Source organism: Zootermopsis nevadensis, unplaced genomic scaffold, assembly GCF_977971745.1.
Source record: "Zootermopsis nevadensis isolate Lab colony 2312 unplaced genomic scaffold, Znev_1.0 Znev_ptg000049l, whole genome shotgun sequence".
Classification (NCBI taxonomy): domain Eukaryota; kingdom Metazoa; phylum Arthropoda; class Insecta; order Blattodea; family Termopsidae; genus Zootermopsis; species Zootermopsis nevadensis.
The window spans coordinates 402,202-546,380 of NW_028259181.1; the positions used below are offsets into that span (position 1 = coordinate 402,202).

General features: G+C 38.3%; 2 protein-coding genes, 1 long non-coding RNA gene and 1 other non-coding gene across 6 annotated transcripts; all 4 read left to right on the forward strand.

Moving 5' to 3' along the window:
* Positions 1 to 48,622: 48,622 nt before the first annotated feature.
* LOC147871551 (calcineurin-binding protein cabin-1-like) lies at positions 48,623 to 51,684 on the forward strand. The gene is made up of 4 exons (XM_087360814.1): positions 48,623 to 48,744; positions 49,306 to 49,431; positions 50,202 to 50,443; positions 50,876 to 51,684. The coding sequence occupies exons 1-4, from the start codon at positions 48,670 to 48,672 to the stop codon at positions 50,973 to 50,975; spliced, it is 543 nt and encodes a 180-aa protein (XP_087216940.1). The 5' UTR covers positions 48,623 to 48,669; the 3' UTR covers positions 50,976 to 51,684.
* A 1,901-nt stretch (positions 51,685 to 53,585) lies between these two features.
* Positions 53,586 to 65,818, forward strand: LOC110840863 (uncharacterized). The gene is made up of 5 exons (XM_087360815.1): positions 53,586 to 57,040; positions 57,163 to 57,320; positions 57,700 to 57,784; positions 57,914 to 58,086; positions 65,398 to 65,818. Exons 1-5 carry the CDS (start codon positions 56,934 to 56,936, stop codon positions 65,418 to 65,420), a joined length of 546 nt encoding a protein of 181 aa, XP_087216941.1. The 5' UTR covers positions 53,586 to 56,933; the 3' UTR covers positions 65,421 to 65,818.
* Positions 56,666 to 56,785, forward strand: LOC147871552 (U5 spliceosomal RNA). Its single transcript, XR_015538702.1, has one exon. It is a non-coding gene; the product is annotated as a U5 spliceosomal RNA (small nuclear RNA).
* A 7,302-nt stretch (positions 65,819 to 73,120) lies between the features above and the next one.
* LOC110835928 (uncharacterized) lies at positions 73,121 to 97,428 on the forward strand. Of its 3 annotated transcripts, XR_015538694.1 has the most exons (5): positions 73,121 to 73,304; positions 73,436 to 73,554; positions 78,327 to 79,798; positions 80,474 to 81,838; positions 97,225 to 97,428. It is a non-coding gene; the product is annotated as an uncharacterized LOC110835928 (long non-coding RNA). The 3 variants fall into 3 exon arrangements; XR_015538693.1 differs by lacking the exons at positions 80,474 to 81,838; positions 97,225 to 97,428 and adding an exon at positions 76,795 to 76,859 and having other exon boundaries at positions 78,327 to 80,140; XR_015538692.1 differs by lacking the exons at positions 80,474 to 81,838; positions 97,225 to 97,428 and having other exon boundaries at positions 73,122 to 73,304; positions 78,327 to 80,137.
* The last annotated feature ends 46,751 nt before the right edge of the window (positions 97,429 to 144,179 follow it).

Below are 144,179 nucleotides of genomic sequence, written 5' to 3' on the forward strand. Positions count from 1 at the left end.
AATTTTAATGGAATAATTTATTAAACACCTGGTTCAGAGATGAGCTCGCTGTAGCTACAAAATGTGTCCAACTGAAATATTTCTAAATTCTTCTTTTAATTTCTTAGAAATGAAATAAACTTAATATTTCGGTTAATTGTTTATAGTCGGTTGGTAAAGTTAGAATGAAAATGCTGAAGGCATAAAGTTGTAATAAGGGACACGCCCTTTAAAAGTGAGTCTGATAGAAGTTAACGTTACGTCTAGGCCCTGCTTGGTAAAGAAGGAATACATTCAAGAACATTGGTAGAACACGTAAGACTTTTCTCTTGATTTATGTGTCCTTTATTCTTTCTCGGATTTCTCACTTTCATTCGTCCCTTTTTTCATCTCTGAGACATAAAAATGTTGAATTATCACATTCTAGTTCTCAGCGTAGCTTCTTGCAGATGAAAAATTCGCTAGAACACGGAAACAGAATCTAAAGCTCTTAAACTCGCAATATTTTTCCTTCTACTTTCACCTGCTGCTGTAAGGAATATCTGGGCGCAACATCGTATAAGGTAGTGGAATCTGACGACTGCTATGACACTGTCAAGTCATTTAAACGGACCTTATAGAACATACTTCACTTTGTGGACAAATTTCAAGTTCTTCAACCGGTCAGTGAATTTTGTTTTTATGGTAGCCGAAGGTTTAGTTCTGAGTTCAATAAAGTCCGCCATTGAGCAATTTCAGTAGAACTGAATCCCTCATATAATTTCTCTCCCGTAACTCATTTCATCCTATGAGATATAGAGAGACCTTTGTGTAACCGGGATAGTGGCTATGTTCGCCAAGATATCCCCGTCTTTTATGGTGGCGTACCCGGCATTTCACCTTGTTGCCGTGTTCAAGATAGCCTCTACTGGACTCTGTCCATCTTGTGGCTAAAGCGTACAGCTAACAGACCATATAGTAAAAATATTATTTTACTACATATCACGAAGATCTTGGTACTTGAAACATTTATTTGGCACATGGCTGGGTACAGTGTCGAGCGTCTGTTAAAACAGCAACGAACCTATGGGTATCTGAAACCAGGAATCTCCTTTTATGAGATATGAGAATTGCACAGTCATGGAAATATAGACTGTTGTCTTCTGAGTTACGACGTCGTGCAGTCTTGGTGGTAGTTGGCAGCGTTTTGGAGGAACATTACTTTCCATCTTCAGTGTCTCCCCTCCACACTAAAGATGGAGGCGATACGTTCCTACGAAACGTTGATAACCACCTGAAATTCTGAATTACGTCACAGCTCAGGAAACTACAATCCACGGGTAATTTATTAATAAGATGCATACTGATTTTAAACTGCTGAAGAAAGATTTGGGTTCGTAATATGTTGTTGAAAATTTTAGAAACTGTAGTTTGTCTTCAAAACATTAAGTGAATGAACCGAAAAATTTACTAATTTAGAATTACATATTATCATCATGCTATAATTAGAACTACTTCATGTCATGGTACAAAGTCTGGAAAGATGTGTTATCCTTTAATTGTGATAAAATTTAATATGTCATCTTAATAAATTGTAGCTTTAGAGAACATTGGGCTCAGTTACTGAGGATTATTTCGCCTACTGAACTTTCATTAATAATATTAATATCTGAAAATTAAGTCGGAATCTAAATTCCATTGCACGGGTATTTATATATATTTTTTCCTTTGCTTGTCCATAACAAAATAAGTAGCGCAGAAACAATTTATTATTATTGGCTTATTGTCAGTTAAAATTGTTAAATGTAACTAATGATCTCGATAATCTAGTGATTAAATGTGGGCCTAAGGTTACGAACCACAGGCAATGCATGGAAAAAAGAATTCGTGAGACCATCGCGACAGTTTGGCGTTGGTGATCTGTGGAGAGGAATGCTGAAGACATAGGCTATGTAAAATCGATCAGACGGAACGGAAACTTGTCGTGTGGAGTACGTAAGTAGTTGAGTACCTGTAGACCTGTACAACTCACGGGCTATGCTTCAATATAACGCATACCAATGAAGATAATACCCCGTTTTATGAGTTAAAAACGAAGTTTTCCTTTCTTTTCTTTCTTCCTTTGCTGTTTCTATTCCTACTTTCTGTCGTGTCTATTTCTTTATTTCTCTGTATTTCTCCCTAGAATTTCTTGTCCACCACTCATGAGGCCATCAGATGCAAGACCTTCGCTCTCCTGACTGCCCATTTCTCGCCTTAACCACTGTTCTCTAGCTGTAAGATATGAGCAAACTTTTATGGGGTCGCACAGACGTTGTCTGTTTTATGGTTTACATGTCTGGACCAGAAGCATGCCAAATGATGTATGATCTTTTGAACCCGATTGTACGTAGCTTCCAAAAGGCTGGTATGGAAAATTGCCGGACCACCGAAGTTTTCTTAAGACGAAACTTTATATAACCAAGAGAATGCATATAACGTGATGCCGGAAGATGTAGGCCACCCTTTGTGCTCGCGTGCTGTTGGTTACTGGGGATGTATATCTTCCAGGCACAGCTGCATGCAGCTCCACAAGAGACGGAATGGTTTTCTTGTTCCAATTTCAGAGGAAATTTTACTGCTGCATGAGTTCTCGCCGATACTGAAAGTTTAATTTAGATTAAATTAATTTTACAGGAATGGAAAATGTCATCTCATTATTTAGTTTCCAAGTTTCTTTACGACTAACTTAACTGAAAGACTAGATCAGTTATTCTGATGATTATCGTCCTGATGATGGAGGCAGAAAGTACCTCTGAAACGTCGGTAAAGAGCAGAGTAATGAAGTGGAATACTTGCTACAGTTCTGTTAAAAATACTTTTTATCCCACCCTTAAACATGAATATTTAAATATACGAAAGTATAATTTTACCTGGTGTTCTGTATGGGTGTGAAACTGGTTTCTTGCTGTGGTGGAAAAAATATATCGATTTAGCTGAAGATAAAGCTTAGATCTAAATGAGAGTAAATGACATAAGGATGGTGGTAATTAAATAATGAGAAACTTTATAATTTGTGTCTCTCAGAAAATGTTATTGGTATTGTCCTATCAAGGAGAATTTAATGAACCATAGTAAACAACGCAAGGGGAAGATAAGCAATTTATAATGCATTTAAATCAGTCTAAGTGAATGGAGGAGAATTCTTGACGAGCTTGGCCATGGTTGGGAGGATGGTATTTTGATCTTATATAAATAAATGCGGGCTAAATTTAGTTGGTTCAGAATATAATCCAGGAACGGGTTGTTTTGGATACAGCGATGAACCCTCCGGTTACAAATAAGTCTGGGAAATTAATGACTAGATTGGCGACTATATATACTCTGCTATGCTGGGTAACTGTTTCACACAGTTCCATTCCTTTCAAATATATTATTTTCTATTTTGCATTCGATGCTCAGATTCATATCTGTTGCTCCACAGCTAATCGTACTACAGATATCGCATTGCACAGTGTTCTGGCATATTTAAGTTATATTTCGTTAAATATTTATCGAATCTAAAATGTTCAAATGAAAGCTGCAGGCATAGATCTTAATAACATCTGTATCACGTGTCACGGAACACCACGTTGTAGGACGAATCATTTCTGAGAAAACGAATAAAGTTAAAATTGAGCTTTATACAAAATACGGGGGTAAATAGAGTAATGTTCTTTTAAGTTGCAAGCTTCAACCCCAAAACATTCTACAGGCGCTAACAATCAGCAAGGCTCTTCCGTCATCCCTTGATTTATTATACTACTCCCCCAATATTGTCAGGGTGATTAAGTCGAGAAGAATGAGATGGGAGGGACTTGTAGCGCGCATGGATGGGACAAAAGGTGTGCGCCAGGTATTGGTAGGGAAGGCTGAGGGGAAGAGACCGCTGGGGAGACCTAGACGTAGATGGGAGGATAATCTCAGGCGGGATCAATGAGAGATAGGAGTTGAAGGAGACTGGATTTTGTTGGCCCAGGACAGGGTTCGGTGGAGGGCTTTTGTTAATTCGGTGATGAACCTTCGAGTTCGGTAAGCCATCTAGTTAGTTGGTTATCGCATGAGTTACCTGTACTGGACCTATCAAATAAGAGTAAATATACTTGACAACTTTCAGTGTAGTCCCTCCAGTACGAAATTTAAATATAATTGTAAGATTTTAGGTTTTCACAGCGGTGAGTATGAAGATTTCTGTTTTCTGGGTTTTTTGCGCTGTGTAGTCTGGTCGATGTTTGCAAACGTTTCAGAGGTAATACTGCCTCCGTCACCAGGGCGATGAATATGAAGATTTCTGTCTTCTGGGTTGTTGCGCTGTGTGGTCTGGTCCATGTTTACCAACGTTTCAGAGTTCATACCGCCTCCATCATCAGGGCGATGAGTATGAAGATTTCTGTTTTCTGGGTTTTTTGCGCTGTGTAGTCTGGTCGATGTTTGCAAACGTTTCAGAGGTAATACTGCCTCCGTCACCAGGGCGATGAATATGAAGGTTTCTGTCTTCTGGGTTGTTGCGCTGTGTAGTCTGGTCCATGTTAACCAACGTTTCAGAGGTAATACTGCCTCCGTCACCAGGGCGATGAATATGAAGATTTCTGTCTTCTGGGTTGTTGCGCTGTGTGGTCTGGTCCATGTTTACCAAAGTTTCAGAGTTCATACCGCCTCCATTATCAGGGCGATGAGTATGAAGATTTCTGTCTTCTGGGTTGTTGCGCTGTGTAGTCTGGTCGATGTTAACCAACGTTTCAGAGGTCATACTGCCTCCGTCACCAGGGCGATGAATATGAAGATTTCTGTCTTCTGGGTTTTTTGCGCTGTGTAGTCTGGTCGATGTTTGCAAACGTTTCTGAGGTCATACTGCCTCCGTCATCAGGGCGATTCAATCCAGAAGACAGAAATCTTAAACATAATTATTTTCGTAGTTTCGGAGATGAAACGTGTTAACAGACGGATTGACACGAAATCCTCTCTGTGCATTATTTCACTCATTAACATGGTCGATGCTAGACTGCTGTAATCTACTAGCAATTTACAAAATTCTCTCTCCAAGGGACTTGTCGTCTCCCTGACAGTCCCTATTCCTCCGGCGTGTTACTGAATCGCACGTGCCTCTTCGCTTTGGAATCGGTCCATGTTGACACATGTATATCCGTTTTCTGTCAATTCCTTCCTTTGCATACGCAGTATTTTTCCCTTTCAAGTTACACTCCTATAATAATTTTATTTTCGATCCTTTTAGCGAAGGCTATTTCCTGTTCATCACTTGCTTGTATATAACGTGTAATCCGCTCTCTATATATTTTTCTTCCTTCTTTATTTCCCTCGATACCATCTTATTTCCTTCAACATTATTCTGCACTTTTCTTTGATCTTGAAGGCTTGTGAAAACTCTATTTCCCATCCTTCTTCTGTAATATTGACGGTACAGTCGCAACTTACAAACGCAGGCCTTATTCGTCCTTCAAAATAAGCTCCAAATACAAGTGTCTTTTTCACTAAATGTGGTTGGCACATGTAGCAAAAGTTGGCCGTAATACATTCAGAATTGCCTCTTGTAGGTTTTTTGCAGGCTTACGCATAATATTAATATCTATCTTAGAAATTAAAGTTTGAGGATGTAGACTCCAGAGTCTGGTGGTGGAATTTTATGAAAACAATAATTAACTTCTCGAGCGTCATAATAAGGCGGACAGACAGTTATTTAACCAGCAGGAGTAAGTGTGGGTTTTCTAAAGGACTCTGCTTCATAGTCTTAACTGCAGGTATGACTGGTTAATCCCCAACTCGGTCTGCCTATCTCTATTCTGTCTAAATTACTTCCAGGTTTTCTTCATTCATGCATGGAACTCCAGAGTACCGTAGTTAAGTGGCCACAAAAAGATTTCTTCCACATTATTTGCATCTCATCATTTACAGTTATCCTAGAATTTGTCGTACGACCTTTTTCAGTATCCTTGAATCTCGCTGCAGATAATCCTCAGTTGACGTAACAATTAGGTCTAGTATGCCACCATTAAGGGTATATCAACTAAGTTGTTTCGAACATTTATGAAGAACGGAGAATTTCCATATCCAATAGACACTATATGAGTAATATCTCGATGATAGCAGATCCGACAGACAGTCGATTTTTTTTTTTTACTTTGAGATAGCCAATGCTTTGAAAAGTTGCCGAAACGAAATAATATGTGTTGTAATTGAATTAGGTTAAGATTAAACTGTTTATTCTTGAAGATTAATAACTAAGCAATTTAATTTTTTCAGTACAATTTATTTTAAGAATAAAGTCTGGCTAAAAACGGGTGCTTTGCCCATTGTACGAAGAAGTTTATGATAATGAATACGTAACTACAGAGAATAATGAAATAATGGGTGAGTAATGTTAGCATTAGTTTAAGGGATGACAAACGGGGGTTTCCCGAGAACTTTTAAGTGCTATATCACAAAATCTTGTTCGTACAGGCTTATAATATGATGACGTTCTGCATTTTGAATAAGTGATATTTTGTGATGACAGTAATCCATTGATACCTCTGTTTCGTCCTATATACATTCTAGTACATATAACTATGATCAAAGGATCCGACAGGAGTTACACAAAGCGGACTTAATTCTGGCGTTCCCCGCTGAACATGAACTGTCATGTAACACAGATGTATTAATCTAGGCCTAAATGTTCAATACGACAGAATAGCTGGTATCAGTGTCTGTAGTATCAGGTTTAATTTAAATTATTTGCTTTTGTTTCGGTTTATAAAATGAGTTGTTTACTCAAAATAGATTGATATTTTCCAACGTAGAAGTGTTATATGTATTTGCTAATATTGAGTTTAAAAATTGATATTCAGTTTGTTTTCCTATGAATAAGTTACTAGTCAAAGTTCACGAGAGATCTGAGGTTCTTATGGCGATGAAGATGTCGGCTGTGGTCTTCTGGGTTGTGACGTAGCTACACAGTGATCCGAGTGTTGCCACCCATAAAACTACAAGACGTCACAACCCCAGAATATTTCGTACAGTGAAAATAAAGCATCCGGGTTTTTTAAAAAAATAATTAGGTTAGGGAAACCAAAGAAACACGAATCACGATAGTAAATGTGTATAATTAACGATTATCGCCCATGGTAGTTCGCGGGTTCAAATCCGGCCGTGGTCGATGGATTTTTAATAAACATTCGTAGTACACTTTCCTTCGGAGGGGAAGTAGTGCCGGCGGTCCCATGTCGTAGATTTTCGGAATGTAAAAGAACCTTAAGAGCAAAATTCAGCGGTCATTTCTTACCCAAATCTCCTGATTCACTGCTAGATGGCTCTGGTAGTCAAATCAGGATTGAAAAGAAATTGTGCAAAGTCAGTGGGCTGGTCACTCACTACTCAAAAAATGCACACTTCAAAGTCTAGTAACTGGGTTGTATAGCCAAGGAACAACAACGTAATTAACGATTAATAAACTTGAAAACATTAGTGTTGATGTTTAATGGGATGACGTTGGCGTTCCTGTCTGAAAGTTGTCGGAGTGATTGAACACAAGGGTAACAATCACTTCTGATTTCCAAGAGTAATTAGGGGTAGTTGATGGAGTGGCTGCAAATACACGGCCATGCTGTTATCGTATAGATTTGTTTAGCGTGCGTTGTCTTCCTTATATAATAATAAAATAATGAAATTGTGTTTACGCTGAATTCCAAGGAAAATACGTAGGTTGAAAGACTGATAGAAGGATGAATTTGAAATATACCTTCATATTTGATTCTGCAGATTGAATTTATGGACTAACTTGTATGATATGATAATCGTACTCAGCGAAGTGATCTGTAGTAAAATTATCTTTGTGGAATTTGATGTAATACTATATTAATTAATTATTTATTTGATTTGATTAAAATGCTTTAATTTTAAAAATTGTTATAGTTAATAAACCAATTATGCTCTTAAGCACATTTATAATTCATAGATATGCAGCAAATTTGACTAAAGGATTTTCGGGGGTTAGGGAGCGATTTACTGTTCTTGTTTGTGATTTACTTAACGAAACTGTCTGTAGTTCTGCCTATGTATAGTGTCGAATGTGATTATGATTAATGAACAGTAAATTGGAAAGAATCTGGAAGTATCTTCGCACTGAGCCACTGCAGAGAGGTGTACCCTAGGCGTAGTTGTACTTTGCTACCAAATTTACTCCTCAGTGTTACAGAATAAGCTTTGAATGATTTGCTAAGGTTTCTTTGTCTTGCAGCTTATCAGAAAGACGCCTTCAGTTCACAACTAATTTTATTTATTTAATTTTTAATTTAGTCTCAACACTTGTAAGTTTGAATTCAGGGAGTCAATGTCTGCTTAATGTTAAAAATAAATGTCATCTGTTTGTTGATAATTATTAAATACTGAGCATGAAGCATAAAACTTTATGCATGCTTTAGCCTCCTATATTTCTCATTCGTAAGCATAAGGGTAACCTGAATAAATCTCTCTGTGTTTCGTTAGACATGTAATGTGTTAAATTGTTCATGCACTTTGTCCTGGTTAAATTCAGATATGTTATTTTATGGTATTGGTAATTTACAATCTATTCTCAGAGAAAGATACCAGGTTTTACATCATTTCAAAACCTCTGGAAAGTTTGTTTTGTATTTCCAGAACTTCACTTTATCGACATGTACATAGTATGAGAACAGATGCTTAGATCTTACAAATTTGAAGATGAGATGGGTTTTAATATCTTTCATAACTACTCAAACATATTATGGAAACAGAATCTGTGAAATTACATTAAAATTATTTAGATACACTTATAATTAGAGGCGGAGCTAAGCCACGACGTTTTAAATTATAAATTAATTTTCGTGTTTGGAACTTTGTAGTCTGTTCCATAAAAATGGTGATTTTTGTTTGAATTAAACGGTCTGCAGGTTCTGATTCATATCTTAAAATTCTTTCAATTTGGGACAGAGTGATCAGTAACCATCTATACGGCAGATATTAGATGGTGATGGAATATGTTTTTCGAACAGGTTAAAAATCTGTGCTTGAAGATGAAGAACTTCCTGTTTGTGGAAAAGTCAATTTTTCTTCTGTCATAAAACGATGGTGATGATGGATTGTACCGATGGTCATGCCCCTTGGATTCTCTATCTTTCAGGAAGCGTAAGGGATGTAAATGCAACATCGGCTCTAGTCACAACGTTCTACTGCGTACTGTCAGAGTCACTGTGTCTATTTCTGCGTTACACCGTTGTTTGTTTATCAATTACGCTTATGAAGGAACGTTAACAAAACAGTTTAGAGAATGTCACTTGATATCCGGAGGTTCTTCGGACGGTGCGGGCCTGTATATTTGTGGCGGGGGAGTTTACGTGTTGACCACAAACGAGGCTCTTGTAGTGTTACAGTCAGATCGTCAGAACTCGTAAGGCATGCTGTCCTATTCCACAGATTATCAGTCCTGTAAATATTGTTCTAGTAGTATATAGATTAAGCAAACCAACAACTATTAACACTAGAAATATACACTATTGCCATACGCGTTTCGACCTCAAAAGGTCATCTTCAGTGGCATCAGGGAAATTAATACATTTAGTCAAATGGTTCAAAATGGATTCAGAATTAAAAATGAAATGGGTATTTGACAAAATATTCGAAGTCAGACTGCACTAGATGCTGTTATTCACAGGAGTATAACTTGCACTTAGCTATTGTTCTAGTAGTGTTAGATATTATTATTTGATTACAATTACAAAAAGATAGAAACAAGTCATGGACAAACGCCTACATGGCGTATAGTAAGACAGTTTTACTTGACGTTTTTGTAATTTTTAACTTTTGAATAACAATCAATGGATAATGTTCAAACAAAATATAACAATTAAAGCTTGGTGTGGAAAAAGGGAGAGATGCCATTGGAATTCACAGCAAATAAAGCCCATGCCAATTTAATTCTACTACCGTATTAGGGCCCAAATGTCCTTTGTATTTTTAAACCAAATCGTCTGTACATTTATGTGGCTAACTAAAGTGTCGTTTCTTGAAGTGCTGTCTTAACGAAATGTCATGGATCCAATCAGAAAACTTGGAGGCCGAGGCGCAGAAATTTCCAGTTCTGTTTCGGAGGAACAAAATTTCTTGACACCATCGACCTAGTTAGTTGTCTTTAATGTGAAGTCATAACTGTAATTGTACAATTACATTACCGGGGCATTAACATGTGGTTTAAAAGACTTTTGTGTGACAGTATAGGCCAAAGATATTTTGCAGTGACGCTCAGTGGCACTGCTACAGATCAGACAGCAGAGAATTGACTTGAGCTTTAAACAAAACTACCCATTTGCATAGACGCACAGTCGTTCTAATAGTCAGTGTAGAAACATCGGTTTACTCAAGGTTCTACATTAGTTTCCTAACGTTCTAGTATCGTTTTTGTATTCTTAGTATGTCTTGGTTTATGTAGAGTTTAGTATATTAGACATGTCATTAGTAACACGCCCGTGATATTAAATATGTTGATTGGTCCAAATATTGGAAACATTTTTAGAATGGGGGCAGTGTCTTTTAGTACAGCATTAATTATGACGTCACGGCTTCAATGTAGAGTCAATGCTCCTCTCATACAGACACTATTAAACATTTCCGGTTGCAGTAGCCGCTCGGTCTAGGACGTTGGTCTTGATTGTTTGGTTACTGGGATCGTGGCCAAGGCCCTTCAAGGACTACAGAAAAGCGAAATAAATAAATATTCCGCCACTATTCATTAAAATGAGTGAAGCGGCCAGGGATGTCGGGAGAAAGGTCAGTGAATAATAGTAACAGTGGGAAACAGTAGAGTTTAACAAGGAAGGAAGTTGTATGGAACAAAGAGGAAAAGTTTTGGCAAGTTATGAACAGTTTCGACAGCGACAGAGTTTCAAAAGTGAGGAAGAGGACCGGGGGGAAAAAGTGATATTTTAGCAAAGCTGCCAACAAGCTCTACCTACACTTTGACTCTCTATACATTCAACAACTTGCACTGCAGAAATGTGTTCCTTTAATGCAGAAATTTACTGTTTTTCGGTTATAGAATGGGTCAAAATCCCAGTCCGTTATTGCATCTGACACTTGGTACTGATTGAAGCAGATCGTAGGTTTTCATATGAAATATGTAATTAGTATGTGTAGTGTCTAGACCGATATTCTCAAAATTTTTCTTTGTTATCGTTAGTACCATTAGAGAAGTTATAGGGAACAAATTAAAAACAGCCACTACCTGCTTCAAGTAGTTGCTCGTTGCTGCAGACACGTACGTCACATTTAAATTTGCGTAACTTCAGTGGTTGATATATAGTACTCTAATATCTCACGAGTGGCTTGCAGTAGTATGGAATTATACCGAAACATATGTTCCCTATTTCCTATCCGGAAGATATCTTTTTTAATGGGATGTATGCGCCGTTTTTCCACATATAAAACATATATTATTCATTGCTGTAAACATGTGTATATTATTATGCACGATTTCGAACACCAGCAGAAGTTATTGTGGGTCTTTGTATAGAAATTGCAAAGACCCAGAAAGTTTCTAATGCTGTGGTGAGAGAATAATAAAATCCAAGTTTAATCGCCCATAGTCAGTCCCAAGAATTAGATGAGGTCTGCATTAGAATTTCGATACGAAATTGAAAATGGCCCCGATTTAGATATTTTCTTTGAGATGCTAGTGATTACACAAGGCAAATAATTTGCTGTCTTTGATCACAAAGGTAACAAGGTGTAGACCTAAGTTGAAATTTGTAAGGAATATAACATATATATGCGATATAATCCAATATTTGTCATTCATAACCACCATTAGATTGATTTGAGATAAAGTGATTCTCATTACCCCATACTCGCTTCTAACCTCAAACAACATCTTAAAGTGATCACGAAATATGGATTCTAATTTAGAATAGAACATTGAAATTAAATGTATGTTGAACTGTTTAAACAATTGTAACATAGATAAAATAAAATTTAGTCATCCTACTTACACTACCTTTAGTAAAATATCAGTTTAATAACAGAACCGCAGAGAACATATCAGTGGCTTCTGAACTATTTTTTCTTTAACTGAATATTGCATTATGTCAACGAGGTAGTTTACAACTCTGAAAAATAAAGTATAGCACCTTCCAAAACAACTGAAAGGCGTCGAAATTCACAATGAATTGGTAGGTCCCATTGCCTGGTCATCCCCATTTTCAGCTCTCGTGCTGCTTGTGAATGGCTTTGTTGTGGGTGCTGTCCCCTGGCGGATGGGACTGTAATGACATTTCAGATACTGGGTTCTGGGGATCTGTTTACGTATCATTCAGGTAACATTCTGTTTTGTAATTTTGTATCCGTGATATTTTTCCGATGTGTTAATTTGTCGAAAACCTTTCTATTCATTTCTGTTACTTCACATAATTTTATACGTGCTGCTTGTAACTTTTTTCATTGTTTTTTTCTTATCATTTGTATACGTTTAATCTCGGTTTTCTCTTTGCCATTAGTCCAGTAAGATCCTAAATTCTGATTGAAGTTTAGACCAGTGTTATTCAACCTGGGGTACGCGAAGACATCTTAGGGGGTACGTGAAATTTAAAAAAAAATATATATATATTATTTTATGATAAACACTGTTAATCAGTAATGTAATTTATTTAATTTATTTTAGATGTAGATTATATACTATGTATAACTTGAATTATACACCAACAACTTTTGGGGTACAAATTTGAAGAGAAATTATATCTGAGGGTACGCGAACAAAAAAGGTTGAATACCACTGGTTTAGACCAACGTAAACTTTTCACGATTACATGACAACACAACGAAACAGGAAAATAACATTGAAAAAGTCGGGTACTCTAGCAATTTAAAAGAGTGCTAGAGTTCGCTTTGTAGCTATGAGGTTGATATGTACATTTTCATGCTAATATTTACATCGTTCTCTATTTTTACTTTACTGTTATTAAAATAATTTTGTATTGGGCTGTTTTGCTGTGGATAGTAACAACTGCGTTAAGCTGTTCTTTAGCGGATAATAATGGCTGTCATCAGAGACACAATAAAAATAATAAAATTTTAACAAGGGAGTCATCTTCTTTTGAAAAACACACTATACTGAAACAGTACACTGCCCGTGTCAGGCAGGAGATCAACGGAAACGAATCTTTTACTTAACAACTTAATTAAGCTTAATGAGATCCGTGAACTTTACTCACTTCATGTTACATCTGCGAGGTGTAGTATAGCCTGTCTAGTAATCGGATACAGACTGCATTTTTTTTCAAGATATTTCTCCCATCTCATCGTGAGTAAGGGAATGGAGAAGGGTCTCTCAAAACAGTGACACCCCAGAATAATATTTTCTCAGAATGTAACACAAAAATGACTTGAAGTTCTCAGTGCGGCAAACATGAAGGTTGCTGTCTTCTGGGTTGTTGCATCGTGTAGTCAGATAAGAGTTAATAGATGTTTCAGAGGCGCTTGATGAATGCAACAAGCACCTCTGAAACGTCGGCAAACTTCTACCAGACTCTACAGCGAAATAACACATAAAAGAGCCATCTTCTTAGGTCTAAATTGTTTCCTGTGTTTGACCATTGGACCATAAAGATACGTAGTTTCACGTATTATTAACCTCGGCATTGGATGGAGGAGAGTGGTTAATTTTAGTCTCCGGCTCTCAATTCGCACTAAATATGAGCCTGGGAAGGCACCAGAGATGATCTGGGTGCAGTGGCAAAGAGATGAATCCCTGCCCCTACCGGGGACCGAACACAGTTCTTCCTACCAGTTGCCAGTCACTTTAATGATTGAGTCAATGTACTGTCATAGTAATTTAAAAATACACCAATATGTTTTGGTTATTTCTATTTAGTTGTACTGTTCTTGGTTTGTCATATTAGTTAATCAGTTACCTTATGACTCTGTATCAACCATTTGAGTTAGTTACGTCGGTCGTTAAATTAGAGAGGATATATAAGGTACATGTTATGACCCATTCAAGGAACTATTCCGATATTTTATGATTTCATTTTTCAAATTATTTTTCTGTTTCTTTTTCGACTATATTGATTGCACTCTCCAGTTGTTTGTCTCTTTTACTGAAAACTACGTTGAAAGGGACCGTTTACTATCAAGTCCTTCCCAGGTTGTATCATCTCATCTAATCCTTCTAAGCACAAAGTTCGTCAAGATAACATTTTATATTTCAGTTCCTACCTCAAAGAAAAACACAGCAAGCTTCCATTAAAAGATCTCTTGGTAAATTCTGTTTAGAGAATTATCGATGTGTATTCCGAGAATCATACGAAACCCATAAATGCGTTCTGTTTACAGAGATCCTTGAAGTAAGCACAGGTTGTTTCCTTCACAATGACCTACCCTTGTCACTCGATGTTATTTCCTTCGTGTTTGGTGAGAAGAGCTGAAGTCAATAAAGGTTTGGCTTAAGTCCTTCTTATTGAGCAGCAAACGTATAACCTTTGTACTTGAAATGGCGGCACTAAACAAGCCAAGAATCACTTATCAATTTATATTTAAGATTCTGAATACAGCACTTAAACGAAATTGAGTTAGTGACGCTCCGAGAGTGATTTTGAAGTCCTTCCGTCCTTCTAATGAAGTTTGTTGCAAAATTCTGTGTTCTCTGTTGAACAACATTTTCATTATCTTGCTAGTAGTTCGTTGTCTAGACCTCGTTTAATAAACTATAAATTTGTCTTAAGTAAATTATGCCATAACTGAGGGTGTTTATTGGTACATACTACTATCTTCATTACTATGCACACATAACCATATTAATTATGTTGCCTGTCAACGTTCTTAGAGCTCAACATGTTTTTTTTTTTATATTTTTTACAATACAGCGCTCGTGTATATTCATGGTTTTTGCTCTAAAACAATTTCACTCGCGGAACAGGAGTAACCAAAATATTTTTAGTTATGATTCATCCCATGTGCATTGTACAGTTATTTTATTATTGTATTTTGGTAAATATCGAAAGGAGGAAAAATACTTTGAAAATTATAAGAACCACTCGTCCAAAACAAGTGCTCTTCCAGCCTAGATCTCTCTTCCCCTCTTGTCTTTCAAGTGTTCTTCTCCCTTTAGGAATGTTCCTAGTTCCTTTTGTACTCGAACTGTTGCTATGTAATTATTTATCTCTCCTCTTGGCTCTATAGTCTTTGAAGGACGTTGACCTCCACATATATGGGAGGTTTCTTAATGTATTTAGACATATGACTGCTTGGACGATCGATCAGCCCGTCGCAGGACCTCTAACATCACAGAAGACGAGGATAAACATCAGTGCCTTGAGTAGGATTCGAACCCACGGTCCTGGTGTTCAAGGCCCACACCCCAGAACGACAGGCTACTGTGTAATTATTCTGTTGATAAACTCGATACGTAGGATGCTAGTAAAATATGTTATTGTTGACTGTGTAAAGTTTTATTGGGTAACAGGGTCCATAAATATATAGTTATTTAGTGAGTGGGCGAACAGAAAATGTCTTGGCCAAAGATGAAAGATCGCTTGGGCGATTAGATTTCTAATCTTGGCCTAACGTAGTGACGTCGACATAAGAATTCTAATCAAGCGAATAGGGACTCGGGATGCCACACTACATTGACGCCGAGCGTAGCGGCGCCCGTCCTAATAAAGAGAAGATGAGCCTCGGGACGCCTTGCGATACGATGCTGGCAACCCGACGGCCAGTTTTACGACGCCGGAACAAACACATCTTAACTCAACCTAAATTAACCTGTCCTAACCTAATCCAGTCTAACCCAACTTAACCCAACCGAACCTCAACGAAACCTTACACAACATAAACCATCCCAATCCAACAACGGCATAGAACAGCCACTGGAAAACCGACGCCGAGCGTTGCAACGTCTACCGTAGTGACGTCAACACTAGAATCCGAATGAAGCGATGTCGAGTCGCGGGATTCCTGAAGTGGGAAGGAAAAATTACGTTTTCTATTCGCCTAAATAAGTTGTTTTATTATTATTCAGGTCGCCCAAATGCCCTATATAAATTGTCCATGCTTCACTTGCCCTCGCCCAAAAGGTCACCTGTGCTATTTAGCAACGATTTCAGGTTATGTATGATCTGAAGTTTTCACGACGACTAAGTATAATGAATTATTCTCAGGTTACCAGCCGCGAAAGCTGGTCTAATGATGAAAACAGCAAAGTTTCGAGACCAATCTTCGTCCTGGTCTTTAGGGTACTGAAGTTCAGATGTGATGTAGTTCCTTTCTTTTTCCGTATACGATGGTTTTAACGTACGGCCACCCAAGGACGCTAAACCAACGATGGTCTTCTAAAAACAGTTCTACTTCCAATCGTTTTGCAGTACTCAGTTACGAGTTAAAAGAAACTTCTAGTGTCTGAATTTAAAGCGATCCTGCAGTATGTGTCAAACGTTTCCGATAACTTTCCTTACTTTCCCGGTTTGTTTCAGCTGTCATGGAGGTTTTTCTTCCATTGCAGTTATTATACCTGAAGAGGGTCTCTCTCTCTCTCTCACTCGCTCGCTCGATCCAGTGTTTACTGCTACTGCATGGAAACAGCTTGCATCGAACTTGGTGGCTAAGTATCTGGCGAACGATTTCCACCCACGTCAAGTAAACTTTCACAATTTCTCTCTCTAAAAGTGACAAAAATAAAGGAAGGAAAAACAAATTGGAAGGGATAGAAAGTTTATTTTCAGTTGGTTTGAGTACAAACGCGTTTATCGTTAGTGTTCAATTAGTTTTACAGAAACTTAAACTGAGTCCAGGTCAGGCCCTTGTAGTCAATTGTGTGTTTTTCCAGTTTTTGGGAAGACAACGAAATATTTTTTTTTTGCCAGAATATGAAAATGTTGACTGTGTTTTCGAATTCTTAAAGTTTGACCCATTAAAACTGAATGATAACGAAATTTAATGGATGGTTTAACAACAAATAGTAATTGCATTTGTTTGATTTTATGTGAGTATCTGAACATACAATCTTTATTACCTCGAACAACATTAACTACTTAAGATAAAGTGCCGTGTTTTCTTTGCGGTACGGACTGAATTCTTAAATAATACTTACAGGAGCTTCGACTTCAAAGTCTTAATTTGTATCTAAAACTGTTAGTAGCACCGTAAATTTATATTCTCAATTGTGATACATTCAACAACTTCAGCCAGAAGCCATGGGACGATGTTTCGCACAGGATACAAAATGACAAAAGCTGTACTCGTTACCCTTATCCACTGCCCCTTCCTTTGTTACGACGGCATCGAGAAGAAGGTCGCTGGATGTGGATGGTAGTTGCAAACGCATTGAATGAGCAGTCGTAGACAGTGCAATCTCGGACTTTGTACTCTTAGGGAATCAGGGTTTTGGGATGTGGATTTGATTAATGTGGCTGGGGATAGGTACCGATGGCGGGATCTTGTGAACATGGTAATGAATCTAACTGAGAGTACTATCAGCTTCTAAAAAAAATATTCTGTTTCCTGGTATTAGTTAGTTATGTTTATCGTCCTCGTCTTCACTTGATATTTTATAGCTGTCGCAGTTGATAAATAGTTGTTAGATGAAGACCGTAGGTTTGTCCTCTTCTTCTTAGTTCATCTTAATTTATTTTTATTTTTTCATTAATCTGTACCACACATTTTCACGTTATGGGTCTGAAAGGCTTAAGCTTAATCAGGACATTTGAAAAACAAAATAGAAGCTCGGGAAGAAATCTTAATGACCTTACGTTTCCTTAAATTATTTTGTCCTTTAACACAATGTAGTATAAATTAATAATTATACAAATTATATAATAGTACTTTACTTATTCGCCTCTGTACAGTAACTAATATGAATATTGTCTTTATGGTTGTTGCTGACAAATATTGTAACATTAACAAATGAAACAATTTCTCATGCAAAATGTATGTTTATGTTCCTTCTACAAACATAGCATTTAGCTTACACAATTGGTTGTGCCTCCTAAACTACTACAATGGGTTTGTCGTGTGGTAAGTCTGCTTTCAGGCTACAGTTTTGCAGGAGACTCAACTTCTGTCGCTGCCATTAGATTGTGTAATGCGAAATAACATGATGGCCGCGAAATATCAGTCCCAGAAATTTTAGCCGGGCATTAATTTCGCTGACTTCGCACTCACCCACCTCATAAATTTACAAAGGCACAAAGTAACCGCTAATTAATTATAATTATTTTTAGGTTGTTTAAACTTTTCTAGGGATATAAAGACGTAGGTAAGAGTACAATACAAAACGGATCTTAAAGAAATGGTGACCATTGGCAGGATTTTTCTAACACGGCAATAAACTTCCAGGTTTCATAAATCATGGAATTTCTTGACGAAGTGAGCGATTGTAGTTTTGTCAGGGGAGAATCTGCCACATGACGCTGGTTTAGAGTTGTTAACGTGTTACGTTTTATTTATAAAATTATTGTGTTAATTAATCAGTTACTTCTGTTTAATTAGTAGGCTGTTTGGTTATATGAATAACGCATAATTTATGTTGACATTCCTAAGCAACTAAGCCTAATCATCTACACGTACTGTCTCCTCTAAAGGTAGCGATGTTTTATAGACCTAATTTCTCTCCAAAACAGGCATCTCATTATAAAGTATGTATACAAACAAAACTTTTACACTTTGAGGACACTAATGCCGAACGCTTTTCGACCTCAAGAGGTCATTATCCGTGGCAAAAAACAAGCTAAATCTTAAATACAAACCAAAAATATTATAGTATTTAACAGGGCATAAAAGGTATGTATTTTACAAGAACCATATTTATGTAACACCTCACTGGACGTTGATTCCACAGATATTGGTGTATTTTGTTGGGCACTTAGCTTTTAAGTATACTGGTATGATTGTCGTTGTTGGTTTGGTCTTGAGGTCGAAACGCGTTTGGAATTAGTGTCCTAAAGTGTAAACAGTTTTGTTTCTAAACAAACTTTATATTTCAATACACTATGCAAGGTTTCAAGTATCTCATTTCTATCTTCTCACATTCTCTCCACTTTTAAAATCTAGCGGTTATAGACCACAGCGAATAACCAACACGTTTAAATCAACATTATACACAGACTAAAAATTTTTTAATCGAGATTTTTTATTTTAATTTCATTTTTATTCTGCCTCATTTTCTCATAACCCTTCTTTATGCCCTCCATATTTTTCTTTTATTTCCCCACTCTTTATCTTCTCACCCTTCTTGGTTTTATCCTCCATGTTTTCTGAACTTTGTTTACAACCCTTCCTTCATCTTTGATACTCTCATTTCGCGAGTCAGCTTCTTTGATGTGTTTGGCCTCAAAACAATGTGACACGCCTTAGGACTCCTTTAGCAGGCGATCGACCTAGCAGAAAGCCTCTGCCATCGCGAGACAAAACCGAAAACTGCAGACAGGCAGTCATACAAACAGAACTTACGAAGCGGAAATAATTTAGGCTTCAGTGTACCGGTTGGAACGTGGGTGGGAGGGGTGATGGTCACTGAGCTGTTAGCCGTGTCCCTGAATCCATGTGGTGACGTAACAATAGGAACAATAGCACTGCTAGGTGCAGTGGACCGATGTCCGAGACACTGGTGTTCGCATATCATGTGGCGGGCGTTATTACATATGGCACTGCGTTTGCATTAGCTCTTTGTTGGCTGCTTCCAATTGCACCCACACATTCCAAAACCACGGTCTTACCACAAGAATCGTTTGCAGTCGTGGCTACTGCAACTGCGTGTAACTGACGCAACATAGCGAAGACCTCTGACCACAGAGAGGGACAGACGTATCATTCGCGGATCGTAAAGGACAATAGTAATTTAAAAAAGGCGTCTCTACACTAGACTATTGGCTGGCTAATTCATTGACTGACTTGCTGACTGTCCAAGTACGCACGACTTAATAAATAGTTGACTTATTATCAAGTGGCTAACTGAAGAAGTGCCTACCGGCTGATAGATTAATTTAAATACCAAATCTAAAACTTCTTGACGATGGTGAAGAGTCAATTGAATAAAAATTTCTTTGGATATTATCCATCGTCTAGTAAATATAAAACGTAAAAACGACGTTTCGGAGATAGGGATTAGCTCTATCTAGTGGACCCAACTGTGTAGGAACCTGAAGACGGAGATAGAGTCCCATCTCCGAAACGTCGTTTTTACGTTTTATATTTACTAGACGATGGATAATATCCAAAGAAATTTTTATTCAATTTAGATACTGACTAATCCATCAACTGGCTATGCTAAGGCTGTCATCATTGAAGTCTTCTTGTTATTTTTATATGTAAATGGTGGCATGTAAAGTTACTGTTGGCGAAGGTCAGCAAAAAGTGTTGAGACACGGTGAGACAATATTTTCAATAATATTGCCACATAGTGATGAATTACTAACTCCGAAACTTGTATAAGCTATGATATGTGTAATGTAACTAAGTATATGAAATAGTTGCTGGTTGCTTGAGTAACTAATAAGCAAGTAATCAACTCTTTTCCATCGCGTCATGTTATTTTCTAAGAACTTTAACGCATTAGAATTTGAGCGAACAGGAATGACAAATATTTCCTGAACTTGTTTGTTTTCATAATTACATAATATGTCTTTTTAAAACGTCCAGTTACTATTATGAATTTAGGTTTTGAAATATAAAAATGTTGAGTAAGTGTGTTTATGCTCGTACAATTTGAAAATGGAAGGAGCTCAAAACATCAAAAGACCGAACAGCCGATAGCTTAAACTGTTTACTGAAGATAAACGAAAATGCAAAGACATCTTCTGGTCGCAAGCCAAATAATGATAATATAATTTTGAGTACATTTGAAATTAATGTAGGCCTATATTTGGTTCTAGATCATATGTGATAATTACGTTTATGAACGGAACACGCTCAGAAGATATTTTGCTGCCAGGTTTTCAATATATTGGCGATGTTAAATATTTTTTTGTTAAATTTTAAATTTTTCGTTCCTAGAATAAAAGTGTGTGTTACGTGCTTATGAATCACCAGTTCAAATATTGTATTTTACCTTCCCTAAATTCCATGCATCCTCTTTGTAACTTATCGCTTGAGCGACATAGAAGTACAAAAATATGAGGAATAAAGGAAAAATACTAGAAAAGATTACGGATCAGAAGGAGAAACTGACGTGGAAAATGTGTATCAAAGGTGGGACCTTAAATGGCATTTGTATTAGGCAGAATAAAGTTTTCTTGGTCTGCTCTGGAACTCGATTGAAACATTTGTCTACTTTATCGAGAATAATATTTTAAAATGAACATCCGAATAAAGAAAAACTCTTTTATCCGATATTGAAATCTCTCTTTATAACCCTGGATTCAGATCAAGGTAGGTAATTTAAGGATGGATGTATCATCTTATTGTTATATCAGAAATGAAAGTACATATATAAGAACCGTACAAAGCCATTTTCCTGGCAGCAGATAACGTCGCGTTGTCTTGGCTATTACACATAACTCGAGATAGAAATGTAACGCATTTCTTGGTTGCGTCTTTTAGAAAGCGAAACAAAGGCGAATCATAAATCGTAAGTGTGTTTTCAGGCAAGATAAACAGAACAAAACATACAGCTACAATTTATCGGAATGGTAATTTAAGACGCAACAATTTTATTTTATTCCTTAGAGTCTATTTACATAGAAGAACTAGTGTGCAATAGGAATATTGGAATTACGAGTTCTGGGTGCGTAATTTATTTTATATTATTGCATCGGCGTGGAAATATTTGACGCACTTATAATTAGAAATTATATTAATTAGTGACCTGTCTTCAAAAAATATGACACAAAAGAAATTAAATGCTGTGAAACTTAGCGTCCAAAGGTCATGTCGGCGCAACGTTAATTTTTCTGTAGATAAATATTGTTGAGAGCAATTTGTATGCGTGCTAGAATCATATCAAAAAATTTCGGAAATTAACTATGGATTGTATGATTTGAAGTTTTCACAGCGGTGAGTATAAAGATTTATGTCGTCTGGGTTGTTGCGCTGTGCAGTCATCGCCTTGATGACCTCTGGAACGTTGGTAAACATCTACCAGACTACACGGCGTAACAACCCAGAAGACAGAAATCTTCATACTCATCGCCCTGATGATGGAGGCAGTATGACCTCTGAAACGTTGGTAAACATCTACCAGACTACACAGCCCAGCAATCCAGAAGACAGAAATCTTCGAACTATGGATTAATAATATCGCAGTTAAAAATTTCAGAATACGGAAATTAATAATGGGATTACGGAAGGACAGAAAAGATATGAGTGTCTAAAGCATACTCTATTTTTAACTAAACAGACCACTTGACGAAGTTTATTTATTTTCTAACTCTGGTGTGTTTAACGACGGTCAGTAGAACAGAGAATATTACTCTGTATGATAAGATTAATAAAGAATTAAAAATAATGTGGAAGGAAGAGTTTCGTGGCGTAATTTAATTGAAAATCCATAAGTGATATCAACTATGGATTTTTCATCGAAATGTAAGGATGCACTCATATACATGACAAGTTTCAGTAGAAGTTTAAAACAGGCGCTGTTTCTCAACTATGGAATATTCTGTCAGAGAATCAATGTCTTTCACTATGGTCCTGTGCTAAAATTATTGTCATTTTTTGGATCTGTGTAGCTCTGTGACTTTCAGCAAACTGAAGGACATCAAACAGATAGAGGACAAGAGTCAGTCTTAATAAGCATTTGGATAAATTTAATTGAGTTGCTGTTTCATATTAACCGCGTAGATAAATTTCGAAAAGTTGAGGGAAGCTCTGATCATCAATGTACAACTCAGTTTTCTATGCAGTGACTTAAATTCTCTTGTTTAAGTTAAGGAATTCATTATCAATTAATTTATCTTAGCGAGGGGATTTAACTGTGTGATTCCTATTGCTTGATAAAAAACACGAATAAATTGTGTAATCAATAACACACTCCCAGAAGATAAGATCTTTTATGTATTTGAATGGGACTGATCCATGCATTCTTAATGTCGGGTGTTAAATATTCATAAATTCTCTTTATGTCCTCATGTGTAGTTTTATTACAATTCTCAAAAAAGGCATGTTTTAGACTAGCCCCAAAGCAGTATCTGCCTCTTCAGGTGTATTTTCGAACCTCAGGAATCTGCAGTCTTAACATTTTGTTGGTTTTGATGAATAAACAAACAAGTGTACTAATTATACACTTTATGTTTATTCGTTCCTTTCTCTTCATTGCTATTTAAATTTTGTTACTCCTTTGTTATTCCACGCGCAGACGTTAACAGACCAGAAGTATAAATTGGTATCTCATTACAATAACTATGCAGACGTTGCTTCACGTTTTAAGTTCTTTTGTTTTCTTAATCTTTTCCTATCTCAGGGGTGGCCAACCCGCGGGCCGCATGTGGCCCGCCTTGAACATTTTTCCGGCCCGCGAGATTCATCACACTTTTACAAAATATATTTATATTTAATTTTTAGTGCTATATATTTCTTTACAATGTACGCTTAGTATCATTATTATTATATTATCTATGTTTACATGTAAGAATAATAGTAAACGCAATAATAATAACTCATTATGTTTCAATTTTTCACTCCAAAAAAATGTCTATAGTGTATCTAAATCTAATATGGGGATATATAATTTTATATGTGGCCCGCGGAGTTATGATGCATTTCCAAAGTGGCCCGAAAGATCATTTGGGTTGGCCCAACCTGTCCTATCTGATATACGGACGCGTGGAATAGTCTAATCTTAATGGGATGTATCTAGAGTCCTCAAGTAATGTGAGATGAAAACTAAAAATTCTGAAGCTCTCATTTTTCAATATTAGACATAAAGCTGCCGAGGTTTGAACATGTAAAGATCGTATGTTCGTTGTGCACGCTGTTCTGGAAGAAACACTAATAGTGCTTCATATCTTAAACGAGTATTTCTGAGGTCATAATAATCATTCTGGTCCTTCTGTGATTTCCAATTAATTGCCTGAGACTGAAACCAAAAAAACTGTGTATACCAAATATTATTCATTGTATGCAATGGAGCTGATGGAATTTTAAAAACATAAAAATTCCTATTTCTCCCCCCTCCTCCTCTCGAGAATTCTCGTCAAAGGCTGCCGCGAAATTGTCAGTGCTGCTTTAAATTTTAAATTGCTCACGCTACGTGTTCTCTTCCATTTGAAGGTTACTTTGGTAGGTAGGGTCTCTCTTTGTCTAGATACTACCATATAATGTGATGGAATCGCCCTGTATTTGAATAGAGTGGATTTGCTTTTCCGCTCATATTCTCTTTACTTGAATGTAAGAGTGGCGTATAGGATTTTTCCTTATGATATATTAACAAATTTGTCTGACTTCTTGTGAGGTTAAAGTAGATTTATCCCCGTGCTTGGTAAACGTGCGCAGGACGTGAATTAAAGATTCACGAATTCTTAATTTTGACAATGGACACAGTAAAGTGTCCAGCTTTAGTTTCAGGCCGCTCTATGGAAGTAGAAGAATTGGCGGTTTCCCGAATCAGTCTGGACGTGGTGGCGATTAAGTTGTAACGCATTTAAGTCTAAGTTCAAAAATGTTACGTGATAATTTTAACGTGTTGTAAAATTACAATGCGTACCAGTAACCATTTATTCTGGAGGTATCTGGAAGGAATATAATCAGATAGTAGAGATTCTCGTTGAACTGTTAAGAACTCGGAATGAAATTAGTAAAATTATTTTAATCTTCTACATCTTTAATTTTTCTGATCATGCAAGACACCGTGCGGGCTCTAGATATAACGCAGGTAAGTTTATATTCGGAAAAGAATACGGTGTTTTATTTTCATATAAAGGAAGATATCGGATACACATTAAGGAAGTAAATTGCTGTGGGAAGTTGAATTAAAATGCTGATCACACAGAAAGCAACCTGAATATTGAGTAGTGCCTGTCCTTAAGCCCATATAAATGGAAACGAGAGGTGATATTAAAATAGGAGTAGAACTGTGATTATGTGACGTGAATAAAGACTACCTTCATTGTTTTTGACGTCCGTCTTTCACCCTCAAGAAATGACGTAGATTCTGTTTGAGAACAGGTGCTTAGGAGAATAATAGCAGCGGGATAGAGGGAAATGCATAACAAGGAGCTTTGTAATTTGTACTTCACCTCGTGTTCCTTAGGGATGGTGAATTAAAGAAGGGTAAGATGAGTGGGGCATGTAGCACGCATGAGAGAGATAAAAATGCGCATAAATTGTTAGTCGAAAAACCTGAAGGGAGGAGAAAGCTACGAAGGACCTGTGAGCATATTGGAATATGATATTAAAATTAATGTTAGGGAAAGAAGCTTTGACGTTTTGGACTGGATTCCGTGCCGGGCTTTTATGAAGACGGTAATAAATTTTAAGATTACATAAAATAGCAGAGAACATTTTGACGAGCTTAGCGACTTTCACCTTCTCAGTGGTGACTGATCCCTGCAGCTATGAAACAAATGGGGCTAATTTGTGCCGTGATAGTCTAAAACGGCTGTCTAACAAAGAAGTTCAGTTTCGTTTCTTATTTGTGAATTGCATAATTTCATAGCATCGAAAACTAGACTGATGTTATATTTTTAATATGCAGTCATAATAAGATTTTTGCCTCCGAGTCGAAAGCTAGAGCAGAATGCCTTATCTTACGCACCCGTGCTACAAGCCCCTCCCGTCTTATCCTGGCATTATTCAGTAACTTTAAAATATTACGTGAGGTTTATAAATTACGAAGCTTCTAACTAATTTACATGTTTTTTCCCCATTCTTATATTACTTCCTCTATGTCTAGATATTCTCCTCTGTATTCTGCTCGCAAACGCCTTGAGTAAATAAAACTTGTAACAGGATTTATTTATATTTTATCTCTCTGTGTTGAATGAGGTCTCGTTCCTACTTTCGTTCCCTCCAGCAAGGTTTTTCTTGGTAGAGTTGGGATCTGTTCGTCTTAAATCGTGTTACGTACAGGAGGGGAACGTGGAGGAAAACTTAAGTATGATGGACACTGAATACAATTCTTTATGGGAAAAAGAGGTGTTAGCTGTCTAATGGGCATCAGGTCTCTGATAAGAGCCCCTCTCCCCCGGCTTACGTTGAGTGATCTTGTAAAGCCCTCCATAAGGTGATGTGTAACACGGGAAAACGTCAGCTGGCCAACATGGCGGAATTGGTGAAACCAATACGTTATAAAACTCGCGTCTATACTACATCATTACACACCATTACGAATAATTTCCGTCTATTGAAAGCGACTCATAACTTAACTGTCCGGAATATTGTAGAATTTCCTTTCACGAGGTATTTATAACAAAGTCAGATCAAACCATTCATTTATAAGCTATTTATATAGTCAGTATCATAAAAAATGTTTACAATATTTTCTAAACTATTTCCTATGTTAAGTAATAAATTATATAATTTTTGTGTAATGACCATATTAAAACAAATTATGAAATATTTTATGGAATTTCTTGAAACTCGGTATGAATACCAAGCTATTAGTGACTACTTTACGTTTGTACTTTTAAGTTCCTAATTTCAGTTTTGCCACCATGGTGACTTTACGAACTTGTGAGGTGAGTTAGATATACAGTACGGTCCTCAAATGTGTTTAACAAATATTTTTTGAATATTCATCCTGTGTTGAGGACCTTCTTTTGTAGGTCGCAAAGATTAATCTAAAATACATGTACCTGTAGATATAAATATTAAGTAAGTTTATTAAAGTTATATAAACCTCACATGACAATACATTTTTATTACCACAGTATTGCTGATTTATAAAAAAACGGGCAAAGTACGGTACTTAGTGGTTTCAGATATAAATACATTATATTTGCGTGCCTTACCACACTAAATAGCCGGTAACGCTGTGTAGCAGAAGTAAAGTGATCCTGTATTTCCTTTTGTGTTCTATATGATGTACGAACTTATAGCACGACAAGGCTTCCATAGGCGATTTTGAAACTGAGAGTTGCAAAATGTGCCTATAAGCTTTTCATATCTGTCTGTCCGTCTTTGTCTCTGACTGTAACAGCTCAATGAAATGATGAATAGAATTTCATTCATGACGCTTTTAAAAGAATGGGATGTGAGAGTGTGAATTTTATTCAGATGTTTCAGGAGGGCTGTTATGACCACGACATTGTGTTCTATAAAAGGTGTTGAATTTTTGCCATGATTACGGTCCATCAGCATTTCAGTGATAATATTACTTTATCATGTTAGTCTTGAGTTATTCAAATGTTTGCACATTTTTAAATACCTTGCCAATGATTTTGGTTCCTTGACGTGTTAATATGTCTCGTTGCAGCGAATTTATTCAACATCCGAAGACCAAACGTCGATCCTAAGTGCTTAGCACTTATTCTGGAGGTCCTGGGTTCGGTTATCCATGCGGTCGCTGACTTACCTAATTGATGTTTCTATTATTTCTCTGTCCCTCCACGTGAAAACTGAGTCAAGAATCTTTGAATGGGCTAACAAAGCTCCCACCAGGTCGTTCCCAGTTAATCATTAATTGTCACTTTCCGTTTGATATATATTATATACGCTTTTAATATAACTGTCATTAAATAAGCTAAGAAATAATGAACATTGATTAATGTGGTGTTCTTGTTTCAGGTCTGCTTTCTGCTATTGGCTGTGGTATGAACAGATCCCTGCTTACATCCGTGCAATGTAAGTGTTCTCTTTCTTTCATTACTAAGCAAGTATTAGAGAGAGCTAAGGCCCTACTTTATATAATGGAATTGACTTGCCCCTGGAGAACTTGCTGGAAAGTCGATTCTTCTCTGAGCGTTCGAGTTCGATATAATCGAAGCCTGTACTAATACATATTGTATGTGACGAGCCGAGAGAGGCGGGTAGAATCGATACTATAAGCAGAAGGAGATGCCGGTTAGAAACGATGGAACCAGAAGTGATGTTCTGCATTTTGAACGGAAACATTCGCCGCTCATGTAATTCAATTGCATATCGTGTCGTTAGATGCCAGGAACAGCGTGAGTGGCTATACTGATAAGCAGATAACGCATGCAAAATGATAGACTAATTTTTATAAGTTTTTTTTAAATATTCGCACCCCTAAAACTGCAAAGAAAACTCTTCTGTAGCACACCGTATTTTTGTATAAGAGTTCTCAGCTTTCTTCAGACTTGCGACTTCACTCGTTGTTTCTTATCGTCTTACAGGCTAAGTGACGAATTAGTTGAAAATTAATAGCAGTGTGTTAAACACGCTACTAATTTACTGTTAACAAATAGGTTCGTGTATTTCTTAATAACTTTCTTTAAAACGTGATAACATGTAAATTATTTTTATTTATTCCTTTAAAAGTAAACATTTCATGCAGGCGATAACTATGTCTTCGCTTTAGAGATATGTAAGCAAACAATACAGAACATTTCATGGAGCCACGTGTAGAGAACCGCTCTTTTAATATTTAATATTTCCACTAAACCCACAGCAAGGACTTATCTAATCACACTGTGAATGATTAATAATGTTGCATCGCTAAGAATAGGAAGTAAAATTGCGAAAAGAATAAATATAAACATGTGTGATCTCTTAATCTGATAATGACTGTAAATTCTCTTAAATGTTTCCTGTGAAAACACTCCGCCAAAATTGAACGAACCTGAAATGGAAACAAAGCGATATATAACGTAGCGTGTTGCCCTGTCTGTATCACAACTGAATAATACTAGCAACTGTGAAGACGGTCGTCTTCTATGATGTTTCGCCGTGTAGTCTGGTATAAGTTTACCGACGTTTCTGATTTGTTTAGTGCCTCCATCATCAGGGCGATGAGGCCTAATGGAGGCTGTTTATAAACCAAACGAGACGGTTTAAGGGTAAAAGTGTCACTAAACATCAGAACCCCCAGTAATTATAAGTAGATTACTTTGTGTCTCATCTACCCATTTCTGTTCAACTCTACAGGTAGTCTCCTGATTTTAACACACCTTAAGCAGCTGGAATATGATGTACGTATAATGTTGTGAATATAAGTGATACCGTAGTTTTAAAATGTACGTATGCTTGTAAAATCCTTTTATTTGGATCAGTAAATCATAGGCCTAACGAAGCGACGTTTCGATAATTTAGAATAGAAACGCTAGTGTATTATGACATATGACATACCATACGATGCCAATTATGGTAATATTTTACTGTCGACGTAATGTTTCGTATTCATTATTGTAGAATTCAATCTTATTTTCAAAGTGCGCTTATAATTTTAAATGAGGGGAAAAGAGCCCGGCTTTATCCTGCATAAAGTCCAACTCTGCATTATGAAATGAAAAAATTCCGGATATTTATTAATGTATGTCAGCTTTCTTTTCATCCGGACTTGAAACGTTGTCCCGAAAGCATTTTTATTATGAAATAAAACAGTCTGTCTGCTTTCAAGAATAATTACAGAAGGAAAGCGATTTTAATCAAGGGGTGCGATGCACAAGTGAATACAAGTTTCCTTTTATTCTTCCGGAAAATTATAATATAAGGTCTTCAAGGTTTGAAAGGTAAAAGTACTAGAAAAGGGAAAGCTGTCCCGTTATATTCAATATGTAGGCGTTTGGGGTGAGTGGAGGTATAGCTCCTCTCTTCCTTGACCTCGGCATTAGATGGGGGTGAGTGGTCAGCATCACGCCTCGGCCGCGCTTTACTTCCGGGAAAGGACCCCGGTACCCATTGGAGAGGAGGCTGGGTGGGCCCCAGAGCCGGTCTGGACGCAGAGACTACAGGAAGAATCCTCTGTCCCTATCGGGGATCAAACCCCGATCATCTTTCAGTCCATAGGATGTTTTGAAAGAAAATTTTAAGACGTTGTTCATACAGTAGACAAACTAAATCCATAATGGGTATATTCATCTGCATTAGTTTACTTCATATTTTCTTCCAGAACCAATAGAGAAATTTGGATATAATCTAGTACTCAGATATACTGCAATATTTGTGCTAAAAATTTAAATTAGTTTCGGAATACTTCATAAAAACCTGTTATTTAGAGTTCCGAATCTGACGATGGAAGGTAACATTTAAATAAATGACAGCGAGACAATTACGTCACATACTGTCAGCTAAATGCATAGATCAATTTTGGCCTCTCCCACAAGAAGGATAATTTTGAAATGATTGGAATATTAGGTCTATAGTGAACGGTTATTCATTCAGATTGGATGCTTTCCTTTTTCAGGATATGTCGTGGTATTCCTCAGTTCTTCCAGGCTAATTGTACGATAAATTAGCAATGACGTTTGACACATCGTTAAATCATATACAGAAGAAATTTATTATTATTTTTATTATTATATTTTAGTCTTACGTGGTAATAACATGCTACTAGGCGACTTGTGTCATACCATTTGCACACAGTTACACACACTCAGTGCAACAGAAATTAAGTGCTAAAATGTTTGGATGCCTCTAACCGGAAGTTACATGTGTAGCTGGTGTCATAATTTCAGTCTTTCGCATTATCCTTGCATTTGTCCGAACGTGGCTTTTTCTGTCTTCTGTTAATTACAGTTCAATATTCCAGACATTAATTAAGTAAATATCCAATTATATATTCCTGATTTGAAGAAAACTGGGATACTGGCTTACTGGGAACGACCCGTTCTTCAAGTGCCTGAGGACTGCGGGTCCCAACTTTTTCGTTGGCTTGATCTATAGACGTTCGGTAGGACTCCTTGGACGAGGGATCGGCCCGTCGCAAAGCCTCTACCAGTATACAGGACAGTACAACACAGAAAAACGAGGACAAACATCCATGGCTTGAGTGGGATTCGAACCCACGGTCCCAGCGGCACAAGGCCCACGCCTCAGACTGCGCTACCACTGCGGACCCCCGTTTTGACGAAAAACGTGAATTAATGACATGACCCAGACTTGGAACTAGGTCCCATGAGGAAGTAAAAGTGTGAACTATAGACTTCGCTTCGACATGTGTATTCGCTGGTAGCCGCATTGCTAGGGTAGGAGACTAACGTTGATGCTGTGAAGAAAAAATTTTCAGGTTACAGTTATTATGTCGGTGTATGTTTCTAACGCGTATGGTGTATTCCCAGAATTACTCTTTTACAATTTGTAGTTGTATATTTTTTCGAAAGTATATATCAAAATTTACATGTGAAACTCACATCAAGAGCAACTGGAAATGGATAACGAGATATGTAGTTTGTGGTATTCGAAAAAGAACGTGTAAACCAGAATGTCAGTGAACACCAAATCACCTAAAAATAAAATAAATATATTTTTTTCTTTCATTTGTAGCCTCGCCGATGCGCTAGGAATAATATATTGATAAAATATTTTAAATGTTATAATACGACTATGTTTTGCTCGGTATGATTTGAGGATTTTAAAAAAAATTGCTTGTTTGTGTATGCTTTAATTACCATAGTCTTAATATTATCATCACTGTCAACAGTCAACAGTCTTTGCCATAATCATAATTACTATCACCATCGTTTTTGCTGTCATAACCGTGTCTTCGTCCGTCCTATTATCTTAAGAAAGGAATTGGAAAGTTCATATATATTCAAAATGGCGCTCTCATTATGGAAAGTATAGGCCACTGAGTAGCGTCCTCATTTCCGCGTGTTGAACAGAAGATGTAGGCTGCAATACATTACTGCAGACCGAATGTACGTCATTTCTCGTTATAGCGCCATTCAAAATGCCAAATCGATATAATCGAAAGTTCTGCAATATGCATTATACTCACCTCGGTGCGTAAACGGAATAACTCCAAAACGAAGATTAAACCGTCGCTTCGGAGCTAGAGATTTTACAAGGCTTCATAGAACTCGCATTTTGTGGCACGCCTTCAGATTATAGTCAGTGAAGATGTTGGATGACTAGGGTCCGATTCCCCGTATAAGCTCGAGTGTTTCTTTACGCCAGTAAATGTCGACCGATTCTGGACCCTACATCTCCTGTTAAATGGGCATCGGTGTAAATCTGCTGAAGCCTGAAGCTGACAACTAACTTCATATAATTTTGGGATCTATAATAATTAGGGCTTCATTTCCGCGTTCGATGCTGTGATAATTAAATACAAGTTATGTTTTCATGCTTTTTAGTGTTGATTATTTCAACTAAGACGAAGCGAATGTCGTTCAAATAATATTTTTTAAAATTAGTAACATATTTTACTCAGAGTAAGTTAAGCCAGAACAGAGGTAATCAGGCTGTCATTAAAAATGGCATCTTAAGGAAAAGAAACTGTGTGGACGATTTAAAATAAGCAGATTTTCATGATTCATCGGTAACGTTAAGGTGACGAATTACAGTATGAGAAAGATTTTGCATTGAATGAAAGGAGCTTCAACGAGGTTTTCGAGGAAATAAATTTGTGCCTCTGTTAATTCACTGAATCCTCTTAACGCTCGAAATCGTATCAAGGTTCCACCTTTTATTACCCTTTGAGCTCCGTTAATTTGATTAAACTGATGGACCATATCTTTTGACGTTGTTCTTCTGGGTTGCGACGCCGTGTACAAACGTTTCGGATAAATCTTCAGGGCTAAGTCTAGACGGTGTCACAAACTTATCTCACGTATCTTTAGATTTTGTATGATATTTAGGGTTTTAAAATACATAAGAGAGCATACTCTAGGTTACGCTCTACAAATATCTGCTGATATCAGCACATTTTGGCTGCAGGTAACACGGTTACAGTTCTTCAAAGTTGTGCAGCTAGACTTACTCTGTATAACAACGGATATCAGTATTTTATACAGCATTAAGAAATCGATTCTGAGGTCGGACGGTGCATGGAATTGGCACAATATAGTGTCCAGTGGCAAGGTTTGGTGGCAGTAATGACTGCCTACTGCCAGGGAGTTCGTTGGTTGATAATTTGTTGGTTAGCTGAAATCAAACGAGACTGGCTGTCGCGAAAACAGACGTCGATATTATGCCTCCATTGCACCTCCATTCTGGTAGAACTTTACCAACGTTTCAGAAGTCCTTGCTGCATCAATCATTGTCACCCTGATGATAGAGACAGCATGGACCTCTGAAACGTTGGTAAACTTCTAGCAGACTACATGGTGCTAGAACCTAAAAGATAGCCATTCTGACGTCGTATTATTTTTGTAATAATTATTTATTCCAGTTGAACTCAACCCTATACCACTAACAATAAGTTTAATTACATATATATTGTTTAAATCTTGTCTGTCTAATCACAATAAATTCTTATTAAATATTAAAATATTACATTAATTAACATTTAAAATATTTAAAATATTAAATGATATTCTTTATCGAAATATTCGATTTACATTAGACCATCATTTTTCATTTTTCACGACATGTTTCAGTTCCTAAAAGAACTATCTTCAGGTGTATATAATTATATAAAGATTCAAATCACTAATAACTTAAATACAATTTCTTAAATACAATTTCTATATATTATTTTAGCGTATTGTATTTAAGAAATTGTATTTAAGTTATTAGTGATTTGAATCTTTATATAATTATATACACCTGAAGATAGTTCTTTTAGGAACTGAAACATGTCGTGAAAAATGAAAAATGATGGTCTAATGTAAATCGAATATTTCGATAAAGAACATCATTTAATATTTTTAATATTTTAAATGTTAATTAATGTAATATTTTAATATTTAATAAGAATTTATTGTGATTAGACGGATAAGATTTAAACAATATATATTTATTATATCACAATATGACGCAACTTTACCATCTCAAGTTTAATTACCTTAAGTCCAGCAGCATATGACTCGGCAAAGCGACTTGACAACTTATTGCACTCGCGAGAGTACCGACAGCGTAGTCTGACCAACGCTGATTGGTTTATTCTCAAAACGTGACAGTTATTCCTGCTGAGCAACTGTTATTCGGCGTCGTGTCCACTTCGGAGTTAGTTTTTGGTGCCACTTTTAGGCGAGTCTATCATCATACAGTATCGCGTGTCCTCTGGTTAATTACGTAAGAAGGATACGGTCTCCGGGTAGAAACAGCATTATCTTAAAATATGCTCAGTATCTAGGCAGCAGCGGACGGCTGACAGGGGGCAGTCTTCCAGAAATAGGCCTAGCAGAAGGCTACCAACCTATAGAACATTGTGTTGCGATGTTGTAAAATGTTTAACTTCGATGTTAGCAGCGTTTAATCCCGGTTTTATTATTGGGCTTATTTCGTCAAGTGTGATTTATGTGCAGAAACTATCCAATTCTCATCAGTATATGTACCATATGTCGTTCTTAGCCGTAATGAAAGGTAGGTAACCTCTCCTGCACTTACGAAATGAAACCACAACATGAGGGCTCCCAAATCAATACGTACGCCTTTTGTGCACCTCTTACTCTGACCTCTTCAGGTGGAGAGGCCGCAAAAGTAGTTTGGGATTCTATTCAGCAGTTCCTACACAAATACTCTGCAGTTGGTGTGTTCATTGGCCACAAGCTTCGATCGTCGATTGCAGATCTCATAACGACCTTGTGTTTCCCTCCCTCCGTTATCACTTTTTTTGTAATAAAACTCACTTCTATTACATTTTCAATACTCGTTCTATAGCGGAATATGGTGGGTGCTCTGTGAAGCTGACGAAAAAGCAATGACCTCTCAGTATAAATATTAAGGCCGTTCTACACCATTCCTTTGAAAGTTACTGGAGTTAGGTCAGAGAAAAAATAGTCTATTGAATGGATTAAAATGAGTTGTAGGTCAGCTTCAGAAAGTGTGACTGGCTTCAGTTTAGTGAGTAGGCACACAGCACACATGCGGAACCAAAGAAATTTATAAAATTCCTTGATATGAGCTGATGGTTCGTTACCCTTTTTAAAAGAACTCCTTACTAGAATATATCATAAGTCAAATGATTCCGGTTTATAACTCTCGTACCATATTTGTTTCAGACCCGTTTTAATATTTTCCTCCCAGCTCTTACTAAGTGGTCTTTCATTTTAGGCCTTCCGACTAATATTTTGTACGAACTTCGAGCTACATGCCGCACCAATCACGTCCTACTTTTCTCTGATCATTTAATACTATTTTATGTGTATTATTAGCTTTCCAGTATAATATAATTACTAGCAGCTATTGGCAAGTTATAAATTCGGCGACGGTGGTCTAGCTGTTAGAAGGCTGGCCTTGTAATCCTGGGGTCTCGGGTTCGATTCCCGGCGGTGCCCGAATTTATAACTTGTGTTGGGCAAGGCCGTGGTCTAGGCAACACGGAGTTTTCCTCCGGGGGCTTCCCCGGTTTCTCTCGTGGCATCCCAACAATTACTCCATTCACACACAGAAGAAGGCAATGGCAAACCACTTCTGGATCATCTGCCAAGAACGTATATGAACAGGTCCCAGTCCGAGAAAAGGATGGAAGGATCCTGTTCATATGGACCTGTCGTCAGACAAAACACTAAATAATAATAATAACCCACTTATGTATGTATGTATGCGTGTATATATATATATATATATATATATATATATACGCATACATATATATATATGTGTGTGTGTGTGTGTGTGTTCTTAAACAGGGGAAATGTGACGACAGTTATTAATAATTATGAAACGCAATTAAAAATGTTCTGATATTTTACGTAGGGGTATTTGGGACCACCGGCCCCAGTAGCCACGCGGTCTGAGGCATGGACCTCGTGCGCCTGACTGCTGCGACCGTGGGTTTGAGTTCCGTTCAGGGCATGGATGTTTGTCCGCGTCTTTCTGTGTTTGTATAGGTAGAGGCCTTGCGTTGGGCTGATCACTCATCCGAGGAGCCCTACCATTGTCCAAACAGATCAATTAAATGAATAAATAAACCTCGACAACTGTAGGTAAAAGAGGAGATAAAGAAAGAAAGAAAGTGTTTGGGACTGACATACATCAAAATTGAGTTCACGAATAAATAAAAGCAGATTAAATTCGGGGATTGCTTGCTATTGAGCAGTTCAACGTCCTGTCTCCTATCTAAAATACCAAAGACTAAAAAATACAGAATTATGCTGCTGTTTCTCTGTGTATGAAACTTAGTTACTAATCCTAAAAGGAAACATAGATTGAGAAATGACTGAGGAAAATACTTAGACCTAAGTGGAAGGGACAGGAATTTGAAGAAAATTGTATAATAGGAGAGACGATCAGATGAACCGAGCGGACACCGCTTTGACTCACAGTAAATGTCCTTACGGTGACAAAATCTGTTGAGATGGGCAGATCACATAGCGAACAGGAGTGAGGTGAAAGGTGCGTACAAAATTTTAGTCGGAGAGGAAAAGACCACGTGCCAGACCGAGAAACCGACTAGATAATCGTGTTCATTTCGGTCAGGACATGGAGTTTCGCGCTCCTTAAAATGGATATTTCTTGACCGGCTGAGCCATCAAAACTCTACGCTATTTAGTTATTTATATGTATAGTTTTTGTAGACATTCTTATGTTCGCAAAGTATCAAATAGTTCTGTATCTGGAAATAAATTAACGCATCGTCGCCATGTTTTACTTTTCGCAAAGGACGTATATTTGCCTAGGCCAGTGTAGGCGTTTCAATATCTGGGAACTGTAATCTTCATTTAACAGACGAGCGAGGCTTCCCAGTCCAACAAATCGATAATCAGCAGGGAAATGAACAGCTCATGGTTCAAATACTTGCAAACTTCTCTTCTGTCATCAAAATTTCTATTTCAAATCCATTATTTTAGTTCATGAAAACACAGACCTGATGAAGTGTGAACAATTGCTGTACTCTTTTTTGATAGGAAATAGAAGACATTTTTCGAGTTCTTTGTACGAATTATTATAAAGACTTCGTCTTTGTTCGTCTGTCCGCATATTTCATCTCAGGAATATGTGAGTGAAATCGCCAAAATCATTTGTCTCGTCCAGCTATATCAAAGCTTTCCTGAAATATTTGAGTCCAGTCAATAATTTTAACATATTACATCTATTTTAATATCGTGCTTATATTTCACTTGTGTGTCCCGAAGGATCTTGTCCCTTAAGGCTCTTCAGTCAAATTTCTGACACGTGTATATCACTTCCTCGTGCGTGCTGCATAACCGTTAATCACAGCCGTCGTGATTTAATGTCCATGGTATTCGGTAAGGAGTGTAGATCATGAAGTTCTTTATCATGTAATTTTCACTGTCATCTTGTTACATTATCTTCCATACGAGAAAATAATTTCTTCGGTACATTTTTCTTAAACTTCCTGTCGGTTGGTTTTTCCACGGGTTGAGAGAGCAGTTAAAGGTCATTCTTTCAAGTTAAATATGATTTTCTTACTAATTTGCGTGAACCAGTGAGATTTTTAAGTGTGTTTGTGTATCAGTTCTCTTTAGTTTTGTGTATGTCTACGAACGAGCGCGCGTGTATGTGTGTGTGGGGGAGGATACTCCTTAAGCACAAAGCAGGATAACGTTCAGATAAATTTTATTGGGTTGCTGAAACTTTAATAATCAACAAATCGATGAACAGGCAGAGAAATGGACTACTGTCCGCATGACACTCGAAGTCTGCTGGGAAACAAAATCATACTGCGCAGGCGCAATCCGCCTATTCGTGTTCAAACCTCATTATACTTCAGTAGTCTCTAGTAGCGCAGTGCAATGTACGAGGGTCGCTCATTAAGTAATGCCCCACATTTTTTTCCTCAGAACATATTTATTCAAGATGGCTCAAATTTAGTGACAATATAAATCAATGTTTCCTTTACACATACTATTTTTCCACATAGTCCCCATCAACTTGTACGGTTTTACGCCAGCGTGGAACAAGTGCATGCATGCCTTGCCGGTACCAGCTCTTGTCCTGTGCACGTAGCCATGTCCTCACTGCTTGAATAACGCTCTCGTCATCTTCAAATCTTGTTCCGCGGATAGCATCTTTAAGTGGCCCAAAGAGATGGAAGTCGGAGGGTGCCAGATCTGGACTGTAGGGTGGATGGGGTAGCACCGTCCAACCCAATTTGGTGATTTCTTCCCGGGTTCTCAGACTTGTGTGAGGGCGTGCATTGTCGTGCAGGAGCAAAATTTCTGTTGGATGCTTGTGAGGCCGAACTCGTCGAAAACGCTTCTTGAGGGTTTTCAGGGTCCTGATGTACGCGTCTGAATTGATGGTCGCACCTCTTGGCATCACATCCACAAGAATGACCCCATCACTGTCCCAAAAGACAGTCATCATGACTTTTCCGGCGGAGGGAGTTGTCTTGAATTTCTTCTTTCTCGGTGATTGAGGATGATGCCACTCCATTGACTGCCTTTTTGTCTCTGGCTCAAAGTGGTGTATCCAGGTTTCGTCACCTGTAATGATCCGGGACAGAAAGACCTCTCCCTCAGCATCAAAACGCTCCAACAATTCAGAAGAAATCGTTTTCCTTTGAATCCTGTGGTCTGCTGTGAGACTTCGTGGAACCCATCTTGCGCACACCTTCGAATATGCGAGAGCCTGGATAATTGCAATCACACTTCCATTGCTGACTGAAAGCTGTTGGGCCAATTGTCGAGTTGTGACGCGCCGATCCTCACGAATAATGGCATCCGCGCGGTTCAACATGTCTGGAGTGGTGGCTGTGGCAGGACGCCCAGAGCGCGGCAGATCACGGAGCTCGGTTTCTTCACTTCCTGAAGCTTTAACTCTCTTAGCCCAGCGACCAACGGTGCTCCTATCGACTGCACAGCTTCCATACACAGCACACAAACGTTTATGAATGTTCACCACCGTTTCTTTTTCAGCAACAAGGAATTCAATTACAGCTCGTTGCTTGTAACGAGAGTCGTTCACAGACGCCATTTTAACAGTTCACTACAGCTCCGCTATCGGTTGGAATCATTTGAAACTCCGTACACGAACGCGGGAAACATCAAATCTCAAGCATGTAAAAGTACACTTTTCTATCTTCATTATTGGCTGAGAAAAAAAATGTGGGGCATTACTTAATGAGCGACCCTCGTATATATAAATAATGTTGCAGGGGTGGACGTATGTTTCGTGAACGAGTATAGCGTAGCTCCCAGCGGACAGTAGACGATAGGTTTGCCACGCCTATTTCTAAATGCGTTATCGAGAAGGTGTGATAAATCTGTTAACCTGAAAATTCGTTTTCACAGTCCACAGAAACTATTGAAAGGACCCGTAATACCCGAAATTTGTATGAAGTTTTAATATTCAAATCCTACAGAGCAGAAATGTTTTAAATCTGTTGTTGAGTGATATATCGGGGTCGAAATAGTACGATGTATCCGAGGAAACCTTGAAAGTAAGCAAGAAATTTGAAGATAGGTTAAGTAATGTAGATCAGTCAGTAAAGTGACTGTCGGTGGACTGCTTAACCACAGTTCGCTTCCCGGTAAAGACAGTGATTATTTCTCTTCGCCGCCATATTCATAGCGCCCCAGAGGCCCAACAGACACTCCAATAAATACAGTTCAACTATTTCAGGACAGCTCCCAGTGATGGGCTCTTGTAAACCTGGTAATGAACTTTCGAATTCCATGAAAAACAAGGCAATTTATTGTGCTCTGAGTAATATTTGCTTCTCGGGAACGGCTCCGATACATGGCGTTAGTTTACCACGCCCAGATCACTTGTAGGCCACACCCAGCCTCCCATCCAAACAGCGACGAGGGCTCTTTCACATTAAATAAGCAACTGCAATGCAAGCTTTTACCAATTACTTCCTAGTGTTGTGATAATGCATTGTCCTACACTCTATTTGAATCCATACTGATCTGGTCATAAAACACGAAGTTGCTAGTCGCTGAGCTCGTCAAGGACTATCCTGCCTATTATGTAAGCCGAAGGTTCAGTACCCTGTTCACAAGAGCTCATCATTGATCACTATTCTGAGCCACTGCAATGCAGCGCACAGAGTTACACAATATTATCCTACAGAGCACCTAGTTTCTTTTGTGATCTCTCCCCTTCAGATTTCCGTATTAAAGTTTGTGTGCATTTTCCACCTCTCGCCACTCGTGCTACATACTTTGCTCGACTCATCTTCTTGATTTTATCACTCTGGTAATATTCGGTAAAGAACACTTTAACGGCGTACGAAGTTCAAACACTGTAAAAGTGTGTTCAAATCTGATTCGAGGCACACCTGTATGTCCTCAGTCGTCTGTTTTTTTTTTTTTTGCTGTCCTGCTGAGATACGATCATAAAATGTGCTGACCCCATGGTCTTGAGTGAAGAACACTGATCTTTAGCACAAATATTATGCTTATCTTTGGTCCGCTGTCCGAAGTATTGATATTCACTTGTCTGTTTGGTTTTTTCTGAATGTATTATAACTTCCGTTCATAAGGTAGTATATTTGCGTCATATTGTGAATTAGGTTAATATTTTAATATTTTCCGTCAAATCACAATTTTAATAAGATAATAAAATATAAAATATTTAAAATATCATTTCACGTTCCGCATCGAATGATCGATTTACAAATTGAAACGTCTCTTACGACATGTTTCGGTTATTAAAATAATAACTTCCGTTGTTGTAAAGTATTACCAGTAAAGTTTGCATCAAATTAGAAGCAGCACGATGTTATTCGAACTGCTAGTAGTGAAACACGTCACTTGCCAGGCCGCATACACAGACTTACTTAATTCTCGCGTATTGTAGGAACTTAAGAAAGGGGTCATTTTACTACACTATCGTACTCTGACTATTCCTGTTCCAAACACATTGTACTTCAGTAGTCTCGAGTAATGGAACGCATTATGCATGTTAATAGTTTTGCGGGGACTAATGTTTTGTTATAGAATATAGAAGTGCCACGGTGGTCTAGCGGTTAGAACGCTGGCCTTGTAATCCTGGGGTCTCGGGTTCGATTCCCGGCGGTGCCCGAATTTATAACTTGTGTTGGGCAAGGCCGTGGTCTAGGCAACACGGAGTTTTCCTCCGGGGGCTTCCCCGGTTTCTCCGTGGCATCCCAACAATTACTCCATTCACACACACACAGAAGAAGGCAATGGCAAACCACTTCTGGATCATCTGCCAAGAACGTATATGAACAGGTCCCAGTCCGAGAAAAGGATGGAAGGATCCTCTTCATATGGACCTGTCGTCAGACAGAACACTAAATAAATAAAATAAAATAGAATATAGCGTAGGAATTCATGAACACGTGACGCCCAGCGAGTTCTATTGGCTCGCAGACAATACGTGATATTTAACAAGCATTTCTGCAAACTTATTTTTGACTTCTGTGTATTTACTAATACAACGAAGAACGTTTTTCACGAAAAGTGGTTTAAGGATGGCAATAGTGAGGGCCGTGCAGTATCACGACACACATATGTAAAGGTACTTTTGAATCAACACATACAAAGCTCAATTGATTAATTCTGTTTATTCTGAGATCAAAATTAATTATGAGAAAAAGTGGTAGGTGATTACTCGATAAATGTCTATACTTGAGGTCTGCAATATAACGTGACAAGCAGGCGCTCTGATAATGAACTGCTTTGTTAACGTGTCAGCGGTACTGACGAGTACTGTCAAAATATCACTCAACGTCTCTTGCTCTACTACAACAACGAGCAATGTGGAACCACTTTGAAAGGAGAAAAGCTTTGTTGTGCCTTCACGTATATAAAATAAACAAGAGTGCGCTGTTGAATAATCATAGAACCCCTAGAATTAATTCATTGCGTTAAACTCAATTAGTTGTTTATGATTTGAAGCTTTCACGGCGACTAAGTATAATAAATTTTTCTCGGGCTACCAGCTGTACTTTACATGGCTGGTAGCTCCAGAAGAATTTAGTGTATAAATTAGTCGTTCTATACGCAATATTTTTGTATCGTTTTCGAAAACATTATCTGGAAATGGAAAACGGAAGTTGCACATATATCGCTCTTAATATTGTGTGTGTATGATTGCTGTGTGTTGTTGTATATAATATTAATTCATACGACTTCAATTTGGAAAATTTGTATGTGATGTATTTCCAACAAACTGATCGTGTCTGTTTTTTCATTGAATCTGTGATCTCCTCTAGAAAATATCTGAAACTAAATATGTTAAAATAAGTTTCTTCTTACGGAAGGCCACGTGTTTAAACACTATATTGAATCAATTGAATAAAAATTTACTTGGATATTATCCATCGTCTAGTAAATATAAAACGTAAAACGACGTTTCGGAGATGGGACTCTATCTCTGTATTCAGGTTCCTACACAGTTGGGCCCACTAGATAGAGCTAATCCCTATCTCCGTACCAATATTTTATATTATTATATTTTATTATATTTACTAGACGATGGATAATATCCAAGTAAATTTTTATTCAATTGACTCTTCACCATCGTCAAGAAGTTTTAGATTTGATATACTATATTGAATATGTTATGAAAAACTACTAAATTTGTATTATCCATAAAATGTCTCCGACGATATCAGTAGGTTTATTATATTTTCTGAAAAATATCAACGTATCTTTAAAATGCAAATAACATCCTCAAGCATTAAGAGAACAATAATAGTCACATGATGTTAGGATGATCTAATCAAGGTCGATGGGATGGAAGCGACATGACGGTGGCGTGAGAGAAATGAGAGACGAGTAATATCATTAGTCTGACAAACTTAAAGGAAGAAAACACTTGGGATAAATAAAATAGCTTTGTTGTTAAATATCCGAGACTGGTTCGTCTGCCTCAAGATAGTCCAGTGGCAGGTTTTTGTTGACGCAGCAGAAGAACCTCCGCTTTCGTAAAAATATTCTCCTCCATGTATGTGGTTAATAATTCTTTAGATTCCTTCTTCTTCTTCTTATTTCCATAGTTACAGTACAAACCGGTTAGAAATATGTACTTCTCAACGTTTACGAGAAGGATCAAGATGTTTTCTTCCGCGCGCTCAGTAATTCAAATAAATATTTGTAACCAGACCTTCTCGGTCATTATTTATTGTGTCATTTATGTTTAAATAACGGGGTATCTTTAACGTTAATTTTCGGTAAGACGGGGTTAGTAAAGTCTTACGTGCTTACGCTGCTCCCAAAAGTTATTGTCTTATCTCATCTAAATACTGTTTCGCCGTGATTTTGCAGCAACTTCTCTGACATCGGAGTGATTCATATAGTCTACACTAGAAGCAGCAGGCGCAAATACTGAACGGAAGGTAACACAGTTACACAATAAGAAATTATATGCGTCTGAGTGAAAGATGTAGACTTCGAACCACGTACTTTCAAAATAAGAAGTAGATGTGCTAACCTTCCAACCGCAACATCTTTCACTTTCTTTCAAGGCTCAGCTACTGAGTTTCTATTCATTGCGCATTTGTTCATATTTCAGTAAAAAATGCCCACTCCATTCCTTATTATATTACCTTTTATTACTTCTTCTTATTTCTTCCTGTTACGTTTTCTTTCGTCATCTCCTTTTTCTGTCTTCCTTTTTTTTCCTTCCTCTTTCTTTGTTTATTTACTTTTTCCTTTCCAGTCTTTCTGTCTTCCTCCTTTTGTCTCTTTCCTTTATTTCTTCTTATTCCTTCCTTTGTCTCGTTCCATCTCTCTCTTCGCAAGATTTTCTTACTTTCTGCCTTCCTTTATCGCTCTTCTTACGTTTTGCTTGTTCTTTCCTTTCTGTTCGTGTTTTAAGTATGCGGATTCCGAATGAATAGATCCCTTATATTTCCCCCGCATTCAGAACAGGGTTCGCGGCCCGTTTTTCTTCTGTTGATTTGTCTATAAATGTGTCGCCCATGCGTTTTATTATTTTAAAAATACAACATTTTATTTTACCAAAAAAGTTATTATTTGTATTAATATTATTTTCGATACACAATTTTATATTTTCTGTTGGTCACGTACTGGCACATCTACACCACAATGGTGCGAAAGAAACTTGGAGAGGCGAAAACTTAAAAAGGCAATACTGCGAGAAAATTATATAGTTATTAATCCACCGCAGCACGCACTTGTCGCCATAAGCACACCAGCGTGAATCGCTTTAGCCCCGAAAATTGCAACCGTATTGTTACATCAGTCTTGACTGACTGCATTCAAAATATTTTTATCAGTTCAAGATGACACTGTTATCTACGTAGCAGCATGTGTGAAATACATTTATCTCTGTCGGAAGTAATAGGAAATGGATGGTCCTATTGGGACCCAGCCTTTGTTCGTTTCAACAAGACTGATTTTTGGACTCGCCCTTATCAACATGGTATCTTTATTCCTCGTAATTTTATTTACCTTTAATATTTTAGACAGTAATAGCACTATTGTTCTTCTTTTGTTCACGTCCAACTAACTTCATAAACAGACACACAGATGTTTATAAATAGAAGCTAGACTCGGTCCGATAATCGTAGTTTGGAGACGAGAATTCTACATCTGTTTGTTATAGAACATCTTTCTGTATTCACTTGAAGCATGCTGTGACTGTACATCGCTCAAGGGAACTCTGAGCGAGAAACAAGGCAGATATGGGCACAATGTGTGAGGGAAGTTAGTTTCTAAGACTTGCTGGAACAATGTGGTACATCGGGGACACTTCTAGTACTGGAATGTGTCCTCTGTCATAGACTGCAGCATGGCCGTACTTTACGCGTGTCCCCACTTGCGTTAACACTGCACAGTGCACCACAGACTACAATTTAAACCGCCAGCCTCCCTTCACAATCTCGTAGTCTTATTTTATCGGTTACAGAACATTTGGTAAGAAACTGCCTCATTACTTTGTCTTAAACCCATCTTGTGCCTAGTATTTCAAATTGAAACTATCATCATCTCATATTTCTGTAAGACAGGTGGTTAGAAAGTAACTTCATATCTGGAAGTGAATTGTAAATAATAATATGGATGATACCACGCCATTGTACGGTTAATAAAATAGCGGAAGTTGAACCACGTATCATTACGTTGGACGAGTTTTTCGATCCTGTGTCCATACAGAGTTATTACCCTCTACTTTCAACATTTTCCATTGCTGTTAAAATAAGCTACCAGTTTTAAATATGTATTCATCCCCTTACAGTGCTGAAGCAACATCCCGGCGATTAAAATTACATCTCTAAGTAATTTTATTTCCCACGTTTAAAACGATTTGTACATGCTAAATTCGAAACCAGAACGCTCAGTCCATTTCAACTCTTTCAGTTACATCGGTGCGGAGTCAACGTGGAGTTTGCAACTTAGGATTTCGAGGTTGTGCGGCGTAGAATGATGAAAGTTATCCAACGTTTCGGCAAACATTGCAGTTGCAGTCTTCAGGGTGAATGTGGCAACTGCATTGTTTGAAGAAACGTTGACCGCGGTTCATCTCCGAAACTTAAACTTCAGCCACGAGAACAACTTAAAATGTGTTCTCAATGAACTACTTCGGAAATGTAAGGAATATTGGGGAAAACTAAAATGTTTGTTCCTGAACTAAGAAAAAATTTCACACGCTTATACTGGCGGAAACTTACGCAATGTTTTTATTTTAAATAATATTGCCTGCGTAAATATTTTCACCAGCGATAAGAAATGTGGCAGTCTACGGTCATTATAAATTTGTGCTTTGCAGTCTAAAATCGACAGCTCAGTTCCTTGGGACATTTATTAAAATAATGCAAGACTTTATTCGTGACAGAACCGACAGAAAAAGTATTCACTAATCATAAAAGGGTAGCCTACACGTAAGTTGTTTGAATCTTTATAACCTACGGAAATGCTCTAATCGCCTCAGAGTTTAAATTACTGGGAAGGCAGTTAGATCTTCTCGTGATGCGTAAATATAACCCCCGGTGTTTATGTTGGCTAATTTTACTGTCCTGTCATAGAAGAACTTTGCTTTGTAGCCTGCTTTCCTTATCTGTGGAAAAACGCAAGCTTATGAAATAGCAAGCTGTCTGTCCAACTTTTTAAGACGCTGAAAAATTTTAATTGCATTTGCCATTGGATATCATTCCAAACTAATCTACTTTTTAATTTATCGCAATCAATATTAACAACTTAAACTTGTAGTGTGGTAGCATCAATAACGTCTTTTAATCCAAGATCATGAAACTTTATCTTCTTATTCTTCTTCTTCTTCTTTATTACGCCGTCTCCTTTACATGAGGTTGGCGACATATTATGAGCAGGATCCTTCCATCCTTTTCTCGGACTGGGACCTGTTCATATACGTTCTTGGCAGATGATCCAGAAGTGGTTTGCCATTGCCTTCTTCTGTGTGTGAATGGAGTAATTGTTGGGATGCCACGGAGAAACCGGGGAAGCCCCCGGAGGAAAACTCCGTGTTGCCTAGACCACGGCCTTGCCCAACACAAGTTATAAATTGGGGCATCTCCGGGAATCGAACCCGAGACCCCAGGATTACAAGGCCAGCGTTCTAACCGCTAGACCACCGTGGCCATCATTTATTTATTTAGTGTTCTGTCTGACGACAGGTCCATATGAACAGGATCCTTCCATCCTTTTCTCGGACTGAGACCTGTTCATATACGTTCTTGGCAGATGATCCAGAAGTGGTTTGCCATTGCCTTCTTCTGTGTGTGAATGAAGTAATTGTTGGGATGCCACGGAGAAATCGGGGAAGCCCCCGGAGGAAAACTCCGTGTTGCCCAGACCACGGCCTTGCCCAACACAAGTTATAAATTCGGGCACCGCCGGGAATCGAACCCGGGACCCCAGGATTACAAGGCCAGCGTTCTAACCGCTAGACCACCGTGGCGGTCATGAAACTGATTTTTACCAGTTTTTGCATTTTTAGTACGACAACATTTCTGAAAAATGTAAAACAACAAGGTGGCAGTTGTACGATGGAGTTAGAAATGTGAAGTTGAGTGTAAAGGTATGTTGTAAACATACCCAAAAAAGTGTGGAAGACATGCTTATTAAAAGTCAGTATGTAAACAATGCAGGATTTTTAGATTATGTCGGATAGCTTTAATGTAATACGTATCTGTAATCAAGCAATGAATTCGTCTCATAAATATACGGATTATTCAGAAAAACACCAAGAATTTTAAACGCACAGTACTATATAATGACAAGTATTTTTGTTTCGACTGTACCCTGCGTCTGCTAGTGGAGAGACAAATCTTGATAGGATGGAGTGATACAGGAATAACGACGGCGGAAAATGGAAGAAAAGTGAATTAAATATTTTATGAGAAGAAACGCATAGAGGCCTTTACGAGAGGAAGTCGAAAACAATTTTCGTTTATGTCTTAAAAGTGGTGTTGGCAGCTCTGAAAAAGATACCTGTCATAAACAATATGAACCTACCTTAATTACTATTTAGTAGATTTACATTGTCTCTCGAGTAGTGGATATATTGTGACACGTTTAATGTGACTGATCTGTTGACAGGATGTTCCAAAGAATAACAACTATTTTGTTAATTTTTTTCCAGAGGGTGTGTATACTGGTGACGAAATTTTGCGGAAAACTTGGCACATTGTTTTAATTTTGTGAGTCACATAACAGTTTAAATTTCGAGGTTTGTGTGTTGATGTGATTTGGGTTCTGGACGACCATCGACTGTAATGTGTGATAAAGTTTAGTAGATCGGTCAGCGTATCCGGGACTACCAAAGAACGGTTACTGATTAAATTTCTTCTCAAATTACTTGACTATTTCTCACGGAAATATGCCAAAGATACAAAATACAATTCTTACTTTGATTTATTTAGTAAATTTGTGGGCCACTGTATGAAATGCATTGAAAATATGTTCGACGATGTGATTATGTGAAGGAATTTTGTGAGATTTTAGGTTCTCAAGGCGGTGAATATGTCGTTATTCTGACTTGTGACGCTATGTGGACCTGTAGATTTCTACCAACGTTTCAGAGAAATATAGTGTCTCCGAAACATCATCCACACTTGTAGAAACTTATTCTAAAATTGCCTTTAGTTTTAAACTGAGGTATAGCCTATAATTCTGTTAAAAGGACTTGAAGAACCATATTTTATTTGAAGATGTCTATTTTCTGTGTTGTTGCGCCGTGTAGTCTAATAAACTGACCCCCGTAGAAACCTCAAATCCTACATATTTTATTTGGTTTCAAGCTGATAACCCGAAAAACGTGGCTAGAAATTAATTGTGTTAACTTGTAAGCGAGGTTTCTTGGACACTAGAGGCTGATCCTTCTTTTTCTTAGCCTTTAGAATTAAGTCTGAACGACCTGTTTTAAATATGATTTGGTTGCGTTTCTCAAACAAACGTATTAGGCCTAGGATTCGCCTCTCTGTGAATGTGTTTGTTTCTTTGTTGGCAGTTTGATGGAAGTGAAAACTACGTATTGCCTTTCAGGCTGCAACTTTAAAGTTTCTAAAGAAGCGTTAGTACTGTGACAGCCCACTCTGAGTTCGATTCTCGAGCAGGCAGACCGGAGATGGACTTAGACTGGACTTTTGGCAATTACTCCAGTTTATATGCAAGGAATGCTAATGCAGTAAGGTTTACTTGACCAAATGGGCCTTCATATCTCCACCAGGAGTTGGGAACACATTAGAGACTCCAGACTGGAGATTGGCTGTAACAAAACTCTCCACAGAGATGAAACACAGCGTCATCTTTGACAGAACAGAAGACATAGCCATTATCTGCACCTACAATTTCACATCATCAGGGAAACCATTTAATTAACAAAACATTCTCATTATTGCATTGTAATTTTTGTAAACCATTGAACACCGTGTGTCTGCAGGAAACAGACAGCCTCAGCCTGGAGATGTTTGAGATATTGGAGAATCGAAAGGAGAAGATGTTGGACACGGCAGAGAAGTGTTTCACCACTGCCAGCAAGGTCAGCGGTCAAGTGAATCTTTGTTTGTTTCGCTGTTCTGAGTGTTTTTATTTTTAAAATTGCAGATGTAGGCCATTTATCTCATATGACTAACTCCATGGAGCAGAGTTTATCTTAAGAAGCTCGTAGTCTCTCGGGTAACGAAGAAATTCCCCATCTTGCATGCGATCGGAAGGTTCATTATCGTGATGACCAAGTATCTACGACTGGCCCCTGACCAGTCCATTCCTAAGGAATTATTAAAAATCTATTTTAATATTATCCCTTATCCAAGCCTTTGTCTTCCATGTGGTCTCTTCCTTTCAAGTTTTCTGACTAAATTTTTTTATCTATTTCTTATCTCTCCACGTGTTTACCCATTTGATAATTCCCTTTGATTTGTCGTCATAATACAGAAAGGCAGCTCAGACTAGGTATGCTTCGCCCTGTCTTTAATAGGAGAAGTCGCATGTCCATCGTAAATGGCGTGCTGTTTTGTTAGACGGTCATATGTCCTATGATAGATTATACATCAGCTATAATTTTTGTGGCTAAAATATCAGGATTGGTGTATGTTGACAGATATGGTATGCTGCAGGAGAGGATTCTGGAATACAAGATGAGCGCTGGCTGCATCACTATATGCTGGGTAAAGTGGCAGAGAAGAGAGACCACAATCCAAGAGTTTTCCTTAGCCATTTTGCAAAGGTAAGAGCAGTAGGCTTCCTTGGTGTTTTTATAAATGGATTATAATTATTCTTGGTGTTGTGAAATAAGAGCCCAGTTAGAATTAGAGGTAAAATGATCAAGAGAATTGGGTTTGTGAGTGGGATCCTGGGAAGGCTTGCAGAGATGGCTATGAAACTCCTCCTCAGACGACGCGAAGTGGGAAATGCCCTCAGACAATTTGTCTAGGGAGGCAGGATTGGACTGGTCTGAAACTTTCCTGTCGGCAAGGTCACGAGCCCCGTAGGTCAGCTGGCATAGGCGCATCATAATCCTGGTGTACTGATTAGGAAAAATGTTGTCAGCCCAAATGTAAGTTTCTATTTCCTGGATCTGATTAAATTTATTGTACAAGGTTCACAACTCACCAGAGGTTTGATGGAGTCCGAGGCGGACGCGTGAATCTCGCTGCCTGCTAATTACGTAAATATTCTTGGAGGCCGGTGACCTTCCGTATGTTGATCTCATATTCCAGCTCATCCTTCCTGAGGTAGTCCAAATTCGGAAGTGCACGATCCATTGTAAAGATGATAAACAGCTGACAGATTAACAACAATTCACAATAATCAGTACAAAAGAAAAAAATATGAGTGCAATAACATCTTGAGTTAGATAGAATCACAAAACCACGCTCTGTGCTACCACTTGATATGCACAAAGGCCCAGAACCCTTGATAAGAAAATGGTTTATTAACAAACTGTGAACTGAACAAGAGTATGCCTGTTGAATGTAGACGCAACGTTTATTGCAGGCTTGCGAACACCTTCATCAGACGCAGGCTAGTTATGCCCGTAGGATAAGCTACAGTAATCCACAGAACTTGGCAGTTGAAGCCTTAGAAGTCTACTATAGGATCCACGCTTGCATACTTAAATATTTGGAGCAGAATGAAGGCAGAAGGCTCGATGACAATTTGAAGACGCTGTTTGAAAAAATGCTCAAGGATGCTGCCGCAGGACCATTCATGGCTTCTAATTTGAGAGAAATAGAAGGGTAAGCGTGTTTCTGTGTCATAAGCTACCGTATTGCTTATTAAAGTAACTTGCAGCAGGTGTGTTGTATGACAGCCTTGTGAATTAATTTTGTTAGAGTACCCGAAACTGTTGTCGAGTCTTTTAAATTATAGATTCCAACAGAAAGTGAGTGAGCGAAAGAGTGATTCATTTGTGGAAATTTGCTTGTGTTTATTGATTGTAGCTGCTAATTTTAACATTTCTTTATCTGAAATAAACATGATTTTCAGTTTTCTTTATTTTTATTGTAATACTATGTGGGGGCTTTTTAAATGTTTGTGGAACTAGGAAGTTGTTTGTAATAAACTGAGAATTTTCTTTAGTTCCATATTTGTAAGTATTCTCTTAAAATGTCTCTGTTGTTTCAACAGGTTTATAATTTTCTTTCGTATTCCGTATTTACTTGCTTTAGGAAAGCCGAGAGTGACGAAGAAACGACCGCCCGTGTCTTTGGATATTTTCGAAGAGGTCCCATTTACAAAGAAAGCACGTCTGGATTTGCCTCTGGTTAGATTATTATTAAATATAAAGCACTATATATAGTAACAACTGTGAGCACATATTTAAGAATGCCTCATTGCAACTTCTTTAACAATTTGTAACCCAGTGTCAGCTGGCAATTGACGTGACGGCGTTACGCCACTGCAGCGCAAAAGGTTGTAATATTTTACTTCTTAATACAACGTTTGCAAGTTACTGACAACAACAGTTACGTGTGTTCTTATTGGTGGTCAAGTGTAGGAATTGAGGCAGTGGGACACAGGAATAAACAGAATATGGGAATAGCTGAGGAGAAGAAGATTAATTGATCCTTGGGATTTTACTCGGGGGAAAGCTGTCTGCCACCTGACCAGCCTACTGCTTGCCAGGAAATCAGTGGATTATGTTCAGTACACTTGGCAGGCTCACTTCATATCTCAACAGAAAATTGGCTGAGATCATTAAGGGCACTCCTGTCTTCTACAGATGTATCTGTCTCAATTTGACGTGCATTGTGTAAGTACACTAGCAATATGATGTATTAGATGTGCTTGTCATGTGATAGAGTTAAGTCTGTCCAAGAATATGTGGCACTGTTTATCATTACAATGCCCTTTGTAACTTGGTTGTTGTATTTCTTGTGGTATAGCTCTTTTGCAAGATGTTTGTTAAAATATTAGAGTGTTCGAGCTGTCTGTTAGTAAAGATTCCTTTGCATATGAATCTTTATCAGAAAAGCTATCAGACTGGTAAACATTTATTGACATATATTGAGGTTGACACTGCATCAGCACAACATTTTTTTAAGTTGAATGGTTTGTTGAGGACCACTACATGCTTCAGCCTTAATTTTTAATCTTCACTAGTGTCTCTTTAAGTGCTTGAATGTAAGAGACAAGACTGCTAAGTCGTGTACATGTTTGAAGCAGATAACTTTCGCATGGACCCATTGCAAATGCTTTACGATTATTCATATGAGTTATTTACCAGGAAGCATGGGATGTCTGAGCTAGAGTAGAAACACAGTTTTTTTACCAGGTTTAGAAGCACATTCTGAAATGGAAGGGAGAGAAATTTAAGTGGTATAGCTCTTTCGCAGGATGTGTTCGAGCCGTCTGTGAGTGAAGATTCCTTTGCGTATGAATCTTGGAGGTAGAAGGTACCTTTGCACGTTTTATTGATCTTGATATTGGATAGTCAATCAGCATATGATTATCATGTTGAAGGGGTCCTGGGATCTTAATAAACATTGTGACCACAACGAGAAATTGTTGTGTAGACACACTGTCAATTCAGTAATCAGCGTGCACTAAAACGCATCTCGTAAAACTGTTTATTGACGTAATGTCAGATATAAAAGTATTGTTTTGTGGAATGGCCTCTGTGGTAAGTTGCATTCTTTATTCTGTTCTGTTTCTGCTTGTTAAAGTTGTTTCATAGAGATTGCTGCTGGTGTGTCATGGAGAGATGTTTCCTCAAGGTAAGGCATTTTGGTTGGCTCTCCTTTACTTAGTGGGGAATCCCCACGTCCACAGTACAGAGTGTCTAAGTATTTGTGACCAGGTTGGTGGCCCCAGCACTCTGCCAGTTCCTCATAGTAACTAGCTCCTTAGCAACTACAGTCATCATTCCATCACTTCTGCATGATGTTCTGGCAGATGCATTTCTCTCCTAATCTTCTGTGAGCGTGGAAATGAGCTTTTGTAGTGCGTAAGAGAAACAAATTTCTTGACTAGCTGAATATCAAAGTTTTCAGAGAAGGTTTTGCGTCATGGACGTGTTTAATTCGCCATTTTGCAAGCAGGACGTGATCAAGATATTTCCTCATCAGCACAAATCTAAGGTTGCCAAGGAGACAAATATTACCAATTTAATGACTCAAGCCTCACCTTCGTCGCTTGTTTCCACACATTTGCTCGACATTTTTTAGAGCGGGTTACCTTGGCATCTGACTAATTGTTGAATACCTATGTACGCGCATCTAATTATAGGGCTGATACTAACCAAATGTAACACAGACGTAATTAGCTATAAGAAGATGAAAGGGGTTTGGTAAGCATTTTGTAGTTATTGCAAACCTTTTTATACATTTTCAAGATTTCCATCGCCAACTGTTTTGATATGGGCGACAGGAAGTCTTTATCTTGTCCACTGAAGACAAGTTTATTGTTTCGTCTTCAATTACATGCACAGCTGCAAATGGCCCGCTGAGGTCAGCACGCCCGGACTTTGAAGGGTCAGAGAAGGTTGTCAACACTGCATCTTTCAAATTACACGACATATTATTTGCAAATGATATTTTATGAAGCCAACTAATTGACTATATGGCTTACCGAACCCGAAGGTTCATCACCGAATTAACCGAAGCCCTGTCCTGGGCCAACAAAATCCAGGCTCCGTCAACTCCTATCTCCCATAGATCCCGCCTGACATTATCCTCCCATCTACGTCTAGGTCTCCCCAGCGGTATCTTCCCTTCAGGTTTCCCAACCAATACCCGGTGCACACCTCTTGTCCCATCCATGCGCGCTACATGCCCAGTCCATCTCAGTCTTCTCGATTTAATCACCCTGACAATACTGGAGGAGGAGTACAAATTTTTGAGCTTATCATTATGCAGTTTTCTCTCCTAGGCCCAAATATCCTCCCTTTGAGTGAGAGACCACGTTTTGCACCGATGCAAGACAACTGGCAGAATTATTGTTTCGTATATTTTAATCTTCAGGTTCTTAGAAATCAAACGTGAAGACAAAATATTTTGAACTGAGAAGTAGCAGGCATTTTCGCAATTTAGCCTCCCCCTAATTCCGTCGTGAATATAATTTTGATTTGTTATTGTTGTTTCATTGTTCCGTAAACCCGCGTACTATATAGTAACAGTATCAGAACTTTAACCTGATTTTCGACCACTTTCTAGGTCACTGACAATTTACTCTGGCCGATTAAACTCACGACGTCGCTTTCATTGCTGTTGTAAACCACGTGCACTCTTAGCTTCGTGTTGTTGATGTTGTGTCCGTGCTATGAATGCTTTCACGGAATATTGTGACGTATTCGAGTGTGGTGACCAAAGAACGTAGAAGGGAAAATCAAGGTAATGCATCGTGGAGATGTTCTTTGTATGTCGACTGTTGAACGTTTGAATACAGTCTCGCGAATAATGGTATACGTTATAAGTGTGCGCATAGTGTGGACAATGGAGTGCTGACAAGAATAGGGGTTCTCTCTGCGTTTCTGATAATGTCATCTCTGGTCGCGACGACGATGGCGCCATCATTCTACTTCGTGTGTTTGGGATTGTTTGACAAAGATATTTTGTTGTGACTTCTGCTTCTGTTTTGTAGCGTGATTATTAATCTTTTCTGTGTTCGTTAAGAAATAATTGGCTAAGAGCTTAATATTTTTTATTACATTATCATTTATCTTTATTAATGAGGTCAATATTTCTGTAGAATGTTTCCCTGATTTGTTTCTTTCATGTTTTCCAGACTGCTTTTATTTTGTTGGTCTGTTCGAGGCTGTTTAGTCTGGTTGTCACATTTAATCTGATTTAGACCTCGAGCAAGTAAGTATCTTATAATATTTCGTGCAGTGAATTTTCATTACTTGGTTGTTCCACTATTAACAAATTAGGTAATCTTTTTTTATCTTTGTGATCCAATCATTCTTTTCAGATATTTTATCACTGTTTTGGTGGTGAAACTTGCTTATACATTTTTAAGAGATTATTTAGGAATATGTTGAATTTTGAATCTACATCAAGGCTGTTTAATACTGAGTGCCAATTTTCATTCGATGTGTTATACATTCTTTAATAGTGTCTTCATTTCTGAGTCTGATTGATATTCTATACTTATGATAACTGGAGATCGACTTTTTTATTATTAATATTACTAGAAGTTGTACATCGGAATCAGATGGAGTAATTTGGAATTTTTATGGGGAAATTAACTATTGCCATGACATTGAAAGATGCTAGTCGGGCATTTTACACATTTTTATGGTAACTTTCAATAAGATAATTTGTATTAATGATAATGGGACCACAGATGACATGTTCTGCTGTAGGTTTATAAAGATAATTTATAATGCTTTGTAACTTGTTTAGGAAAGTCAGCATTGCACAAGCTTCTCGTTGCCCTTTGAGTTAAGTTGTAATCCACGTATGGTATGATCATTCCTATTTAAGGATGAATTGTCAGTTAATCCAATATGTGATTTGTCTGCATTGCAAAGGGCACACTCAAGTAGAATATTTCCACTCCCCACCCACTTGTCTATATTGGGCCTGTCATGGTTGCAGAAGGAAATTACTAGAAATCTGGTGACTTTGTAGATTATGATTGCATAATGTCATGAAAGAGAAATTTATGGGTATGTACTTGTTCGGTAAGCTCCTGATTAGCAGTGTTTGGAATATTCATGCATTACTTCTTTTTTAAATAAACACAGGTGAAATAGGCCTTTGTGTACTTAAGAAATTTGAGAACAGAGAATGGGCAACAGAATTTATAATAAAACTATGTGATAGTGATTGAGTGATTCCATCCTTGAAAGAACACCATATACCAGGCTGACCTACTGATGACGTATTTGGGCATAGTTTTCTGTGAGTCCAGTAACACTGGTTTGATTATGGGGGATACTTTCTCCAGAGCTAGTAAGAAATGAGGAAATCAAAAGTTCATGTCATGGTGCGTGCTATGAGAAGTTTTGAAAAGATTGACAGTGAACTGAAAAATGGCTTCAGACTGCCTGTTACAGTTTTATTTTTATGGAAGCCCCACAGCCCAAATGTTACGTCGAGTTTGAAATCTGTGTGTGTATCTTGTGTTTTCTTTTGATTGGTTTGCCAGCTCTTGCAACACAGACCTTGCCCATGAATTTAAGGTGCAGTGTGTCTTTTATGTGAATGCTCTTTGCTGGTCTTGCTGTTGTTCATTTTGTTTGAGAACATTTGTTGAAACTATCTTCACTATACCAGTGTTGAAATCTTGCAGGGATTGTGACTGGATGTTGATGTGCTGGTCAGGAGCCTGCTTCTGCTTTGCAAGAATTCACATGCCCATATTATTCGCTTGTTACAGAACTTTCATTCAGAATTTGTATGACGTTTTCATTGTAATGACAGCTTTTTAGCATGTACTTAAATACAAGGATACAATTTGGTCCAATATAATATGGGCTTTTATAGAAATTCCCTCAATGCACAACATTTACATTTTATGATATTCGTGCAGAGATAACCGTATGGAAATGACAGATGTAACTTGGGACACTCTTAATGTCTGTCACATCTATCGTAGGTGATATACCATTGCCATTGGTTTAAATTTTTGTCATGTTCATCTTCATTGAGGAATTGGTATACTAGTTTGCAGGCTGATCAGCATTGATAATTTCGCTAAAGAGCATTCACCAGTTGAGGAGGCTGTTTTTTTGTTAGAAAAAGAAAGTTTATTTTTAAATATTATTTGCACAAGTTTCAGCTGCAAAAGGTTAAAGTTTATGCTTGAGGAAGCACCCCACTGTTTCAAGGTACCAGATTGTAAGTGGTAGGGTGTGTGTCATTACATGTTTTGGGGCGGAATTCTGCAGCATAGCGTCGTTACATACTGTTATTTCATTATACTCGTATTTCTTTCAACGTCAATAATCACACATTTCCCAAATGATTGGGGTTTTATCTAATTTTTTATTCTACATTATTTAGCTTATTTAAAACCTCTGGTTTCCCTTCAATACGCATAAATCTTTTGCCTTTTACTGAAGATTTCTGTTGAGGGGAACATATGGTTCATACAGTTGCATTCCTACATTTGGATTACTGATTGATTTTTTTAACTTTGTTGTATTGAGAATGTCAGAAAAAAGAAGACTTCTGTGCAATTTTGTGATCTGACGTAATATTAATTTCAAACACTACCGTGTCCTTTTCAATTTACTGTGACAAATGCCATTGCCCATGTCAAATCCTAGATGAAAACTGCATGATTTTTCTTTATACATGCTGTATGTTAACAGGAATGGAACCTGGTCCTACAAAGAGGGTGAGGAAGGAGGAGACAGCTGCATGTGCCAGCAGCACGTCTGAAGGGTAAGTGTTCATCATTACTTCTCTCTGATGTACAGCACAGGGAACCTGTAAAAGTATGAAAGTAAATCACCAAGTGTATCTGAAGTCTTGACCTGATAATTTTCTGTCCTTTTGTTTGCTAGGAATTCAGACATCGCCATCGAGTTGCTGCAGTTGATGTGCAGCTATAGAGGTTGGCCGGCTCCATCTTACGAAGGACTTGTTGCCCAAGGCCTATACACCTACGCCTGTGTTGTGACAAAACAACAAGAAGCAGAATATTTGAAGCTTCAGGAAACAGGTTAGTTGAGGCTTAGCACCCGTTGGGTATACGATGAGTGCTGTGTTTGTGAATGTGTTGTCTATGATGTGGTTAGGAATACCAATAGGTGATGATTTTGTGTCGTCATAGTAATCTCTAATTTCCCTAGAAAATTTTAAAATTATTTTTAATACTCATTTGAATCGTATTCTTACATTTGGATTACTGATTGATTTTTTTAACTTTGTTGTATATAGAATGTGAGAACAAAAATGACTACTGTGCAGTTTTGGGATCTGACGTAATATTAATCTCAAACATTACCGTGTCCTTTTCAATTTACTGTGAAAATGCCGCTTATCTTAAATCCTAGATGAAAACTGCATGATTTTTCTTTATACAAGCTGCTTGTTCACAGGTGTGGGGTACGGACGGTCAATGCAAGAAGCCAAAGATGCAGCTGCTAGATTTCTTTTTGATAAGCTGTTTGTTCCTTCCGAATAGTAAGTGTTCATAATTACTTCTCTCTGATGTACAGAGAATATTTCCTTCAGCACAGGGAACCTGTAAAAGTATGAAAGTAAACCACCAGGTGTATCGGAAGTCCTGACTGTCTTTCCTTCTCTTTCTAGCAAGTCCGGCAACATACCTCCAAACCCCATTCCGACCCTGCAGGAAATGTGCAAGTACTTGCATTGGCCGGCACCTGTTTTCAGAGTTGCCCCAACACAGGAAGGGATGCACTCCTGTACCTGTGTTGTGAGGAAGCAAAATGAAGCAGAATATTTGAAGCTTCAGGAAACAGGTTAGTTGAGTCATAGCACTGGGTATACGATGAGTGCTATGTTTGTGAATGTGTTGTCTATGATGTGGTTAGGAATACCAATAGGTGATGCTGTATGTTCACAGGTGTGGGGTATGGATCTACTGAATATGGAGCCAAAAGTAAAGCAGCAAAAGTTATTATTGACAAGTTCTTAATTTGTTAAAGGTTCAGATAATTGTACTACAAGTTGTGTTCATAATTTTTGTTTTTATGCCTTGCAACACACTTATTGCAGGTGCTGTAAATTTAATTTAATTTCTGGTACATTTTGTCTACATACAGTGAAACGTCTATCCATCGTTCCCGGATGCATCGTCCGTTTTGTTCGGTTCCGAATACATCCCATATAAAATAATGTTACATTTTGCCGCTTCTATCGTTCCTCGAACTATCGTTTTATCGCATCGATTGTTCAAAAATCTTAGTCCCGGCCCACAATTTTCCCGCAATGATCGTTTCTGAGAAATTAAAATGCTGGGTTTTGAGATAAATTAATACCGAAAGACGCAGAATGTTTTTGGAATCCACAGCATCGGTAACCTATTATGTCGCCCAACCAGCACAGATTCTTTTGGAATGAGGGGTCAGCGGTGCAGGGGTGATAGTTGGAGTGAATGGCGGTGCTCATTGTCAGAAATTTTATGAGTTTAATTAGAGTGCACTCATATTTCGTTCCAGCGATGCCAGATGGCATGTGCACTGTGAATTTCTTCACAAATGCTTTTATTACAAGTACAAGGGAAAGGCTGGCGGCACTTTTCATTCTTCTGGTTCATCTCGTGTCTTCTACGGCTACGTTTCGTTGAGTTCGGCAGTAACAGTACTTCCATTCTTCCTGTTATGTTCCAGTCTATACTTTTGTTGTTGTTCCCGTAAATATTTTGTTATTCCTCTTACTCCTGTTAATCATTTTGTTATTATTCCTGTACCGTGTCTCGCCCAGTAAAACAAGTCAGAACTCTTCAAGAAAGATTAAAAATCATAGAAGAAGTGGAGAAGAATCCATTTGAAAAAAGAATCGACTTTGCTAAACGCCTTGGATTAGCACCGTCTACTTTAAATTCAATAGTTGCAAAGAAGAAAGAAATCCGAAAACAAACTGACAAGTGCGGTAATTCATGCAAAAAAAGGAAAACCGGAAGAAAATCAACTTTCAGTGAGCTAGAAAGTGTCCTCTTCACTTGGTACCAGCAATCGCGGGCCTCAGGAATTCCTGTTGATGGCAACATCTTGCGGGGAAAAAGCCAAGACGATAGCCGCAAGACTGAATATTGAAAATTTTGCAGCGTCGAATGGCTGGATTACTAGAATTGAAGAACAACATGGTATTGTCTACAAGAAGTTAGCCGGCGAAAGTGCTGCTGTGGATGTGGAAAGAACGGAGCTATGGCTCGAGAGACTGCTGGAGGGATATGAGCCGCGGGACATTTATAATGCGGATGAGACCGGACTTTTTTACAACGCCCTCCCGGATAGGACGCTGGCATTGAAAGGTGAATCTTGCCACGGGGGAAAACGTGCAAAACACCGGATTACAGTTCTTCTGTGTGTTAACAGTGACGGTAGTGACAAACGGGTTCCGATTGTAGTTGGAAAATCACTAAAACCGCGTTGTTTCAAAAACATGAAAAAACGTCCGGTGAAATATCACGCCAACAAAAAGGCTTGGATGACCACAGACATCTTTACGGCGTTCTTAAGTTCTCTGGATGCCTCCATGGGCGCACAAGGCAGAAAGATTTTGCTGTTTGCAGATAATTGTGCCGCTCATCCGAAGGACACGACATTTCTGCGAAATGTGAAAGCCGTGCAATATCCAGCAAATTGCACGAGCGTCTTGCAACCGCCTGATTTGGGCATCTCAAGTCTATCAAGCAGTTGTATAGAAAGAGCCTTGTGCAAACAGCTGTCTGTGCAATGGATAATGGGAAGGATGTCAACATGAAAATTGACGTGCTACAAGCAATTCATTTCACAGTGGCAGCTTGGCGGCAAGTCTCCCAACCAACTGTTGTGAGTTTTTTTCGCAAAGGTGGCTACGGGTGTGAACTTCGCGCAGAAGCAGACTCTAAGGTCAGTGTGGATGAAGAGGAGGATGGTGGCTCTCACGAAGACTGGAATCGATTTGGCGCCGTGAAAGACGTGGTTAAATTTGGTGATTACGCGGCAGTAGACAGCGAGCTTGCCACATGCGGAGTCAACACCATTGATGAGTTGTGTGATGATCGCGAAGGCGGTGGGAGCGGTGAGGAAGAGGAAGACGACGAGTGCGAGCCCGAAGCTGTGCCGAGTTTTGCCGAAGCATTGGCAAAAGTGAAGTCGTTCTTTTATGCGCATAATATTGGTCAACCTGACGAGGAAAACATTTTGAATGTGGAAAGGTCTCTGTTTGGCCTAAAACGTAAAGTTTCGACAAACCATTTGTCCATTAAAGAATTTTTTGGTAAAAAGAAGTGACATTGAAAGAGAAACATTCAGTTTTTTTAAAAATTTCTGATACTTTCCCGCAACTATCGTTTTCCCGTATTCATTGTTTTTATTTCCCACCCCCACCGAAAACGATGCATCGAGGTTTCACTGTATATGCTTGAAAATGTCTGTTACGCACAGGCACAAAAATGAACACACAAATGGTACAATTATCAGTTCTGGGAAAACACCAATAATAACTTTAGTTTGCTTACTTTAGGTGAGTGCCACTAAGAAATCTGTGAATCATCTCTTCCTATAATCCTGTCATCAGCTTGCTGAAATAAGCTTAACATTTCTTCTTTATGTTTTCAAGGTTAGGCCTGCAAGCCTTGTTCACTAAAATGTTTGCGATGTTTACCAGTGTCGCTGAATGGATTTTAGCATTAAAAATGGCTATCTTCAGTGTTGTAGCGTCGTGTATTCTGGTAAAAGTTTACCAGCATGGCACTACAACCTGGAAGACAGCCATCTTCATACTCGCCAATTTGAGAATCTCTAATCTTGCAGTTTATGTTTTGTCTGTTTCTTAATAATAAGATTGTCATTCATTATTGTTGTTGTGAGGTTTAAATAAGCAGTAAATAATATTTAAAATGCAGTTTATACCTCAAAGACAATTTAACGTGTGTCTGTTACGAATATCAGTTAGCTGTGTATTTGAGAGAAATTATCACTGTTTATTCTAAGAAAAATTAATGGAAAACAGGTGCACAGTATCCGCTTTGCAGATGACATTGCAATAATAGCAGATTCATAACGTGAAATGAACAGGATGCTTGGAATGTTTAACGAAAAACTAGAGAAGTTCAAGCTAAAAGTAATGAACTTGACAGTGACTCTCTTGTGGATGTGGATGTGGATATGGCATGATCTTATGTGTTTGACAGCTGTTGAGGTATCTGCAAATTAGCTGATGACAATAGGGAGGGCTTCTTGAGCCCATAACACAGTATGGAGTCAGCATTTGTTTAGTAGCCACGTTTCTGTGGAACAAGTGATTACTGACTGAAATGCTTCAAGCACTCTGATTCACGCTGATTTTGATCAGGCTTTGTTAGTTCTGTTGTATATATTACGTGCAGAAGTTTGGAAATTGCATGATCTGTGAAATAATCTACAAAATAAACGATGTGTTACTGGAATGTTTAGATTGTGTCACGTCGATGACCTGCTGTGGGACATCGGAGCGTAATAATGAGAGATGACTGATGAAGTGTCTGGTACCTGAGTGCCTGAATGTGAAATGTGTGGCTGCTACGTAGTTTATGATGCTGACTGATTATAAAATCTTCTCGGGCAACCAGCCATGTCAATTTGTAGCATAAGTCAGATTTTTCGGGGACGTTTCCTTTCTCCATTATCAGGGAGTGGTGTGATGGAAAACCGGTGTTTGTTGTTCATGTGCAGAATTGATTCCCCTTCCCATGTGGCCATTGAGCAACTGGGGTAGTGTATAATCACGCTGAGCCAAGCACAGAACCTGCTCATTAACATGGGGCAGAAAGCAAATAAGGTTAGGCAGTGCTTGGACCGGACAGGGCTGGAGAAGACGGAGGTCAAGTTAAGTGACACAGAGACCAAAAGAAGCTGGAGGGGTTCCTGCAGTTTCAGATGACAGTACTTTTGACTGATTTGTGGTTTTTAGACTATACTGATGAGGTCATTCTGACCCAAAGATCCAGATGCATTCATTGGTCTGGCTGCATTGATTATGTATTTTAACAAAGATCAGCAGCGACATGTCACATCATTCCCTGTAGGTTTCTGAAATGCTGGACTTTGCTCCAGATTGATGCTGCTGGTTGCCTGAGAAGATTTTATCACATTTAGTCACTGTGAAAGCTTCAAGTCATATCTGACTGATGTTCAGTTTTGAAAAGTTTATCATTATCATTCTTTTGACTATGTTATGTTACAAGTTATGTGATTATGTTTGATTTTCAAGAATGGTGATATAGGAAGTCACATTTTCAAATAGTTTATATATATATATATATATATTATTATTATAAAATTATGTTTGCTAAGAAAGCAAAGCATTACTGAAAGAGGTAACATATTTCATATGTACATTGTTTTCAACAGTAACTAGCCAGTTAATGTCTTTAAAGCAAATATATATAATTACAAAATTATATGAGATATTTAGTAATATTACTATTTTCATGTATTACATGCAGTTGATATGTACGAGGTGCGATCAGAAAGTTTCGAGACTGTGTCAATAGAGGGCGAACCGGATGTAGAACGAGCTTCTGCCGCTAAGGGGTTGGGCCTACATTCATAGTGAATCAGTGTGCCAGCCGGCATCATCGAATTAGCATTTGTTTCTTAGTTACGGGCGTTCTGGTAGTGCATTACACCGACCCTCCTGTGATTGCGGATTTTCATGAACAAAGAGTGTGCATCAAATATTACCAAAGACTCGCCAAAACGGCTACGGAAACCTATGAAATGCTAAAGCAAGCATTTGGGGAGTCCACAATGGGTCGTGCACAAACTTTTGTGTGGCATTCACGTTTTAAAAATGGCCGAACCTCTGTCAATGATGACGAGCATTCTGGACGACCATCTTCGAGCACAACGCCCGAAAATGTTACGAAGATTCAGCAGGCCATTCACGAAGATCGACGTCGTACCATCAACGACTTGTGCGACATTGTTGGGATAGGCTATGGGACCTGTCAGCTGATTCTAAAGGAAGAACTCCACATGCGACGCATCCTGTCTGAGGACCAGAAGCAGAATCGACTTCTCGTTTGTCAGGAGCTCAAAGATCTTGCAAGAACCGACCCCAACTTCCTTTCTAAGCTCCGTGTGACTTCTTCCTCTTCCCAAAGATGAAAATTCAGCTAAAGGGAAGGAGATTTGAGATGATAGAAGAGATTCGAAGAAACTAGTGAAGTGTTACGTATGGAGTGTCGCGCTGTATGGAGCAGAGACTTGGACACTCAGGAAGAAGGAACAGAAATACCTGGAGAGTTTTGAAATGTGGTGTTGGAGAAGAATAGAGAAGATCAGGTGGACGGATCGAGTGACCAACGAAGAAGTATTGAGGAGAGTCAACGAGCAAAGAAGCTTTCTGCAGGCGATTACACGAAGGAAAGCTAACTGGCTGGGACATATTATGAGAAGGAATGGATTACTGAGTGATATCACCGAAGGCCAGGTTGAAGGAAAGAGAGGACTAGGAAGAAGATTGATACAGCTAACCGACGACCTTAAACAAGGAAAGAAGATGACGTTCCAGGAATTAAAGCGAGAAGCCGAGAATAGGGACAACTGGAGAGCTCTGTTTGGGCAGAGCAATGGACCTGTCGTAAGACAGAACACTTAATAATAATAATAAGAAGAGATTCAGGCAGAATCGCAGATGGTGCTTGACAGGCTGACAAAGAAAGATTTCCAGGCTTGGCAGCGGCGCTGGGATCGTTGTGTTCACTCCCAGGGGAACTACTTCGAGGGTGATGGATGAATTTAATACCTGAGATAAGTGTACAGGTTTTTATAGGCGCAGTCTGGAAACTTTCTGATCGCACCTCGTATATGTGTCTTCCATGAATGAAAACTGATGGAGCAGCGTTTTGCATTTATATATACATGCATATATGTCTTTATATGTACACCAAATAAGTGCATACATGCTTATACAGTGTACACGAAATATGGCCATTAAAAGTTTTGGAACCTGTGTTTACAAATTTCATGGAGAATGTGGTATGTATGGGTGAAACCATGTGAATGGACGTCTGTTGAGTAGAAGTGAATGTTGTGGTTTGAATAGCATAGAGTTGAGTTCTTTTAAGTATATATCAGGTTGCTTGCCAGAGACATAGTTTTCTTAGTAATTAAAAGTTTGATCTCGTGTGCTTGACACAGAAGACGAGGACAGTGCAGGCATCTGCAGTCTCTGTCGTGATGTTGAATGCCTGATGATAATACACAAGATTTATATAGGAATTTGCTATCCTTGTATTTATATGCAGTCCTGTATGTCAAAAACAACACTGAATAGTTTTCATAGTTTCCATAGGGCCATGCACTTGGATACCTATATTTATGTTAGTTTTTTTAATGACAGATCAGAGGTATTGCTTTGCTGTTCTGTTTGCCTTATTGACATCTATTGTTCGTTATATGTTCATGAGTAGGTATTGATGAAACGAGTTGTGATTGTGTCTTTTCACTATACACTTATTGTATAATAAAATGGAAAAGCACAGTTAAAGAGTTGTGATAATTCACTATATGATATGAATGACCAAATAAGGATATATTTGCTTTTAGAGACAATTTGGCATTAAAATATCAACATGTGACCTGTGCGTAACTGAAAAGTTGTTCAGATTTGAAAGGATTCGTGAATGTTCAATTGACGGTGCCTGTATCTTTCACCCTTATTGTGCATTTACAACCTATTTGTAATTTTAATTTAGTCCTTATAACCCCTAGTGATTACTGGCTTTAAGATACTTAGAGTAAAGGTGTATTACTGTAAACCTCATTTGCTACACTTTGTGTTCAAAGAGGAATGCATTAAAGAATAATCAGGTTTAGTGTGGATAAAATATCCAGTAACTTCTCTGTTATGGCATCTGACTATGATGAATGGCACAAGCACATTATTGAACCACAGTGCATTATCGAGGTGTCTTACAGGGATTTGGGGAAGTTTTTCCCAGTTTTGGCAAGTGGCCTTGAAAGAATGTGATTGTGGATTTAAAATAACTGGCTGTGATAAAATATTGCATACTGTTTTTACTCTGTATAGCAGCTAAATGTTTTTGAGAAGATCATATTACTCTGCTTGAATTTCAGATGTATGGATGGAGGATGTCTGAGGAATGGTAAAGTACAAGTATCATTGCTTATCTTGTGTCACTTGAAACACTGCTTGCCTCTACACGCCTTTACTGGTAATTGTTTTTCAATTCTCCTGCATGAAATGCATGACATTGCAATATTTTACATTGGCCAAGCTTGCCTCTTTGTGAAATTGCCATTTCTTTTGTAAGTCACAAACCCTCAAGGTAGACATGCTTGAAGAAAGGTGAAAGTACTCACACTGGGACAAATAGTTATTGGGGATTGTCTTTACAAATCAACCAATCTACATCACATACCTTGTGCAGTGATAGTTACACAATTCATCTCTTGGTTTCACACAGCATTAGAAATTACATACACTGTTCTGTCAGAAGTCTTTGTAGAACAAAGCTTGCTGTTTCTTTGTGTTGAGAAACTGTTGATAATCTCTGAATATATATATATATATATATATATATATATATATATATATATATATATAAATTGTAAAAGTGCTTAAAGGCATGTCAGGAACTGTTTCGTTTAAAGTTAAAATGTAATTTTCACTATTAAATGATGATGTTTCTACTGTTTGTTGTAAGGAATACTTTGCTGTCCATGTGGAATCTCACTTTTCCCCTTTTTATATGGCAAGTGTAGAATTTTCTTAGGGATCTATCAATTAATTACTCTATTTAAAGTTATATGTCTTTGCAGCTATGCATGTGCAGTTTTACAATTTTTGTTAGCAATAATGTTCATAATTTAGCAATATCAAGCAGTTGTAGTGTTTAACGGACAGACAGAAATCGTATTAAGAAGTAGTTTGAAGAAGAGGGGATGTTACTGAAATGGATCTTTGTTGAAATGGTGTGAGAGTGTGAGCCAGGTTGAGAAACTATGAATGTAAACACACTCAGAAACAGTTGTTTAATGCCCACTTGTCATGTTGGTGTAAGATCTTTGTCTTGAATGTTATAAAAAGGAGAGAGTATTCAGATTGAGATTGTCGTCGTCCTGCTGGTTGTCTACTTTGAATTAATTTTGTTTCCTGCTTGTTTCCCTTAACCTGACTCAATGTAGACAGTTAAATGTTTAATTCCCTGTTCATAAAGAACATGCATAGGAAAACTTTGAAACCATAAAGTTGTACCTTAAATGAACATAAGAGTTTCAGCAGGATCTAGGAATGAGCATTTAACAATCCTGATTCAATTAAATCATGTAATTGAATATTTTATGTGAGAGTGATTATGAATATGAGGAAGTAACAGTTTGAAACTCAGTGGTTCTAATGCGAATGAAGGCTGGATGATCTTTTAGCTTGGGTGTAAGCGACAAGAAATGCATCAGGAATTGTTGGGGTTTCGGAGGAGGAAGCAGACTTATAAAAAGAGGGAAGATGATGTTAAATTTTGTTATTTTTGACCCAGTTTAGTGTCATCTACGTGGCTACTGTTTGTCCTGGCTAACAAGTCTCATTGGTCGGGTCAGAGCATATAGCACAAGGGAACATGACGTCTGGTCATGGCTTAGCTCAAGTGTGTCAGGGTCAGTGTCTGCGATAGGTCACATTAGAAAGAGGTAAAATAGTTTTACGGGCAATCACAAGAGCATGAAAGATTATAACCATCTATTTTTACTAATTCCGAAGCTTAAACTTGGTGTTTGTTTGTTATTCTTGTATATTCCCACATGTTAATGAAATGTGAATTTCATTTAAACAGCAGTACACAAGTAGCTGTCGGACATGTTATTTGAAACATAATTTTATATTAAAACTGTGAGATTTGAGAGCTGCTGTGTGGAATCTCATAAAACATTGAAGAGGACCCCGTGAGCTCAAATGTTTGGCAATGCCTGGTGTAGCTGTAGTGACATATCACACACAAACCCAAGATGGGGAGACCTCAGTTTGAGGTGCAGTGGGTTGTGGTAATGTGAGCCATACTTGACTTAGTGCGTTTGAAATGTGGAGGTGCAGATGCAGAGGTAGTAGTTTGTTAACCTGTAATGTATGAGAACTAGGGATTTAAATGCGAATACTTGCGGCTGCTAGCTGGACTCCAATTCTGGGCCGAGGCATAAGACCATTGAAGTCAGATTGTCACAGGAATATTGAAGTGTATGAGGTACAGTGTTGTATCCCTTTTGCTTCTGTTTATAGTTATCAAGTGTTACGGATTTCGGAGCAGTTCATGTCTTATCTATATTTCAAGATTGTCAGTTGTTAGACAGCGGTCAGTAATATATCTCTTCAATAACATTGAAGGAACCCCACTTCTTGCAGGTAGCTTTGTGAGAGCTGAATATGTAGAGTTTATAGCCTGTTGTGTGTTAAGGGAAAACGATTTTTGTTTTTCTGGTGCTGATATATTCATAGGTTATTTAGCATATAAACTGTATGTCATTTATATGTTTAGCGTTGGTTGCAGTTCCTTTGCCAGCTTCTGAATTAGGTGGTTTGTAGGCTGTATGGATACCTTGTATGGTGATAATAAGTATTTGTATGGAATTGTGTGTGTGTTTTAGCAACGATCTAGAAAGTGGTTACTTTGGGGACTCAAATGGTAGTGGGAACATGATACTAACATTCACGGTTGTCCTGATATGTCCAGGGTATGAATTTGTGTGAACATTGAATTTGATTGAGCGTGATAGGGGGATGAGAAAAGTAGACTGGTGAACAGAGACTAGGCAGATACAAGAAGGAGAGGTAGGAAAGGCCAAAGAGGAAGTTTAAGTGGTGGAAAATGAAGATGGTCACTATTTTTGGAATTTGAGTGTAGAGTCCTAATTTACTATGTTCCTGTTTATAAGTAGGAAGATAGAATAGGTACAAATCTTTAATGCAGCAGAAGGTTTGGCTCCTGTTGGGATGGTGGATATTCTGCAGTGTTTTTTGAACCCTTGGTATGGCAAAGCAGAGAAAGTGGCCTTGAAAACAGTGTTTAAAATTACGTAAAATATAAAATGTAATTAATTGCTTCATATTGTGAAAAATAAATTAAATTATATTAAATCATTTAGTTTTACCCTAAACAGAAGAATCAGCCAAAATTTGCGACTTCGACAAGTCATTACGACTTTATACCTTGAAATTCGTACAGGCGTTATGTTTGTATTACATTAGCATTTATATACCGGCTGTAATATTGGTAATCGTGGGTATTGTGTGGCCTTTGTAACAATTACTGTCGACATTTGTGGCGAATTCTGTGGTTGGCGATCCTCAACACGCAGTAAGTTTATTGGTTACTGTTGTCAAAATCCAAGCAGTTAGCTCTCACAGCCCTATTATATTTTGGAAATAAACTATATTTTTTTACGTATTCCGTGGTATTTTTAATTGTCCATAAGAAACAAAACTAAGGGCTTCTTAATCTTAATTAATTTCTCGGTCAGCTTAGCCACTATGTGCATTTCAAGCATATACCTGCACAGTGGGGAGAGTAATGCTTTATATACGATTTAGCAATAGATTTTGGAGGAATATGCCCGATTTTAATTAAGAGTCATAATTACTTCGCTTTTAACCCCACGTGGCACGGCACTGCCTTTTCGCTATGCGAGACCACTGCATCGGTTGCCGTGTTTCTTAGTTCGAGCGGCACAGCCGCCAAATATCTTCACTGCATTTACCATTTAGGTAGATAGCACATCGCTTCCAAGTAGTAAATAAACAGACTGTGTTCTTTGTAAAGTAGGTAGGTATTTTTTCTATTCCAAGAGAATGATTGTGTACCGATGGTTGGGTTACGAGAGCCACGTTTGTAAAACACGGATGCATTGCACGAAAGTGAAGTTGTCAGTGAGTCTGGGGAGGTTTTTAAATTTCCTAGCCGTCATAATCCAGCGGCATGTTTATGTAGCTTTCTAGACGAAATGTGGAGAAAAGCTAACATCCCTGAGCAGAGCACGTGTGTGACCGGAGCTCCCGTTTGCACGACAACCACCTCGGTTGTCGTGCAAACGGGAGCCAAGTGTTTGTTGGCTTGTCTCGCGGTTTTCTGCAATGTCTCTGGGTCGGTAAGCCACGTCCATACACAGCATTGTACGATAACAGGGCGAACTTGAACAGGAATTGTGATATCCCACAAGGCTGGCTGTTTTTCGAGCCCACCAATCCATCCGTCATTGTCTGTCAGTCTGCTTCTCTGATTACTACCTTATCTGTCTGCCAATCTGTGTACATATCTATCTGTGTATGTAACTTCCTACTTACCTACGGTACCTACCGACCCCTTCTTTTATCCATATATTGGTTGCATCTAATCTACTCGAAGGCCATCATACAAAATTGTAATTACTGCTGTTGATTCATGTTTAGACGCTCCCGATCTCGAATATTCTCCCGTAGACTGGCTATTCCGATCCATACTTCGTGGTTTCCCAGTGTTCGTCCAGTAAATGATGTTATGTTAATTCAGAGTAGGCCACGATCCATTCCATAGACGATATTTCATATTGATAACGATCGTTCTGTCATTCGACATTATAAACCCTAAAATACGATATTAATGATCACGCACCAATTCCGAGAACCGAAGTAGCTACTCATTTGTCCTGACTTCCAAACAGACAGTTCCACATCTCCCGTCTTTTTAATCAGCTTAAGGGACACAGATACGAATGCATCATATTACGGACATTGTTAAATGCTTTCATTGGGCTGTCAGCTGCATGTAGATTTTTTTTATTTAGTGTTCTGTCTGACGACAGGTCCATATGAACAGGATCCTTCCATCCTTTTCTCGGACTGGGACCTGTTCATATACGTTCTTGGCAGATGATCCAGAAGTGGTTTGCCATTGCCTTCTTCTGTGTGTGAATGGAGTAATTGTTGGGATGCCACGGAGGAAAACTCCGTGTTGCCTAGACCACGGCCTTGCCCAACACAAGTTATAAATTCGGGCACCGCCGGGAATCGAACCCGAGACCCCAGGATTACAAGGCCAGCGTTCTGACCGCTAGACCACCTCATCTTATTATTATTTAGTGTTCTGTCTGACGACAGGTCCATATGAACAGGATCCTTCCATCCTTTTCTCGGACTGGGACCTGTTCATATACGTTCTTGGCAGATGATCCAGAAGTGGTTTGCCATTGCCTTCTTCTGTGTGTGAATGGAGTAATTGTTGGGATGCCACGGAGGAAAACTCCGTGTTGCCTAGACCACGGCCTTGCCCAACACAAGTTATAAATTCGGGCACAGCATAATCATAGAAGCAGCAGTGTGTTTACCCTAGTGGACCGTGTACCTTACTAGGTACGCGAGTCTGTAAAGGGGCTCTCAGACTTTAATGACTAAATAACTCCAGTGGTATTGTTATACAAAGGACCACTTGTCTTTTAGATAGGGACGAATAATTAATAAATTATTTCGTTAAGTACACTTATTATCGATAAATGTTTCAAAATATTTTATTTTTATTGTGTGTAATATATTAACGCTGCCAGTAATGCAGATTATGGATATTAGTTAAAATATTTGTTATGGGTTAAAATCTTTGTTGTATATCTAATGACGTCTTCAAAGTATATTATATATTTTCTGTTGTCTTATTATTTTTATCTTGTTCGTTTCTCTACAATTCCTACTCTTTTCACGTAAAATGTCGGATCGTATGGCGATCGTAAAGAAACAGTAAAAGTGAAATCAAGAAGATTCGCTACTTGTTTCTTCAGTACACTCATGTAGCATCTACTAACATTTAGGTTATAGTCCATAAAAGTAGCATTCCTACCATCAGGACAACAGTGATAGATCGATTCTGTCAATGCTTCCACAACATTACGTCTGCTGTAGAAGAAAATGTAGGAACAGAAGTAGCAATCAGAAAAAGAAAATCAATCCCTGTAAGAAACCAATCACGAGACCCGTGCCTCGCTTCGTTTATTCCCTCCTTACAGGGTGTTTAATAACGCTGTTTTCAAAATATGTTCTTCCTAATTTATTATGAGTTTATAGTAAGAAATCAAAAACACCGTCACAAGGTAACGATTTCAATACAATTCAACTGAATTTCTGAGAAATAGAGTATGCATGGTTTCGTTACCACTTGCTAGATAGGGCCCAGTGGCTGGAAATTTTGAGAGCGATAAGGAACTTTGAGGTTCTATGAAAGCAAAATTATTTTATTATCTAGCGATAACGCCATGTGTAACTAATTAAAATGTGTCTTACTCTAATTTTGACCACTTTATAAGCATTAAGGATATTTGGCTGCTGTGCCGCTTAAACTCTGAAAGGCGGCAACCGACTCAATGATTGCCCACAGCATAAAGATGGAATCCTCCAGCACGATATTCAGTTATTCTAACTGTACTTTATAAATGATTTCCTGATGATATTTACAAAAATCTGATTCTAAAGTCTGCGTACTGTTGATGTCAGTCTAGAATAAACGATACAAAGGATAACGCATGTAGACGTAGTGTTCGGTGGGCCTTTGTATAAACCGCAGATTTTTTTGTAAATACGACGATGAAACTACTGGTTCCATAAAAGCAGATAATTAGCAATAATTTGGTGTGCAAACAGAAGGGAAAATGGGCAGAGGAATGGATATAGAAGTAGAAGTTGGGTAGCAGGAGAACAGGGAGAGATGAAAAGAAGACGGATTAGAAGCGGAGGTTAGATAAACGGGAAACAGTGACAATTTCGGAAGTTGAAAGGGTGAAGTGGTTGTTGGAGGGAAGGAAGAATATGTGATTATGAATAAAAGAGATTAATACGCTGTATATGAGCGGGCGAGAATGTAAATAATTATAAAAGAAATAAATAAATAAATGCTTGCTACTTTATTGTGAAACATGTTCAAAACTGAGAGCGATTGTAACTGTAAATAATTAATCTCTAGTTTAGCGAAACCTTGGTAATTTAATTTGGATAGCTATTTGGGTTTAGTGACGAACACCTTGTACGTCTTTGTCTTTGTGTAACGAAGACAGATAAACTTTCAACGCCTCAATCTCACCCTTACATCTCGAGATTACATCACTTCATTCTGCTGGCTATGTAGGACCCATATCTCTACACTGCAAATCAATACCTCACGTACCGGCTTGTACTGTACACAACACAACCATTGCGGAAACTGCATTCCACCATAGAAAATATAATTTCCCTTCTTTGGGTTGCACAGAAAATATATGTGTAGGGAACGTCTGTCAATTAGAAACAACTGATAGTTGGCAGTCCATGACAACAGAAATAAGTTTAATTTAACCCCATACGACTACATCGGAGCGTAATATTAGCTTACGGAGCAAGGAAATTGTTTCTCGAGGTAGGACGGACTCAGTGCAATTTAAAACGGAGCACAGTGATTCTTTGCAAACATGGTAATGAACAGTCATTCATAAGATAGAGTAATTGCGTCATATTGTGAATATTATAACAATTATTTATTTTAATCCGTCTGATCACAATATTTAAAATTTCTTATAATTAAGATAATAAAATTCCATTCATGTTCCATATCGATTGATCGATTTACATTTCGGAACATTTATGGAACATGAATGATATTTTATTATCTTAATTATAAGAAATTTTAAATAAAAATTATATTGCGATCAGACGGATTAAAATAAATAATTAATGGTAATGAACCTTTGAGTTGTATGGCAGTAGATAACATCTTTGACGTACCGGGTTAATTTATAACCTTTGAATGAACATTATGTGTCACGGAGTTATGCAGGTGGCTTGGTTGTTTATGAGTTTGCTTAGTGAAGCTTGTTGCTTGCCTGTGATTAATTTATCGTCTTTTGTTTCCAATCCCACTTTTTTCCTAATAGCACAATCTAAATCTAAGTTGAAAAATAATGTCGGTAATTAAAGAAAAAGGAGAGTTGTGGTATGAGTTCTGTTTATGGTTCCTGAATGTTCGTATGGTGAATGTAATTTGAAAGTGAGTTATCATTTATTTTTAAGGCAGTGACGTATTGAAGTGAAGTTCTTGTGTACGCACACTTAAAATGTTTGCTGAAAAGCTGGATTGTGTTTTCGTTCTGACGTCACGTGACGTGATTTCTGTTCCAGTCCCACTGTTCCACGTGACTGCCGTAGTTGGTGACGCCGTGTGATATTACGACGGGCGAAGGGGACGCCGTTCTTCTGGTGCTTTGGTATCGCGAAGACCTGGGCACTCCCATCTACAGGTCAGTAACAGAATCAATATGTGAATATGTGGCATGCAAATTGTGTTTGATTTTCATTTAGCATTCCAGGGCTCATGGGAAAATTTAAGACTGATTGCTACGTATGTGTCACTGTTTATAACGTTAAGTAAATTTGAATTGAATTGTTCTATGAACGAGAAAGAATGGAAAGTTTGATGAATGATTATAGTTCAACAATTTTTTTTTTGACGTAAATACGTCTATACGGAAAGGAAGTTTATATTTTGGCTTTATTCTAAATATTTCCTTTATACATGCTTTACAATTGAGTAAAGTTTGATTAAGACTTTGCTTATTTAACCTGGATTAGTTACGCTTAAGATGGGTCTGTGATAGCTAAAATATGTTATAAAATTTGTACATTTTAGAGTATCAACATATCTATACAAGATTCTGATTCAGGATTTGACATCAACATTAAGCCAAACGTTTCCTCCATAAATGTGACAAAGCTTTGATTTTCCTCCTTCTTTAAATCAATGTTAAAATCTCAGCTCTTTCCGCAATAACAAAAGCGGATTGTTGACGGCAGTAATGTAACACAACAATGCCGAGTAAACAGATGACGTTTCCTAGGTAACATAACAATGCAGTCACACTTTTTCGTTTCCCTTTTTCGTAACACTTTTTTGCCTAATGACCCTTCCTTGTAGACGTATTTACGTCAAAGTGTGTAAGATCCGTATCAACAAATCGACAACAATGTGTAAATATGGACCGACGACAATGTTCAGCTTGCCTGCATTGTTAAGTTACCTAGGAAACGTCATGTTACATTACTGCCGTCAACAATCCGCTTTCGTAACAAGATAGATGACATTGAAGATAACATTACTTTACATTATATTACATTACATTACAGAGACGTAAATATAATTTAAATACAGAGACGTATTTAGGTCAAATTCTTCCTTTATTCTTTGTCTCATATATTTCCCTTCTGTTTTACGTATTTTCCCCCATATTTCTTTCTTTGATAAAAGCGATTTTAAATTTTCACAACCCTCTTAACAATAAACTAAGTTTAGTTGGTCTGTCATTCAGCCGATCTCTACCTATGTAATTCCATAGAGTTTCATTCCTTATGCAGTTAGCCTCATCTGCTACCAGACTGAATACTGTTAATTAGCGTAACGAGTTTTGGTTTTATTCTGAAACCGTCATCAGCTGCCATTACACGCTACAACTATGTATCATGTCACTGAATGGTAGGAATATCAATTAATTAATCACTGAACATCGTGCTCATGATTTTGCATGAAATTTTAATAGCGAAAATACATTAGCATGCTATATTCTTAATTAATTTAATATAATTTATAATTACTTTCAATTGAGTTTGGAAAAAAGGAAATAACATAATTAACTATTTAAATGCCACATACACATGTTAGCAGATAATGATGTAATAGTAATTTTCACAAAACCGATGTTATAATTAACCTAACCTAAAACAGGTCCATTTGTGTTTAAAAAAAACAGCCTTCACAAAAATTAAGTAATACATATGCTACGTCATTAAATTAAAACTCAAAGAAAGATTCCTGTAACATTAATATAGTTATCTACAGTGAGATAAGTGGGTTACTTTTACACGTTTCAGAATGACGGACGTAAATTGACGTATAAATTCATGAACACGAATGACGGAGATGTAGACAAGTTCAGAAATATTGCAACGCCCTGAAGACTTAAACATTCAAATGTAAAACGCGTGATATCAAAAATGGACTCTGTAAAAAGAACGGTACTGAAGTAAATAATAAGTCAGGGCATTTTAGGTTAAACAGAATTCGAAAAAAGCATTTAATTAAGACATAAACTTTTATTTGATTTATTCTGTGATTCGCTGAATATCTAAGGATGTGTATCTTCAGTAAATGAAAAAGGTACGCGACATTGTAAAGTGCCCTGTCGAAAAATATATTTGTTCCAAATTGACTTCAACTTCTGTCTTGCATAACTACAAAACTTAATTATCTTTCGAACCTACCTTTAAACCTTTAAAGCCCAGTGGTGTCTATATGCCCCACCTGCTACAATAAACAATAACTCTTAAGTTTGTTCATATTAATTTCGTACAATTGTCCCTGCAAAAATCATTAACCAGCTGATCTCTTTAATAGTGAAGTGCGGTGTTTTCTTTTCGGTACGGACTGAGAATATAACCCGGATCTAATTGTGTAGTGCTGCATTGTGGTGGGAATTTTTATCAGCTGACTGATTCCAACGCTTTGTATCGTGGGACCGGTCATTGTGTGTCGTGCGGACTACATCCCAGGCGCTACTGGTGATCAATAACTCTCACTGTGTAGCCCTGAGGGACATGTTAACAAATCTAATCATAATTCTGTCGCAACAAGCTCACTTGATTGAGGCTTTTCGTTTCGTTCTGACAGGGAGGCACTTGTTTGCTAAGGACGTTTTCTGCTGCTCACGAGGCATTTGGAGATTGTTTACACACACGTATTGAGCTCAGAGTTTTATGGTTTTTCTGTTAAAAAATTACTTATACTTAAGCTAATATTTGTTTCAAAATTGTAATTAAATTAGTGTACCGAGTTCAGCAAATTCAGCAGTACTTAAAATATAGATAGAGCTTCAATCCAGAGACTTTAGAAAGGAAGAAAGGAATACGAACAGCGGAAAGAATAACGTAGGAAGTGGCAGGGGAAAGTAAAGAAATAGCTTGTGCCAACGGAGTGGTTGCGTGGTTTTGGCTGATCGAAGAGGAGGATCGTAGGTTCGAATCCCACTTGAGGCATTGATGTTTGTGTTGATTTTGTATTATGCTATCCTGTTTAGGCGGCGACCTTGAAACTGGTAAATATCTCGCCAAGTTATTCAAACCAAACGTGTACACGGCCTAATCAATAAAGCCTAAAGAATATCAAGCCTGGCGTACGGTGAAATTTAGAAAGTGTGCTGTCTCCATCATCAGGGCATGTTCTTCACCTGTTGACGGTATGCCAGCTTCTTAATAAATTTTCACGGAGTTAGTCTACAAAATGTAAAAAAATAAAATATTAGTAGGTAAAACGGGTAACATACCCTGGATCTTAGGCGTAGGGAAATATATTTTTACTCTGTCGGGCATAATGCGTAATTTTCCTTACTGAATTTGAGTCATTGAAGCGTTCGCCAGAAATTGAGTAATTTAGCAGTGAGTTTTTCATATGATACCTAATCAATTAAATTAACCTTGATATCCTATTGTAGAGTTTAATCCAGTGGACTCAGCCTTGAATCAGGTTATTGTGATGGCTGTAACAAAGGCTGAACAGGTGAGTTCCATTCTGTTTCACGTTGTTAACTCCTGCACATCTCAGTGAATGTTTGCAATATGAACGCATTTGTTAATGAGATGAATGATTACTCCATTAACTAGTCTGATGAAACAAATAATTTGATCAGTTGTTAACTGAATACAGCTAATGAATATTTAAAAGGTTTTGTATATCATGTATCATGATTTTGCTGCGTTATTGGCCGTGCTATAAATGGATGCATTTTGTTTGAATATTAATCACAACAATACCATCAGAATTAATTTTTAAATTCTGTGCAGCTCTGGTACAGGTTGTTTATTTAAAAGTTGGTCTACAGGTCATTAATAAATACTCTTCACAATTCACAGATACACAACACTGCATTGTACCTCGATCCATTTAAAACCGAACCAACTCTCATAATTTACATTTCTGAGCTATATTTGATCCTTCTGTTATTTTCTTCTGGGTATCCTAACCAATCTCTTCCAACCAAATTTATAAATGTATTTCTCATTATCTTCACAGTTAGTTCATAATATAAAAACTGTACAGTAGAGACTTTAAATAATGCAAGAAACGATAGAATTGTAATATTTTTGCCAGTTTTCCGGGCACTTAGCTTCAGTGAAAGATCTTTCATTGACTTTGCTGGTTTCGTCTTTTCTCTTAAGGTTGGTGCATGGTCTTTCTCTGGAACAACGGTGAGCGAAATACTGACGACGAAATTGATCCACCCCACGGTGACGCTTTGGTATAATTTAACACGACCTCGCATCCAGTGTTAATATGTATAATGCGGTCGGAGTATTTTAATCGTAACAAACAAATTCATAAACACGAAAGTAATTTTATAAATCAAATTTGAGATTTTTGCAGAAAATTACAAATGTTTTGGTCCGCGTTGGTGAGAAATGCAAAATTTGAAGGCCAGCGACACTTGGAAAACCTAGGCGTAGACGGAGGAAAATTGTAAAATTAATCTTAAAAAAGTAGTTTTTGAGAGTTTAGGCTGAATTCAATTGGCTCAGGACAAAAAATTGTAGCGGTCTCTCATAAGCACTGCAATGAACTTTCAGATTTTACGAAGTACGAAATGCATCTTGAATAACTAAGCCACTGTAAGATTCTCAAGAAGGATTGTTTTCGGTTGATACGTTAATTACTTTGTTCTCGCGTTTAACACTTTTGAATTTTCAATATAAATATGCAAGTCGTTTAATATTCTCTATCTGTGTCCTCTACTTCATGTCCAGCTTTTAAAAGTATTTAATTACCGAACCAGCTGATTGATAAGTTACGTTGTCGAGTCCAAAAAACACCGTTACTGGATCATATCATATAAGCCTTTAATAGGTTTTGTTTAGTCAGACGCGACGTCACATATTTCGAAAAATGCTAGTTGTACGTGTTCGTCTTCTTGATTTTAACGAAATGTGGACTTGCGGACCTAATCCGAGGAATATAAACCTTTGCTTTCAGGACTGAAGGACTTTATCCGGCCTGCGTCTGTATCTTGATCTACTTTTACTTATCGTCCTGATGATGGAGGCAGCAAGCACTTCTGAAACGTCGGTCAATATCTGAAAGACTTGAAGACTCAGCGTCCCACAAGTCAGTCATCTTCATGAAAGTCGTTTTATTTCATAAAACAGTTTTGTGAGAAATGTTTTAAAAACAAAACCAATGAAATGACACGTAAAAGGGGGTAAAGAGAAAAGTGGAGAAGCAGGCTCGAAAATACGTAGTGCGGGCAGCATCGCCATCTATTTTCCGGCGCGCACCAGAATGTTTCGTATGTGGAGTAGTAAATAAAACAAAACTTTTGCTACTGAGAATTTTTTTCTCGCCTTGAAAGCTACGGACCAATATATCACCGCATCTTCTAATTTATTGAGCACAATAGAGCAACAAGACGCCTGGAATCTGTAAGTAGTGATGGCACGGAATTTACAAAAATGAAACTCTTTCGAAGAAACTTTCTCTCTCTCCTTTCGTGGTCTGTCTTTCCTGCATTGCTGAAGTTAAAACCAAATATCATTAAAATCCGATGTCTGCAGGATTTTAACTGACATATACTGCAAGATTTTTTTAGTTCTTAGTTGCTTGACTGATGAGAAGATCCCCCATATTCTTAAAAGACTCTGAGATGAAGATCTTGTTATCTACTACACATCTTCACAACACATTTAAAGTTACATTTTAATATTATCCTCCTCTCTTCGTACAGATATCTCAACCAGTCATTTTAGTTTTTTTTCGATTGTAAGGCTGACATTTTGTTTCTAAGTTTTAATGTTTATAAAGAGTCCACTGTACGTTTCGATCTTAATTGGTCATCTTCAGGTGGTTTTCTTTGAGTGTTCGAAACTACTAGTTATGACTGATAATTTGTGTGCACATGTTCTGTTGCTGTTTTGTAGTGTTCGTACCCAAATTTGGAACCTGGATCTTCACTTAAACAGGTTAGAGTCTATATTTCTACTGCAAGCAAGCGACTGAGTGACATCTCAAGTAATATGGCGCTAGTCTAACGATGTTACCTTAGCGACTAAGAGGATTACATTTAAAACACATTACTTACACATACGCTGTTAGGCTTCTCATTTTTCCCCTTTGGTCATTAGAACTAACAACGTTAGGTGTTACAGTGGATCTTGTATGTAGAACTTAGAAAATCTAATTTGAAACTCTGAGCTCCATTGGAGTAAAGTTAGTAGTTTTTATATGTGGGTTTCCTGCCAGTATTGGTAATGTATGCTATTCTACGGTTTTACAGTTTAATTATTAACAAGTTTCTGCGTCAATCTTTCAAAATAACTGCAATGGGCTTTGAATGACGACTACTTTCTGACTGAAATATAAATTAAGGCGCAGACAGAAGTGACCTTCCAGGGAAAAATAATGTTTCGTTGTGATGAAAACAATGGAAAACCAGTACCACAAAAAAATAAGTATGCTTTATAACTTTTAGTTTTTATGTTATATACGAGATTTAGTTCCCCCATTTGAAAGAATGTAACCTATTTTTGTAAGGACAGGGAGATGTAACGAATTTGTTAATAAGCCACCTTGTTCTCTTAAAATATTTCTTTGCTTCAACAATTTGTATCACCGGGTGTATGAAAATAAATAATTCTCATTTGTGAAACCAAATAAACTTACGAATTTATTTATCTCTAAACCAGTAATTTTGTGGATAGGTCCTTCTGGCACGATAAGTCTGCCTTTTCTTTTTGAAGTCAGCAATAGTGGGATAATAAATACACACGATTAAATATCAACAAGAAATATAAACACTTTCCAAATTACTGGTAAAATTTTGCAAATTGAATTAAATAAAATACAAAAGTTTGTTGCGTTTTGTTCACATGAGTGTTCATGTAAAATATAATCTGCCTCTCCATTTCCGTCGTACGTGGTGTAACAAAATATTAGACCACTCTGGTTGATTTATGCCCAGAGATGAAGTCGGCAGGAAGATTAAAGAATGGGGTGAATTTCCCGCTTTGAATCGTTGGCCAGGTAATTCCTTTCATGCGCCCAATTTAATCTGATAGTAGCCTGCACTTCAGATAATATTAGCGTCAAATGTGCGGAGATGTAACAAAATGTTTATGGCCCTACAGACATGATCTATCAACTGCACTCCGTTATCAGAATTGACCTGGCATTCAGTACCTTCAGTCGCGGTGTCTAGACGTCGCGATTCGATTCCTGGCAGAAGCCGTCTGCAAGACTACACGGCACGACAACCCAGAAGACAGCCATCTTCGGACTCACAGCCGTGAAAACCTCAAATCTTACATATGCATTGTCTCATTCCTTATTATTATTATTATTATTATTATTATTATTCTTCGAAGAACTTGTCTTTTCTTGGTGTCACATTCCGAAACAATAACAATTTTTGAAGTTCAGATTGCAGGGAATAAAATTAAAAACTCGCTTTCAGATCTGCTAATGTAAACTAAATAATACAATTAGCAAGTTTTTAAATTTTTGGCCTTAGGGAGTGAAACTATTGTTCTAAGCGGGCTACTTGGTCTTCGTTACGTATTCTAAACCCAGCGGAGCGATTAGCTTGCTGTTGGCAGTTTGCAGTCGGCTTTCAAATGTCCAATAACCGAGTTCCAGATGTTGAGGCATACCAGAAGTGGAAATGGCGGTATAGTCTTTGTGTGTCTGCGACGTTTGGTGTGCGACACAGAATACACCTGTCCACATGCCGTGACAATGGAAGATACGAAACATGTGAACAACGCCAGGCGCTTAGACAATTTGTTTTTGAAATAGTTGTAAATTGTACTAGTGAACTGTCACGTGTCTGTCATCCAGGTATTTGGTCACCATTGTATTCACTTTCTGTTGAAAGGTGATTATTTTCATTGCAACGGGGTATCCTGTGTGTTAGTAGATTGTATTTAAATAAATTTTCTGTTTGTATGTCTTTTTGATAACTATAATTTATATTGTTTTAAAGCGATGAATAGAAACTGTTAAGTACTTGAAGATGATGAGATACGTTTCTTTCACAGTTCTTTATACCCAACAGATAAAATGGTGTAAAAGACACAGAGTTTCCAATTGAGATATTTCGTTTGTACTGTAAAAATGATTAATTATATACCATTTACATATTTATGTCAATCAGCCACGTCAGGTCCATTTAATATCGTCTTCCTGCACATAAGTGTTGGTAACGGATAATTGATTTTGACGAAATCGGATACTGGAGAATTTTACGAAAAATTCTTAATTTTAATTTGTTGAATTTTAAATTATATTGCACAGTTTTAACCACCAATTTATACAAGATAATAAGTATATAATCTGATCATAGTATGTAATTAATTCTACAGGAAGACGACCGAAATTTGTTGTAGAGTGGTTGGCTTCCTGATTCGTGTTCGGGGAGGTCCTACGTTCAAGTCTCGGCTTGGAGGCCGACGATTTTGACTGAGATCATTCGTGATTTTCCTCAGTACCTCCAGGTAAATTCCTGGATTATGTCTCAAATTAGCTTTCCAGTAATATAATTAAGTATTGTATTATAACTCTGTATAATGTGTTTTATATTTTGACTACTCGTGGCGTGACAGGCTTCATGAAGTTAGCTGTAATGTCATTATAGAATACAGAGGTATAAAACAGTACGTGAAGCGATGAAGAGAACATTAAAACAAGAAGCAAGGAAAGAGATAAAGTTGAAATTTTATATCGTGATGGCAGTTTCCGTGTTTTATATGGAGCTTAAGCTAGAATTAAGAAGAAAAATGTTGATAACAGTGAAGCAGCGGGAATTAAAGTTTTAGGATATATTAAGAGAATTACGGATTCAGACAAAATTAAAAATGAATATAGACACCCCCCCCCCCAAACCACAAAAATTTAAAAAAATAATTGATTATAGAGGAAAACATATTCGTTACGGACGACGGAAAATTACATAATTTCAAAACTTCGTTATTGTAGAAAGAGGTACATATAAATAAGACTACTATTGAGAACAGACTTGAAGGACTGTGATAAATATAAAAGGGAATAACAAAATGACTAGCAGATAACAAGGTTAGTTTAGCGTTGATAGTAAAGTGAAATTATTACCGAACGTTCAGCTTGATACTGTCAGACCTTGAACTTAAATTTATCGATATTTAAAACTAAAAATTTACTATTACATATTGCCGGACAGTGCAAATATATGCAACAGGTTTTATTACTTAGTTTACAAATGCGTTTTACATGCTTTAATCTCGAACTGGGAAATAAATTCACGTGATAATACACGTCACTACCTATCATCGAGCTTTTGTTTACAGAGTCAAGAGTAGAAATAAAAAATCAACTTTCACAGAAATAAAGTTATTGACATTTCCGTCATGAGCAATTTTTCTTTCAACTCGAACCAGTTCAAAATTCCGACATGCTCTGTGTTTGAAAGTATTTGAATTCGGAAGTCATTTGTAGCGTGTGTATTGATGTTCATTGAAAATTAAACAGAAATATAAACGAATGCAGAGACTAATAGCTGCTGCATTTTGCTGACGTTTTAATTTGATTGAGATGTTACATTCGTTCTTCTATGTCTCAGCCAACCTCGCGTCGATGTTTGTTTGCTTGTCGGGTATCTGTTTCTTCCGAGTGAAGATCGTACGTTACGAAAATAGTTTTAGGGACGCAATTCGATTGAAGAGGCGGGTTTTTGTGAACGCGATAAGATCTTGAGTTGTTTTTGCAGGTAGAATGACAAAACATGTTTCGAGTAAAAACCCGTAATCATGATAGTTAGCTATTAGTCAGCTACTTATTTAATCTTACACTTGTGAACAAGGAAGTCTGAAATTCTCTAATCAATATTATATCAAGGGTTCGATATCAAGTTCGTCTCGTGCTGAAGTATGAATGGGAGTGAAGTTTGCCTGTGTAGGAACCGGAAAGGAGGTTGGAGGTGGGCGGAGGTTTTATCCTGTGCTAAGATAAAAGAGGGTCTCGTCCAGTCACACAAAGATAATTAAAGTGAGTATAACAGGCCGACGGTATTGTCCCGTCGCTCAAACAATAGCTAACTATTTTCTCGTGTCTCTCACGAATAAAAGGCTCCTGGCACTCGAAAATACTGCCCGCAATACAAGACACGGTACTAGCAATGAGAAAAGCATTGATCCGCCACAGGAAATTACATGAGGGGCGAGGGGGAAAATAAAATAGCCCTCGTGGAGAGGGAAGGGGTTACGTTCTTTGTCGTGTTCGTGTTTGATCGGGTTGACTCCTGGATGTTAGTTTCAGATTGCAGTGGAGTATCCCTAATCGCACCTCCTGTTTCAGAAGAAATAACACTGGATCACTCGCACGTGGTTTTTTGCGTACAGATTTATACATGACGGATTTTAGCCACTGCTATCGTAAATTTCTGTTTGTCTTATTGATATCTACTACCGCTTTTAGCACGAATGGGGGAGATGTAAAATGGGAAATCTCATGGTTATAAGAATGCAACAACGGCCTACGTGATGTGCCGTGAAGGGCGTATTTGGACTGTCAGTGTACTCTTAAAGAGTACACCTTTCCAATCTCGGTAATTAAAACTACGGAGCTTAGTTGGAACGAAACGTTCCACCTGCTACAGCAGTCCGTAACTCTAAATTTTGTGTTTATGGGTCTTGTGTGATTGTCATTCCAAACAGAGCTAAGATAGACCAGATATTTCCAGACTTTTATAGAACCGTAAGGTCCTTTTTTGCATCCCTATCCTGAGCCTGATGAAACACACATCCTATCACCCTTTCGCCCTTCTGTCTTTTTAATATTATACTTTTGTAATAAAATTCTCCAATCGAAGCCTGGGTCTTCAGAGTGGTCTCTTTTCCTCAGGAATACATACGAATTTATCATTTCATCATGCGTGCTACGCTCTCTGCCCATCCCATCTTCATTCCTATGGTCATCCTGATAATATTTCGTGAAGAGAACAAATGATGAATCTCTTCATTGTGAAGGTTTCTCAAGCCCACTTTGCTATTAATTATGTAGGTACGAAATCAGTCACAAATTACTTACGAGTCACGTATATAATCCGAAGATGGCTCTCTTGTGGGTTGTAACGCCGTGTGAAATTTTATCGACGTTTCAGACTACACTGCTCTAACGCCCAGAAGAGAGTCATCTTCCTATTTACGGCTGTAAGAACCTAAATTCCTACATCTGGTCACTTCTATAAGAGTTTCGTTTTGTAGTTAACCGAGTCGGTCAGGTAATTGGTGATTTTCTGACTAGAAATTTCTACAAAAATAAGGTTGGTGCTATGGAGTTCGTTTTGTCCTGTGTTTTCTGAAGATTTTAGTGAGGGACACTCACAGACATTACTCCTATGGTTCTAGAAACCACTCTTCTGTCAGGAAACGAGGCTAAAATCAGACCCTCGAAGGAGAAAAAATTCAATATAAGGATAGATGACAGTAAGAATGAGAATAAGAGCATGGGCGACGAAGGAAATTTGATTGAGAAAAAGAAGGAAAAAGAGAAGGGATGGTAAGAAATGATGAAGAATGTGTGAGTTATGGACGTGGACGGAAAGAAGAAACGAGGAACTTGACAAAGAAAAATGGAGTATATTGGAACATCTTGACAGCGTAATCCTTACTCTTCCTTCCTTCTGTCTTCGAACCGAAGAGCATCGGCGTAGAAGCTCCTGGAACTGTTTAATCTTGGGGCTGTATCTGCACCTTGCAATATGTCTCTTGCTGGAACCATTACGAGATTGACCTCTTTGTAACGCTGAACTGAATAATGCCTTCAACCAAAACTGCAATTGCAGGAGTCGGTAGCTTATAACACACCACACCACGGATGTTCTGCAGCTCCAGGCTTGCATTCCTGAACTTACTCACCATGAACGTGCAACTGTCTCTAATGATAAGTTTTGGGTCTTTTGATAGATTTTCATAAAACCTGCTGTGTTTATCATGTCACCAGTTCTTACAACCATTGCATTTTATTTGTTTATCAACGTGGCCGCTGCGCGAAATTCTGAAATGGTAGAAGCACTGTACACAGTCCTGAAATTCAGTATAATATTGGATATTCCACAGCTAACGGCGGAAGAGGCCCGATTAACGGGGATTATTTCACGCGCATCGTTACCTCTCGCCCCCATTCTTCATTTACCTAATCCCCATTCTGCCTTTATATATTTTGGAAGTGCTTCCAAAAGGTGACTAATGGTAGTGAAGCTTTTGAAATAGAACATTCTGTCACCTAGCTTCACTCCCTAGAATTTTACTCAGTCCAGCTTAACAAATACGTAGTAAACAAACGGTATTGTGTTAGGCAATTTGTATTTAGATGACGGAGGCAGTATGACCTCTGAAACGTTGGTTAACATCGACCAGACTACACAGCGCAACAACCCAGAAGACGTAAATCTTCATACTTTTAATCGCCCTGATGACGGAGGCAGTATGACCTCTGAAACGTTGGTAAACATCGACCAGACTACACAGCGCAACAACCCAGAAGACGGAAATCTTCATAATTTTAATCGCCCTTATGATGGAGGCAGTATGACCTCTGAAACGTTGGTTAACATCGACCAGACTACACAGCGCAACAACCCAGAAGACGGAAATCTTCATACTTTTAATCGCCCTGATGACGGAGGCAGTATGACCTCTGAAACGTCGGTAAACATCTACCAGACTACACAGCGCAACAACCCAGAAGACAGAAATCTTCATACATTTAATCGCCCTGATGACGGAGGCAGTATGACCTCTGAAACGTTGGTAAACATCGACCAGACTACACAGCGCAACAACCCAGAAGACGGAAATCTTCATACTCTGATGACGGAGGCAGTATGACCTCTGAAACGTTGGTAAACATCGACCAGACTACACGGCGCAACAGCCCAGAAGACAGAAATCTTCATACTTTTAATCGCCCTGATGACGGAGGCAGTATGACCTCTGAAACGTTGGTAAACATCGACCAGACTACACAGCGCAAAAACCCAGAAGACAGAAATCTTCATATTTTTAATCGCCCTGATGACGGAGGCAGTATGACCTCTGAAACGTTGGTAAACATCGACCAGACTACACAGCGCAACAACCCAGAAGACAGAAATCTTCATACTCATCGCCCTGATGACGGAGGCAGTATGACCTCTGAAACGTTGGTTAACATCGACCAGACTACACAGCGCAACAACCCAGAAGACGGAAATCTTCATACTCTGATGACGGAGGCAGTATGACCTCAGAAACGTTTGTTAACATCTACCACACTACACGGCGCAACAACCCAGAAGACAGAAATCTTTATACTCATCGCCCGGATGATGGAGGCAGTATGACCTCTTAAACGTTGGTTAACATCTACCACACTACACGGCGCAACAACCCAGAAGACAGAAATCTTCATACTCATCGCCCCGATGATGGAGGCAGTATGACCTCTTAAACGTTGGTTAACATCTACCACACTACACGGCGCAACAACCCAGAAGACAGAAATCTTCATACTCATCGCCCTGATGATGGAGGCAGTATGACCTCTTAAACGTTGGTTAACATCTACCACACTACACGGCGCAACAACCCAGAAGACAGAAATCTTCATACTCATCGCCCTGATGATGGAGGCAGTATGACCTCTTAAACGTTGGTTAACATCTACCACACTACACGGCGCAACAACCCAGAAGACAGAAATCTTCATACTCACCGTTGTGAAAACCTCAAATCTTGTATTTGTATTTGTTAATTTGTATTTATGTTAGACGGTAACGTGGCTTCCGCGCAAAATCTTTATTTTCCCCTTAAATTTGATCCTGGTTACTGGCGTATTTTTGGACATTTGCAAGTGAATAGTGTCTTTTTTCAGACACTGTCATCAGTATTATTCTGTAGGTATGAGAGACCAAGTTCCACACCCATATAAAAGAAGAGATAAATTTTTTAGGTAATCTGAAAGTTTTGGGGAAATACAAAGATTATGATTTTTCATCGAGTTACAGTAAGAATTTTTAAAATCTAATCTGTTCTTCATTTTGTCATTCAGAGGTAATTCGATGTGATGCACGTACAGTTAGCTACATTTCATGGATTATTAATTTGAATTATTACGCTCATAACTAATAAATTTAGTACAAAATAAATAATCACCCGTTTTGTTGTCCATAGTTTAAATGCCCCCAAAGGGATACCACATGTTGCATTGGGCGTGACTAGCAAGTTAGCGTTGCTGGCTGAGCCAAACAGGAGACAGGGACAAATGCTTCTAGATCAGTGACCAAGAGTCATAAAACTTGTATAAATTGAAACAGACAACAAAGAAACTCCATAGTATATTCATTGCCACCAACCAATATTCTATATATTAAATTTGTACATTGATTTATAAACGACCGAACGTCGTAGTTTAGTGTTTGGCATTCCTGCTTCATATTCGGGAGATCCCGGGTTAAACTCTTGGCCCGGAGGACGGCTGTCCTGATTAGGAGTCCCTGCAGGCAAATGCCTTAAATTAGACCACGACCTCCTCCTCCTTCGACATCCTTTCCAATTCATTATTATTCACCGTCATCCTGTCATTCGACTCCATATAGTCTGAGCTACTGAAAAAGTGTCGTTAAATAAATAATAAATGAACACATGAAGCATTTGGGATTTTTAATACATTTCAAATTGAAGTTACATAAGATGAAAGAATTAAGATCTACACGGGATGAAAGAATATAAGTACATAAACAGATTCAGAACAGTAAACATAACGAAGTGTTGCAGTAGAGAAATGAAATATTAACACGATTCACCGCCTCTAATTTATAAATACCATGCCTGTATATTTGTATTTAAATTTTTTTTATTACCAGGAGTGAACCCAGAACCCGTTGTATACAAACCAATTTAGTCTCGCTATAAACATTTATTATTGTAAAGGATTCGTGTTAGATCCTCATACATCCCTCCAATATAGACGGTTAAAAGTGATATTGTGTATTGAATACGAAATGTACACTATCTGACATAGAGTGGCTTTCTAGTCGCGTAAGTCACAGGATCTTATACGACTCTAAGCTTTCCAATTTTTATATATATACACACGCTTGTCGTAATTTCCCTGCAGAGCCCAACGCGAAGGCAGTCAAGGTCCCATGATCGCCAGTTCGTTTCTACCGCCTTAACTTCACAAGTATGAATATTCATTACATTTCCGTCTCCTTTGAGGATGATTAGTTTATCCAAACACCAGAGGGTTCCGAACTGATGCCTGGAAGGGCCGCAAGGTGTCAGGCATACGATAGGAAGCTGCGAGTGGGTTAGACACAGCGTACGTATAGGCGTTTACGCAGTTCTTTTACTGAACCCGCACAAAATTACGTGTTTTCGGACAGCTTTTTCAGCCTGTCGTATTTAAATTAGTCCAGTCGCTTTGGAATAGATGGAGGTAGTGGTCTGTTTCACATTCCGTCTTTTTTACCACAGAGAAGTGAAACTACGGTAATAGATGGAGACATCTAAATCATTACAGCCTTACCCGACGATGAGCTATCAGGTTAATTTATTATTATTATTATTATTATTATTATTATTATTATGAATTGTTTAATTGGTCCACAAGCAGCCAAAAACTTCAGGCGTGTTGCCGTCATAACTCCGATGCTTGCAGCCCAGATGAAACTGTAGTCACGGCTCGAACCACGAGATGGGCGGCTACAGTGAGTTGGGGTCGTGCGCCCGTAGTAGTCGGAGCGACCCAAGAAGCACGGCCTTTTGCATCCGGCTGAGTAGTGCTTCAGCGTTACGCTGGCATGCCGGAATGAGCTTGATGTTAGCCAGCAGTGACGACTTGACTCCTCCAAGAACTCCGATTATGAGGACGATTAATTTGACAGTGAATCCTGGGTACAGCTGTCTTAGCTCAAACACAAGGTCTTGATACTTGGTCCGTTTTTCAGCCTCCTTCACAACTATGTTGGTTTCAGCCGGGGCCGAAAACTCGATGACATACATGGTGCATCCAGAGGTATCGATGAGAACGATGTCAGGTTTAGTGGCTGTTAACTGCCTGGTAGTGGGGAACGAATAGTTCCAATAAATTTTACATTTGTCGTTCTCAACGACGGACTCAATGTCCCCAGGAGCGTACGGCAAAACGGGTGTCTTATCTATGCCGTAAAAGTGTCTCAGGTGGTAGTAGAGTATACGTAAAGCAGCGTTATGTCGATGAATGTAGGCGCAGCTGGCATAATGTTTACATGCCGACAAAAGATGCATCAACGTCTCTGGTTGCATTCGGCATGCCCTGCAGACAGTATCCACTACCCCCACACCCATCACCATTCGGCGGTACACAAGTGTGTTTACCACACCATCTTGGCACGCTAAGATGAAACCCTCGGTTTCAGACTTTAGTCCAGCCGACCGTAGAAAGGCGAACGTCAGGTCTTTTGACAAGCCCATTTTTTCTACATTTTTGAAGAAGGCCCCATGCATGGGTTTATCTGCATGTTGTTTGAGCAACAAAGTTTGCTCAGCCTTCTTAACAGTGCCCTTGAATTGATCTGACGTCAGTGTCAAGAGGGGCAACTGTCTTCGCTGTACAACTGAGCTGGTGTCGAAGTCAAGTCCGAGGTCATTTGCTGCTCTCTTTGCCGCCTGAAATATAAACGCCCCTACACCCGCAGACTCATGCGAACATACGAATGTCAAAAGGGGGTCAGAGCTATTAATGATGGAATGAGCTGTGCCCAGAACTATCCTGTTGTGAAGATTCTCCAGACCCAAGAGACCTCTACCTCCAAGATGACGCGGGAGGTATATGCGTTGGACAGAAGATTTAGGGTGAAGACTTCGGTGCATGGTCATCATTTTTCTGGTGGCCCTGTCCAGGTTTTTCAACTCGTTAACTGTCCACTTCATTGCTCCAAAAGTATAGAGCAGGATCGGAACAGCAAGCATGTTGGTGGCAGTGACTTTGTTTCTACCAGAGAGTTCGGAACTCCAAATCTGTCGTAGGGTGTGTCTATACTTGCTGCACAGAGCCTCTTTGACCTTGGAGACATCCTGGACGTGACTCTCACTCACACCAAGATATGTATAGGACTGTTCGGCATCAAGATGGTGTATGATGCTTCCGTCCACGAGTTGCACGTCTTCGCCGAAATCCCTATTTCTTCCCCTTTTCAAATGCAGAACTGCACACTTGTCCAATCCAAATTCCATGCCGATATCCTGAGTGTATACTTGCACGGTGTTCAGTGCACTTTGAATGCCACTATCACTGGCAGCATAAAGTTTTAAGTCATCCATATAAAAAAGGTGTGTGACTTTGTGGCTACGAATGGACGGTGCACCGCACATGTAGCCACGTTCACGTCTTAGCACAACGGAAAGAGGAAGTAGCGTGATGCAGAAAAGAAGAGGGCTCAAGCTGTCACCTTGAAACACTCCGCGGTGGTAGCATACCAACTCGGTTGACACTACACGTTTCCCAGATGTTAGAATGAAGCGCGTTTTCCAGAGCGGTAGTAGATTTTCAATGCATTTCACTATGTCAGGTTGGACTTTCAGCACTTTGAGCAAGATGACAATTAGCTCATGAGAAGTTGTGTCAAAAGCTTTTTTGTAGTCCACCCAGGCCATTGACAGGTTGCGCTTATAATGGACCGCATCTTGACAGATGCATCTGTCAATCAACAGATTGTCCTTGCAACCTGCAATGCCACGTTTCGAACCCCGCTGCTCATATACCTCTTTCCAGATAGGATCAATATGGTGCAGTATGCGTTCGTTCAAGATGGAGGTGAACGCCTTGTATACAGTATTAAGACAGGTAATAGGTCGGTAGTTTTCCGGATTAGACAAATCTCCTTTCTTCGGAATAAGAACGGTGCGCCCTTCTGTTAACCAAGGTGGAATGGGCTCTGTACCACACAAAAAAGATGTAAAGATACGAGATAAATGTTTGTGTGTGCTCGTGAAAGTTTTCCACCAAAAATTATTGATGGCATCTATTCCAGGAGCAGAAAAATTCTTTTTGCCAGTAAAGGCACGTTTCACATCTTGTTCGGTGATCACTAGGGGCACATCATCATCCTCTAAATGGCGATCGCAGAACTGCCTAAAGAGGCCAATGGCCGGAGAATCTATGTTCAACGGAAATCTAGTTTCGTAGAGTTTCTTCCAGAATGACTCGACCTGCGTTGCTGTTGGTGGGGTATGAACGACTGGAGTGTTCTTGCTGAAGAGACGGGAAGGGCATACACGAAAGATGGTGTTCTCCTTTACGGCCCTATAACGTTTCACTAACTTCTTCCTGTCCGCGGTTAGTGCCCGTATTTTGTCCAGAGAGTGCTGCTTGATGGTCAGCAGCGTATTCTTGTTCAGTGTGTGATACTTGGCCTTGAGAGAGCGGGCGATAAGCCTCAGCTTGGTGGTAAATCTCCGACCAGAGTTTACATACTCAATCACGCAGTGAATTCTGGATACCAGTTGCCTTTCCAACTTTAACTTCGCGTCCAGACGTTTTGTTTGCTGCTCAGCTTTTTCTGCCACCCTAAACGGGGCTGGGGTTACTAATAACCTGGCTGCAGCGTAAACGGCGCGATTGATAGTAAGAAGATCAGAATCATCTTTTAGGAATTCATCTAAGATTTCGTTCATTTCGGCCAGATGTTTGGCCCGCAGCGATATCTTGTGGTGAACTGTTCGCTGCCTGTCCTTCAGATATTCACAGGAGTTCAACAATTGGTAGAACCGCGTTTTAATGTCGATATCAACAGTCGCAGCTGGGGGACACGGTGCGATATTTTTAATTTCTTCCGCTTTATGCGGCGTAGCTGCAACTGGATCTTGCGGCTTGAAGTCAAAGCCTTTCCTTCGCAGATGGTACACATAGTCTCGCAGGTTTTGTTGCGAGAGACTGGAGTGCTCAGGATGCATCTCGCACCAAAGGGAATGCATCCGTGCCATGTATCCTCTCCGCGAAGGATCACTGGTGGCGTGACACGCAAGAAGGCCACGCCGTAGATCGTCCGTCCACACCATGCGAACGGCCCCACGGTTTGTGCTACTCCCAGCGCCTCTAGGGCCCACATCCGAAACAGGCCGGCTGGAAGTGGCTTTACTATGATTCTTTTTGGGAACCAGTTTAGACTGCGTGCCGGGTGGTTGGCCCGACACACAGACGGCAGCATCTGTCAGTACAAAGACTGTCCAGGGCACGCCACGAGGAGGCTGCTGATCCGATTTTATTATTATTATTATTATTATTATTTAAATAGTATTAAAAATATATTAAAATTGGCCGTCAATCACAATATAAGATAATTAAAAGATTAAAATATCATTTTACGTTCCGTATCGAGTACTCGATTTACATGTGGAACATTTACGACATGTTTCGACTATATATAGCCATCATCAGGTGTTCTGTTATAAACTCTCCAACTGAATTACTGACTTTTACTGATTTTTAAGATTTTTAGTTTTCATCTCTCTAATCATGTTTACGTTCTTCACATTGTATCCCCACATGTAAATCGAGTACTCGATACGGAACGTAAAATGATATTTTAATCTTTTAATTATCTTATATTGTGATTGACGGCCAATTTTAATATATTTTTAATACTATTTAAATAAATCACAATATGACGCACATACAATATCTTATTATTATTATTATTATCCCATCTCTTCACCACTTCCATGTACCCGAGACAGACCTTGTCCCTAAGGTACATAGGGCAGCAGCTATTTCCGGTATCCATATTGTTTTTAGCAAGTGTCACATGTGTTATATAATTTTATTTTATGACAGCGTCTTGTCGGATGATGTATGAAGTTCCCAAAATGGCGGTTTTCTGCAGTTCCCTGATGTCGTGTTCGCCCGGGATGTTGGCCAAATATTTTCTGAGTGACCTGGAGACAGTTCCTGTTATTATTATAATTATTATTATTTCACCTTTTTGCATTTATTTTATCTTATTTTGCTGACTTTTTAACTGGCTTCTGTAGTTGTTGAGTTGGCATGTCATAATAAAAAACTGAAATTACCACAAAATAATGCAAGGAATTTGTCAATTTCCCATGGTCAGACCTTGTCTCTAATGTTCGTTATATAGAAACTCGTAGAAAATACATTTGAAATAAGGACTTTATTTAATGTAATTATTATTGACTGCGGTTCATATCTTTTGTAAAACCACAGGGTTCCGTCTTATGACACGATCAAGTTCCATCCATTTTCCGACATTTGATATATTTACAGTCTTATGTCAAATTGTAGCTTAAAAAGTGGTTTTGTGACCAACATTCTGCATGTTTCACATACGCGTTCTAAATTGTAAAACTGGTACATGCCGGCCAGTGTAAGGACGGCTGAAGTTGGTAAATTAGACTGGCAAGGAATTGGTTTATCGTGCAGCAAATATTAAGCACCTGAGCTGAGAGGAGGGGCGGCTCGTAATTTACTCGGTAAAATGCTAAGCGCTGAAATAGTTTGTTACTCTCACGCGAATGGTCTGGACTTTTAGTGTCCGTATCTGCTTTCATTTCAGCAGCGAAATCTACACGTGTAGAATTTCAGGTTCTTATGGCTTTGAGTCTGAAGATGGCTTGTCTTCTGGGTTGTTGCGCCGTGTAGTCTGGCCGACGTTTCAAAGGTCCTTGCTGCCTCCATCATCAGACTACACTGCGCGGTATCGAAATCTACACATTCTTTTACGTGTCTTGTGTGTGCCAGATTGAATATTGTTTGGTCGTGCTGCGCCAGATATTAAGGTTAAAACTCTCTCGGTATTGTAATAATACGTCCGATCTATTGGACATTAATGTTTCATCTGTAATTAGTGTCTTCCTGTTATAATAGGCTGTTTGTTGTTGTAACACGGTCTAATAAAGGAATTCAGTCGTGGAGACAGCTGTTCGAGAATTGGCCGATTCGAAATGCATAATTTGCCAGTTTTTTTTTATCATTTTGAATTTTCTTTTGTTTTCAGTTTTTCGGCGTTGTAAGTGAAGGGTTAAAACATTCTTTCTGCTCTTTGAATCAATTTAATGCTATCTTATAGTTCAAGGTGTAGTATTTCTCGAAGGCGATGCTAGTGAGGAAAGGTTTTATGAGCTCGTGTTTATTTTATGATGAACGTAAACATTCTAAAAAAAAAACAACCAAGTTGTTTCAAAGTTTATCTCGTGTACCACGAGCCCAACAACACAGACCGGAGCTCTGGTGAAATCTGTGAGTATCTGAAAGATTTGGGCCGGGAGATTTGTTACCGTATCGTGTTGATTTTGGGCTTGAACTGTAGCAGGCAGAATAAAGCCAAGGTATCGGCAAGTTAATGCTTTCAACTTAGACTTATCTGCGCACTTTTCTCCATATGATGCTGATGTGGGATTGCGTGAAGCTTAGGTTTTTATATATATATATATATATATATATATATATATATAATAAACCTATTTGATAAGTACTTGTATTCCATCCACTATATTTACTGCAGTTATAAGAGGCAAAAAGTAGGTTTTAATCCAATACCTTCCCTTTCTTATTTATATTCTTAGCCAGTTATGTAACTCACTTGACTAAAAATTTATATAGGCTTACATATATGTATATACATATAAAAAGTACGGACTTTTCAATTATGTTTTTTTTTAAACAGATGGAAAAAACAGTAGACACTGACGAACAAGAAATGTGGTAGTCACGATCGGCCACGGATGATTACAATTGTTCACGCCAGGTCACTAAAGGTCATTATATGTCACGACTGAGCACGCTGAAACATGATTCAAGGTTGGTCACGCTTCGTCGCACGAGGACAGGTTTCGTTCGGTTTGGTCACGTTTTGTCGGTATTTGTCAGAATATATCAGGTGAGGCAGGTATTGGCATCACAGGACATTAGCTTGTCGAGAGTGATAGGAAAAAAAGGAATTCCTTAACAACCTGCCAGGCTGGCATAAACTTTCGAAGATTCTGTTGCAGTACAATGATTATGATTAGGCCTGAACCCAATATTTGACATAATTTCACTTTATTGTTTCTATGGGGCGATACTTGCCTCGTATCGGGAAGACTTTGTAACACTTGTCGGTGATTCATGCAGTTCTAGCTGGTATCTGGGAAGTGACAGTTGTATTAAACTTTTATCAGTGAAAGTACCATATCTATCTTTTTTAACTTCACGTAATCTGAAAACGTTTAGTACCGCTGTGGGGCATGTAACTGACATACAAATAAAGTATCTCAAATTTTAGACTTGACAGGAGTATACGAGTGGTTTGACTTTACCTACGGGGAAGAGTTTCCCGGTCACTGTGGTTTAGGGACTGGTTCTATCAAAGACAAAACTCTTCTCCTACCGAGGATTGAACCCTGTCGTATGCGATTTCACGTCTCCTAATCCATCATCCCCTTTTCTCCAGATCATCCTGAGTTGTTTAGCCCAGGAAATATATTTCACTAGATAGAGCTAATCCCTAGGGATTAGCTCTATCTAGTGGGCCCAACTGAGTAGGAACCTGAAGACGGAGATAGAGTCCCATCTCCGAAACGTCGTTTTACGTTTTATATTTACTAGACGATGGATAATATCCAAGAAAAATTTTATTCAATTGACTCTTCACCATCGTCAAGAAGTTTTAGATTTGATATTCCATTAATTGTTGTACCATAAATATATCTGTATATTGGTCCAGTGCTCGAAATCGTGGGTAATTTTGTGAGTCTGCAGTTGGGTTTTAATGGGAACCAATATAACTATTAATGGAATCCTAAATTAATGACGTTAATTTGGAGGATATTGTTTGTTGATCATGGCTTATTGATTGATTGATTGGTTTTCACCCAGTAGTTTTGATCTAGTCTATTTTCGAAACCACGTTATCAGATCGGAGAAGGGACTATGTAATTACCTGTTTTTTATAGTCTACTTCTCCTCGTCACAAACGAACCATTGGTTACGTCTGCTTCTCGTAGTCTAGACCAGTGATCCACAAACCATGCTTTGCTATCCTTTTGTGGGAAATAGAAATATTTTATTAAATTCTGGGAAAATGACATATAATGGGTTTCGTTTTGTGCTGGTACTATTTCAAACCGAGTGCATTGATTTATGAACACTGGACTTATAATTAGGAGGCATACCGAGTCTCAGCTGGCTGTTATGACAGGTTTTATAAATTTTTCTTCTCCTGTCCACGAGAATGATCAGATGTCGTTGAATGTGTTCCATTTAGAAAAAAAGGTGCTTTTCATTTATAGCCACGCAGCTAAGATCATGATTATTTAGATTTCCTACATTCTCAGTGTCTGGATGATGCGTAGAACAGATTCTTAAAGTGTAACTGTCTGAGTATTAAATGAATCATATGTGGGAAATAGGAAATGAGAAAGATGCACTTGTAAAATCTTTCACCCTGAAAAGTCTGTTTGTAACCCAAGTCTCTAATATCCATTGTAATATTTTCCTCTCATCAATACATAGGGTTCGCCGTCTCGATCATTTTGGGTACGTGAAGTTTGAATCTCTGATATTTGATTTAAATAATGCGCACTTGAGATATACTGCATCGTATAGTAAGTATCTATGTTCTCTCTGTTCAGTGAAAATTTATCTGAAAAGAGAATGCCTACATATTTTTTTGATTAAGTTATAATCAGGTTATTTTAGAAGGCATTGATAATATTAATATGGATGCTAGGGGACCATGTGTGAAGAGTGGGGTAGATTTAATTGGCTGAGTGCATCATCTACTAGAGGTCTCTTGTAAACATGATGATAAACCACAGAGTAAGTTTGTTACTTTAATGTTTAGGCACCCCAGATGAGACTCGTTTTGATGTAAAACCCTGTGTTGCAGTGTGGACGCACGCGAACACCAATTCCGGGCAGCCGAGCGTTGGTCCGATGATAATGTGTTCTCAAATCGCGCCGACTTCATGCCAGACAGGCAACCCGCAGAACTTGGCGTTGACAACATTCGGAAGGAAGACGCTGGCATCTATCGCTGTCGGGTAGACTTCAAAATTGCGCAGACAAGGAATTCGAAGGTCAACCTCACCGTAATTGGTAAGTCTGCTCAGGTCTATTACGCTGCTATCCTTTTCCATGGTAATCGACTGGCTTCTTCGTGCTCTGGTGTACTTCAATAGGAGCAGAGTCATTCAACAGGTCAGCGGTGTGCGCTGGATTCGTCTGACCCAAAGATAGAATACAGTGGCTGGAGTTTGTAAAGACGGTAATGAATTTTAGGTTTTCCCATAACCACGGGATTCTTGAGACTTCTGGCCAAATCGCGTTTTCAATTTCCGCCCTGCATCATGAAGTATTTAATTTTTATATATAAAAATGTGTTATAATCATACGATAATAATAGTTTGACGATACGTCTTTCGTATTATTTTTTTCTTTCTACATATTAGCATTGACTGCGATTCGAAAAGTCTTTTCCTAATGTAATAGCCAATAGTTAGTGTCCGTCACACTTGAATGGGCGAGTACGTCGTGAAATATAATTGAAATTAGGTTCTGACGGTGGCGAAATTGTAGCAAGAAACGCAGACCATAGTTATGGTGGAGCTGACGGTGTCTGAATTTAGCGGGAGTCTAGATTCAGGTGGTCGGTTTTTGTATTTAATGTTTTCGCGTTTTATTTACTATGAAAATTTTCTTTTTTCATTGCGATTTACAAAAAAGGCATCAAAATAATATCGGCAGCGAAATGTATTAATGTTCAGCACGAAGTTTAATTCCCGTCTAATTTGAAAGCCGATACGACATTACTAATTAGATGTGCAAAAGTAAGGAATGACAAAACTGCCTAACGCAATTTGTGTCCAGTGTTTGCATCTAATGCCGTACATTACAGAAATCAAACATGTTTCCTCATCGAACACACATTAAATGCAGAGCGCGGGCCACATCAACACTTCTGACATTAATCGATCGCACCGTCCAAAGTTTGATTAGTCCTCGAAGCGTACGCCGATGTAGTGCAAACTTCATCGCTAGTGTTCCGTACACGTAGTTAGTTACCGCAAGCGAATAGTTTCAGTTAGTGGCACTTTGAATTACCAACGAAACTTTAATCGTAACTTTACAAAGTATCGTAAATTTGAGTGGTATAGTACTTCTGTTTATAGATTTAATTGGCATTAGCAGATATGGGGAGTAATTAATTTAGGGACTGGGTAAGAAAATAGGGATTTTAGAGCCATGTGATATTATTACTGTCTTCCTCAGTTTGCTTGGGGTCTCGGGTTCGATTCCCGGCGGTGCCCGAATTTATAACTTGTGTTGGGCAAGGCCGTGGTCTAGGCAACACGGAGTTTTCCTCCGTGGCATCCCAACAATTACTCCATTCACACACAGAAGAAGGCAATGGCAAACCACTTCTGGATCATCTGCCAAGAACGTATATGAACAGGTCCCAGTCCGAGAAAAGGATGGAAGGATCCTGTTCATATGGACCTGTCGTCAGACAGAACACTAAATAATAATAATAATGCAATGTTATGGTACTGCAAGTATTAACGGATAAATTAACATACTGTGCCAGTATGATGTCCTGATGATGGAGGCGGTAAACGCCTCCGAAACATCGGTCAACTTCTATGAATATACACGGCGTAATATCCCAGAACGCCGTCATCTACACATACGTCTCCGTAAGAATCATAATATCACTTCTGGAACATTATTTATTCTAGTATACACACGCCAACCCATTCTCCTGTGCTAAGAAGTAGCAGAGAGTCTGATTAATATTCTGAATCGACGATGGGGAACTTAGCTCGTGCACACAAAGAACCCGAACGCGTTGACGTACCCAGAACTGAAAAGGGAAACACAACGAAATGAACTATTCTGAGTATTCCACATGGAACGTTGAATATCTACGACGCAGCTACTAAGGGAGAAAAAGTTTTTTTAAGTTGGCAGTACTGAGGGAACTTTTCTATCAAGAGGTCACAGTTCAATTTTAAATAGAAAGTGCGATTCGACTGTGAAGTCCGGGTGAAACTCCTATATAAAAGAAGGTAGTACACTATAAGCAGCAGAGTCAAAGAGACGTGTATTGGGTTCAGAAATTTTCAACGAATTCAATTTGTTCAGAGGGCTTGCATTAAGGCTTCGACCGGGATGTTCTTTTGTTAAATCTTATGTGGTACCGCCTGATTCGACTTCTAATGGTTAAGTGAAGTGTTTTCTTCGCGGTACGGTCTGGATTCGTAAATAATATTCAGACGAGCTTCGGCTTCAAAGGGTTAACCAGCTGATTTTCGTAATGGTGAGGTGTAGTGTTTTCTTCGCGGTACGGACTGAATTCATAAATAATATTTAGACGATCTTTGGCTTCAAAGGGTTAAAATAGGAAATAAAACAAGTTTCATGAAACCGAAGTCATTTTAGGTGTTCTCAAGTTAATATTTTTTTTTTCATTATCATTACATTACGTCATTATTAAACCTTTTATTGAACGAAGCTTTTGATTGTTTTCGAAAAATACGGTGTTTGAAACTCTGCCGGATCTCGTGCGCCTGGACATTGTCGTGTGTGTTGTCCGCGTCTCTCTGTGTTGTGATGTCCTGTGTACAGGTAGAGGCCTTGAGACGGCCCCTATGTTCCACGTTAGAGCGAAAAGGGTATACAAAATTGTATTCTCGGAGTACATGTTATGAGCCTTCTTATTAGGCGCATGGAATTTTATCCACCCTGTTACATCACGTCTCTTAGGCTCAAATTATTCTCCGTCGCCTTGTTTTTTCTAACATCCTTATTACATGCCGTTATATATGATGACGGGAAACTTCGAGGTCTTTTTATATACGTCACCTGTTGTTATATTAGTAAAATACATGATGGGCCGGACATGTAGCTTGGATGAAGTAGACAAGACTTACGTATATAAATTTTATCGTGAATATATCTGCTTCAAAGACCGTGAAGTAGATTGGAAGATGATAGCTCGTTTGGAAGTGGGTTTTAAGGGTCAGACAAGGACATGATTGAATGAAGATTCCGTAAGAAAACAAGTTTTATTCTCTAAAACTTTGGTTTCTACCAGAGGTTAAATGGGTGATTACTCACTTGGGGTGTTGTCTTCCACGGCTGATATATAAAAATGCGAAGATTAAAATATTAAAAATTATGTTATGGGTAATAGGGAAATAGGGTTTTGGCTGATGTGAACACAATAAGGAAACTTTTTATATTCAACTCAAGGCGTCTGTTTTGACTGGCTGAACGTATATTAGCTTCTGAAGTAGGACTCCATGGAGTTGGTCACATAAATTGAGACTTCTTGTCAACATAGTGCAAGTTTCTCAGGTAAATTTGTGTGGCCAGGAATTATAACTCAACAGTATTTTCTGTTAAAAAGACAGAGAACTTATAGCAAGGCGATTGTATTTCACTTCAGTCGTGTTACACAAACGTCTCTTTAATTTGGTTATTATGTGCTGTGTAAAGTGTTACGGTGAATCAGTCTAAAAAATGCCTTGAGGCTTGTTACTACACAGAGGTCAAAGGCCATCCAAGAAAGAGGTCAGTTCGCGCCGCTAGACCACTCTTGAAGTGACACGCAACCTTACCGTCATCAGACGCAAAGGACTTAAAGAGATGCTGAGACGAGATTAACCCTTGACTGTCCAGTACACAGTTTATGCAAATTAGTAACTAACTTCTCTGATCGAATACTCTGAACCAACAGAAGCTGGAAATTGCAGTAATTAAGCGGTCTTGTAATCATGTTCCGAAGATCGTGCGAGCGCAGTTTATCTGCTTAATAGAGTTTCCGATTTAGAGGACCGTGGATCGATACCTGGAGAATAATTGTGGGACTTCAGGAGGAAAATATAATGGCTAGCATAATGACCACATTGGTCTGTGTAGTGTAACTCTTTCTGTGATACTGCCGTGATATCTTGCTTAGACTCACAACACGCAGTTTGAAAGGATCGGTCAAACACACATTCCCTGATACCCATTTGATGTTAAAAAAATTACCTGTTTGTGACATTAGCGGTACAATTTACGTTTTGCCAGTAACGAAAATATGAGCCGGGATAGCTCAGTCAGTATAGTGACTAGCTACGGGCTGGACGACCGGGGTTCGATCCCCGATGGGGGCAGAGGATTTTTCCTCTGGCCTCTGGGGCCCACCCAGCCTCCTATACAATGGGTACCGGGGTCCTTTCCCGGGGGTAAAGCCGGCCGGGGCGTGATGCTGACCACTCACCTCCCATCTAGTGCCGAGGTCAAGGAAGAGAGGAGCTATACCTCCACTCACCCCAAACGCCTACATGGCGTACAGTGGGACAAACTTTACTTTACTTTACAGTAACGAAAATTTTCATTTTAATCCGAATCGTCATGGAGAGGTTAAAATTCGATCTGTAATGGGTGAAAAATCATATTGAAAGTATTTACATTAGGTCTAATAGACGCAAGTTGATTTACAATTAAAGAAGGTTTATCTTAGAAACCAAAGTTCTGCAAGCGGAAATCTTAGACCTGGAACGAAGTTCTGAGGCAGCACAGAACAAGTAGAAGCTAATTCTGCCTTGTATTCCGTAGTTGGGTTGCTTTGCTGCAAGTAGCAATTTGCAAAGTGACTTTACTACAGACTCTAAACAAGTAACAAGAATAATAGACAGGTAAAACTACTCTCCTCCTTCCACCCAGGCCAGTCCGCAATTACCTCCGGATACATGACCGCTTTTATTAATTAGGTTACACTCGTATTTTGGATTAATAAGGAGAATAGTTAGACTGTTCTTCATCTACAAACTCGGTATTTTTGTGCGTAGTACAGGATCAAGAAATTTCCTGTTCTTTCGTCTCTTAAAGTTCATTGCTGTGTTCACAGAAGCTCGCCGCTTAATACCTGAGCCAGGTTATTATGTTGATTGCAAAACTATTGTTTTGATTTAAATTTTGTACTCTGGTTTAAGCCTTAAGCTACACTGGTAAGAAATGAAATCGGAACTCGTACTGTACGAGTTTTGTTACACTAGATGGCTGTCACAAACCCCATGAAAATTTCTTGTTCATGTGATGTTACAACGTGTGGACTTTGTGTCCACACTTTTCTCTCTGAAGACGGAAGCAAAATCTAGTTTTTGAAACGTAGTTTTATAATTTAGATTAGTATTTCGTAATGTTTGGGTCGCGTACAACCGATGGTAGGTGAAAGGAGGATGCTGCATAGGTCCAGGTGAAAATTTTCACGTTTTTTTTTTTGTTTACACGGTATATTTTAATTAAACACTGCGAAAACATTTCATTTAGGTCTGCTTTAAGAATTAAACCATCTCTGTAATTAATTCATCGCAACTACAAATTCCGATCCACAAAGACGGGCTATGTGTGAAAAGTATTTTATAAAACTTTTCACTTGTGAATTTAGGTATTTTATTTCAGTCTTCCAGAATATTCGGTAATTCTGTCTCTTACATATATCATCCACCTGTCTCCGTATTGTTCGTTTCTTTTTTACTGTCTGTTCATATCTACCTCTGTACCATAATCATATAAATTAATCCCGGTTTATCCTACTCGTTTTTGCATATCTCCGCGACGCAGTCTCGGCCGGGAAAACTTCGCTTTATTACCGCCACGTTAAACTAGAGCGGCCTCCAACTGTCACGATTTCGTTTTAAACGTAAATGGAAGGTCGTGTTTTAAAAGTTCCTGGTGTCCTTCTTTTACCTGTACAAAAAAATCTTAATGTCTTTGTCTGTTGTAGCTTGTATTGAAATCTTTTCAAGAAATGCAATCTTAAGTAATTGTATTGCACATTGCATACAGCAGTGTTGTTGACAAAGCAAATTAGGAACGAAGAGATAACGTGTTTCAATTAGAAGTTGTACGCCTTTAACGAGACATGTATACTTCACGTCATACACCAGTTTTTAACTATGAAACTTTTTTTTTTACAATACTCACAAAGGTTTGTTCCAAGCTCATTTAAAATAAGGGGTTGATTCTACCGATGAGAGACCCAATTAAACTCGACCAACACAAAATTTCGCCGAAAGCCGTTGGATAGTTTCGGAGATGAAACTTGAGCGTTCAAGAACAAACAATGTAACCTATTATTCGTTAATTTGATGAGCTTAATATGAGAGCACATGACAAGGCTTATAACTAGTATACTTCCATATTAGTTTCCATTATAATCCCCTTTTATATCATTGTCCTAACAATATTATGTGAGCTGTATAAATCATGAAGTTAAAATTAGGAAGTTTTTAGTGAGATTTGAGGTTCTTACGGCGGAGACAATGAAGATGGCTCTGTTGTGGGTTATAACATCATGTAGTTCGGTAGTTCACCGACTTTTCAGAGGTGCAAATTTCCTCCATCATCCGGGCAAAGAGTAACTCCAAAAAAAACTCGTTGAAAAAAAAATGAGGAAGGTTTTAAAATACTTGACGATGGACCTTGGTAATCGAGATGAAACGGGTTTGTGCGATGTGTTTTATGTAATGAATTCCTTCGCTAAGACGAAATTCCTGTTGAAATGCGTCACGTAAAGGATTTTTTTTATATATCAGGGTTTCTGAGTAATCTATTTTTTTATTAACTTTTCATCTTATTTTAATAGTGACCTACATCACAGTTAAAATCTCACAGTAAATTATGCCGCTCTATAGAGCCCGATGTTTGACTACCACCTCATACAGGCAATGTCCGAGACCCACCAGGTTTAACGGGGTTGTATGGGCCATATTATCTACCCTTATCTAGAACATAGGTTAAGAATATGCTGCCCCTCTATACTGTCTTCCATAAGGTACAATTTGGCTGCACGCGACAGAGACAAGCGACCGAGGCAGGCGACAGAGACGGGAGACGGACACATCGCAGCTTGTCGCCACACACTTTTGAGGTGACGACCGAGACATGCGGCAAAGTGTTTGTTTTATTTGTTTTGTTGAGACATACGTGCACATATTCTGTGAAAAATGAGTACAAAAATGCTTCTAAAAAGGTTACTCGAAGAATAAGAAGAATAAGATGATGTGTTGCGAAAGAAACAAAGAAAACCTATGAGTTCAATGTTCATAACCAGACGTGAAGAAGGTTCTTTCTGTCTGTTAATAAAGAATCATTTATCATTAGAAGAAGATAATTTCAGGAGTTATTTCAGATTGAATCATAAGCAGTTTGGTTACGCCTGAGCCCGTCGCGAGACACTACTGGTCCGAGAGCGGTCTCCTGTGCTTTGTCTCTGTCGCCTGTCTTTGTCTCGCGCTCGTAATTGTACTTCATACGATTGTACAGAGAGCAGACAGGAAGCGACCAGTCTCGGTCTCGTAACTGTGTCGCCTGCCTCGGTCGCTTGTCTCTGTCGCGTGCAGCCAAATTGTACCTTTACATTGAGCCTACATGTCGTCTTGAGGAAGGTCATTGTCTTCTCATATGATGCACTCTGGAAGATATTAAATGACGGTTTTAGAGGACTATCTGACGATTAGTTCATTAAGTTCCTCCGAAACGTCCGTCGGTATCTGCCAGACTACGCGGTGCTACATCCCAGAAGACACGAATTGATGTACGACATCGGGGTCCATTTTACCCTGCATTACACTCTAGAGAGTTCATGTGCTGTTCGTCTGTCCGTCCGTGTTCCAACCCGACGCTGTGTTTCCTACACCTCGCCGTTCTTCTATACATTGCAGATTTTCCTTCATCTGAGGATTCATAACAACATTTCGTTTCTGCCCGATTTTCTAAATCCCCAAAGTTCGCTCTCTACTACAGCAATTGTTATTTTGTGTTTTCAGAGCATTACTTCAGACGTTCTCCGTTCACATGAATAGTCACTTTCTTTGTGAGATATTTTGGCTGTCTTCTGGGTTGTAGCGCCGTAGTCTGACAGAAGTTTACCAACGTTTCAGATGTCCTTGCTGCCTCCATCATTAGGGCGATCGCCGAACCTAGAAGACAGTCATATTCCTACTCGCCGCCGTGAGAATTTTAGATCTTCTTGGGGAGAGTTCGTACAGCGAGTCGATATTATCCAAGAAGTACAACGTTCCCAAATTATCGATAAATGACTTGGCAGATATTTATCTCTTTGCACTAAGTTCTATGCTCGCTCGATGATTAGCCTAAATCACTTCTTAAAAGACACCTACAACGAAGAATTATGTAGATACTGTAGGATTCTATTTTTATCTTTTCCAGTGACATTTACGAGATTTCTCGCATAAAAGTACTTGTCTTACTGGAAGAATGAGAAATTCATGCGGAATTATAATTTTAAAAAAATTGGAATGTGTGACAATTTGAGGAACTACACATAGATGAGAACCTACATCGACAGAACTTGATTGTGTTCTAGATTTAATTGGACTTGAGTAGGGCCCAGTATGAGCGCTCTTCTGAAATCAGGAACTAGCTAAGGAAACTTCAGCGTTGAATAGATTTCGTTATCTACTTCCGGGTCTTCCAAACCGTTTTCCCGATACTTTAAAACTGAAAATCTGTATGTATTACGTGTTTTCCCTTGATCTGTGACATGTCAGAGAGTAAAATAATTCGCTGTGAGCTGTGGGCAGAGTTAGAAAAGTTGGGGTTACTAATGTTGAACGCGGGATACAAACAGCAAGGGGGTGGCAGAGTCTGAGTGCGAACGGCAGGTTTGGGTAGTGGATAAATACCACTGCGGGAATGGGTTTCGTCAGGATATGAAGCAGTTCCGAGGAAAATGAATACATCTGATGTTGAAGTTTAGTATCTCATTGTTTTATTCACTAGATATATTCCTTACATTTAACAAGTTTGTTTCGCCAGTAATTTTAAGATGGATATAAACGGAAATAAATCTTTTCCTGTGGCCAACATTTCAGATCCCTGCTTTATAGCGGGCAAACATAAACGCCTTCTGTATAAAATAATACTCATGCTGGGATCCTAACCCAGGTCGTTTAATAACGTATTATTCAGTTCAGTGACTGACCTATATCACATTTGACCAAGAAATTTAAAGAATTTAGCGCAGTTTCGAATGACTTAGTCCCGTTTTCTCCTTTTAGAGCCGAGAGCGGTTTATGCTAATTCACTAAATACTGCTTCGTAGAAAATCTGTTTTAGTAAAAACATTGTTAAATGGACTTAGCGAGTTTTTGGAATTACGCTCTTCCGTTGTGTTATTCTGGGTTTTGATGCTGTGTACTTTTGTGGGCGATTACTGTAATCGAGAGAGATATGTTCTTTCAGAATTTCGTTGACGGCCTGCAAGTCTGCATGAGCGTTAAGGCTTTGACCGGGATGTTCTTTTGTTAAATCTTATGTGGTACCGCCTGATTCGACTTCTAATGGTTAAGTGAAGTGTTTTCTTCGCGGTACGGTCTGGATTCGTAAATATTATGAAGACGAGCTTCGGCTTCAAAGGGTTAACCAGCTGATTTTCGTAATGGTGAGGTGTAGTGTTTTCTTCGCGGTACGGATTGAATTCATAAATAATATTCAGACGATCTTCGGCTTCAAAGGGTTAATGGCTTCGGGTGTGGGATGGGAGGGGGTTGAGGGTCTACTATGAGATAACGTTGCAGCATTTGCCCGAAGAGACACTATCTCATTTCCGTCCACCTCGTCCTCCTTTGTTGCGATTGTAATTTGTCTCTCCACTTTGTCACACATAATCTTGGATGGTTCTAGAGACGAGAGAGGACGTCTGAATAAATTGAGCAAAGCGGCGAACGTGAATATATTATGAGTCTACTTCCATTTGCACGGTTCCAGATGTTTACAGAGGCCAACAGGAATTGTTCTTCTCAGGTCTTTCCAGTCAAAAGAACTTGTATTCCAATTCTAAATGTTTCTGACGAAGGTGTGTGACAGGTACTTAAAATATATTTGGAATTTCCTTTAAAAAACGTAAATATTCAGAGTCTGGGTCAGTTTCCGTGTTGAGACGAGTGATTAAGATTAGTCAATTCAAACGGACCTCCCAAAGTGGGTTTTTTATTCCTGAAAACGGAAAGAATGAGTTTCTGAGTCTAAGGAAACCACACCAAAGAAGCATCAGTTACAACTCATCTTTTCGTATATTTGCTTGCTGATGTGTGTGTGTGTGTGGATTGATGTATGTAAATTTCTATAAATAAAGAGCCACACAAATTATTAAAGAGTCTCTGACATTTTATAACATATTACAGGCAGAAACTTATTTTTCTATTAATGTGGGGAGCGGTTTCTTTTACCCATTTCGCTGATTTTTCTTACTACGAGCCTGTAGTGAGGTTCATTCTAGTGTTCCTGTCAATAATTACATGAACGCGCATCAGAAGGGTTAATATTTTTAATGAACACTATATCTAAAAAATATTTAGTTAAATTTTAAATTATCGTAAATTACCCATTTAAATGATCCGTAAACATTAGACAGGGTTTTTAAGCAGAGACCGGTCTGTCTGAAGGTCCCTTTCTGTACAGGACAAAGCCCAGAAACCCAAGAAATAACTAACTAACTAGCTGGCCTAGGGACCACGAAGGTTGAACACCGCATTAACCAACTGACATAAAGCCATATCTCCAGTCCATAGATTAATCAGACAGTGACACGACCTTTCATTGTCCGTGAGAAAATGGGTAGATTCTGGTGTAATATAGTATACGTGGTTATTTTTTAGGAACTTTTATTTCTGCTGTTGGTGACAGTGGGGACAGTTGGCATGATTGGTGCTGTCCGTTCGCTGATGGCCGGCTGTGCTAGTGTGGTGCGGGGAATTGCTTGGTTCTGTTTAACTTTGTTCTGTGAAATGAGTGTGTTTAATGTGCCTTGATATTATCTATAAAATAATGTGATAAGGAGTTAAGCAGTGTAGTGATGTTAGTTGCTTAGATGAAGTTCAGAAGCGTATCGAAATGTGTTACTTGGAAACAGAGCAAAGTTTGATGTGACACGTTGAAGCTTGGAGGGACCGATGACGTAACCGTGCGACGTACTGCCAACTCTATAACCTACTTCTCCGCGTACAGGTAAGGTTTTTAGTGGATGTAGAAACCTTTATACTTTTAACCGTAGCTTCATGCTGTAGCTGCTTTAACTCTACGACCCTACACGTCTCCAGTGCACATTTAGTAGGAGGCTGGATGATCCCTTCAGTTCGTAAAGACGGCAGAGAGAAAAACCATTGCTCTTACAAAGAATCCTTTAGCCACCCACATTACCGACTTTGTATACTCGTTATATACAGGTTAGAAACTTGGTCTCTTACTGTAGGTAAAAGTCTGCATCTAATAGTGTTGAGAAGATGAGAGAAAGAAATACGCAATGGAAGAAAATCACGAAAGAAACTTCATTCATAGGCTAGTAAGCCTAGAGTATGTTAATTAAATTAAATATGTGATGAGCAGGACATGTAGCACCAAAAGGTGTAAATGATCTTAGCTGCAGATAAGTGCATAATATTAAAATAGATTCTGGAGGGTGTTGTATTCGTATAGCTTACTGAAAAGTGCATGCTTGTTATTTATAACGTACTTGAAAGACATGAAATCCATCATAATTTTAAAATGCGTTGTAGAAGGAATGGAATCTTTGAAAATAGTAGGTATCTTGGGCCTTTGTACGGACTCCAGATTTTTTTTTTTTAATAATTTGAAACTAAGCCAAAATTGCTTATCGCTTTTTCTCTCTTGTATGTCTTCCTTCCCAATGTCTTTGGCGTCTCCTTTTCACGCTGTAGATCTTGATTCTTGCCTTCCACATCTTGACCTTCGATTTCTGCAGCTGTACATTTTATTCCCTGTGCTAAATGCTCTTTACATCTCCCCTTCCTCCAAGCACTTGCTTCTTCAGATCTTCCAAACTTTCTGGCACTGGTTTGGTTACATTATTTTCAGTCTTACCAACTCGTCCTGAACTTTGCTGTCAGAGTTCGTCAGAAAAGGGTTGCATATTTGTTGTGGTGTCATGGCGTCTTGAATATAATTCTGATAGGAATTTATAATAGCAGTAGTTCAGAAGTCGCTGAGAATAACTAATATTGAATAGATAGAGGAGGTTACTTGATCAACTGAAGATACTGTCACATTGTTTTATCCTAAAGGCATTCGTGCAGTTTTAAAAGTAACCTTTATTTACGTCTCTGACGAAAAACAATGTTGTAATCCTAGGTGACTTTTTAATAGTGAGAAGTATGCTAGTGTTTAACATTCCATAGATCGCCATTTCTGGGTACATTTATATTATTTAGAATCTGTCTGTACATAATTTATTCCAGGTTCCAAACATAGTTTTACTCTGCAATGCATAACATGACTAATGGCTTTGTCTCTACTTTTAGGTTTTGTATCCAGTTTTTTAAAAGAGCAAATTGTATCGTAGGCCTTTGTTGAGTAATTTGTGTTTTTTTTTTTCAGTCGTATCTGATGTTAGTTAGGCTCCGCTCTCTGGTATGAAAGGATTATTGTTTTGTGCTTCGCTGGTTGTGTGAGTTTTGTGAAATGTTCTGTAACGTGGATCACTTTTGTTTTGTTGAATATATTTTTGTGACATTCTCATTTATAATTCTTTATTAATTGTGTAGTCAGTCAATGCTCCGTAAAGCAGCATTGTTCGGAGACGTTTCCGTGGTAATAATATGCAATTGCCTGACTAGTCCAATAGAAAACGTGACGTATTGGGTATTCAGGCACCTTAAAAGAATTTATATGCCCTGTAAGTAGCCATATTCTTAAGTAAATAAAACTTTAACGATCTTTGAAATGATAATCCTTCTTCATGTAGTCGTCTAATTCTATTCATTCACGTCGAATTGCGTTCTTGGTCGAGTGATCAAACTTCAGCTACCGTTAGGTAAGCAACAGTGGGGGCGTACTATGAATTTCCAAAAAGGCTATATTTTATATCGGTCTAAGAGTAACATCAGGTTGAAAGATTCATGTAAATTTATTTTCTCTAGTCTCTGTTTACCCTTTTGGGGAATTGGGCGTCCCATCCCTCTGTGTCTTCTTCTCCCCTCCCCCACTTCACATCTTTATACTTTATATACGATAAGGAACGTCGTTCTGTTTCGAGTTTTTTTGGCCTCTCGTCTCGGCAGCAAAGTCCTTTGAAAATCCCTTACGGTTAGCTACTAGTGACGTGGTGTACGGTACTTCTTTGATTCTTCAGCAGCGACGCACTTAAGTGAATAATTAACATGTGGTCAGCTGATCCCTTCTTAGTAATACTAATTTTATTTTAGAAAAAATTGTATTTCGAATGTTTTATATATATATATATATTGTTTTGTTGTGTCTTATTGTAGGACCACTGCCACCGGGTAAAAACCCATTTGCAGTTAGTAATAAAATAAAATAAAAAATAATATATATATAATTTAACGCAAAACACCCAGCCTCTTTAAAATTCAGTCCAGATATGTATTTAAAGAATAATTTTCTCAAAATACAGACTTGTACTACTAGAATCAAGGTGCGGATAAGCTCAGTTTTAGTTAAATGTCCTGTTAAAATTTGCATAATTTTTTTTAAAAAAAAGAAGTTATTTCGGAAGTTTCTGTCTTATGAGTCACTGAGCAGTGTAGTCTCTTATAAATTGGCCGACATTTCGAGTAACAGACCTTCTCCGTTATCAGACCGCCCTGATGATGGAAGCGGGAAGAACGGTTGGCAGCGTCTTTATAATCGCTGCCGTGTAAACAAGAAATCTCGCAGAGTGGCTATAAATAATAATGGACGACATTAAGGCTTTGACCGGGATGTTCTTTTGTTAAATCTTATGAGGTACCGCCTGATTCGACTTCTAATGGTTAAGTGAAGTGTTTTCTTCGCGGTACGGACTGAATTCATAAATAATATTCAGACGATCTTCGGCTTCAAAGGGTTAAAAGCAAGCAGTAGTAACCTTTTCCCTTATCACTGTCTTCATTCCAGTTAGACTCCGTACATTTTATTGTCGTAAGTCCAACTGTATTCTTCAACAGTTGGACTTCTAGACTTAGTGCAGTCACGACAAGAAGCTTAGAATACTGATATCAGTCTGATGCTGATTGGTTTTGGTCCTTCCACGTGATAATAATTCATTGAGTCACAGTTGTCAGCCATTAGCTTGTTTAAATTCCTTTCTTACCAACAACTTTAGGTACTTAAAATCTCTTTGTGGGTACTTTTTTGGTTACAGAATGGTACACTTGTTGACTGAACGCTTATAAAGGGAATAGAATTCCTGAATTTTTATTCTTTTATCATCATGAATGGCAATATGACGCTCACTGTCGTTCATATGTATTTCTTTTCCTCTCTCCTTTTCAGTGCCTCTTTCGTTCCGTTCGTGAAAGTCCAGACAGTGTGTGGGAGCCGTTAATTGCAAAGCCGATAATAGAAAAGGCTCGAGCGAGCTAGCAACCCCCCCAGTGAGTGCCGCCCCTCTCTCAACCCCTTGCAAACCCTTACAATCCCTTGACCGAACAACACAGGCATACAGTTTTTCAGTTCAGAAAATAGAAATAAACATTATTATGTAGGGTAAGAACAAAAAGAAAGTCACTTTCCTTTCCAATAGGCACACAAAAAATATATGTAGATGAGTTGTTAGTAATATAACCTATAGATCGACGCTGGTTTTTGGGTGTTAAACATTTTAGAGCAGTGGTATTCAACCTTTTTTTGTTCGTGTACCCCCAAATATAATTTCTGTTCAACTTTGTACCCCCAAAGTCGTTGGTGTATAATTCAAGTTATACATAACATATAATCTACATCTAAAATAAATTAAATAAATTACATTACTGATTATTCAGTGTTTATCATAATTTTTTTTAAAAAAATTTCACGTACCCCCTAAGATGTCTTCGCTTACCCCAGGTTGAATACCACTGTTTTTGATGATACGGGCATTTCTGAGGGGCATTTCGCATATTTATCACTTCAACGAAAGAAGCATTTTAACTGTTCATTTCACGACAAAGCACAGAACATTTTTGGTAACAACCAATGTCCTGTCCATTAGATTAGTATTGTGCTTAAGATGGTAAAGTTGCGTCATATTGTGATATAATGAATATATGTTTTAAATCTTGTCCGTCTAATCACAATAATTCTTATTAAATATTAAAATATTACAATAATTAACATTTAAAATATTAAATGATGTTCTTTATCGAAATATTCGATTTACATTAGACCATAATTTTTCATGTTTCATTGTAATATTTTAATATTTAATAAGAATTATTGTGATTAGACGGACAAGATTTAATATATAGTATTGTGCTGTTTCGGGTGCTGAGGTTACATAGCATCGAATAATATGGGAAGATGATCATGTACAAAGATCATCTGCGCATGACACCAATATGACTGTTCAATATAATTTAATTAAGTGACTGTCTCCACAAAACAAATACATCATAAATATAAGCGTCCATGTGCTTATTTGCTGCGTGCACAGATGAACTCATATTTGGTTGATGGAGAATCGTATTTCTCAATAACGCTCCGTCTGTATTAACCCAGAGAAGGGAGAGGCTGGACGTCCATAAGAAATGGAGAAATCATTCATGGCAGTTTAATATTTATTTTTTACCAATTTTTAAAACAAAATTATTTTTAAGATCGTTCACAGTTAACATTTGGGAATGTTCTGGTATCGGAGCTGATACATTTAAAACAGCCTAATCTGTTTTGATTATCAAGTCTTAGGTTATTGAACTATGATTTTTTAGTATTGATTCTATAGCATTTCATGATTTGATGTTTCTGAATAATTAGTTGTAAACAGTGTGGGAGAGGTCGTTGCCTATAAATACGAACCCAGAATTTTCTAAAAATGTTAGCAACTATTTAGGTACTATTAGGCTAGCCGGTCTCCGGGTCAAAACTCGAACTTCGGACCTCCATATTACTAAGGAGTAGTGCTCAAAAGAGTGGTGACTTATTATACCATTTGGGCCCACGGGTATCTTCCCACAGGAGACGCCGACGATAAATCCTCGCGTCTCATTCATTTTCCGTGATGTAAATGCCACGTCTAATCTCGACTCAGGAGTCTTGAATTGTTCGGAACTTTGGAGCAGTCACATTTCAAAAGCAAATGGTTCATTACGGTGGAGAGGTCACGGATGATTTGAGAAGGTCTCTAGACGTGGAGGTAAATTGTAACAGTGGTTTTCAAACAGGAAAGTAAAGATATCACGTAACCCATCAGTTTCCAAAATTCGAAACTCGAAATTAGATATATTCACAAACGGTTTAAATGTGTTTTTTCTGTCCATGAAATTGAAGACGGGACGAAAGTTTCTGTATTTTTCTGTATGTTTGAGTGACCTTGGTGTTTAATTCTTGCAAGTACATTAAAATCTATTGGATGTTTGACGTAAAGATTTCACAAATTTGTTTATAAAAATAACTGGGACTTTGCGCCGTGTAGTCTGATGAACGTTAATCGACGTTTAAGAGCGTTGTGCTGCCTCAGTCATCTACCATTGTGATGGAAATAGTAAACACTTCTGAAATGCCGGTGAAAATCTCTCAAATCACACTGCGCAACATCCCGGAACACGGTTGTCGTACGTTGTTTAATAGACTACTTCATGATATGAAACGTTAGAACAGACTGGGCTATGGCAATATACGTTCACTTTGTGCAGGCTCTGATCAAGGCACACCAATAATTATTTTTTAATGAAAATATAATATAAATACCTGTTAAACTGGCCTCTAACGATTGTGAAATTTATTCGAAGTTCCGTATCTAGCACGTGGCTGATAAATACTTTCCTCATTTCATATTAACGTTTTAAATTATGAAGGTGCTTATTAAATATGCCTGTCTGCCCGTTCAGAACACAGTTAGGGAACGCCTGACAGTATCCATGAAAGAATAATAATTTAACTTGGTTAATATACTTAAATCAAGTAACCCACTGTTTTCTCTGAGAATAATATGGAATTGGTAAATATATTCTGTGAAAAAAGGCGCAGAGTTACTGATTGTTAAAGCAGGTGGTACATATAGTTACCACAAGGTTTTGAACGGTTAGTAGTCTCTGTTCACGTCCGTCAACATCGTAATTAACAGTGCCGTTAATTGCTGTGTAACTTGTATAGTTGGCAGATAGTCGTTAAATAAACAAAGGGATAAGCAGAGTTTCTCTAAGACGTGGTTCAGAAGATTTAATGTCTCCAGCCCTGTCGCTGAATCTATTCAAACCGCATTACATTGGAGCTCAGGTGCTCTGGAAGCTGGTTCTTGCAGAATTGCTCGTTTCGTATAGACTGAAATGCAGCGGAACTTCACAAGCTCTTCTCTAAATATTTGCATCGTCGGTCTACAACTAGAATTATGAGTTTCGCACACATTCGCGCTTTCATTTAAATTCTGTCTGATTTATTATATGTTCATTTTTGTAAGAGCATATCTAGATTTTTACATTTTCGTAATTTGAGGCAGTTTCCTTTCTATTATTTGCCTGTGATTATTAAGCAGTTCCTTAATTATTAATTTAATTATTTATTTGTTGGTTCCCAGACTGACTCAGACTCACTGGTCTGTCGTTTAAATTAACTGGCTTACTCAGTATCTGTTTGACAGATTGACTTACTCTTTAGTTCATTGGTGGCCAGGATTCCGGATTAATTGGTTGATTAACCACTTGAGGGCCTGACTGGTTTATTTATTAATTGGTTATCCGGGTTGTTGTTCATTGTTACCTTTCTTGATTGCGCGGTGTTATAGCTGGATTAATTCGTCGAGATTTGCTGTAGTCATTGTTTTGTTGACATTTCTGCAGAATTCACTCTGCGACAATGTAATTGAGCAATTGTTTGTAAAATGAAAATTCAAAAATTTCTGGCACGCTGAAGGCTGTTAATTTTTTTAAAAACCTAATATATAATCCGGTTACTTTAAGTGGGGTGATTAATTAACTGCCGACCTGTATAAGCTTTAATACCGTTCCGACTGTGGAGTGAAGAGGGTTTAAGTTTTTCTCCTTAAGTAAGTTTCTTTAATATTGTAAGATTTGAGGTTTTCACAGCGGTGGGTATGAAAATTTCTGTCCTCTGGCATTGGCTCATTCATCGTCCTGATGACGGAGGCAGTATGACCTCTGAAACGTTGATTAACATCGACCAGACTACACAGCGCAACAACCCAGAAGACAGAAATCTTCATCGCCCTGATGATGGAGGCAGTATGACCTCTGAAACGTTGATTAACATCGACCAGACTACACAGCGCAACAACCCAGAAGACAGAAATCTTCATACTCATCGCCCTGATGATGGAGGCAGTGTGACCTCTGAAACGTTGATTAACATCGTCAGACTACACAGCGCAACAACCCAGAAGACAGAAATCTTCATCGCCCTGATGATGGAGGCAGTGTGACCTCTGAAACGTTGATTAACATCGACCAGTCACACAGCGCAACAACCCAGAAGACAGAAATCTTCATACTCATCGCCCTGATGACGGAGGCAGTATGACCTCTGAAACGTTGATTAACATCGACCAGACTACACAGCGCAACAACCCAGAAGACAGAAATCTTCATACTCATCGCCCTGATGACGGAGGCAGTATGACCTCTGAAACGTTGATTAACATCGACCAGACTACACAGCGTAACAACCCAGAAGACAGAAATCTTCATACTCATCGCCCTGATGACGGAGGCAGTATGACCTCTGAAACGTTGATTAACATCGACCAGACTACACAGCGTAACAACCCAGAAGACAGAAATCTTCATACTCATCGCCCTGATGACGGAGGCAGTATGACCTCTGAAACGTTGATTAACATCGACCAGACTACACAGCGCAACAACCCAGAAGACGGAAATCTTCTTGTTTAATATTGCCCCTTAATAGTGCGTGAATCTCGATTTAGAAGATTAATGAAGAAATGTATTGCTTAGTTTGATTTATTAGTGAGTTACTGATTTGGTAAGTAACTTGACTGAAGTTTGCCGGATTCTAATTATTAATAATTGTCTCTCAGATGGATTGTTTTAATCACATTTTCGGTTGAACCATACCCACGATACCGTTCTTCCAGGGAACATTGCCTTCTCCTTCCAGTAGAGAGTACAGCTTGCTATTTTATGAAGACTCGACTTTAGGTTTTGACCTTTAAAGTACCCGTATATTGACATGGAAAAACTCTCAGTGTAAGTTATGGGCACGTCGGTACCGAATGTTGTCAACTTGATTTAAATATTGCGAATACTTCTGTAAGGTCTGTTCTTGTTTCTAACCTGTTTACTTCGCCTTACATTAAATTGCTTTATTAATACAAACCTACATAAGCTTTAAAGTGACTTAACTGTGTGTGACCTAAATAACCGGGGGTTAGTTCCCGACAGATGCATTCATTTTCCCATGGCCACAAAGTTCATTCCCAAGTGTAAAGTTTCTTTTAAGCTATAAGCCGGGGCAGCTCAGATAGTATGGTGTTTGACTACGAACTGGGCGGCCAGTGACTTTTCTTCTGTCCTCTGAATCCAGACTCTGGGGCCCACCCTAACAACTATAAAGATCTCTGTGCATTTCATGAGAACAAGAATCCAATCCAATCCAATCCGTAAGGTCGTCCTAGGAGGCGCCTTGTACGCTGCTTAACTTCAACGTTCTGTCAGCTGTCACCCTACTGACGTCAGATGTGCAGGTGAGATTCAAATTACGGAATTACATGAACTAAGTAATTCGCAAGTTCTGAGCTACCGTTTTCAACGCGAGATGGGACAAATAAGACAGAAAGATTGATTTTTAAAAGTCTCCTACAAAAATTTCCGAGTCTCAGTTGTCTGACTGCAGCCCACGGCGTGCCAGAAACCAAAAAGTTGTCAGTCATGAATGGGAAACATCTGAAATAGGGCTAACAATTATTTATTTTAATCCGTCTTATCACAATATTTTAAAATTTCTTATAATTAAGATAATAAAATATCATTGATGTTCCATATCGATTGATCGATTTACATTTCGGAACATTTACACAACATGTTTCAGTTTTTATAAAACCATCATCAGGTGTAAAATATCTAAGAACTTAAAACTCAAATATGATTCCATTTGGTGATGTTTTCATTACGTTTGTTTTTCCATTTTTGGGCGAAGGTGTTGTTTTTTCTTAAATTTTATTAGATGTACATATCGGTCTGTAAGTAGAAGATTGAAAGAAACACTAAAGAATTTGAAAGAATTTATAAAAGAATTTAGAGAATAAAATGCAAAATATATAAATTATAGTTAGAAAGTAACAATAAAATAAAAATAAAATAAAATAAAATAAAAGTAAATCTAAAATAAAACATACCAAAGATGTAGGAGTGATTGTTCCAAAATGGAAAAACAAACGTAATCAAAACATCACCAAATGGAATCATATTTGAGTTTTAAGTTCTTAGATATATTTTACACCTGATGATGGTTTTATAAAAACTGAAACATGTTGCGTAAATGTTCCGAAATGTAAATCGATCAATCGATATGGAACATCAATGATATTTTATTATCTTAATTATAAGAAATTTTAAATATTGTGATAAGACGGATTAAAATAAATAATTGTTATAATATTCACAATATGACGCAATTACACTATCTTATAAAATAGGGCTCAAAGAATTTTTATTTGAACTCTGACATATTAAGTTAGTTATGTATGAACTGAGGCTATAAAGGTTAAATAAATGTTCATAATTTGTATTTGTAGTTAAAGGACGATAATTAAATTATAGATCAACGGTCTTCGTAGAGTAATTACAAAATAATTTGCTGTCAGAATAAATGGCCTGTGTTCATCGCCATCAGTACATAATCTCTAATTGAACTGCATCCTCATCGACTTCAGTACATTGTACACTATCTTAGGAAGGTATGTTGTTTAATATTATCCTTTCATGTACATATTTATACCATAATTTCTGTGACATTATCAAAAAAATATATTCTTTCTTACAATGCAGGCTAAATTAAGTAAGGTATGGTACTGAAATCACAGGATTATGTCACAAAAATATTAATATCCTGCCTATTTTAATCTGCGATTTAATTTTAAAAGAATTCCATAACGTTGAGAATAAAATGTTTATTTTATTAAATCTTATATTTGTTTGAGTATTTGTAATATCTTTGCATGTTAGATTTTCTTGACTGGCGAAGGAACCGTTTTTAGCTTAGAAGTTCGCGTAGTAATTAATTTAAAAGCAGGTCGACTGAGAATTTACCACCGGAAACAAAACTGACTTAACAAATTTAGTGTAAATCTGACAGTTGGTTTCCGAATTATTAGGTAGATAGATCCAAAGAAGATAAAGAAAGTTGGATGATATAAAGTCAGCAGTGGCTGAGACGATAGAAAATGCATATAAGGAAAAAGGAGATACAAAAAACTGTTTAGTCCTTTGATTAATATGAGCACGCAGCTTCGCGTGCATTTGTTATTCTTTTTAGGTATTTTGTAACAAAACAGAATATATAATTGAATGCATAAAATATACCTAGTAGAAATATACTTTCAGTGTAAGGTGTAGAAATTTCTTGTGCAACTGACAAATCTGGAACATTAATAAATATTACAGCTTGGTTGTCATACGTCCTGTGTTGAGTGGAGAGAAATGTACAATGGGTCCACATCTCAGGGCGAAGTTCATTTGGGACTGCCAAGATGTAGGAGTGCCGGTATTCGTCATCAGGGGATTTCAAAAAGTGTACACACGCACGTGCGTGTGATGTACGCATTATTCGTTTCAAACCCCAGTCATCAGAGAGGTCAGTTCATGCGAAAAGATTCGTTTAAGAACAATACAGACGAGATAAAATGTTTTTTGTTTTGGATTCTTGCGAAGACGGTGATGAACTTTCAGGATCCATAGAATATGTAATCTTCTCAAGAAGGATTCTGCTTCTCGGAGTTTGTCAGTCAGTCACTCACTTAGTTGCATTTTCCTTCAAATAATTTCGACCAAACTGTTTCTACTCTAGTCTGATCTGATACCTTGTTTCTGTACAGTATAATTTTACATTTGTTGCATACGTTGTAAGTGTTCTGACAATTTTGTTTTGTATTCGTCTACTTTATTGTTATTGATGCACTTTTCTTGATTTGTTTTCTTTTTTTTAAAAAATTTCCTTTCAATGTTCACATGTTTTGTTAACGTGTTTCACATCTTTTCTCCATCGATGTGTCTGGTTTTCTATTTGGATACAAAACTCCAGTTTTGGCTCGATACCAATTTATGACTGTGAAGTTTTTGTGACTAAATTATACTGGCCTCATGCCACGTCATAGTAAACCTCTTTCTTTGGAACGTAATGCTTCAGGTTATAAAATCTGTCGTGGCTTATCAGGACTTGAAAGACAAATTCAGGATAATTAGATAAAAAATGTCATCAACCCTTTTTTCCCCTATCAATATTTTTTGTTCGTATTTGCGTCCAGCGGTCACAATAAAATAAAACGTACTTTTTAAGCTCTGACAAAATTTGCGTACATGGGTGTACAATATAATGGGGGGGGGGGGAGAATTAATGCAAACGTCGTATTGGATAGAAAAAGAACACAGACCCACTATTCCTACAGTATTTATCAGAGTTCTGCGTTCGGAATTAAGAACATTCATTTGTATACGTTGAAAAATGCCGTAGTACGTGTTAACGAATACAAACACACTGAACTTGCTTTTCTTGGCTGTATGAAAGAAATTGTGAAATTTAACACGTCAAACACCTACGTACATCCAACATCTGACAGTGTTTTCGCTGAAGGATCAGTGTTGTTTGTTGCAACTTCTCCACATGTGAAACAACTGTTTTTATTCAGGCCAATTTTTCATTATTTGCTTTCGAGTTTTTCTTCATTCCGTCTTTCTCCTTCACTATTCTGTGCCCCGTTTTTCTCTCGTTCCAAACACCGGTGCGACTGATACAGCAAAGAATATTCCCAAGCTCACTCCTCCATCTTGTTACCCCCCCCCCCCCCCAAAGGGAACTGGAGGAGTTTGTCCTCCCTGTGCTCTGACTGAAAACGATATCATTCTCTGTACTGAGAAGGAATGGTCGTGCCTAAAAGAACATCTGCGTAAAGCATATGATGGAGCATCAGGCTGAAGCAACCATGAAATTCAAATCTCATCTCCCAGCATAAATATTTGAAGCACTCAAGACACATTACGTTGCTCCTAAAAAAAGTCTACGCTCAATAAGAAATAAAATGGGAAGACGAGATGTTGGTATACCTAATAAATTTTGGAATATTTTTTTAATAGGTATTTGTCTATACTAGAAACAAGAACAAGCAAGAATGAATTACAGAAATAAAAAATTAATGCTGATGTGGGTAACTGAATTAAGTAACATGTGCACTAATCACAGTTAACTCTTTAAATTCCGGTGGTACTTATGTGTACCGCCTACGTTAACAATCAATAACTCTGAATTTCGTATTTGTGGTTCGTATGATTATTTCCGTAAACAGCGTTAACAATTTGATCTTTGTAATAATGAAGGCGTGTGTTTTCTTTTCGGTACGGACTGATTTCTTAGATATTATTTAGACGAGTTTCGGATTCAAAGGGTTAAAAATAATTGGGGCTTATATGAAAGAAAACAACTACATGCAACTGGTAAATACAGTCTTTCTGACGTCTGAGCCTACGATGGTTTGCGCATTTCGTTGTGTTTGTGAGATTTCTATCCTGTACATTTAAAGGATAGTCAATACGTGACATCTCGGACGCTGTCCTATGTATTAAGCAGCTACTATGTGCCGAATGTAAAATGGACATTTTGGTATACCAAGAGTAAGGAAATAGACCATCATCTATGAGAAACAAGTTCGTATATTTCTCTCCTTTTTTTGTATGAAACTTTTTAGAATTCGTGTGAATTATTCAGTAGCTATTAAGTACAAATCCTTGTACACACGGGACTCCATCCTTTACTGTAAAAACGTTTCCAGCGGATTCTTTAAAAAAGGGGTGAAAGTTTTGATTAATTTTATTTTTGTTCTGTGCTAGAAAGCGGCGTATAAAATGAATGAATATCCGATTGGATGTATGTAGCATTAAGTCAACTCGTGAGCGTTCTAAGGTTCGAATATAATTGCATAACTCAAACTACAAAGGCAGAGACAAAAATTATTACTTCAATAGTTTGCGCAGAAATGTTAGTTTGACTCTAATTTATTCGGTCAATGAGAAGTCTGCATTTTTTTAATAACTCCGCGGACCAGAAGCTTTTTGAGTTGCCAAGCTGGTTAGTCAACGACACATACCAACCTTATAAATCAAATCAAGGATCGTGGTAATCTGGGTTAAGACACATTACAGTTTTGCGGGTGGTCGCAAGATTGTCGGTGGAACAGTTCCTGGAAAGAAGACTGGGGCAGCAGAATTATCTTAAATAATGGTACCAGATGCAATATTACACGATATCATAGCAGAGAATCACAATCTGTATTTTACAGCCGTGGATAACAAAATAAAATAAATAAAATCTAAACAAGTACATACCTGAATAATGCGCCTTAAAAATTAACCATTCGAAACCGAAGATAACCGAAATAATATTTAAAAATTGATTACTTTAAGATCCTTTATTACAAAGACCAGTTGGATAATTCTGTTCAAGAAAATCGCTCTATACTCTTGATAAACATGCGAAACCCGTAAATGCACTGTGCTAGAAAAATCCTGAGCTACTCATTATCGAAGTGAGTAGTACATATGGTTACCATTAGGCTTTAATCGGTTAAGAGCGTTAGGAATTAAAGCGTAATACAAATAAGTATAAAGTCTGCCGACCTCACTGGTTTATTAAAAGTTTTCCAAATAAAAGAAACGTCTTTCAATTTGCGCATTGCGTCACGGTATGAAGCCGCTGTAGCTTCAGAATTGAAAGTAATCTGCATTTGATCACCAGTTTACAGAAATTAATGGGTTTTTATAGATTACATTATCTACTTGTATTACTTGCAAGCTAGAAAACTAGCTAACTAACTAACTAACCAGATGGCTTACCGAACCCGAAGATTCATCACCGAATTCACCAATACCCTCCACTGGACCCTGCCCTGGGCCAACAAAATCCAACTGCCTTTAACTCCTATCTCCCATAGATCCCGCCTGAGGTTATCCTCCCATCTACGTCTAGGTCTCCCCAGAGGTCTCTTCCCCTCAGGCTTCCCAAATAGTGGACCCAACCAACCAGATGGCTTACCGAACTTGAAGGTTTATCACCGAATTAACCAAAGCCTTCCACCGGACCCTGTCCTGGGCCAACGAAATCCAGTCTCCTTCAACTCCTATCTCCTATAGATCCCGCCTGAGATTATCCTCCCATCTACGTCTAGGTCTCCCCAGCTGTCTCTTCCCCTCAGGCTTCCCAAATAGTGGACCCAATCAACCAGATGGCTTAGGAAACTCGAAGGTCCATCACCGAACTACCCAAAGCCCTCCACCGGACCCTGTCCTGGGCCAACAAAATCCAGTCTCCTTCAACTCCTATCTCCCATAGATCCCGCCTGACATTATTCTCCCATCTACGTCTAGGTCTCCCCAGTGGTCTCTTCCCCTCAGGCTTTCCAAATAGTGGACCCAACCAACCAGATGGCTTACGGAACCCGAAGGTTCATCACCGAACTAACCAAAGCCCTCCACCAGACCCTGTCCTGGGCCAACAAAATCCAGTTTCCTTCAACTCCTATCTCCCATAGATCCCGCCTGAGGTTATCCTCCCATCTACGTCTAGGTCTCCCCAGCGGTCTCTTCCCCTCAGGTTTCCCAAATAGTGGACCCAACCAACCAGATGGCTTACGGAACGCGAAGGTTCATCACCGAACTAACCAAAGCCCTCCACCAGACCCTGTCCTGGGCCAACAAAATCCAGTTTCCTTCAACTCCTATCTCCCATAGATCCCGCCTGAGGTTATCCTCCCATCTACGTCTAGGTCTCCCCAGCTGTCTCTTCCCCTCAGGCTTCCCAAATAGTGGACCCAACCAACCAGATGGCTTAGGAAACTCGAAGGTCCATCACCGAACTACCCAAAGCCCTCCACCAGACCCTGTCCTGGGCCAACAAAATCCAGTTTCCTTCAACTCCTATCTCCCATAGATCCCGCCTGAGATTATCCTCCCATCTACGCCTAGGTCTCCCCAACTGGCTCTTCCCCTCAGGCTTCCCAACCAGTACCCGGTGCACACCTCTTGTCCCATCCATGCGCGCTAAATGCCCTGCCCATCTCATTATTCTCGACTTAATCACCCTGACAATACTGGGGGAGGAGTACAAATTTTTAAGCTCGTCATCATGCAGTTTTCTCCACGCCCCATCGTCTTCTCTCCTAGGCCCTAGGCTAGAAAACATGTGTAGTTATTTTATTTCAGTTTTAAAGATCAGTAACACGCCATATTATTTCTTTCATTTCGTATTCAGGATAAACACTTTCCATGCCCTTTCGAAATCCTGTTAAAGAAAGTGATATATCGCCTTGTCGATAAGATAGATGTTATAATAACGCATTCTTCTGGGAAAGTAGAGATCTCTGGATACTTTAAAATATTTTTGCAGGAGTTGGGCCTTCGACTGACGTGGCCTGCTACAGAAACGGACCGTTCAATTGGGATGCTGTATTCTGTACCACTTCCCTGCCCCCTCTTCGCTGCTATTCTATCGCAGACACCCCCCCCCCCCTTACGTCCGTGTTTGACAGTTCTTTTAAATTACAATTCCTTTGGCCTCGTCCGTCTCTTTAAATACTTTTCATATCTCACGGTTTGGCCTGCCATCTTTTTTTTTGTTAAAATTCGAACCTGTAATTCTTCTGTACTGTAAAACTGCAGTTGTGTGTATGTTTATTGGATATATTTTTTAAATGACGTTAAAATTCCGTGTTAGGGAAAAAATGTATTGGTTTCTGCTATTATTTTAAGTCTACAGGTGTCAAAAATGTAAAATAACAATGAGAAGATGAATGGAAAGTCTTAAATATAGGACACTCAGAACACTGTTTCATTCTTAAAGAAAACAGAAAACACATTTAGATGGACGCCCTGATTTATCGGATCCAGTAAACAGATACGACACCAGCATGTTTACATTAACTTAACACAGGTAATCACATGCTTACACATTCAGCTAATTGTGAAATTACTGTTGTCTGAATGCTGTAACGTCACGTAATAAATAGATAGAGTAGTAATTTAGCTCAAATTCATTAACCCTTTGAAGCCGAAGATCGTCTGAATATTATTTATGAATTCAGTCCGTACCGCGAAGAAAACACTATACCTCACCATTACGAAAATCAGCTGGTTAACCCTTTGAAGCCGAAGCTCGTCTTCATAATATTTACGAATCCAGACCGTACCGCGAAGAAAACACTTCACTTAACCATTAGAAGTCAAATCAGGCGGTACCACATAAGATTTAACATCCCGGTCAAAGCCTTAATATAAGCAGTCACATGTTTGGGTACGGGCTCATATGTAGGTGTCTGTCTGTATGCACTAATGCTTTGGAGAGGTTAAATACTAGCGAAACTAATTGGATGCCACTTAACAATACACTCGTAACAACCATCATTCGCCGGAAACAAGACACTGTGTTTCTTAAACGAAACCTCGAGGTTGTTATTTGTAAATTACTGAAATGAAACGTGTTATAAGACCATAATTTTACCTTTAGTTTCGTATTGGTTTGAAACTTGGTCTCGGACCGAAGGGAGGAGCGGGTTCTGAGAAGAATATTCGGACCCAAGAGATGAAGGAAGTTGCATAATGAGGAACTAGATAAATTGTGCTCCTAGCCAGATTTGGTTAGATTGATTGAAGTCGAGGAGGATAAGATGGACAGAGCGTGCAGCCTGTTAGACGTTTATCGCCATCGACAGGCATCAGACTACACGGTCAACATCCCAGAAGACATTCATCGTTTAGAAATTAAATTGTGGTTAAAATATCAGGACACTGAATTGTTTTGTCACAGAATAGAAAAACCCATATTACTACTCAAATTCTCCGTCTCGCACTGCTGACTCATAGACGCTTCGCCTCTGCGGACATGTACGTAGTAGGACTGTGACGTATTTACTGCACATTTTATTGGACGTTTTAAAGTCACTTCACTTCCTATGATCGCAATAAGCAACTAACAGAGAGCCGTAACGAACATTTTACGTTTCTCAATTTCTCCTACTCGGTTGGTGAACTACACATTCAACCATGTAATGTGGCTTCTAACCCACAAGACTGCTCCCATATGTTCGCGATTGCAAAACTTTATTCCATGCAAACATAATTGCTGGTTTATACTTTAATTACTGGACTAATAAAGTCGTAAACCTATTTATATTGTCGTGGATTGCGTATATCGTGACCGAACCTCTTTTTCTTTTGAGTTTGCGTTCTCAGCCCGTGTACGTTTTGGGTTTAGTACAAGAATGGTTTACGTGTTATTAAAGTGATCTTCATTTTCATGGCTTTCTATGAGTATTCAAGCGTTTTAAGAGATATTTCTATTGTTATGAAGCCAGAAGTTTCATCTCAGCTCAGAATTTTTACCCTGTTTTGAACCAGTTCGTTGAAGTTTATACTCCCATGTTTGATAGCCCTAAAACCCATTTTAATATTCTGTTTCCTTTTTATTTATATATTTCTGCTTCATGTTCTTGACGTTATGACCATTAAGTTTTCATTTAAATGTGTAATTATCTATTTTTAAAATAATATTCTTTCCACTTTAAATAGAAGTACGAAATTTGAACTGGGAATTTTTAACCTACTTTCTTCCCATTACGTATTTCGTGCTACACGTAGCTTAATACTAATCTAGAATATAATTCATAGAAAAATTAACCTCTTATCGTATGCAATATCGGTCATTTACTAAGTTGAATCGTCTCTACAGAGGATTGTCCACCTAACACCGGGATTTTGCGGTCCACAGCTTCGATATTAACTGTCTGTAGCTTTCATTCTCTTACTATATCATATTTGTTCTTATAACTGTAAACATACTCAACCCTTTTCTGTTTCCAACCATATATTACTGATTTAATTATCTCATGTTATTATTATTATTATTTAGTGTTCTGTGTGACGACAGGTCCATATGAACAGGATCCTTCCATCCTTTTCTCGGACTGGGACCTGTTCATATACGTTCTTGGCAGATGATCCAGAAGTGGTTTGCCATTGCCTTCTTCTGTGTGTGAATGGAGTAATTGTTGGGATGCCACGGAGGAAAACTCCGTGTTGCCTAGACCACGGCCTTGCCCAACACAAGTTATAAATTCGGGCACCGCCGGGAATCGAACCCGAGACCCCAGGATTACAAGGCCAGCGTTCTAACCGCTAGACCACCGTACAAAGATATTTCTCGCATTTGTTTGTTGCTTTCCGCTGCTCATCTGTTCGTCACTGGTATTTACTTAAACCTTTTATGGTCAATATACCCTAGTCCACACGGGCGTTACAGCCTAGAAGACCAACTTCGAAAAGTCGATAGCGTAGTAGGTATATTTAACTAATTATTTTTATTAAATCCCGATTTTAAACACGTGAGTGTGCGTTCTAAAACCTAGCTCGTATATTATTGCCGCTGGTTGGAGCATGCAAAGTAACAGCTAGCATTTACAATCAACACGCAACGTTATCTTGTAAGGACCTCGTTAAAACTGTCTCGGAAATACATTAAATTCCTAACGCACACGTTAATGTTTGAACTAATGGAAGTGCGTTGCTTGGTTTTACAGTAGTGAATTTTATGTAGCGAAGAGACCTCTCTTAAACTGGGCATCCGTTTAACCTGCTGTGGACGAAGTATGGCTACCAATAATTAGGGTTTGGTAATATTAAATCCGCATTTTCGTGTTATGACTTCTTTGCAGAACGTGTGGAAAGTGTTTGGCGTAAGGAAGTCGTGTCTGCCTGAATTGTTTCATATCTTAAATTATTTAATTTAATTCACTCATAATATATTTGTGTCCGTATTCATCTGTGTACTCCGTACATTATATGAATCTCATATTAAACGTTGTCAGCTTTACCAAAACGAATCTTTTTTTTTTTTTAGAAAAAAATTGTCATTGGAATCTCGTTTTATTAGAAATATTTTAATGTCTTGTGTACGTACTTATTAATTCATAGACCAGAGGTAGAAACCTTTGACGGACTTCGGCGAGGGTGGAGTCCCAGGAATATATTGGTTTTATTCCTAAATTCATGTGTAAATTCACCATATGGCACTACATGACTTTTTATCTGAATTTCTGTAATGAGGATAACGTTAGCGTTTGAATAAAGTGTCAGAATTATAAAGTGCGCGTTAAAAGAATGGTAGATTTTATGTACGTATCCTGTATGTCGCTATTTGCAACATCAGCTTACAATTGATACGAATTCGTAACAAGGAACTATACGTACTTTTTGCGTAAAACGATTTGGAAACCTTCCTGGTGGAAAAACAAAACACTGGGACACTACCGCTCTTAACGGAAGAGTTTTGAATTACGAGTAATGGCCAATAATTAATTGCAAAAGGAAAAAGAAGATAGGGGTCACTTCCCGCCTTCTGCCATTATAAATGTTCCAAGTGACAAACGATGAGTTCTAAAATTTAATTTGCGGTAAATACGTGTATTATCTGATCCCTTTTCGCACGTTTTAATCTCTCCCCTTTCCGCTCGCGTTTGCAACAGTCCTTCCGTCTCTGTCTAGATGGAAAGTGGTTTCGTGCAGCGTCCAGGCATTAATTAAAATCTCGCCAGTTACCGCTGAATGCCGTGCTGTAAGGATGACCAGGTGAGTTGCAGAATTGGCGGTGTCTTAAAACTTTCATAAAGTCTGAAAGAACTTCTGATTCCCATGTACTGTCTATGTGCTTTTGTCGGTATATACTTGCATACTCCATGGCGCCTAGTTCTTCCTGAGAAGCCAGCAGTCGCTCAGCCACTCAACGAATTTCAAAATTTTTATGAAATCCAAAGGTTAGTTACTATGTTCACAAGAGACAGCCACTGTTTAGTGTCCTGAGGCGGTTGAACCTAGTTCTTAACGCATCTTTCTCTCAGATCCATTTTAATATTATACTCCCACCTAACCGACGGTGGTCTAGCGGTCAGAATGCTGGCCTTGTAATCCTGGGGTCTCGGGTTAGATTCCCGGCGGTGCCCGGATTTATAACTTGTGTTGGGCAAGGCCGTGGTCTAGGCAACACGGAGTTTTCCTCCGTGGCATCCCAACAATTACTCCATTCACACACAGAAGAAGGCAATGGCAAACCACTTCTGGATCATCTGCCAAGAACGTATATGAACAGGTCCCAGTCCGAGAAAAGGATGGAAGGATCCTGTTCATATGGACCTGTCGTCAGACAGAACACTACAAATAAAAAATAAAAAAACTCCCACCTAGTCTAGATCTTCTAGTGGTATTTTTCCTTCTGGTTTTCCCACCAAATCCCTGTATGCATTCGTCTTCTCTCCCTTGCGGGCAGCCACCCATCTCATCTTTCTTGAATTAATCAGTCTAATTATATTTGACAAGGAGTAAAACTTATGAATCTTCTCATTATGCAAATTTCTCAGCCGCATAATATTTCATTCCTTTTGGGTCAAAATATTCTCTTCAGCACCCGGTTCTCAAACACCCTCACTCTTTTGTCTATGTGTTGACGCTAATAATACATATAATGGGCAATATTGTGAGTGTACAAGACCATGTTTGCCGTAGTCTAAGCTACCGCTGTAATGGGAGTCTCTTTTGGGTAGCTTTTTACACATTTAGAATTGGTTACGTTTATTTACGTTATGTTACACTACGTGGAGCTATGAACTATACGCAACGCCTTGTGGAAACTGCCTTACGTTGCCCGTAGCTCGAGGAACTGCTGTTCTATACGTCTTTAACACCGAGGCAACGGAGTTCGATGGATCTAGACAGAGTGTCGTGAGTTTGTGAGTATCTTCTGCTGCGTCTTGTATACAAATTTGGTTCAAAATACTAATTTGAGATAGTAGACACGTGAAAGTAACATGTTTATGTGTTCTGTGTATGAAATACGTAAAGGAAAACAAATTTTGAATACGTGGGGGCTTCCCGTCAGTCCGTCCGTTTCTTTAGCTTGAATAACTCCTTTGTCCCGTTCTCCTCACTTAGTTTAAAGTTACGGTCTTGAAGGCGAAATATGTATTATGTCTTTTCTGGAGGACAGTGTTAGTGGGTTAGGATATTTAATCCTCAAACCAGACGCAGATACAAAATGGTCCGAATACTGCGTACTTGTGATGCTTTGAATTATTTATCAGCGTATACAGTAGCATAATCAGCTCTCAGTTCCAAGAACGTAACATTATAAACTGAAACATAGTATCGATTATCGAATCCCGGTGTTCGATGTTATTAAGCGTTCTTTGTGCAAGGTAAAAAATTGGAATGCCTGTCCGTCTGGAATGACGTTAACAAAAGCGGTTTCGTAAAAGTCATTGTGAGAATTTAAAACGAAACTTTGATGGCATGTCCACGTGTCATTTTATTAGAGCGGTATTCTTAAAGTGTGAATGGTAGTACCTTGTGTAAGGTTTGAAGTTTTCACTGCAACTAGTATGAACATGGTTACGAAGATGGCTGTCTTCTGGGTTGCAGAGACATGTAGTCTGGTAGAAGTTTACCAACGTTTCATAAGTCCTTGCTGCTTCCATCATCAGGGCGAGGCAGGAAGGACCTCTGAAACATACATTTTACATCCTACATGAATATGGCTGTTTTCTGGTATGTACACTCTGTACTCTGGTAGATACTGACCGACGTTTCAGAGAAGCTTACTGTCTCTGTGATAAGGAGTGATAAGAATTGAGTGCAACCTCAAGGAAAGACACCACCTTGGAAAATGAGAATAATATTACAATTAATCTTAAAGAATAAAGTGTGAGAATCTGGAATAGATTCAATTGGCAAAGAATGCAATACTGTGGTGAGGTCTTGTTAACATGATAATGAAGCTACCGGCTTCGTAAAAGACGCTAAAGTTCTTGTCTAGCTAAGCAACTGTCATCATCTCGAAGACTGTGGTGCTTAGAGTCAGTATGTTTGAAGACACGTGTAGTGATCTCGAAATTTGGAGATTGATCGGATTCAAATAAAGCCGCGACTTGAAGGGTGTTAGTATCCCGAATTGACTGCACCCGGTTTGTCTGCGTGACAAAGGTTCATATAACGACACGTATTCAGCAGTACTCATTTTACAGCGTCGAATGGCAGGATATGAATGGGCGATGAGTTAGAGGCTATTATCCGGACAGCTTGTAACCTCAGCTGAAGCTGGTTATCTCTTGAATGCAAGTCAGACACGATATCGCTGAACTAACCTTCTCGAGATTACGTGTTACATTTCAGAGTATATGATAAGGATATGCATAATTTGTACACATTTATATTATATATTGCTGGCGTCTCCAGGAGGAACAATGCATGACGTCAGATTAAGTGTTGCTTGAAAGCAGTTCGGGAAGTGGTTTATGTGTTAGCTGTAAAAACAGATACAAAACTGAATTGAATACACGAAAATGCAGTGTGATCGAGATCAGTTTTGCTGTTATTCTAGTGTGAATTGCATTCTGTTGCTTTTGTAGTTCAGTTCAGTTGTGTAAATAGAAAAAGTGCAATACAAAAATTGGAATATTAATTATTGTTAATAAACTTGAATCTACTCTTAGTAAGTGGATAAGGTGATCTGTAAAGCAGGCTACTTTTTAATAAAGAATATCAACTGTTGAGTTTTTTTGAAGGGGGGAACGAAAGTCCTCATCTACCGTTCATAGGCCGATATTATACTGTAGATTTATTTTGATTGATGGAAAAATATTAATAATTTTTACATTGAACTTATATATGAATCTGTTTCATCAAACATAAAATATATTTAGAATATAACTGGGCCGTGATGCTGAACGGAATATTTCATTTGTAAAATTGAAATCTTATTGAAGTAGGGAGTAGAACCGTGTTCGCGTTTGAAGTCTGTTCGTCTCTTCAAATTTTTTTCCGCTTGAATACTCATCTTAATCTGTTTTAAATCGATTCAACTGCAGTTCTTAAGCGGAAAAGTGAATTCTGTTAATCGCCGAGATGTTGAGCATTACACATAACTGACAAGCATACAATTTTCCTTGTCTAAATACCTTAATTTTTACGTTATACAGCATGTATAAACGTATCCATTCGTAATGTAATTTATACATAAAATTTTCTAAAGACATTTCTCCGTGTGGTGTCCATCCAAATTTTAAAATTCGTTAAATTTACTTACCAGAGTTTATGTCGCAAGATTAGTTATCTTAGAAGCTTTAGCATTCTGCATATAAAGATATTGTTACATGGTATGTGGTCCCTGAGACACTGTATAACGGTTCATGTAGTTTATGGCGGTTGCCTACTTTGTACTTTGGAAGGGGTATCGTGGGAACAACGGATCGAATTTGGAAACCGGATATGGTATCAAGAGGCGTCCTTTGTTGAATATAGTAGACAGACATGAGCTCTTCACCTTGATAACTGTTCACAATACCTTATCACGCTTACCACGCTCGTGCAGACACAGTCCACTCTCAAAACGTGGAAGGTACGAGCAGTTTTCCACAGGTGTCCAGATTTGAATTTTCCAGTTGCCAAGAATGGAATGGAATAACAGTATCAGAATTGATCTATGTTTTACTGGGTTTTGAGCATGTGGATTTCGTTCAAATGCCTCAGTATCGTGTCCCGTGACATGATTTGTTATCGGTGTTAAAAATTGCTCTTCTGATTGGTTGGTTAGATACTCCGTTGGTCACTTGATTAACTTTTATGGTGCACACTTCTACTGTCACGTTACCTGTAACTGATTGAAGAGAATGGCTCGATAGTGTTACTGGATGATCTAAGTTCGATTCCAGACCAGTCCTCTGTTGCTTCATATTCGGGAATTCCAGATTTCATATCTCGGCCCAGGAAATTTTTATCTTGTCTAAGAATTTTTCGTGGTTTTTTCTTAGCCCCTCAAGGCAAGTGTTAGAATGTTACCTTAAACTGTGCCGTGATCGTTTCCCTCCATATTCTGTCCAGTTAAATGCTCATAAATCATTATATCATTCGTTACTGTATAGATTGAGTTTAGTTTCGTTAAATAAACTAACCATTTATGAACTGCGTGTTATATATAGTAAGGAGTAGGTGTACGTCGCTTTTAATTCACTTGTTATGTTCATCGTATGTTATGTTACTCCACGTAAGGTAGACACTTAAGTAGGTCTTTAGATAGTTCAGCAACTATTTAGATTCTAACCAGAGTGTTGTGGATAATTACACTTAAATTGCTCTTAAATGCCTGTTCATGTTAACTACAAATTATTGCTGAAGTACAGTTTGTCTGAAAAGAGGTCTGTTTTCTCTATCTCGGTGATTACTCTGCAAACGTGAGCATTTGTATGGACAACGGTAGGTTGCAGAATTGTCATTTTATTCCCCTACTGAGCGGCGGTCGACATGCAAGGACATTCCAGCTGTTGAGAGAACATGTGACTGTAATGGTCACTATCCACGGTTCTGTGATTTTAAATCAAATGAAATGGTTACTTGGTAACGAGAAAATGTTGATTTTTAAGGCCACTGTTAGCCGTAAAGAGTCGCTTAGTACTGTTACAACGCAGAACTTCGTCATTAGGGAGGGTTTGTGCCTCAGTTGCGGTAGAGAATTCTTCTGTATCAATGAAACAGTAGACCTGATGAAAAAGGTTCGGCTGAGTCAGCTTCCCTCTTTGGTCGCTTTGTCCCTCGATAAAGTTCTGCTGGTTTCCATTGGATGAAAGGTTGTGTGACATAGAGAGGGCCGATCAAGAAGTGATAATTTATTATAAAAGTCTATGCGTCTAATGGCAATTAAAGTAATGTGTCCTAACCGGAGCTGTAGTAATTCTGTTTACCGAGTTATCCTGAATGATTTTAATCTGAAATCTTCTATAATATGTTTGTATCTACCCGACAAACTCTCGGAGAAAATTATTATAACAAGATGACCATTAAATCCTTTGACATTGTGGCAACGTTAAGACACTGGGTACGAAAGCAAAGTTACAATCACGAAAAAAGTGAAATCGGACTTAAATTGAGGGAGTACGTTTTAAAATACAGTCTCTTGTATGTTAAAACATACGAAAATATAATAATACCTGTCGTTTTGTATGTTTGTGAAGCTTAGGCACTTCCGTTAAGAGAAGAAAAGATGTTGAAGGCATTTGAAAACAGAGTGCGGAGGACAATAAGGGACGTAGTACAGGTGAAGTGGTGGGATACTGTGAGGAGCTTTATAATTTGTGTTCTTAACCAGATATTAAGATATAAGATTGATGAAGAATATAACGCCCGTGAGGGATATAGGAATTGCGTACAAACGTATGATTGTGAAATCTGACGCGATGAGACAGCAGGGAATACATACACTTGACTGGGATCATAATATTAAAATGGGTGTTTTGGAATGTAGGTTAGGAAGGTACGTTGGATTCGTCTGGATCAAGATAGATACGGATGACGGGCTGTAGTTAACACGATAAGAACTCTTTGTTCTGTGAGAGGCGGAAAACTTGAGAGAGAATGATAAATATGTACAATTTTTAGGTGGACGGTACCGGATTAGAAAGTAAACAACATTGGCAGGCGAGTGAGTGATTGAGATGATAGCTGAAGTACGTCCTCCGAGTCTGCGTTGAAGTTAGCCCAGTCGCACAAAGGCAAACCAGGCACAGGTTATTGAAAGTATAATTATAGGCTGCGGTCTGTTCAATACCTTGCAAGTGTTCATTACAGGATGGTTTTATTTAACTGATTGTGTAATTAAAATCTGATCCTTCCTATTCCCTGTCATCTTCACAAATTAAGTAGAAATCCCTGTAATGGACGCGAGGTGAACTGCGTACTAATTACATTTACTTCGATTTCGCAGACTCGTTACGCAAAGCAGAGCAGAGCGATACGATGTTCAAGGTAAGGTAATGGTTACAACGCGTGACGGTCTGTTGCACAGGATTGAATTCGAAACAGAATTTGTTTAGCAGGGAAGAAGGCAGTGTAATAAACCGAATGATTATCTAACAGACATCCTGAGATTTAATGTTCTCGAGGTGATGAAAATTATTATATTTTTCTTGCTTGTGACGCCCTGTAGACTTGTAGTCAAATGCCGACGTTTCTGACAAAAAAAATATTGTTTCCATCTTCATCCTTTAAGATGGAGACTTTATGTTTCTCCAAAACGTCGGCGTCTACCGACAATTCTACACGGCGCTGAAACCCAGAATAAATTCGTGGCCATGACGACCCGAAATCTCACAAGGGATCAGTTGATTATAACTTAGGTCTGTGCAACATGCAACGCGAAGCGACGTTTCCTATTCCGGATTCAGTTGCACAAATATCCGTGACAGGAACACTGCATCTCTGCTCAGTGAATCAATAAGCCGGGTTGGTTGTGCATCTCTGCATCCCGCTGTCTCGGTGCAGTGCGTTAGGTCCGCGTTGAAACTTCAACTCGAAGCCCCAAGTGCAGAGAGGGCAGTGCACCACACAGACACGTGGGGGTGGTGCAGCTGTGATTGTGTTTGTTAATTGGATCAAATTTGACTCAACTGTACTGGCTATTGGCCCTGATGATAGAGGCAGTAAGTGCATGCGAAACATCAGTCAATCTAGAACAGTGGTATTCAACCTTTTTTTTTCGCGTACCCCCAGATATAATTTCTCTTCAACTTTGTTGGTGTATAATTCAAGTTATGCATAGTATATAATCTACATCTAAAATAAATTAAATAAATTACATTACTGATTATTCAGTGTTTATCATAAAATAATATATTTTTTTAAATTTCACGTACCCCCTAAGATGTCTTCGCGTACCTCCGGGGGTACGCGGACCCAAGGTTGAAAACCACTGCTCTAGAAGACTACACATCTCAGAAGACCCATCTTCATCCTTAAATTTTACTTAATTAAAATTTTTATAAGTGCGTTTCCACTAACATTTGACATGGTCGTTATATCGCCATGAATCGGTTTTTCAGTATTGTCCGCGTCAGTTTACTCGGCGTCTGCGCGCCATAATTATGATTTTGGTTCGGCTCATTACGGCTGGTCATGCAATTTACCTATAATGTGTTTTATGTTAATATTACAGTAAGGAAGAGGAACAGGGTTTAAGATGCGAAATAAATCATTCCTTATTGAATAGAAGCTGGAATTTTGTGTTAATATATTGGTAAATAATGTTGGGTGTAAGTAAGTGTACAGAAGACATGCATGTTTGTATTTTTTACACCTAATCAATTTAAAATAAAGAACACGAGAATAAATAAATTTACAGTTTAAAGGAGAAAGAAATAAAGCTTTAAAACAAAGAATTGAAGTTCAAATATTTGGTTATTGGCAGTCCTGACAACACACGAATAGCGTGATATGTTTTCTTGTTAGCGAAAACTTGTGTCTTGTATTTAAAAACGGATATCTGTATTTTCTGATATTTTCATACAAGCTTTCGTTAGTTAAAAATTCTCAACAGTAAGGTAGTTTACTTTGTTAAAGTGAATCATTTTTCAATTAAAAAATTTTATGTTAAAACTAATTTAGTTTCGAAATGTGATAAAATATTTTTTGAGGAATCCAGTATCTCTTACTATCGGTTTCACCCCTTACATGCAACGTGTTGTGTTAGAAGAGAAGCTACGCTCTCTTTGTTAAATTTGCTGGAACAGACATAAGATAATGTTGCCGTAATTATATTACATTGCCAGGCTTCGTAGTTGAACTTTGTGGTGCTCCATTACATGCCACGGTTGTACACAATTCACCTGGAAGTTCAGGATCCATTTTCAATGCCTTGATACCCATTTAGATTCTGCAGCCAATATGTATTTGCTTAAGCAATGTTTACTCTAACGAGACCACTCTTGTAATATCAAATCTCATGACTTTATTTTTCGTCGTGAGGCTATCAGAAATATAGTATTTCCACTTATATTTTCCTTCCCAATAGATTTCACTGTGATACCAAGCCATAGAAGCAGAATGATCATGTTTAAAACTTATATATCATGATATAATCGACTTATAAAGTGATTTGTTTTCTTGAATTTTATAATCCCGGTTTAGTTTCTGTGATGTTATCATCTCTTAAGTCGAGTATAAGAGACCTGTAACACCGTAAGACAACACAGTTATCTAGGCTTCTAGATAAATTCTTGCTTACCATCACACAAAGGGTCGACCTTGTTTTAATTTGTACAAATACGTACAGTAGGGAAGCTTTGTTGTGTTATATTTACAACCGTTCTTTTATCCTTATACAATTATTTATCTAAATATTGCAGTCTGATAGAATTCATACTTTGCCACGCAAATGCTCTGATTGAATTACTACCACATTTTGTTATCAACAAGTCATGACATGTCCCACTAGTTTCAGAGCGATTCTAACTAACATTTAGTGAGTGGTTAAAAAGTAAATGGTTTGTGGGAATATGAGTGTACACCGCCACAGACTCGCCATGTCTTCTCGATTAGAAACGTCGCACAGCGTAAAATGCAAAAGATTTATTGTGAACCGGTTTTTGGTGTAACGAAACCATTATATTTCTTGCATTCCGACGTGTTCTCTGTCTGCTGGACGGAGTTGATGGTTCAAGTGTTTTTTGTAATACTAAGTTTATAAATGCTGCAGTCTGAACGGATAGATGAAATAGAAAGACAAACAAAGAGGAAAGAAAGAAGAAGAATCAAACAAAAAATTAGAAAGAATGAAAGAAAAAGGTAAGCTCGTCTTACAACTCTGTAAGTCATTTTTCCAATATCAGAAACTTAGGGTTCTCAGATCTCATATTCGTAATACGCTCTTCATGTATCGGTAATGTTAATTCACAATTTAGCTCGTGGTTTGAAGTGTTGGACTTTTAATCGAATCAGGATTTTTATTGCGTTTAGTTTTAAACAGCTTTTTGTTGTTGGTGGTGTGATGATAGTGTTTTTAGTAGTATTATTCAAATTTCTACAAGAACGTATTACATAAATACACTAGGATTTGATGCACGTAAAATATTCCAGACATAACGTCAGGCTATGTGGTGTCGTAATATTCTTGACATTTTAACACAATCATTTACGCCTATAACTTTTACATAGGTCTGTGTATGTGACGTATGCCACACCGAATTTCACACCCCTAGTTACAGTGGTTCGTTTGTTTTCGCCGTCAAAAACTTAAACTTACAAACCAAAGACGAAGGAGGGAAGTTTTGGAATAAGATAATAAGGAGTGGAACAAATTACTCGTAAATAAAATCCAACCTTTAAGGAATAGTTGGATAATGTGTAGTTTAAACAAATTTATTTTATAAGACTTGAGGTTCTCACAGCGGTGAGTATGAAGATTTCTGTCTTCTGGGTTGTTGCGCTGTGTAGTCTGGTCGATGTTTACCAACGTTTCGGAGGTCAGACTGCCTCCGTCATCAGGGCGATTAAAAATATGAACATTTCCGTCTTCTGGGTTGTTGCGCTGTGTAGTCTGGTGGATGTTTACCAACGTTTCGGAGGTCATACTGCCTCCGTCATCAGGGCGATTAAAAATATGAAGATTTCTGTCTTCTGGGTTGTTGCGCTGTGTAGTCTGGTCGATGTTTACCAACGTTTCTGAGGTCATACTGCCTCCGTCATCAGGGCGATGTGTATGAAGATTTCTGTCTTCTTGGTTGTTGCGCTGTGTAGTCTGGTCGATGTTTACCAACGTTTCTGAGGTCATACTGCCTCCATCATCAGGGCGATGAGTATGAAGATTTCTGTCTTCTGGGTTGTTGCGCTGTGTAGTCTGGTCGATGTTTACCAACGTTTCAGAGGTCATACTGCCTCCGTCATCAGGGTGATGAATATTCATCGACCAGACTACACAGCGCAACAACCCAGAAAACGGAAATCTTCAAATTTATTTTAACGTAACATGATCTGTACAGTCATTAAATAATATTTATTATTATTCTAGTCCTGAAGGTACGCGAAAAGTTTACATGTTTACGCACCAGGTTTATAACCGTTTGAATTAATTACAAATTAATTCAACCGCGTGAACATATCCATTGTTCCTTCAGTTTCTGGAATGTTCCCCGTGCGCCTTCATTGCATTTTTAACGTTATTCTCTTTGGTTTCTTGAGCATTACTTTTTATTTTGTTTATTATCTTTCTCTCAACCGTAATGCCTTTCATCCTGTCCGGAAATTGAGCGGCAAGCAAGCAACAGAAATGATCCTGCTGACGTCACAAACCTTCCGTACGGTGATCCTGAAAAAAGGGATTTTCTCTGCTCCGATTTTGAATGTATCTTTAACGAACAGGTACACCACGTTTCTGTGTACGAGATTCTTTAAAGAAGGCTCACCGAAAGTCAAAGTAGAGAAGTAAAATAGCTGAGATTGTGATGAAAGTTCTTGAGGAGTATCTGAGTGGAAGACGCAGTGAGATCCTTAAGGACATTTCCGTTATCCACTGAAATATTAAGTTCCGAAACCATCTTCGTGGGGAAAAGTTGTTTGTTATTGAGAAACTTATAGTCTCTCAACTAGTTCAGACATTTCTACTCCTTTTATTGAAAGCAAAAGTTTATTAATCTTTTTCAAATAATCCCTCCATTGGCCAGGATCCTGAATTGCTTAAGTCCGGTCCTTATAATTACACATTTCTTTACGGTATATTTTAGTATTATCCTTCCATTTGTGGTATACACTCCTGCTTCATCTTCGGAAGGTCCGGGTTCTAGTCTCGGCCCGGAGACCGGCTATCCTGAAGAGGGCTTTTAGTCGTTTTCCTCAGTACTTCCAGGTAAATGCCGGGATCCACATCCTTTCAAATTTATTGTTATTCTCTTTTTCGACGCCATACAGTCTGAGCTACTGATAAAGCATCGTTAAATAAACCGCAAATAAATATTTAAATAGTCTTCCATTTGTACATGTCTACCAAGGTATCTCTTTCCTTCAGCTTTCAGGATGTAATGTTTTATATATGTCTTACATTTTCCATTTATTGTACGTGTTCTGCTTACAATTATATTATTTATTTATTTATTTCCTATGTCAATCCATATTCATTTCAAGATAATATTTAAACATTAATTCCACAGATAAATAAAACGTCTGACTACAAACAAACAACTCACCATGAAAATAAAAAAACTACAAACAAACCACAGATCATTATAATACATTGCATTAAATATCTAATAATTTTAAAATATTGTAAAATTGATAAAAAAAAACCCTGAAGACGACGGTATTACCCGTCGAAACATGTCGTTTTAATAGGTGGAAAGCGCTAATAATATAATGTAAAATCGTATGTACGATTAAGAGCGCCAAATATAATATTTTATACAACAAAATGTTTTAATATTATATAATCTTAACAACATCAATAAACTTCAACGTTTGTGTATGGACTGTAAAAATAAATATATTTTATCTTATTTCCCTTTGTTTGATGGTCCTAATAATATTTAGCGTAGAGCACAAATTATTGATGTTTTTCGTGTGCTACAACAAATACCTTATTGTTTTATTCAGGCCCGCTCAGAAATCGAATCCAGTTAATTTTACGTTAGCTGTAGTTTAACTTTTTAGCATTTTTAACAAATACTTGTCACGCGTAGTTTTACCAGTAACCGAAATCGAACCAGAATGCTTGTTCCCAGATGTGGCCCTATTGTTATGGCATGTTAGTGGTCCCGCTTGTTTGCAAACGCCATCCCAGACTCAACGCAAGTAATATCACTGCCAGGACGCAATTAAATTATTCTTTTTATTTCCAAACTCTCGTATGATACAACTTTTTTCACGCTGTCACGAACAAATGTGATCGATTGTACCACCGGTCCATTACACCAGAAATCACACTCTGCGGAGTAACAATGACATCAGCGGCGTATTGAGTAGTCTCGTTAAAATATTAATCCATTTATATGCTTCGAAGGCTTGTCATACGTCTGACTGTTTGGGTAAGGTTACCTACTTCTGCAGACGCGATGTAACATCAGGTGAACAAAATCAGCCAGATTAGCTTGTTTAAAAACAGATATTCTATCATATACAAATTTTTTAGTAGTTGTAAGATTCTTATTTTGAGTATTTTTAATTAATTATTTGTCTTATGATGAAGTCTAATAACTGTATTTTATAATCACGGCAGTGAAACTTCTGATTTTATAAAACAGCTAAATAAACATGTGTACAAAATTTTAACTTGAAAAAATAAAAAAGGATATATAATTGTGGACGGGGGGATGTTATTAAAATGGAGTGTTGGATTCAGTGGCGTGCTCCTGTGAACCCGACATTGGAAATTTTTCCATAAAAGACGGTGATTTACTTAACAAGATGTCCATCGAACTGGATATGCTTTTAAAGGAGGATTCTTGTACATGAATTAGTTAATTTGGGTGTTGCTTATTTATTCATGTTACTAATCACACTACATTTCACAGATTCGGTGATAATTGTTTTGCGTTCCGTTAAATATTCACCAAATCGGAAAATGTTTCTAAAGAAAATTTAAAATATTAAATCTGTCCATATTTTATGTTACCTTTAATATTACATGGCATGTTGTTTTCTTAGTTAAACTGACAAGTTTTGAGCGTCTATTAAAGTAGGTGTAATATTGGACTCATACGAGGCAGAACAAATTTGCCCTGTAGCATTCTATATATAACTTCAGTGTCAAATTTAATTGGAATTCGTTCAGTAAAAATGCATTCACGCACATGCACTGACACGACCTGCCTGTATCAGCTCATTTCGGACTCGGAACGCTGTGTGCAATATTTCCTGATTGTTCCATCTCATCGATGCATATAAGCGATGCCCGCTGCTTCTGCTGTTTCCGTTAATAACTTACATACGCGCGGTGCCTCACATTCAGTGACTGTTGTACCGCACAGAACAGAAGAATTACCTTCGCTTATTAATAAACCATGCATTATTAAAGAAACACACAGAGCGAAATCCATCGCTCCTACAAATAGCTTCATTCGACCTGGCATGAGATTGAAATAAATTATTAGCGATCTCTACTGTTTGTCGGATACGTATTTCTGCCAACATTTCTCGCTCTTCAAACATTGGTACACGAAAATTCCTTATGCATATGATCGTTTCTCATTTTACAACAGCGAAAATATTGACGTTAGATGTATAAAACTATTAAACATAAATTTCACTAGACTCGCTAGTAACAAATGTAGTGAAGTATGATTGAAGGTTTGTGATGACGGTTAATTTATTGTAAGAACATTGTCGGACATCGTCCATTTTATTAGGTTTATTTGATGTATTCGACGTTTCGGGAGTTGATTCTACTCCCGTCTTCAGGCGATATTTTGATACTGGCACTTTATTAGTAGTAGTAACAAATATCAGGTTCGAACCCGGGGCATTTTGAATGCTAGGCTTGTACGATAAAAACTATACATCTGGGTTGGATCAGAAATGGTTGCAGTATCGTTCCGTAATGTTAGACATTCTTCGTTGTCTGAGGTATATTTGATATTCTAGATTTATTTTATATAGATCTGTAGTTTTAACATTAGTGGTATGGTGGGTTTAGGAGCTCGTCAGCTGTTACGGCTGTCTGCGCATGAGCAGTTTTGAGGTATTTCGGTTTAAGCTTGGTGATATCGTACTGTCAGTTGTACGCCAGGAGGCATGAGCGTTCTTGCCACACGACCACTAATCACCAGCAATGCTACATGTCCGTTCCGTATTGTTTATATCCTCGTAATACGCCTCATTGTCATCATCCGATTACTGCTGGGATCACAACAGAGGTGATGACCCGAGTAATCCATCCATTGGCCTGAGTGGTGCACTGCTCCTAGAAGGCCATTCTGCCTGGTCCGTTCAACTCACAACTCAATTTTTAGTATCAAATTCTGAAGAAGAAAAAAGTCGATTGGTTTTATTTTATGTATGGTGTAGTTATTTCTCGGGCCGATTCTCGAAAATAAAGAGTTTTAATTGGGCGACACAAATTCTTGGGTACACCAAGTAATACATTTTGAATAAACGTGTGTATTTATGAAACTAAAGTCTGTAAACAAAGGTCTGGATGGAACTCTTTTTACGCTGGGGTTGGGTTCATGATTATCGCCGAGTAAAACTGGAAAACGTATAAATGCCCAAGTATTTTCTGAGTGTTGCACCATGAGAGCCCTTAATTTGTAGTACCCGGTGACAAAATGGCGGGGGCGAATCTGCGAGACTGCGCAAGCAACTCAGAGGTCTCTTAGAGGTCAACAGCAGTTAAGCGAATACTATTAAAAAGAATGTTACTGAAATAGAGTTTGAGGTTGTGGATTTTATTTATTTCATTCGGGATAAGAACTCCGGCGGGATCTTCTGAACACGGTAATAAACCTTCATGTTTCACAAGAAAAGGCAAAGTTTCTTGGCTGAATGGGCATACTGTTAGCCTCTGCAGAAGGTCACTGGTTCATTAAGGTTTATTCTATTTCAGCAGACAGAAATTGTTTGCAGGCTTGCATCGCCGTGATACAGCGGCAACTTCGCCGACGGTTGTGTTATGCTTGTAGTCTAAACATTTCAGTACAGGGGTTTGTTATGGAACTAATGTATTGCTAATTAATTATAGTGATATCACTGCCATTAGTGATTTCTTTGGAATGAATACATAAAAATATACCCATAATCGGAAGTTGCATATTAATTGGATTTTAGTTTATTTTATAACATTTTCCAACTTCACATGTTATATAGTGTCATATTAAATTAGGATGTGATTTTGAAAATTCAGACAGCGTTGAAGATAGCTGTCTTCTAGGTTATTGCGCTGTTAGAACTTTACAGACGTTTCTGTGTGTTTGCTCTCTCCATCATGAGGGCGAATAGCACATCTACTGCTGGACCAACGTCTAAGATCGAATTTGTGAGATCTTCATTCGCAATCCACGTACTATACTTACGTAATGCAGATGATATACGTACACCTATAGTGTTTAAGTGAAGTCGTTTTACGTCGTCGGGAGATGTAATCGGAGCACAGTTCCGCCTCAAGGTTATTCCGAGCTTAAACCTGTATCTGGGAGTAATTTTCACCGACGTAACAAATGGATTCGCATAAATGCTTTCGCCTGTCTACTCAGCTTTCCTTATTCATTCGCTTTCAAACGCAGACACACAATTGTAACTTGCCTGTATTGAGAAACGTGGCATGCCTGTTAAATGATATATTCAGCCATGAATATTAGATTCTGGAACTTGGTATTTACGCCGCTGACCTGTAAAAGGGCGTTGTGACAAAGAAGCTGCTTATGGTAAATGGAATTTTCTCTGCAGTCGATTTTGTTAAGTAACTTCTTGGACTGAATAATTGTTTAACAACTATTCTATCAGATTCTGTAAAAGGATTCTGGCCTGTAGAATTAGTTTATGTAATCATAACGCTTTATTAAAAATATCTGTTTGTACAATTTAACTCTTTCAAGCACGAAGCTCGTCTAAACAACATTTTAAAATGATTCTAAACTACACGTCGCCAGAACCCTGCGAAGATCCGACGTTTCGGATGGATATACTGCTTCCATGCAGAAGTCACTGAAGACTGTGTTTCCTCTAGAGTTTGGAAACGTTTTCCGCTACTGTTCTTCGTAAAAAGTCGACCCTAAAGTGATATTCTGATATTCGTGAGAATCTGGTACTTAACAGATAATTCACTTTTCCGTTTTCCTTCCTTTGTTTCTGCTCATTACAGTTTGATGCGACGTCG

Coding starts and splice junctions, on each gene's coding strand:
- LOC147871551 (XM_087360814.1), top strand. CDS start 48,670: ATGTTTGAGATATTGGAGAATCGAAAGGAGAAGATGTTGGACACGGCA. Junction 49,432..50,201: donor TCCTTAGCCATTTTGCAAAG/GTAAGAGCAGTA, acceptor CGTTTATTGCAG/GCTTGCGAACACCTTCATCA. Junction 50,444..50,875: donor AATTTGAGAGAAATAGAAGG/GTAAGCGTGTTT, acceptor TACTTGCTTTAG/GAAAGCCGAGAGTGACGAAG.
- LOC110840863 (XM_087360815.1), top strand. CDS start 56,934: ATGATTTTTCTTTATACATGCTGTATGTTAACAGGAATGGAACCTGGT. Junction 57,041..57,162: donor GCCAGCAGCACGTCTGAAGG/GTAAGTGTTCAT, acceptor TTTGTTTGCTAG/GAATTCAGACATCGCCATCG. Junction 58,087..65,397: donor TTTGAAGCTTCAGGAAACAG/GTTAGTTGAGTC, acceptor CTTGAATTTCAG/ATGTATGGATGGAGGATGTC.